We start from the raw sequence: 142,390 nt of genomic DNA, 5'->3' as shown, positions 1-142,390 counted from the left end.
GGAGAAGGAAATGGCAACCCACTCCAGTGTTCTTGCCTGGAGAATTCCAGGGACAGTGGAGCCTGGTGGGCTGCCGTCTATGGGGTCACACAGAGTCGGACACGACTGAAGCGACTTAGCAGCAGCAGCAGTACATTAAGATGCCGTGGTTTCCTGAGCACAGAACATTAAGAATATTCTGAGAAGTCTGCTACATGCAAGGAGCCCTGATTTTAACTGATGGCTTCTGAGTGTCAGCACGGACTCAGGGCCTTCTGGGCTCTTCCCTCCGTGTGCTACTTGTTATAACCGATAGTGATATGTAATGACAGAAGGAGAGAAAACATACAGGATGTCTGTCTTAATATCACACTATTTTCAGATTTCAGTGCCTTGGTTTTTCAACTGAAAGCATCTTTCTTCCTCATGCTAGTTTTGAAGACAGTTTTGAGCATACCAAACTAATGAATAAACCGTTTATTGGAAGATGGTGTAGATGGATGGAAACACTGTTATTCCTCTAAAGGTCTAATTTTGTCTATCCCATGGAAGCAAATGTCCATGTGGATCAATTTTCTATTTTAAACGGGTGTTCTTTTAATTATTCATTTTATTTGGTTGCCCAGGTCTTAGTTGAGGTCTTAGCTGAGTAAACTCCTGGTTACAGCCTGTGGGATCGATTAGTAATTCCCAAACCAGGGGTTGAACCTGGGTCCCTTGCATTGGGAGTTCAGAGTCTTAGCCACGGGACCTCCAAGGAAGTCCCAGTTTTAAGGAAGTTTTTTTTAAAAAAAGCATTTTCTGTTATACACCCAATAGATAAGTGGTTTTTTTTTTTAAATGACTAACCCTGGTCTCTTAGACATACCCTCATGAGCTGAAAATATGTCTGTGCATCCCCAGAATCACTGAAGCAATAAGGAAAATAGCTGGTGAGAAAACTAGCATGTCTGACATCCAGTTTAATACCAATTTTTTTTTGATGCTCAATATAGTTGTTGTTGTTCAGTCGCTAAATCGTGTTTGACTCTTTACAACCCGGTGGACTGGACTGTGGCATGCCAGGCCTCCCTGTCCTTCACTATCTCCCGGAGCTTGCTCAAACTCATGTCCATTGAGTCGGTGATGCCATCCAACCATCTCATCCTCTGTTGCTCCCTTCTCCTCCTGTCCTCAATCTTTCCCAGCATCAGGGCCTTTTTCAATGAACTGGCTCTTCGAACCAGATGGCCAAAGTATCGGAGCTTCAGCATCAGCACAGTTAAGATTCCATAAAAATTTAACCTCCAAATAAAATACAGATGTATCAAAAGGCAGAGATGCAGAAATGTCACATATTCATTGATCAGGGTTTATTATGATCAAAACTCCATGGTGTTATGCAAAAATAAAAGTTATTACAAATTGCCTGCAAATGAACTTGGAATATTTCATCTTGCTTAAAAAGAACCAAAGGAAAACAGTCCAGATTAGCTTCAAAAACCTGAAAAGAGGTGGTCACAGAAGCAAGGAGGATAAGGAAGTTTCTTGGATCCTCTTCCCCTCCAGGAGAAGTAAAGCATATGCCTGAGTTATTACAGTGAATTGATCTGACTCCATCTTGAAGTTACCAAGGGCTTATAAGGCTGCAATAAAGCTCTCTTTGCATTAACCAGCCAAGCACATAAACATTTTAATGAACTGTTTTTACATGGTTCATTGGGCAGCTACCAGGCTCCTGTAATACAAATCACTGTGCTGCCGCATGCCGCCTGCTCTCGATGGCTGTACTTTTTCAGTTTAGCAAATGCAAATTGAATCTCACGGCTATGGAGCTCTGTCAAATACTTGACTATTCAAGCATGGGAAATTCTCAGCCTGGAATTTACTGTATTCTGGGATAGTCGATTCACAGGACTGAATCTCAAAGAATATCAATTCTCAAGGTCCCAAAAGTGAAGTTGAGACCATACAAAAAAACAAGCCCGCCACTTCTAAGCCACCACTTCACAAGTCAGCACTCAGTGTTGAAACGGTTTGGGGCAAAGAATGACAGCGTTACCCTAGGGACCCGAAGCTGGATCGCCATTCATCACGAGAAGATGGCACCCCTAAACTGATATTTCTCTTAGTCACCTGAAGGCTGGAATGAATTACAGAGCTCAACCCCAATGCAGATCAGATTGCCCTGGAATAATTAGGTATCATGACTGACAAACGTTTGTGTGCATTCTAGTCAATGCTTAAAGTAACACTAAATTATGAAATATTTATTATGTATTCTGAGAGCTTTATGACACTGTGTGTATGTTTAAAATTAAAGATCAGCCCAACACATAATTTAATAATGAATGCAAATTATAAATGAATATTTAACAAACCACACAACCTTTTATGTCTTAACATCTCTTCTGCCAGGGATGTTGCTGGATGAGAAACGGCCGCATGATGTATTGTCCCGTTGCCTAATGCCCCCGTGAAAACAAGGTGTTTTCACCTTGATGTGGCCTTTAAAATAAATTAATTTGTTAACATTTAAAAATGCAGTGTAACAGATGACATAAAACATTTATAAGACAGTTTATGACCCAACAAACCATGTTCTCATTCAGTAATATTTATTAAAACATTTTATTTAGCTAATCATTTCAGGGTCAAGATTTGGAAATGTTTGTTTTTTCAAGTTGAGTCAAGGATTTAAATGCTACTAATGGTACCATAAAGATGTTATATGGTGTTAATATAACCTGAGGATGAGAAATATAATGCATTTGCTATTTATGAACCATTAAGTTTTACCTCACCCCCAGAATAAATTTTATATCATTACAGACCTATTAATACACCCTCTCTGGTTTTGCATCCTTCTAATTCTGCCTTCCCTAAGATATATTCACAAGCCAAACTTATAGGTATGTGAAGATAAATCAGATTTTTTTTCTTCTGGAAAATTTATATTGAACACAAAGTATGAAATGGTGCTTTTTTTCACCTTACATTTCTCTTTGGTTATCACCTTAGTGGTTCTGAATAAGTCAGGGACCACTCCATGTATTGATAAAATTAATAAGATAACCAAATTCACCATGATAGGAGTTTTAAACTAAATCATTGAAAGAGAGCTTTCTTTATGTTATTAAAAAATTGAAGAATCTCAGTTATCTCCAACTACACACAATGCTTAACTCAGTGATTCTTGGACGATGACTTAGAGGATATCCTAGTTATTAAAATGTTTGTACATACAAACATATTTGTCAGTCAAAATTTGGAAACTAATATTTTGAAGCATGAGCTATTGGGTAACTGGATCACCCACTGGATGGAATATTATACAGCCATTAAAATCTTATCTCTGTGTCATATTTAAAACCACGGTGAATGCTACGCTTAAGATATAATGCTAAGGGGGAGAAAAGTAGGGTACAGACTTGAGCTGGTGCCTGAGAAGAACTGTGTCGAAGTAAAACAAAGTTCCCAAATAAGAAAATGACAATAGAAACAGAAAGTTATGGTCAGGTACTCTTATTTATTGCCTGTGAGATAATATACGTAGTATACGAAATCATTTAAAAATAAAATATTTGGGGGGACTGCCCTGGTGGTTAAGACCTCACCTTCAAATCCAACTGGGGTGTGGGCTCCATCCCTGGTCAGGGGGCTAGGATCCCACAGGCCTCTCGGCCAAAAAATCAAAACATAAAGCAGAAGCAAAACTGAAACAAATTCAATAAAGACTTTAAAAAATGGTCCACATAAAATAAAAAATCTTAAAAAAATTTTTAAATGAAACAAGGAGTGTGAATTAATCTTGCTTAGGTGGCTCAGGTCCCCCCCTACACTGACGTGGGACAGGAGGTCATCTTGGCCCCTGAGGGCACAGGTGGAGTGGGGTCTGGGAAGTGTGGGGGGAACCAGGCATGTCCAGCAGGAGGAGGTATCTGCTGTGCAGACGACTTTTCAGAACAACCTCATTGCTTCAGCTCAGTGACCATAAAGGCAGCAGAGACCTCATGGGATCCTTGTGAGAACACAGAGAAATACCGCAGGGAGGTGCAGAGTCCAAGGCTGGCCTTGTCGAGACTCACAAGAATCAGCCAGTGGCCTCCACAGAAGCGGCGGTGTCCGCAGCTGCTGGGTGTTTTGGTTTGTTTTTCTTTGTTTTACCAGCAAACTCAAAAGGAAAATCACAGGCTCACCCCAAAATGCTAGAATTTTCCGCTGATTCTTCACGTCATCAATTTATTTCCTCTTTAAAGCTCAAACCACTTTAACAATGTAATTCTGGGCTTCTAACAACCAAGCTCAGAAGCAGGTTTCCACAGCTAGAAAGTGGAATTCTTTTTCGGAAGTCCTTGGAAAATGGATATGCAAAGGCAACGGGTAAAATCAGAACAAAAGAGGCGTTATTGTACTTAGTAAGGCCAGGGGTATGGCTTCTGTAGTTAGAAATCTGGATATTTTTGTCCTTTTTCTCCCCCCAAAAGAAGACCACCACTTGGGTCAGGGGAGCCTTGCACCCTGACCCCATTTCCAATGCTTCAGTAACCAGACCTGTTCACTCTGGGGTGAGTCCTCACCGGGATCTCTTTTCCATCTTGCAATAGATCCACACAGGGGACCAGGGCCAGTGCACACGCGTGCTCATTCGCTTCAGTCATGTCCAGCTCTTTGGGACCCCATGGACTGTACCCAGGCTCCTCTGTGCGTGGGATTCTCCAGGCAAGAATACTGGAGTGACATGCCCTCCTCCAGGGGATCTTCCTGACCCAGGGATCTAACCCACATCTCTTGCATCTCCTGCATTGGCAGGCAGGTTCTTTACCACTTAGCACCACCTGGGAAGCTTTCTTTAAACTGTATTTAGTGATAGATTCCATCCTTTGTTTCGAGGTGGGGGACGCAGGAAGGGAAGCATCACCTACAGGTGGTCCCAGGAGCACTCACCTCGAGAGCGAGGCTGGTTCGTGTGTGACCCTGGTTCCTTCGACAGGGCCTGGGGCGGGGTGGTGGGGGGACACAGGCGCCCCGCAGAAGCGACAGTGGGCTCTGTCTTCTCACATGGGATCTGGGAACAGGGGGACAAGACCGGTTCCCCCCCCAGAGGCTTGGACGAGAAAGAGCCCCCTCCGCAGGAGCCGAGGATGAGTGGCCGCGGAAAGCACGCCTGTGATCAGTCAGGGAGGCAGGCGAGTTATTAGCTTAGCCCTGAACCTCCTCCTTAATGCAGCCCGGTGGCCATGCTTAACAGAGCCTGGCCGCGGTGACAGGCCTGGGACCTGCGTGAGGAAATCCAATTGAAATGCAGCGGAGAGGAACAAAAGCGGCAAACAGATGCTCCAGCTCCCAGATGCACTCGTTTCACCTGAATACGAGTGTGTGTGTTGGTGGCGGGGGCGGCTGGTCTCTTAAATGTAATGATTTCCCTGCTTCTCCCCGTATAGACATTGTCAGGTTCAATGATAGCCACCCCTGCTTGTTTGGTCAAACTTTCAGTAATCTCTTTAAAATAAGAGGATGTCAAAATCATAATGGTTAATAAGGGAATTCAGAGCATTTGTTTTATCTCTCGAGTTTTACTAAACTATTGCAGCTAAGTCATACACTCTGAAACTCCAGTCTCATGGCAATTGAACGTTATCTCTAAACAAAACTGCCCAGGTGAAATTCCAGCAGTTGGTGTCATTGCTAGATTATAATGTTACCACAGTGGTAAAATATTTGATTCTGTTCTGATTAGTCCGTTTTTTCAGCCGCATCTAGTTACTAACTAGGGGAGTTGGTGTTGATAGAGGTGCGATCACGGTGCAGGCTAAGACTGCCGCTGGCGTTCAAGCTTGACAAAATCAGATAATTAGATTTGAAGGAGAGTTGGGTTTTCTGAACCACGGCGACGTGTCATGTACATTAGGAAGTGTTCTCCTTTATGTCAACACGATTCTGGTTTCCTCTAATGGGCTTTATAAGAGGAGAGAGACCATCTCACTATGTTGACTCTTCTTTAAAAAAAAATCAATAGTCTCAAGAGATTTTAAGTAAATCTAGTGTAGTACAGCAGTACACTCCTAAGAAGATAAACATACATACAAGATTTTTTAAAGTGAATTAATGCATGCCATGCCGAGACCAGATCTTATCCCAAATCCACAGTGCTGCTCTGCGTCTAAAGCAAAGAGCAGCTGCAGAGTGTTTTCTCTGGTATTTCTCTGCAGAGTATTTTCACTTCATTTTGTATTGGTGGGTTTTAATCTGGTACATTTTGGGGGTCACCGAATTCATATTTGCTTTAGAATGATCAATTATATCATCCCACAAAGAAGAAAAGGGCTTGAGCTGTCATTCTGGGCTGAAATTTTATTGAAGATATTTGTGAAGAAGGGTGATCTTGAGGAATGCAAGCTTTTAACATCTAAGAACAGCAGCAAAAAAAATTAATCAGGAATCCACCCCTAATTTACACAGGAATCACTTAAAAGGTGGGGTAAAACGGTTCAGTAAATTATGGATTTACAAATAAACTTGGTTCTGGGGCCTTGGAAAAATACCTTCATTGGAATATAGATCCATTTTTCCTAAAAACAATTTTTTTCTTCAACTTCAGAGAGACAGGACATAAAACGACCCCCCACCTCATATTAAAATCCCACTCCTGTGTGCCGTCGGGAGTCTGTGGCGGTGGTTCACGGGACTCGCCTGCTGGCCACAAACTCAGGGCTGGGGCTTGGCTAGTGTTTCTCTAAGTCGCTCCCATGAATTCTACGCTTTCAGCACCTAAGGTTGATGATCCCCATCTTCTCGCCGTCATAAACAGTTAGGGCGGTTTAGCAAGAGGTAAATCACCCTCACGCTGGGTCGAGCTATTGTTCTTTTCAAACAAAGGACAAAGCTTATTTCTACATCAATTTTAGACATTGTCTGTTGGAAGAGAATAAACTTTGCTTTTCTTTTGGGCTCAGGCGAAATGAATCTGCAACCTATTTTCTTCATTTGAAACACCATTTTTTTTTTTAAAGTTTGTGGAGTAATAATGGAGAATTTCTATGCATGATGGGTCACTCTAATCTCAAAACATGCACCGATTTTTAAGGATCGCACAGTAGAAAAAGTCAACTATTCTTTTGATGGTTAGACCCAGCTCCTGGATCTGAAACGTCCTGCCCTGAGTTGAGGAGGATATTTTTTTGCTCCTAAATAAGCACAGTGATTTGGGGAAGGAAATGGCAACCCACTCCAGTGTTCTTGCCTGAAAAGTCCCAGGGACCGGGGAGCCTGATAGGCTGGGGTCTCTGGGGTCGCACAGGGTTGGACACGACTGAGCGACTCAGCAGCGGCAGGAGCAGGCACAGTGATAACACGGTAGAGAGGCAGTAAGAACATTACAAGTTCATCCCGCAATACCTGCATCCAAACAAAACTGTCTTCTCCGGAAAAATATTTTATTAAAGAAAATACAAATTATTTTTTTGTCCCACCCATCCAAATCTCAGTTTGGTTCTTTCCTAAATGTATTCCTTTTGAGATTCAAGAAGCAGGCGCCTCATTTTTGAATACCGGGCCATTGATGCTGAGAGCTAAAGTTGGAGATACTTGATACTCTGCGCCTGTGCCGTGAGGCACACCCTAAACACAGCATCAGTGCACCACTGACGTGCACTGGCTGCTTTGTTAGGTCCTTTGAAAATGGAATAAGGCCAAGAGTCTAGCAACAAAATAACAAAATGCTTAGAGATGATTTTACAGTTTTAATACAGAATGTCTGGGGCCTAGGAACAATTGCGGGAGTTGGGGGCCAGCCATCAGCCAAGTAATACAAATATGTGGCGATAGGGAATACGTTGCATCCTAAGAAAATTACCAAAAATAGCAAAGGAAAATTACCTGTGATTCAATAAATGGCTCTAACCTTCCCAGACCTCCACTGGTCTCCCCCAGCCACCTCCCACCCACACGCACACCGACTTTCTGCTGTTCCGTTTAGCATTAGCATGCCTTACGGGCACAACCAGCTCCATGAACGGGTGGGGTGCAGCCCCACCGCCCCGCCCCGGCCCCAACCACATAGACTCAGCCAGGCACACGGCCCAAATCCCGCCTTTTCACACCTTTGATTTAAGCGTCTCTATTCTTGTCAAATTGCCAACATCCACTGGATCATGGAAAAAGCAAGAGAGTTCCAGTAAAACATCTATTTCTGCTTTATTGACTATGCCAAAGCCTTTGACTGTGTGGATCACAATAAACTGTGGAAAATTCTTCAAGAGATGGGAATACCACACCACCTGATCTGCCTCTTGAGAAATCTGTATGCAGGTCAGGAAGCAACAGTTAGAACTGGACATGGAACAACAGACTGGTTCCAAATAGGAAAAGGAGTTCATCAAGGCTGTATATTGTCACCCTGTTTATTTAACTTCTATGCAGAGTACATCATGAGAAACGCTGGGCTGGAAGAAACACAAACTGGAATCAAGATTGCCAGGAGAAATATCAATAACCTCAGATATGCAGATGACACCACCCTTATGGCAGAAAGTGAAGAGGAACTCAAAAGCCTCTTGATGAAAGTGAAAGTGGAGAGTGAAAAAGTTGGCTTAAAGCTCAACATTCACAAAATGAAGATCATGGCATCCGGTCCCACCACTTCATGGGAAATAGATGGGGAAACAGTGGAGACAGTGTCAGACTTTATTTTCCTGGGCTCCAAAATCACTACAGATGGTGACTGCAGCCATGAAATTAAAAGTCGCTTACTCCTTGGAAGAAAAGTTATGACCAACCTAGATAGCATATTCAAAAGCAGAGACATTACTTTGCCAACAAAGGTTCGTCTAGTCAAGGTTATGGTTTTTCCTGTGGTCATGTATGGATGTGAGAGTTGGACTGTGAAGAAGGCTGAGTGCCGAAGAATTGATGCTTTTGAACTGTGGTGTTGGAGAAGACTCTTGAGAGTCCCTTGGACTGCAAGGAGATCCAACCAGTCCATTCTAAAGGAGATCAGCCCTGGGATTTCTTTGGAAGGACTGATGCTAAAGCTGAAACTCCAGTACTTTGGCCACCTCATGCGAAGAGTTGACTCACTGGAAAAGACTCTGATGCTGGGAGGGATTGGGGGCAGGAGGAGAAGGGGACGACAGAGGATGAGATGGCTGGATGGCATCACTGACTTGATGGATGTGAGTCTGAGTGAACTCCGGGAGTTGGTGATGGACAGGGAGGCCTGGCGTGCTGCGATTCATGGGGTCGCAAAGAGTCGGACACGACTGAGCGACTGATCTGATCTGATTCTTGTCAGACGGCGAGGCAGAAGGGCGTTTGCGGCCGAACCCACCATCTCTCTGGGTGCTGCCCACACCTGTATCCCTGGACCCACGTGTCGTGGGCGTCCCCCTGCAGGGCAGCGAGCCGCGTGCCCAGCCCACTCACGCAGGGGCTGGGACACTGCATGCCCCACGCCTCCTCCCCAGCCTGCTATCCTCAAGGAGCCAGTGCGGAGGCTGGCTTGAGAGTAGCAGCAGCACTCTGTCCTGGGGCCGCTTCCAGCCGAAGTGGGCGAGTCTGCCTTGCAAACACGCCTGGAGTGGCCCGAGCCTCCTGGGTTCTGCTGTTCCTCTCAGTCTTGGTTTCCTCGAATAAAAAGCAAACAAGAGATTGTTGCATTATACCCTGCAAGGACTCAGTAGCAACACGCGCTCACTCGTTCAGCCATCATGGATTGACTGCATCCCGGGTAGCGCTAGGAAGCCCGCCAGGTGTGGGACGAGGGTGCAGGGAGCTGCCAGCCCCAGTCACCGGCTCAGCCAGAGACGCCAACTGACTGCTCATCAGCTGCCACTGGGGTCACCTCACCCTGACTGGGGGTCCCAGCGGCTTCTGGAGGGGGTGCTACCCTAACAGATCCAAGGGGGAGCGGCCGCAGAATATCACGGTTAGCAATAGTGATTGTCTCTCATGTTCGCCACTTCATTTTGTTCTTGTAATTCTCCAGAGAGGTAAGCAGGGCAGGCATTGATTTCTCTTGAAAATAAAACAAAAAGCAGCATGAACAGAACAGGCTGGCCACTGGGGTGGTCATGAGCCTCTAGAGTGTGCCTCCCACGGGAGCCAAGTCCGGGAGGCCTGGCCCTCCAGGGGGCCCCTCCAGTTACCCCAGCCGAGTCTCCCCGGCTAGATGGTGCCCCAGCTGGAGCACAGGAGCTGTGACCTGTGACCAAGACAATCCCACCAGAGAAGGCCACCTGCTTCTGAGGGGGTCCGGGGAGGACTAGGACCTCCGTGTCCGACGGACGCCCCCAGGACCCGAGGGCCACCTCTGTAGCCTCCACCGCCCACCTCTCCCCGCCCCTCGGCCTTCCCCACCCTGAGTGCGTGTGCAGGCAAACCCTTCTCCTTCCCCATCTCCTCCACGCGTATGCACACACACACACATGCACACTGGCACACACACACTCATACACACATGTGCACACACGCACACATGTGCACATGCACACGCGTGCACACATGTACACACAGGCACACACGCACACACGTGCACACATGCACACACGCATGTGCACACACACGCGCACGCACCCACATGCGCTGCTGCCGTTCACCCTCCTCCCTGCCTCTGGAGGTGACTCTCAGCCCCTTGCCGTCACCCCCCCAGCGTCCCCAGCAGTGGTCCCTGAGAGCTGCAATGTCGCCCAGAATCCCAGCCACCAGGCCTCCAGGGAACTCCCCTAGAGAGACATTTCTATCTTGTGTTTTTTTCTTTAGAGTTTCTCAACCGCTCTGATGTTTTTGTTTCCATGTATGTCGTGGTGAAATACTCTTCATCAACAAATCTTTCTATATTATGACCTACTTCCTCTCTGCTTCTTTATGGTTCTCTGCCTTTCCCAAAGTTTCTGTGATGAAGATGTCTGGCTTTCATAACCGTGAGCAAAAGTTTAAAAATTTCAAAGTATTCCCACTCAGGAAGATTAAAAAACCCTGACTCTTCTCTGAGTAGTAGAACTACGGGTGACTTTTTCTTTAGTCCATCTATTTCCAAATTATCTAGAGTTCGATATAAATCGCACTGAAAATATACGAAGGTATAATAAAGATATAAAAATGGGAAACAAAGGCTGTATTACATCAAAACATGTCTGTCTGCATGACCACCAGTTTACTTCACGCCCTGTAGACCTACCACGAGGCATGTTCCAGAGTTGAAAGGGAAGAGACAGACAGACAGACAGAAGTTATGGTCGAATCGTGGCCCCACACCATTAACCGACAGAGATTGGAACTGCTCGCGTGCGATTAGAACTTCCCAGACGCTCCTCACTTTTCATCTTCTTGTAAAAGCCTGGGAATTTACTGCTGAGCCTGTGTCCTGCGGAGAAAATTACTTCTCCGGGAGGACCTGCTTGCACAAGCGTAAAATCCCCAGCACTCCCTGGACAGTGAGGCGGCCAGCGCAGACTCAGAGGTGCTGATCTGGTCCTTTCAAGTTATCTGCTCCAGACAACTTTGGGCACAGACCTCCCAGCACGCCGCCGGCTTGAAATCTGTGTCCTTTACCAGCCTCCAGTGTGTTACCCAGGACCCCGTCCACGAAGCAGGCCTCCCTGGGGGCTGCGGGGACGCAATGATGGCCGGCACGGGCTCCCCGGGGGCGTGTCATCTCTTGGGGGGCCGCACAGAGAGGCTCCCACCTGTGGTCTGGGGGAAGGCCGGTCCGGCAGAGGGAACAGCAGGTCCAGAGCTCAGAGGAAAGGGGCAGCCCGGGGCTCGGGGCTGGGGGGTCCAGGTGAGCCATGGAGGGCTGGAGAGGCTGGAATTCAATTCTAAGTCTGATGAGAAGCTGTTTGGAAGCTGTCAGAGAAGGAATGATGGCATCTGATTTTTTTTAATCAAAAAAAATATTTTTTCATTTCTTACTTATTTTTTTTTAGTGATCCCTCTCACTAAGAGGCCTAAGTCAAGGTGGTCCCAGGTAGGTTACCGAGGCTAGGGAGACTGAGGTGCAGAGCTCAGAGCAACAGGCCCTGGTTCTCATGAGACACTGCAAAGGGTGCATGCCAAGTCACTTCAGTGTCCGATTCTGTGTGACCCCACGGACTGCAACCCTTCAAGAACCTCTGTCCTTGGGATTCTCCAGGCAAGAATGCTGGAGCAGGTTGCCACTTCCTCCTCCAGGGGATCTTCCCCACCCAGGAATCGAACCCGCATCTTATATCTCCTGCATTGGCAGGTGGATTCTGTACCACAAGCACCACCTGGGGAGCCCGTATAAAGTCCCTGGGGAGCCTTTAAAGTACGCTTGCACGCAGGCCCCAGCCCAGATGGGGGTATCCTGGCTTGAGGCACCGGCATCGTATTTGAAAGCTTCCCAGTGACTCGTGTGTGAGTCCAGGTGGAGAGGGCGGCCAGAAGTGAGCAGAGTCATGCTGCTCCCCGCCACCCCCCGCAAACGTGAGTCATCCCGTGAACAGGAGGCAGCTCAGCACAGGATGTCCAGTCTTCCACACGGAGCCCAGACACACGCCCCTCTTAATCAAGCACTCAAGAGAATTACTCAGAAACCTTACCATACAAACATACTGATCAGTGTCGGGCTTCGGGAGTGGGCAGCTTCCAGAAGGCAGCCCTGGTCTCTCTCCCCCTGCCTGAGGGCCCCATCTTCTTTCTCTCTTCCTCCTCCCGTACTTTCCTCCTGGCCCTGATCACCACCCTGTACCCACTGTCCTCCACGGGCCTCCTGGACACTCACCCCAGGCACCTGGGACACCTGGGCAGCCAGCCACCCTGGAGGCTTCGGGCTGCAGAGATCAGCTCCAAGGGGAAGGTCTGGATGAAAAGTAGGACCTGCTGAAAGGCTGCAGCCTGGCACCACATCTTGCTTGCTGCAAATGTACGCACTTCACTGCCCTGAAAAGCGGTCTAGCAATTCCATAAAGGTTCAACCTGAAGCTACCGTGCTGTGCTTAATCGCTCAACCATGTCCGACTCTTTGCGACCCCACGGACTGTGGCCCACCAGGCTCCTCTCTCCATGGGGATTCTCCAGGCAAGAATACGGAAGTGGGTTGCCCTGCCCTCCTCCAGGGGATCTTCCCAACCGAACAATGGAAGTCATGTCTCCCGCATCGCAGGCGGATTCTTTACTGTCTGAGCCACCAGGGACACCCTGAAGCTATGGTCCAGGGATTCCACTCCTAGATACATACCCAAGAGAGAGAAAAACATATATTCACACAGAAACTTGGACATCAATAGCAGCATTATTCATAATCCTGATGTCCATCAACTGATGTGTGGATAAACAAAATGGGGTGTAAAAGGCTTCATCCCTAAGAAGAGTGGAATTCTGATCCAGCAACACCTTGGATGAGCCTTGAAGACATCTGCAAAGTGCAGGAAGTCGGTCACAGAAGCCCACATGCTGTAGGACCCCATTTACATGAAATGCACAGAACAGGAAAATATAGACAGAAAGGAGGGGAGAGACTGTCCTGGGGTTGGGGGTAGGGAGGAGCAGAGGGTGACTCCCCATGGGTACAGTTCTTCTGGGGGGGAAGTGTGTTCTAAAACTGACCGATCGTTCTAAAATATAACATCAAAACTTAAAAGTATGTTCTAAAATTGACCACGGTGATTGGTCGCCCAGCTCATCAGATACACTCAAAACTACTGAATCGTATGGTTTAAACCGGTGAACCGCATGGTGTGTGAATTTTATCTCAATAAAGCTGTTAGAAATAAGATGTGTGCTGCAACAACAGAAACCTACAAAGACTGAACAGAACATATATTTTAAAGGTCGTGAGGGCCCTAAGAAAGTGTTACCTGGAAGACTGCAGTCAGGGCAGCCCTATGTTACAGAGAGACAGGACCCGCCCCCTCCAAGCACGTCTTCCTTGCTTGCAGGAGGGTCGGAACCACAGCATGCCCTTGGATGGGCACCTTATGAATTCCTCCCCTTTCCCTGTTTAGTCTGACGGTGCCTCTTCCTTCTCAGCATGAGAATGTTTCTATCCTCGGCTGGCTCATTTCCATGCCACCACACCCAGGCACTGGCAGGAGTTCTAGTCCTTTCTGTGGAGAAGATCAGGGCTTTGGGTTTTAAAGGCCCTCCTCCAGGGTCCAGAGTCAACTCCAGTCCACTGACAGCCCAGCCACCACCTGCCCCATCCAAGAGGCACCCAGAACTGGGTGAGTCCCCTCTGTCCCAGATGAAACCCCGCAGCTTTTCAGGGTCTCTCCCTCTAAATGTCACTCACCCCTCCACCCCTGCAGGCACTTTTCAAGTCCATGCCCACAGGCAAGTTTTCCCAAATTGCTCCAACAGCTTCCTGGTCTCCATCGGTGCCTCCTCTCCAAGCCCTCCTGGAGCAAGGGTTTCTGGACCTCCCACAGTGTCTTCACAGGTTCTTGACCACCAGGCCCCTCCTCAGTTCAGTTCAGTTCAGTCATGTCTCAGTCATGTCTGACTCTTTGTGACCCCATGGACCGCAGCATGCCAGGCCTCCCTGTCCAAAAGCAACTCCCAGAGTTTACTAAAACTCATGACCATTGAGTCAATGATGCCATCCAACCATCTCATCCTCTGTTGTCCCGTTCTCCTGCTTCAATCTTTCCCAGCATCAGGGCCTTTTCAAATGAGTCAACTCTTCACATCAGGTGGCTGAAGTATTGGAGTTTCAGCTTCAGCATCAGTCCTTCCAATGAACACTCAGCCCCCGCCATGGCCCTTCTGAGAGTTTTGAGGGAGCCAGAGCCCCTTCTCAGGACCTCACATCATGCCCCTGAAGAGGGGGCCGCTCAGATGGTCACCCCCTGCCCTCAAGGTCATCACTGGTCTCAGCCCAGGGATGATGGGTTTGGCCTTATACTCCAGGGCCCATCATGACCCCTGGCCAGGCCGGCCACCTTGCTCTCATGTATTCGTGGCCCCTCTTTGGTCCCCGACAAGCAACGGTGCCTCAGTGAGGCCCTTTGAAAAGCCTGACCTCCTCATGCTCAGTCTGGGGGTCTGGAAATGCTCATTTACTCCGACAGTGTTCACTCCGGGCCCCGGGCTGTGCTTGAGGTGCGGTGGGACAGCCCCCACCCACTGGGTGAGCTGACCCTGGATGCAGCACCCAGGGTCCCATGCGCCCCTGGGAAGCAAGGGGTCCTGGGTGGGGGGTGGCTGGGGCCGCAGCTTCTGGAAGCACAGGAAGGTGCCCTTGAGAAAGACTGGAGGGGCAACATCAGGGCAAGGGCCCAGTGGGTGCAGAGGTGGGGATGGAGCAGGAGCGGTTGGGAGCCGGGCCTGGGGCACGGGAGTCTGGAGAGGGCAGGCTGAGGAGTGGTGGGTGGGATGGTGGGGGGTGGGATGGGAGGTGGGTCCCCGGGGTCTGCATGCAGCCTCTAGGGGGAGGGTCCCCCAGAGGACTTGACCTCCCCTCCCCACTCACACATGCATCCTCTCTCTGTCCCTGACCACCCCCTGGTGGAGGGAACTGGCTCCTCACCCAGCAGATGGCCAGAGTGGGCGCCTGCGCAGATGAGCTCCCCCCTCTTTCCTTCCTGGACCGTCTCTGGGCACCTTACGCATCCCGCTGAGCAGGTGCAGGGGCGCCGTCAGCCACCAGCCTGTTTAGGTCGAGGGTATTGTCACGTTCTCTACTTTGGCTGCAGGGTTCTGACCCGGGGAGGTCCAATCAAATCCAGAAAGTTACAGCGCAGGGTCGGCTTCCAATACATAGAACAGCAGAGTTCATGTCTCCATCGTGACCACTGGCTGTTAAAATGAATGTAAATGTATTTCTTTTATTGCAGAAATTCAGGGAGCAGTGTTCTTAAATTAAAAATGATCCGCTCACACGAGGGTGTGAACTAGCGGTTGACACATTTCTCTGGAGCCGTCATGCACTTTATTTCTATTTGAAGTTAGCAAATGCAAACCAGGGTGGAATGACATATTCGGAAAACTGCAGAAACCCGTTTCTAGTACAGCGTCTGTATACCCCTCTCACACACACTCATCTCCAAACACACAGGGGCCCCTAGGAAATAGAAATGCATTTTGCTTGCAAATTCCTGGTTTGTTTAAAGTTCAAAGTTGATTGACACATGCTTTCAGTTAATGAAGGTAATTACAAAGAATAACAATTCCAAACAGACCTGTTCAGTGTTAACAGTCTCGTCCTGCCACAAAGATTACATCGAGGCCCGTCAGACACACAGGGTTTTTTTTGCCACCAATCTTGCGGACACATGTGTGCAAGACAAGAAACAGATTAATAAGCGTCAACACTTTCTTCTAAACACTTGCTGAAAAGAATAAAAGCTGCCGGCTCTGATGGAAATGATACCATGGTAGATGTTTCTCCATCTGGCCTCCAAACACCAGCCCCGCAGGCCTCTCAGGAAGGACAGGAGTGCTCATCAACCTCTGTGCTGCTCACCGTCAACAGGGTGGAGAAGCCACGCAGACCCACTCTCACCAGGACTGTCTTGCCTGAGACTTTGGACTTGTTGCCCTGCTTTTACTACAAATCTCTACTGGACCATTTGGAGAAGAAACAGCCCAAACAGAAGGTTTATTTCTGCTCCAAATGGTTAGTACTTGTTGAGTATCTATTATCTGGTAAAGACCCATCCGGATAAAACTCAGGGGGCCTTGGGGAGGACTGACCAGGTATTCAGAGATAAAGCATGACTCCAGCCTTTGGGAAATGTGGATACATATGGAAAAGGTCTGTGGTTACAATCACACTGCCAGGCGGCTGTAGCTCTAACTTCAAACACCAGGATTATAAAAGAAGGTTCCACTACATTTAGTTTTATCCTGCAAACATGCCGGGTAAATGAATATTACCCCTAACACACCACAGAGTGGATTTTCCACTGGACTGTTTCACTGCCTCATATAAATAGCAGGTAAAATGAAAAGGGATGGACGAAGTATTGAAACAATCACATTGTATACAGCATGAACTTTGTTACTATATCGTAATTGTGGGGCCTTTTACTCTAAAGCTGGTTAGGATTTAGGGTCATGTTTGTTATAGCAAAGGGGGCATCGCATTGTAGCCAGTCATCGGCCTGATCTCAGCGCGCTCATGAGTGAACCGGGACTGTTTGCTTTTCTGTGACACGGGGTGTTACAAGGCCTGGCTGACGCGCCAGATGATGGCAAAATAAATAAACAGCACACGCATGACAAAAAAGGTCCCCAGTCATGTTGCTCTCAGGAACCTGCATTTTTACGTTTAAAAACAAAGACAAGCCTCTTGGTCTATATTTAGAAGTCAAAAACGGTCTATTTAAAAATGAATTTTTTTCCCAAGGAAAATACATTTCTGTGATCCCGTTTTAATGAGGGAGTGGGTTTACAGGTCTCTCAACGTCTCTTAGAAAAAAAGCACCCTCTGGTTCTGTGCGGAAGAGCCTCAGGGCCATGTGGAGGCTTGAGGTGCCTTCAGAAATGTCCTATTTCAATAGCACAAAACTCAACTGGCAAGAATTTCTTCCAAAGGGTTTTGATTCCTTGGTTTTGCCCATATTCTGCAACTGCTCTAGAAGGACTGAAGCTCTACACGTCTCTAAATGATCTGAGTACTGTTTCTATCACTCACTTGGAGATTTCTTATTAAGACATATTTAGATGCTATCATGGACCTAACATTCCAGGTTCCTATGCAATATAGTTTTTCCAGTGGTCATGTATGGATGTGAGAGCTGGACCATAAAGAAGGCTGGGACCGAAGAATTGATGCTTTTGAACTGTGGTGTTGGAGAGGACTCTTGAGAGTCCCTTGGACTGCAAGGAGATCCAACCAGTCAATTTAAAGGAAATCAACCCTGAATGTTCATTGGAAGGACCAATGCTGAAGTTCCAATACTTTGGCCAACTGATGCAAAGAGCTGACTCATTGGAAAAGATCCTAATGCTGAGAAAGATTGAAAGCAGGAGGAGAAGGAGGCAAGAGAGGATAAGATGGTTGGATGGAATCACCGACTCAATGGACATGAGTTTGCGAAAACTCTGGGAGACAGTGAAGGACAGGGAAGCCTGGCATTCTGCAGTCCACAGAGGCCCAGTGAGTCAGACACGACTTAGCAACTGAACAGCAATAAGATGTGATCATAACAAACAACATGAAATCGTCTCATTCATTTCTGACTTCAAAGTTTCAACTCATAATGAACCTGTCTGCATGACAGGCTGTAACCCTGAACCCACGCTGACCAGGGAGCTGTATTTTGTATTTCAGAAGCATGATGACCTACTCACATTTGGTATATAATGTCATTTCTGCTGGTAGCAGGCGAAAAGCTAAGTGATCACACAAACCTGTACTGTATCGATCAGTTATAAGAGGAAAGAAAACCCCGGGAGAAGTCTTGGTGTGTCTCCTCCACATGTTAACAGGACAATGGGAACTAACCGTTTTGAGAAAAGGATTGAAAAATCAGCGCAATGATGTCTCAAAACACTTGTAATGTCATCTTTCACCTTCAGGCCAGCCTTTAGTGCATGCTGATGGTCCTGAGCAGAGAGATCACTAGCTAGTAATTTGTCATTAAAACCTTACAAGCACTGTATTTCAACACGTCCAAGATGCCGCGGTAAGATGCCTCACAATTCTGTGATCCACTGAGAAAGAACAAAATCTGGTGGTTAAATTGGGTCGTGCTTCCAACTGTCTGAGACATCTGACCCCACAGATGTGAAAATGTTAAGACCTGTGCATCTTAGAACCTATGAAATGCAACACCTCTAAACGCATCATGCAAAACACGGTCAGGCCTCTGTCTCTGTCTGAAGTGAAACTATCGCCCGTGCGCTCACCTGACTGGCCATCCTTGCCTCGTGAACCTGTCTGTCCTCTGACTTTCTCGTCCTTCCGTTCAGACCCTCGGGACTTCTCACCTTCTGCTTCACAGCGGTGTCAAAGTGCTTGCTCTTTCGATCAGTGTAGACCACAAGAAAGGGGAATGCCCTGAAGGGGCCCCAGGGCAGGGTGAGCAGCACTGCAAGGAGGGGAGAGGTCAGGAGAGTCTCTGGGGGACTGGGCCTGGGCAGAGGGTGGGAGGGAGCAGGGAGCTGGGCAGACCCTAGAGTGCGGTTGCAGGAAGCAGGTGGTGGGCAGAGTCGATGACGAACCCGTCAGTCTCACGCTGGCACCATGGGCTGGAACGCTGGCTGGAGCCAGGCTGTGGCGTAGAACCCCCACAGAGCTTTGGCTTGGATTCCATGGGTGAGAGACAGGGAGACCTAATAGATGAGAAACTGGAAAATCTGGAAAGAGAACATGCAGGGGCACGAGACCTGCTCCCCGGGAGAGAGAGCTGCTCCCTGGGGGGCTGGCACATGCCCTCTGGGAGTCCTGGCTCTGCTGTCTGACCAGAGGGCCCCTAGGCGGGCAGGCACCAGTTATCTGAAAGTTACCTGGAGGAAGTGTGGGTTTATGGGTGACTTCCCAGGTCCCAGCACTTGATTCTACAAATACTTCCTCATAATCCGTGTTTTATTTCATTGCATTTAACTTAATTCTTTTCATTTTTTTGGCTGAGCCATGATGTATGCGGCATCTTCCCTGACGGGGAATTGAAGCTGTGCCCCTGCATTGGGAGCACAGAGTCTTAATCACTGGACCGCCAGCAGAGTTCATGCCCAGAACCTTAAACTCAGGATCTTGAGAAAGATAAGTGAAAGTCAAAGTCTCAGTCGTGTCTGACTCTTTGCGACCCCATGGACTATACAGTCCATGGGATTCTCCAGGCCAGAATACTGGAGTGGGTAGCCGTTCCCTTCTCCAGGGGATCTTCCCAACCCAGGGATTGAACCAGAGTCTCCCACATTGCAGGTGGATTCTTTACCAGCTGAGCCACCAGGGAAGCCCAGTTTTCTAGAAAACAGTAGAAGTGAGGATTGGTTTTCTGGAAAACAGTGTTAGAGCAAATGAGCACTGGCTGTCACAGGGCTGCCTGCTCCCTGTGGCCTCATGGCTTAAATGAGATTCCGTGAGGTCTGAACTTGAACCTTGTAGTGATTCAAGTCAATTCAAAATTTTCTAGAGTGATATCTTAATTTTTAGCTGTGCTTAGACTGCTGCTGCTACTGCTGGTAAGTCGCTTCAGTCGTGTCCAACTCTTAGCGACCCCAGGGACTGCAGCCCACCAGGCTCCTCCGTCCATGGGATTTTCCAGGCAAGAGTACTGGAGTGGGGTGCCATTGCCTTCTGCGTGCTTAGACTGACCCGAGGCAAAATGCGGGAAAGGGAAAGCTTGTCGCCATGTCCCCACCCGCAGCACTGCTTCTGGGCGGCTGAGGGTCTCCTTCTGTCTGGTGGGCGGCGTCCTCAGGGCTCGGACCTGGTCCACAGCCCCTGCACGGGAACAAGAGGGCTCGTCTTTGAAACCAGACGAGTCTCACGACATGCAGCAAAGCTCCTCAACTTCTAGAAGCTTCCATGTCCCCATCCGGCAAGGTTAACTGACATAGCCTGACACCACCTGGGTGCCTTCCAGCTCCCAAGACTCACAATAGTGAAGAAACAAGAGCCAGATAAGAACGAGAACTAGATGGGGACTTCCCTGTGGCCCAGAGGTTAGGAGTCTGCACTTCCATTGCAGGGGGTATGCAGGTTCTATCCCTGCTGGGGCAACCAAGTTTCCACCGTGTGGCCAAAAAATAAAACTAAAAAAAAAAAAAAAGAAATGAATCCTGGTTAGCTAATGAAGAATACAATGCTTTGTCCACTTTAAAATGCTTATGTTTCTAAAGGGCTTTTACAAATATTGAATTATTTGATTATTATTTTTTAAATTTTATTTTATTTTTAAACTTTACAATATTGTATTGGTTTTGCCAAATATCGAAATGAATCTGCCACAGGTATACATGTGTTCCCCATCCTGAACCCTCCTCCCTCCTCCCTCCCCATACCATCCCTCTGGGTCGTCCCATTGCACCAGCCCCAAGCATCCAGTATCGTGCATCGAACCTGGAATATTGAACTATTTTAAAGACTTACCTAAGTGGTCTGCGAAAATTGGAAGCATTTCTGCCCATCTTGAAATGTATAAGATGGAAGGTGAAAACCTTCCCTCACCACCCCCACAGTCCCTGACTCTGCAGCATAGGAAGAAAATCCATTATTATTTATGCATCATTTCTCATCCAATGTCCCACGGTGTGGTCGGCACAATAGACTCCTGCAGTCCAGTGGGCAGACTTCCAGGCCTCTTCAGCACAGGGCAGGTGGGCTTGTCTCTCCGTATTCACAGGCTCCCAGCGCCCTTCGCACTCGCGGAGAGCCGCCTCTCCCGCTTGTGGACACGAGCAATGCCTTATCCTATTCTGCTCATCTGCACGCTCACTTCCTCATTGAACAGTGTATCAAGCACCTGTGACGTATATTTAGGTTGTCTGTGATGGTTACTATTATGATGAATCCTTACCTTGATATGTGTAGTCTTGTATACTGGTGTGTGATTATTTCTAGAGACTAGATTCTCCAAAATGGAACTTCCAGCTTTAAATGTGCATGCCTTCTGAACTTTGAGAGGTACTGACAAATTGCCCCCACAAAAAGGAGACATCAGTTCCTACTCCCACCAGCAGTTTCCTTATCTGATAGGTTAAAAAAAAATTACCTAATCTGTCCTTCTGTGGTCACTAGTGGAAATGAGATTTTTTTCCCCTTCATGCTAATGATTCACTTCTATGAATTTTCAAGTCCTTGACCCATTTTCTAGAAGCTTTTTTAAAATTTTACTTCTATTTATTTATTTTAAAATTAATTTAGTTTTACTTAGTTTAAATTTTACATTTATCTATTTCTAAATTTTATTTACTTTTTTAAATTTTGGCCATGCTGGGTCTTCCTTATGTCATGAAGGCTTAGCTGCCCCACAGCATGTGGGATCTTAACCCCCCAACCAGGGGTTGAACCCGTGTCCCCTGTATCGAAAGGCAGATTCTTTAAAAAACAAAAAAACTTTTTATTTTGTATTGGAAAATAGCCGATTAACAATCTTACAATATTTTCAGGTGAACAGTGAAGGGATTCAGTCATACATATACATGGATCCATTCTCCCCCAAATTCCCCTCCCATCCGGGCTGCCACCTAACACTGAGCACAGTTCCCTGTTGGAAGGCGAATCCTTAAGCACTGGACTGCCAGGCAGGTCCTTCTAGGAGTTTTAAGGGGCTGCCAGTCTTCTCGACAGCAAGCTGGTGCAGAGGCGGCGAGCCTCTCTGTGTCACCGTGAAGGCACTGCCCGTGCACGCTTAAGGCGACCCAGGTACAGCACGCAGCTCCAGAAAAGTGGGGAGGCATTTTACCCACCTCGGCTTCTCTCATTCGGACAGAAGTCACCTTGCAGATGTTCTGAAGTCCCAACCTGCGCACGTTGCTGCCAGCAGTCTTGGAGTCGAGGATGGAAACAGACAAAAAGTCTGGGTACGTGGGTCAGTTTCTTCTCTTGGACCTGCCCAGCGGTCACATCAGGTGGTCGTGACTCTTTATCAATGCCGTCATGATAACTAACAGTTACTGGGTCTCTGAGCCCCCAATCTGAAGCATCTTCGCCCCCTCTTGAGCACCACCCCCGCCTACCCAGTTTTTCTCCATGGCACTTCCCATCTGGACGTTTGTTCCCACTTCCTTGCTTGTTTCTGTCTGTCTCACGGCCGCGTGAGCCCCATCGAAGATGCTTGGATCAGAATAGAACCCCATGACTGTAAAAGAGCTCCTTTGTAAATTATCTCATCTGATCTCTCCAACAACCCTATGATGGACGTATTACTATCATCTCCAGTTCGCAGAAGAGGAAAACTAATCCAGAGTCGATTCAGGAACCCGGTCAAGTTTGTGTAGCTGGTACCGGGGAGGGCCTGAGAGTCCAACATGCTGCTGCTTCTAAAGAGAAACGAAACTAAAGCTCCCCAACCCCCCCCTCAACACCCACCACAGCCCAAATGCTAATTAGTAGAAATGCAGCCATTTCCAAAGGGGCTATGAGATGGCTCTAAAGCTAGGACTTACTTGTTAAGAACTTTTTGATTTCCACGTATCTACATACTCAACCCTGCGTATTTAACTAGCTCCCAGAAGTGACGATTTAGACACTAGTCTACTGGGGAAAAGGGGGCCACTCAGTCCAGTGCTGAGAGCTTCTCTGGTGGCTCAGACGGTAAAGAGTCTGCCTGCGATGCGGGAGACCCGGGTTCAATCCCTGGGTCGGGAAGATCCCCTGGAGAAAGAAATGACACCTCACTCCAGTATTCCTGCCTGGTGACTCCCGTGGACAGAGGAGCCTGATGGGCTCCAGTCCACGGTGTTGCTAAAGAGTTGGATATGATTGAGTGGCTCACACACACACACACACAGAGTCCAGAGTTGATCTTCTTTGCTAACTCACAGGAAGCAGAGAGCAGTTTCATTCCTTTTTTTTTTTTTAATCATATTGTGCTGGACTCTTTTTTTTTCTTTTTTTGGCCTCATTGTGTGGCATGTGGGATCTTAGCTCCCTGACCAAGGATCAAACCCTCACCCCCTGCCTTGGAAGCATGAGACCTTAACCCCTGGGCCACTGGAGAATTCCTCATCCCTTTCTGACATACAGCTTTCAGAGCAATCAGCATTTTGTGGGCATTCAACAAATATGTGTGGAAAGGAATGTTGTTCCTGGTCGAACTGCGCATCACAATGAAAGCCTTAATTTCAAACTAGCACAGGGCGAGTCTCCCTTAGTAAACTGAACTTTCACACTAGCGTGACCTGGGGCTCACGCTCACAGATTCTGATTTCACGGGCCTGGGGTGCCACTCGGCCCCTGGGATTTATAAAATCTCCCAGGGCTTCAGAGGACAAACAGGGAGGAGAAGCCCTGAATGACAGCCCCTCTGACGACGACTGTACACCCATCGGAAGGTAATGTTTGGGCAAAACTACGCACTGAACAGAGTTCTTCCAGAATCACCCAATCTGCAGGCCCCTGCGAAGAAACTAGACCAAACCAGCCCAGAAGGGATCATGCGAGCAGCTCTCCTCAACATGAAGGAACCCCCAGGCCTAAGGGGCTTGTGAGCTCAGGAACCCTTCTGTTTTACTCTTTTCATTTTTAATTGGAGGATAACTGCTTTGCAACATTGGCTCGATGTCTCGCTCCAGGGAGACTACTTTGCCTTTTTGGAAGCCTAGGGTCTTCTGCTGTCGTGTAGAAGCTGCTCTGTAGGAGCTGTTTCATGTTTTGATGAGTTTTTGATGTGTTTGTGGGAAGGCAAGCGATCTCCCCGTCTTACTCCTCCACCACCTTCTTTTGCTCTCTGCGAGGCATCCTTTTGTTTTTCTAGAGCAGGAATCTGCAGACGTTTTACGGCCCGAGAGGGACTGTTTTCAGCTTCTCAGCAATGACATACCCACCCCAGGACAGCCCCAAATCTGCCCGGACCATGTGGACAGGAAAGTGCGGCATGTCCCAGTAGAACTCTATCCATGGACATTAAAACGTGAATTCCACGCAACTCTCACAACACAGAATACTATTTTGATTTTTTCCAACCATTTAAAAATGCAAACCCATCCTCAGCAAGGAGGTCAGACAAGAACATGCAGGGAGGCCTCACCTGGCCGCCGTTCGGAATCCCCTGCTGTAGAAGAACACAGTCAGAAACGAACACAGGAAGCATCGAAGCTGCAGATCAGGGATCATCCCACACAAGACTCAATGGGGAACAGGCTGCGCCCATCCCCTCCTCCATCCCCGCCCTCCCGGGACGTCCCAGCTACTCGCCTTCCCAAACTGTAGGCAGCTGTGAGACGCTGGGGTATCTTGGGTGGGCTTGCTTTTAGTCCTGTTCTTACTGGGGAAATTTCAGGCTGCAGGAGAGGCGGGCCCTCAGGACCGGGTGGCTCAAACCGAAGCTTTAATAACTCAGTCCCAGAGCCCACAGCTGCTCTACCTGGAGGCGGGTTTTACTGTCCTTGGGTCATAAAAATACCAGCTCCAGGTCCCCACGGGAATGGTTTATAGTTGATTTACACAAAAACAGGCCTATTAAATACGAGCCCCAAAGATTTGGGGAGCTTGGAGCATGAAAACTGGAGGCAGATGAAGTGAGTCCCACTCTGGGGGGCCCTCCCCCCAGGGGGACGCCCAGAGGGGCGCTGGCCACGGAGGCTGGGAGGGGAGGCTGCGGGCAGAAACTGCGTGCTCACCTGGCTTCGGAAGCAAATCGGTCTCACTTATTCGTCGGTGCGAGGGGCCAGGCTTCATGCATAACACACAGCCCTGGGCAAGAGAAACAATGAAGTGCGAAATAACTCCCTTTGGAGAATTTTCAAAAAAAAAATAGGATTGTGGAGAAGAGAGAGGTGTTTATTGTGGACAAAACAGAGAACCACAGCTGTATGGATGGACCCAGAAATTATCCTACTAAGTGAAGTGAGTCAGACAGAGGAAGGCCAACATCGTGAGATAACACTCATATGTGGAATCTTAGAATTACACAAATGAACTTATTTACAAAACAGAGACAGACACAAACACAGAAAACAAACTTATGCTTACCAAAGGGGAAACGTATGGGGAAGGACAAGTTAGGAGCTGGGGATTAATAGATACATACTATTATATATAATGCAGAAGGAAATGGCAACCCACTCCAGTGTTCTTGCCTGGAGAATCCCAGGGACAGTGGAGCCTGGTGGGCTGCCGTCTCTGGGGTCGCACAGAGTCGGACACGACTGAAGCGACTTAGCAATAAGTATATATATAATAGATGAGCCACAAGGGCCTGCTGTGTAGCATAGGGAACTCTACTCCATATTCTGTAATAACGTAGACGGGGAAAGAACTTGAAAAAGAACAGATGTACGTACATGTATGACTAAATCACTTTGCTACACACCTGAAATTCATACAACATTGTTAATCAATTGTACTGCACTGTGAGAGAAAACTTTAAGAAATAATGATAAGAAGCATTTTCCTTAAAAAGGAAAAAGAGGGAGAGAGAATCCACTTGGACATGGATTCTTCCTGTCTTTGGGGAAGAAAAGAAGATCAAGGAGACAGAGGAGGGCGGGGTAAGGAGCCGTGAAGGAGAAAAACCCAGGAGGCGGCCTTTGCACGGAGGGTCCCTCGGGGCCTGCAGGGGCGGCCCCTGGGGTACAGCCCAGTGCGGCTTCTGCTCCCTGCAACCCCAGCCCCCAGCAGGCTCTGCCACGTGGCCATTGTAAACATGTTTTATGAGCCACGCTGCTGGCTGCAGCCTCGCCTTCCCCAGAACAAAGACCAGTGTCCAACGGCCGCGACGGCGAGATGACCGGCCTGACCCTCACCTCGCTGATGGGCTTCGCATACGAAAGCTCAGCGGGTTGGATAGGCAGGGCCTGGAGTCCATTTCTGTAGCAACACTGATGCTTTTCCCAGGCTCATGGGAGAGTTTTCCAATTACACACACAAAAATGAAACCCGCAGACCCAACAGCACTGAAGAGAGGCCCCAGAACACTTGCTGGAACACCAAAAGCTGCTTCTCATTAAAGCAGAGCCTTAGTGGGAACGTCTAACTGGAGAACGTAGGGGAGAAGGTAGATGCCGAGAGCTCCGTAGAAATAATTCTACGTGAGAAAAAGCAGAGCTGTCTGCTGAAGCCCCTTTGCTGACCTGGTCCAAACCCCGGCTTCCCCACTGTCCTGATCACAGTGATTCAAATGTCCTCGATCGCGCTGACTTCTCAAGAGTAGTCAAAAAGGTGACCGAATATTTTTAGCATTTCATGAAAGAAAGTGAAAGTGTTAGTCACTCAGCCTCAGCTGACTCTTTGCAACCCCATGGACTGTAGCCCACCAGGCTCCTCTGTCCGTGGGGATTCTCCAGGCAAAAATACTGCAGCGGGCGACAGGTTGCCATGCCCTCCTCCGAGGGATCTTCCCAATCCAGGGATCGAACCCGGGTCTCCTAATTGCAGGCAGATTCTTCACCATCTGAGCCACCAGGGTGAGTCTAATCCCAGGTCAGGGTCTCCACTCCTTGTTTCAGGGGGAAGATGGCCCCAATTTCATTGTTTTTCTTTCTTCAGTCTGTGAATCAAGTTTTATTAGTAGTAGTATTGTTATTATTATTACTTTGGCCCCACCCTGCAGCTTGTGGGATCTTAGTTCCCCAACCAGGGATCGAACCCAGGCCCTCAGCAGTGAAAGCACCAAGTCCTAACCACTGGACCACCAGGGAATTCTCTGGATCAAAACTGTTCAAACATTAGCTAGATTCTTGGGTGAATACAGAAATCACGTTTTGTTTGGGGGAGGGGGCAGAAGGTTAACAGTGAGTCATGAGGATGGTTGAGGGGAGTGCAAACGTGCACACGAAGCCCGGAGTTTAACTTGGGGATCGGATGTGAGGCGTAAGAAAAACAAGAGCTCAAGTTGTTTTTATTTTTTTTATTTTTTTTTTTTTCTGTTTCAGTTCTCATTTTTCCCTTTTATTTTTTTTTATAATTTTATTTTATTTTTAAACTTTACATAATTGTATTAATTTTGCCAAATATCAAAATGAATCCGCCACAGGTATACATGTGTTCCCCATCCTGAACCCTCCTCCCTTCTCCCTCCCCATTGCATCCCTCTGGGTCGTCCCAGTGCACCAGCCCCAAGCATCCGGTATCGTGCATCGAACCTGGACTGGCAACTCGTTTCATACATGATATTTTACATGTTTCAATGCCATTCTCCCAAATCTGCCCACCCTCTCCCTCTCTCTCAGAGTCCATAAGACTGTTCTATACATCAGTGTCTCTTTTGCTGTCTCGTACACAGGGTTCTCATTTTTCACCATACAAATTTTTGTAATGAAAATACATACCAAGTATTCTATTTCTTCATCATATTTTCTCATCCTCCTTGTGGTTAGCCAAAGTAATGTTTCTTATTCTGGCTAGTGAGTTCTGAATGATGATATAAGTCACTTGCAGAGAGACACAGAGAAAGGTACACTCAGTTCTCGTTCTGTCTTTCCCTGTTGCAGCAACTGAGGTAGCCAACATGGTCCTGAAGTTACCATATAAGGTGCTTGAATTGCTGTCAGCTCGGATCCCTGGGTCTAAAAACAGAATCCCTTGCTGAGATCTCTGTAGATTGCTTGTCACTGATGTATGACCTATTCAACCCTAAGGCATAGTTCATACTCTTAAAACATGAAATCAACTTTTTAGAGACAGAATAAATTGTAAAGGTCCTCCTTCACTGGAAAAGAGGTTAATTCCATTGCTAAATTACTAAGCAGTGTACAATGAGAGATCCTTGATTATAGGGAGTACTATGTAGGCAGTTATGAGTAATGCAATAGGTATAGTTATTCTGTTGAAGTTTCTTCTTAAAAAATATTAACATGTTATATTTATCTAATTATCTAACAAAACTCAAAAGTACCAAGTTTGACTATACTCAGCAAACTTTATGGCTTTAAATTCTATGTACTAAAATCTGCTGATGACTGTATGCAGAATTTTCACTTACCAAATCTGTAAATTGCAGTTTTATTCAAATAAGACCTTGGACAATCTTCAGAGTAATAGATTTACTTTAAAGATGACTATATATCATCTTGCTGCTGCTGCTGCTAAGTCACTTCAGTCATGTCCGACTCTGTGCGATCCCATAGACGGCAGCCCACCAGGCTCCGCCGACCCAGGGATTCTCCAGGCAAGAACACTGGAGTGGGTTGCCATGTCCTTCTCCAGTGCATGAAAGTGAAAAGTGAAAGTGAAGTTGCTCAGTCATCTCCGACTCTTCGCGACCCCATGGACTGCAGTCTACCAGGCTCCTCTGTCCATGGGATTTTCCAGGCAAGAGTACTGGAGTGGGTTGCCATTGCCTTCTCCAATATCAAGTTGTTTTTAATTGACTTTGAAGACAGACAGATCCACGTTCAAGTCCTGTTTCTACCACTTGGCTGTGTAGCCTGGAGCGAGTTACTCACAGTTTTCCTTGCCTGTCTCCTCACCTATGAATTCACAGTAACAGTATCTTCTGTGTGTGAGGGTGAAATGAGACCGTGCACTCGAAGCCCCGAGGACAGCACCTGACAGCTGCCCAGCTGGTGTCGCTCATTTGTTCAGTCATGTCAGACTCTTTGCGACCCCATGGACTGCAGCACGCCAGGCCTCCCTGTCCTTCACGATTTCCCAGCATGTCCATCAAGTCGGTGATGCCATCCAACCATCTCATTCTCTGTCGTCCCCTTCTCCTCTTGCCTTCAATCTTTCCCAGCATCAGGGTCTTTTCCAATGAGTTGGCTCTTCGCATCAGGTGGCCAACGTATTGGAGCTTCAGCTTCAGCACCAGTCCTTCCAATAAATATTCAGGGTTGATCTCCTTTAGGATGGACTGGTTGGCTCTCCTTGCTGTCCAAACAAGTGATGTGCAGTGGCATGGCATGGTGATGTCTCAATAAACAAGAGCTCCCAGGATTGCAGCATCATCAGGGACATTTTCTTCTCAGACTCCATCACCATCTGCGTCTCTGCATTCCCACTTATTTACTCAGTTCTCTGGAAAACCCATGCAGATGCTAAATAGCAGGAAAACATTCCCTGGCTTCCATTCCAGCTGAACAGACTCAAGGATAAAAACTTCCTGGAATTCCCCCACTGGTTTTAACATCTCTGGATGTTTCTTTCCAACTGTCTCCTTCTACTTTATTTCACCAGGAAAAAGATGAGGCTCTATCAGCATCCTCGGTGGAGACCAGCTCCCACGTGTGCACAGCAATCAGACTCAAAGGGCCCTGGGAAAGTGAGCCAGAACCCCCCACGGGGCGCGTGTGCACACACACGGCGTCCATAAAATACAGCACCTGAGTCATTTCTGCTGGCCTCGAGGTATAAAGAATGGATATAAAATGCCACAGGAGAACTTTTTGAGAGTGTTTGGAGATATTTCTTTTTACAATATTAAGAACAAAAAGATGTTGACATTTTTTACTGCTCCTTTCATCTTTAGTTATTTTGAAGTCAGAGCTTCAAGTCCAAGACCAAGGAGCCAGGAGGGCAGGTTCACCTAGGCCTGTGAGATGCTGCCATCTAGTGGCCGCTGTGAGCACTACAGCGGGAGGCTGACTGCCCTTTTGTCCATCGGTTCAGTTCAGCTCAGTTGCTCAATCGTGTCCGACTTTTTGCGACCCCATGGATCGCAGCACGCCAGGCTTCCCTGTCCATCACCACCTCCAGTTTACTCAAAGTCATGTCCATTGAGTCGGTGATGCCATCCAACCATCTCATTCTCTGTCGTCCCCTTATCCCGCCTTCAATCTTTCCCAGCACCAGGGTCTTTTCCAAGAGTCAGTTCCTTTCATCAGGTGGCCAACGTATTGGGAGTTTCAGCTTCAGCATCAGTCCTTACAATTAACATTCCAATAATATTCAGGACTGATCTTCTTTAGTATGGTCTGGTTTGGTCTCTTGCTGTCCAAGGGACTCTCAAGAGTCTTCTCCGACACCACGGTTCAAAAGCATCAATTCTTCAGCGCTCAGCTTTCTTTATAGTCCAACTCTCACATCCATCAAGGTCTAGGTTATTTGGCAAACCTGTGACCTGCGCTTCACCAGTACTGCCACTAACTGTATGGACTCCTCGGGCCTCGAGTGAATCTTCAGTTTCCTTGGTAGGGATAGGACAAATGAGCCATAATAAAACTCTGAGACTGTTTAGGTTGAGGGTGAAGGGTGAAGGGCTTTTCTAGCATGTTTGTTTTGGATGCATGTTTGAGCAGAAAGAAAATCCAGCCTTTATTTATTTATTTGCCCCACCTCATAGCATATGGCTTTTTCTTTTTTTCTTCTTTTCTTTCTTTCTTTTTCATGGCATATGGCTATCCCAGTGGCAAATAGTGGTAAAGAGACCACTTGCAATGCAGGAGACGCAGGAAATATGGGTTCGATCCCTGGAGTGGGAAGATCCCCTGGAGGAGAGCATGGCAACCCATTCCAGTATTCTTGCCGGGAAAATCTCACGGACAGAGGAGTCTGGTGGGCCACGGTCCACGGGTCACAAGGAGTCGGACACAACTGAGGTGACTGAGCACCCAGTCACGGCACATGGGGTCCATGTTCCCAGACCAGCTATTGAACCAATGAGCCCTGCATTGAACCGCTGGACCAGCAGGGAAGTCCCAGAAAACCCAGGCTTTTACTCTATAAACATTGAACGTAGAAGCACAGATCCACTCTTCTGAGATCTGAGAGGCAGGTGCACTCTGTGAGTTCTGTGACTTTGCAGGAAGAGCCACGCAAATCCTGAAGATGCATCTATCTGTGTGATCAACAGGGCACAGATGACTGGCTCCACACCTGGACAGCCCACCGGGAGCGCTTCACCTGGTTCCCACAGCAGCCCCGCCAGCTCTGCTCCGCCCTCCCAGCGGCTCGTGTGGCTGCGGTCACACGGCCACGAGGTGAGGACTCAGAACTGGGGGTCCATTCCCCCAGAGGCAGACACCCCTGCATCCCGTGGGCTGCCGGGTCTCAGCTGCAGAGAGTGCCGTCACGTCACAGCTACACAACACACGTCCGGGAACGGCAGAACGAGTGGGTGAGCGAGCCATCTAGCAGAAGACGCCCAGCTCACCAGTGTCCGTGTGACCCTTCCTCCCGAGTCACGAAACGAGATGGCATTTTTGGTCTCCTTTGCAGTGAATGCGACCAGCAACCAAATTCTGGCCAGTGGAAGCACTATGTCCGGGCCTGGCCAACGAAAACCTCCCCTCCTTTTCTCTCCCCTCTGCAGGCTGAAAGGAGGGGGCTCCGAGAACCTAAAGGAGGGTGGGGTGGGACCCCTGAGTGGCTGCGTGAAGCAGAGTCCTGCCCCCCCACTAGACTGCAAGAGGGTGAGAAATCACGGGGCCTGTAGTGTGGGCCCCACAACCCGAGGGCTGTCTGTTAGCATTGAGTCCACCAGACCAATGAGACTCCACGGCAGTCCTTTTGAAGTCATAAACCCTGCCTTTTCTGTACAAGAAAGACATCCTACGTTGCTGTCATTTTAAGTTAAGCCTCCCATGACTGAATAAAGAACTCAAGCTTTATGCTTATAATTAATTCACAGCCTCATGGGAGAGTCTTTATTAAATCAGAGAAACTTAAAGGGAGTTGATTCTCTCTTTCTTCTTCTGAGGTTTTCACTGAATGAACCCAAAGGAGAAAGTGTGTTCTCTGAGGTGGCATGAACAGCTGAAGCTTCCATCCACATTTAAGGCCGCCCAAGAGCTCGGTGCGTTGCATGAACTCACCGTCCGCGTCTCCCTGCAGACCCAGGCCTCCGACTCTGACTCAGCTGCGTGAGCCACGCTCGACCTCTCTGATGACACACCAACCCACAGGATGGGGGCGAGGGGACAAAGCCCAGGGCTGGGTGGCCGTGCGCACGCTGACGGAGCCCACACACACCTGCGGTGGGCGCCCTCTAGGTCACCGTGGAAACGCAGGCACGCATGGGACAGGGCGCTGGCTTACAGCACAGCCACTCCGGAACACGCCTGCACAGCGGGGCGTGCGCTTGCCCGCTCACCTCCCTGGAAGCTTTCAGGGCTTCTACTGATACGTCTTCCCCTTTCTAATTGTTCTGATAAGGAAGCAGCTCCTGCTCAATGCGGGTTACCCGCCTCTAATCTCGGGTCATCTGCCTACAGGGGCCCTCGTCTTGGATTAGAGTCAAAATGCAGCTGAGAGGAGAAACCTCGTGGAGAAAGACTATGTCCATTAACGCACGGGCTCCTGAAATTCAAATACAATACCGCTGTTTGACATTTGACAAGACTATCCTAACAGCTATCTGAGAAAACAGACAGCTGAGGATGGTTCGGCAATTTTGTGCGAAAAGAAAAGTGAAGGAGGATCTGCCTGATTAAAACCAACAGGACACTCCACTTTTGTTTCTGGTTCTTTGTTTCTCTTTTTCGCCACTGAAGACAGAGCGCTGATAGACTGTGGACTCCACGTCTGCGATGTCTGATGCTTCTTCCTGGTTCTTTAAAAACAGGAGAGGGACTTTGCTGGTGGTCCAGGATTCGGTGCTTTCACTGCTGGGGCCTGGGTTCCATCCCTGGTGGGGAACTAAGAGCCCACAGGCCAGGAGAAGCGGCCAAAGAAATAAAGAATAAGTAAAACAGGCGTACACGAAGATGGGCTGTTAAAGGGAGCGTGAAAGAGGCAGCTTTGGAGATGCGGCACCGACAGCCGGCTGCTCCTGAATTCAGCCTCCCCACTACCGCACATGCCAGACCCCTTCCTGGGCAGCTCCCTGTGTTTGCCCGTGGAAGAAGGTCTGAACCTGCTGGCTTCCTGCTCACCTTATCGGGAAACTACATTTGCCTTCCCTCAGCTAATTCCTTTCCATTTCCAGCCCACTTTGCTGTTGAGTCGCCCAGTCGTGTCTGACTGTTTTCAACCCCATGGGCTGCAGCACGCCAGGCCTCCCTGTCCTTCACCATCTCTCAAAGTTTGTCTCAGTTCATGCTCATTGCATCGGTAATGCCATTAAGTCATCTCATCCTCTAACACCCTCTTCTTCTGCCCTCAATCTTTCCCAGCATCAGGGACTTTTCCAGTGAGTCAGCTATTCACGTCAGATCACCAGTCCACTTAGATTCAAAAGCGTACATGATTCTATCAGACGTACAAAATGACTTGTTCCACCATCATCCTGACGCTTCGTTTGTGATAGCAAAAGATGGAAACAACCCAAATGTCAATTTATGAGGAATTTGTTAGCTCAATTTTGGCTCAAACAGAGGACTTCTATGCAGCCATAAAATGGAATCAGGAAGCTCTTTGCGAACTGATTTTGAGATGATTTCCAGGATCCTGTTACATGAACAAAGTTGAGTGTCAACAGAATGCACCAATTGATTTAAAAAAGAGAAAAATTAAAACATGCATGGATTTGCTTGTAAATGCATAACATATCTACAGGAGGACCCATAAGAAACTGAGAATCTGGGTGACTGGGGTATAGGGTGGGAAGAGGGCTTTTTAATCAGATGTTATTTGGTGCCTTTTGGACTTGGAACCTGGTGAGTGAGTTGCTTCATCAGAAAATAAATTAGATTTAACACCTTCATTGGTGATAGAGTAAGAGGTGTTGTCCAGGGACTGAACACAGCGATTGCACAGACACGGCCCCCACCCACCAGGAGCCTGAGACAGAATCAACTCTTAGTGACAGGAGGGGTCCCAAGAGCCCCCCACCACCAAGAGGAGGCTCAGGGCAGGTCAGGGGGGTGCCCCGGGTCACGCGGCCTCCGGCCCGGAATGCTGACCTCTGACCTCTGTCCTGCGGTCCCTCTGGACTCATGGGTGTCCACGTGCCATGAATTAGCCCAGGTCCATTTTCTTTCCGTGACGACCCGACCTGTTCCGCTTCGTCCTCCTAAAGGAAAGCAGCCCACGGGTGTGCGTGCGAGCAGGAAGCGGGTTCCTCTCCGCGGGAGTGAGAGGAGACGAGGCTTCCCGTCCGAGACGCCAGATCTGCGCCGCCAGAGCTGAAGGCCCCGCAGCCGGGAGAGCCTGCACGAGGGCGTCCCGGGCGCCTCCCGGGGGCTCGGGGACCCCGCGGCTCGCTTCCCGCAGCGCCCCTGCCGCCCTCAGGCCTCGGGGAAGATCTAAACTAAACAGGATTTTTATTCCACCCTGCATCATCGCGGGGAGGAGCTCCTCAGAGTGAGAAATGGGCTATTAACTGTTTACAATACACGCGGCCGCGCGCTTGGGCTCTCCTGACCGGTCAGTCTCGGCCCGCGCCCCTCACATCCCCAGGCCCGAGCCGAAGAAGACCTGCTGTGTGCTCCGAACGAAGACACTTGGGTGGTGTCTTTAAAAAGCACTTAACAGGAAAGGATTCGTGAAATATAAAATAGTAAATGAGAAAGGCAGCATGCTGCCAAAACCTCGTGTGTATAAGAAGACCGGCGTTATTATTCACCACGTTTCAGAGCAGTTGTTATTTCTGTGCAGTAAGGACGACAGGTGATATTTATTTTCTTTACTGCCTCGATTTATCTTACATTTTTACAAAAGACCTTCTTATATTATCATGATCAGACCAGAAAAAACTCGATCCTTAGAAAAATGTAGGTGAGATGTGGGGGCCATAAAGTTTAGCAAGAAGTTCAGCAGCTCCAGGAGGCTGAATCCAAAATACTCCACTTGCTAGAGCCCTGCTCCCTTGCAGGTGAGGGTCCCTGTGCTGTGGGCATTCTCATGAGGACTCGGTCTGCGGCGGGGACTCCTGGGCAGCTGTGGTCAGCGGCTCCCCCACACCCTGTCCCCTGGAGGTGGGGATGGTGGCCGGCCTGGCCCTCTGGACGGACCGAGACCCGCTGGGGGGCCGGTAAGAGGACAACCCTGATGGGTGGTGAACGGCACGTCGACACAGCCTCTTATCCTGTCTTTGCTGACCACTGTCCCAATCTGCTTTTCTGTCCTCCTCTTCCTCTCCTCTGCAGATCCCAGTGCTGGGGTCGAGGGGCCTCTGCTGGTTCCCGGGACTCTCAGCAGAGCTGGGCAGCCCCGAGCCCCAGCAGCTCCTGGACATCCCACCCGCACCAGTTGGGACCCTGGAGCAAGCACCGCAGACCCCAGTACGGGAGGAACTTCCAAGCTGGCAGCTGGGGGGAGGCCCTGTCTAGGCGCTGTGGAGGGTGGAGTGCGAGGAGGCCACCAGGAAGAAGCAGGAAGTGTGGGGAGGGAAGAGGCGGAATGGGACAAAAGTTTGAAAAGCTTAGACTTTTCTGTGGACGTTGGCCTCTGCTTATTTACCCTTCCTCCTCTGTTGTCCCCTTCTCCTCCCGCCCTCAATCTTTCCCAGCATCAGGGTCTTTTCCAATGAGTCAGTTATTCGCATCAGGTGGCCAAAGGATCGGAGTTTCTGCTTCAGCATCAGTCCTTCCAGTGAATATTCAGGACTGATTTCCTTTAGGATGGACTGGTTGGATCTCCTTGCAGTCCAAGGGACTCTCAGGAGTCTTCTCCAACACCACAGTTCAAAAGCATCAATTCTTTGGCTATAAAGCATCAATTCTTGGACTATAAAGAAAGCTGAAAGTGGAAGAATTTACCCTTCGCTTCTGTACAAAACTTGACAATTTAATAATTATTGTTGTTCTATTGTTGGGTATATGTTCATGAACTTACAAGTAGAAAACAAAATTGTTGAGACTTGAAGGACTAATCCATAGAAAACTGTGTATAGTAAAAATTAAAGTTTTTTTTTAATTAAAAAAAAAAAAACTCGACAATTTAGAAACACCTGGATTCTATCAAATAAGCTAGAACAAAATGAAGTCCCGTGCTGGCCATCTGTCTTTTCACTCTAGTGCTTCGCCCAGTTTCTGATTTTGGGGGTGTGCCCTGCTGTGATCACACTGCCTGGGGACACAGAAGCCAGCAGCGGGCACTTCCCTGGTGCCCAGTGGCTAAGACCCCACTCTCCCGAGGCAGTTCAGGTTCGATCCCTGATCACGGAACTGGATCCTGCAGGCCCCAACCAAGACCGGAGATCCCGCGTGCCGCAACTAAGACCCAAATTAATCAATCAAATTATTGATTGAGCGGCCAAATTAATCAATATTTTAAAAAAAGGCAGCGGCAGCCAGCGATCGCTGAGAGGCTGTCATTTCTGACCCTGGGAAGCTGGAGGGGGCACCTCTTGAAGAACAGCATCAGAGCCGGGAAGGGTCTGGCGGGCACCCCAGGCCCCACCAGGACCGGCACTGGTTCCCCAAAAGCTGCCTCATGACCTGGGGCCCTGCCTTTTCTCTACACAAATCTGTTCTGAAGTCAGCTTTATAGACCAAGAGGCGAAGGCAAACCCCGGAGTGCTCGGGTTCCCTGGTGCACGCTTTCACGGAAGGGCGTCCCTGCAAAGGCCTCTTCCCCACACGCTTCTGTGATGCTGTGCGCTCACGGCTCAGGGGACAATCCAGGAGCCAAGTCTCTTTGCATAAACCACTGCAGCTCTAAAGGAGACCATTCCTGCTGGAGGATTTAGAAAATACCCCGGGAGTCAAGCATCCATTACGTCACAGCGTGAGCATGTTCCGACGGCTATTACCGGGATTATGCTTGGGGGCCGGCAGATTAAAGGGTGTCAGCCCCAATACTTCACGTTCCGCTCAAGAGAAAGGCAAGGAAACCAGCCGCTGCGACGGCAGGCTCCTACCTGCTGAGCCAACTACAGGAGCATTACTGTGCTTAGTCTCCAGCCGTCTGTGATGAGACACAAAGCAAAACAAAACAAAGGGAATGGAAACACTCGCTGTTTCTGTTACAGAAACCAGTGAACTTTCTGATAATTGCCTGTGTACTTTGCAGGCAAAGAGACTAACCCAGAAAACGCTAAGCATATGTACAATAGACGTGAACCTTCGGAAGGGCTCATGTGTTTCTGGCCGATCACGCGACCAACAAGGTCCAAGTGTATCCAGGTGTCTCCAGACGCATGGTAACTTCGCTCCCTGACAGTGTTTCTTGGAAATGTCACGTGAACTTTAATTAGACTTGACATTTTGTATGTATTTTCCCGCAGTATTTTCTGAGTCTTGGTATATAAATATGTGAATCCTCGACCACTCTTCATGCCAAAGGAGCAGTGTGTTTGCAAGGGCCATGTGACCAAGCTTTTAGACCCAGGTGGGAATAATTGCTATAAACCTGAAAACGCCCTTACAATGATCTAAAGCAAATGTGTGGGATAGCATTGCTCCTAGCGCTGGGACAAGGAAAAAGGGCCGGGGACAGGTTCGCGCCTCAAGAGACAGTGGGGTGGGGGGTCAGGGCGACTCCTGCAACACACGGGGCGGTGGAGGCCCCCCGGCCGCCCAGAGCCGGGAGCTCAGCTCGTCCCCACCAGCCGAGTGCCGGCCACTCAGTCACCTGCCAGGAGCTGGTGGAAGCCGTGCTCATGTGAATCAGCCTGGGAGTGCCACTCGGGAGGCCTGCACCCCCACAGCGCTGGGCCCCAGCACCTCTGCTCTGACCTGGAGTTCTTGAAGCCAGGCCTGGAGCGGTCACGGCCTGCTGCGTGGCCCTGGGTCACAGCCCCTGGGTCTGGTCTGGAACTGGATTCAGAACCGTCCGCGGCCCCACAGGCTGGGTCTAGAGACTCACAGGGCAGGCCTTCCACAGCCCATGTTTACAGACATAAATCCCACTCCTCCCTCCATGCACCCATGAGACAGGCTGCTCTAGGAGCCACGGAGGTGGGGATCTGGGGGTGACGCTGGGCAATGCTGATTCCCCACGGCCCACAGCCCTCGGTGGGAACCCACCTGGAAAGTAGCAATGCGGTGGGGGCTGAAGTCTGGCACCTGCAGTGAAATCTGCGTGTGTCTATGTGTGAGTGTCTCTGTGTGTGCATGTGTGTGTGCTCGTGTGTGCACGTGTGTGTGTGTGTGCACCCATGTGTGCATACATGTGTGTGCGCTCGTGTGTGCACATGTGTGTGCGCTCGTGTGTGCACATGTGTGTGCGCTCGTGTGTGCCTGCATGTGTGCGTGGGCAGGATGCGGCGATAAGACTCATCTCCCGGTCTGACGGCCTGGGCCCCGAGACTCCCCTCATCCCTGCGCCTCCTGCAAGCAGACGTGAGGGCCTCTGCACCCCCCAGGGCTGCGTGGTGGGGGTCTCTCCCCAACCCCACGCCCCTCCTTCCTCTGCAGATTGCCCTTCCTCTTACTGACCACACTTACCTCTCCCACCCACCCTGGGCTCACCCCCATCCCAAGTCCCCAGGCCCCTCGCTGCCCTGGGACTTGCTCAGCCTCAGCACTTCCTGGGTTCTCTGCTCACAGCTCCCCCCAAGCGAGGCCTCCCTTACCCACCTGGCATGGAACACAAGCCCACCCTCACCACCCTGGCACCTTCCACCCTCGTCAGTCGACTTGATTTTCTCCCCAGCCCTGTCATTATCTGACACAACACATACAGGTCTGTGACATTAAATGTGCAACCCTTTATACAAAACAGCTGCCTGGGACGAAGTTAAGAGCTCACATACATTTTACATGTATTCAATCATATTTTAAAAAGCTTATCAGTTTCAGCTTCTAAAATTACACATATGTATTTTATAATCCCATTCAGTATTTAAATGTTAATAGGGTCAAAAGTGGAGAAGGCAATGGCACCCCACTCCAGTACTCTCGCCTGGAAAATCCCATGGACGGAGGAGCCTGGTGGGCTGCAGTCCATGGGGTCACTAAGAGTCGGACATGACTGAGCAACTTCACTTTGACTTTTCACTTTCATGCATTGGAGAAGGAAATGGCACCCCACTCCAGTGTTCTTGCCTGGAGAATCCCAGGGACAGCGGAGCCTGGTGGGCTGCCGTCTATGGGGTCACACAGAGTCGGACACGACTGAAGTGACTTAGCAGCAGTAGCAGTAGGGTCAAAAGCTTTGGGCTAAAATCAAGTGTTATTCAGAATGATCTATGATCTATGATCTATATTAACACTGAGAATGGAATGGTCAGTTTCAGATGGTTTCTGGTGCTTCAACTACATTAGAAATATTAATATACTCAAAAGGATGTACACCGCTGGTGTGTTGATTTATACTCTTGTTCTGTGCTAGTGAAATAGAAAACCCACAAAGGAATGGCTGCCTCCTGACTCTGTGAACCAGGAGTGGACGTGTGAAGGAGCTGATCAGGTGCCACCCCGCATTTGGCCTTCGTGTGGATTTGCGCCCTCAGCCAGGGAGATCCAGGCTGGGGTGGCATCAAGAGTCCCTGGGCGGGGACCAGAGGGGGGTCCCGGCCAACTTGCTGGAAGAGACCCTGACGCTGGGAAAGACTGAAGGCGGGAGAAGGGGACGACGGAGGATGAGATGGTTGGATGGCATCACTGACTTGATGGACATGAGTTTGAGTAAGCTCTGGGAGTTGGTGATGGACAGGGAAGCCTGGTGTGCTGTAGTTCACGGGGTCGCAGAGAGTCGGACATGACTGAGTGACCGAGAAATGACAATGGACATTCCCACCCCGTGCCTCTGGGCATCAGGGCTCAGGGGTTAATAGTTTTTAAAATCTCCCCGGGTGGTGCTGCCATGTTTCAGCCCCCCTCGGTGGTCCAGAGCAGAATGTCTGGATCCAGACCACTTGTGTTCATCATTTTCCAGCTCTGTGACTTTGGGCAAGTCACTCAACCTTTCCGTGCTTCACTTTTCTCAACTTTGAGAGACAGATGACAATAGCTAACTTGCAAGGCTGTTGTGAGGATTCAGTGAGATAATGGATGAGTAGTAAGCGCTGAGCATCGCTTTTCCATTTATGAAGTCGGGCACAACTCTCGAGTCACCAGAACATTGTGTCCACATCTAGCGGGAGCTGCTCGGGAACATCCGTGCCAGAGAACAAAGCCTCTTCTCTCCTGAACAACAAAAAAACATGCCCCCTGACTTGGGTCCTGATTTATTCCAGCCACCTCTTGGCTCCGGGCCATCGGACATCCCTGTTCCTCCTCTGCCCAAACACGATGGGTCTCCTTAGGTCCAAAGTCTTGTGGAAGCTGTTAACGCTTTATGCATCGTGACTGCCACTCTGTTATCTAAACATGAGGTCAAGAGCAAGGCCGTCGGAGGACACAGCTCCAGCCACCGAAACAGAGGGGCAGAGCCAGCGCTCAGCTCTCATTGATCTCCATGGTGGTAGCAGAACCAGCCCGTTCTGCTCATGTGCAACACTCTGCTTGGAGGCCAGTTTTGTAGAGCCCCCAATGGCATACTGGGAAATGAAATGGAAGTATCAAGAACAGTAATACATCTTCCGAGAGTTACGGACGTCTACCCTGTCTACCTCTCTTAGCCTGAACCCGAGCTGTCGCCCACATGAAATTCCTTTCTAAATCAGAGGTAAACTTTGTATCATCAAATACCACTCACAGCCACATCAGTCCAACCTGAGCCCACCTTTCTCTCTTGATCCGAGCTCCCGGACCCCACAGCTCACACAGGGACCAGCATGGCCCTCCCGTGTTCTCGCCCCAGTGGCGTCTCACAGGAAGAGGTGACGGGGCCGCAGCTCGCTCTGCAGATCTGTAGGGGCCATGCTTCAGGGAGGCCCTGCTCCCAGGGTGGCAGGGAGCTGGGGGCCGCTGGGGGTGCACAGGGGGCAGATGGTCCCCACGAGTGCACCCACCGGGAGCACTAGTCCAGGTGGGCTTGGTGCAGCCTGTAGGGGCAGAGAGAAGCCCCACGCAGATCCCTGGGACCCCGCTCCCACCAGCCCCTCCTGTCTGCGGGCCAGTGAGCAGCCGCACAGAGTGCTTAACCAGCGACCTCTGCCCTTAGGGCTGTCTGTCTGCAATTAACATGCATCTTCCTGGAGGTTTGGATGAAACCAAGGGCCTAACTTTTACTTTGGAGAATACAGTATATTTTTATAATAAAATTATTAAAGGAAATTGCATTCTATCTCTTTCTTCTATTCAATATTAAAATGTTGAGCCATTTGGGGCGCTGTAGATATGTGCACCAGCAGACAGGTTCAAGAAAGTCCGTGTCGTCATTACCATAATAACCAAAGCTGGGGAATAAGCCGTCTGCCCCGGGGACAGGCTGCGGGGCGTGGTGGAATGGGGAGCCAGCTGTGCACAGGCTCTGCAGCAGCGGGGCACTTGTTTTAGGTCATGAATCGGTAATACTCTGCCAGGTGGTCTGGACTGGCGGGGTCAGAGCCTCTGTCAAGCCCCTCTCATCCTCCTCCTACAAGCAGCCTGTACGTGCGGGTCCCCGGGGGGCAGCGGTGGTACAAGAGCTAAACAGCCCACCTTCACAGCACTTTCCCGAGGCTGTACATCACTTCTGCTATTGTCCTCTTGGCCTAAGTCAGCCAGACGACCACAGCCGTGGCAGGAAATTCACCCAGCCTCAGGGGGAAGGCATTGAAAGGTTACAGGCCCAAGGGTATGGGACCCAGGGTGGGAGTGGGGTGGTCAATTCACCCACACACGTATAAGCTGTGATATGGGCACATGGTGGAATACTATACAGCAGTGAAAAGGAGTGACCAGCTGCTGGTCACAAACATAACCATGAGCAGAAGCCAGACTCTCAAGAGCTCACAGGTGCAGCTCCATCCGCGTGAGGTCAAACCGTCATCATGAAGGGCAGTGTCACAAGTCGGGTGGTGCTCACCTCTTGGGGGCAATGACAGGAGGTCTCTGGTATTCTGTTTATCTAGGTCATGGCTACACTGATGTCTTCCCATGGTGAAAATCCTTGCAGGACACATGACCTGTGCATTTTATGTATTTGTCATGCTTCAATTAAAAAGTCCATTTGAAGAAAACTGAGCTTGCCAGGGAGTATGTCTCACCAAGTGCGGATAGAAAATGAGAAGACATTTAAACCTGACGGTACCCAGAATGGGCTGAGACCGTGAGACGCTAACTTCCCTCTGTTTCAGCCATGAGGTGTGGGGAAACTGCCACGGCAGCCAGGACGAGCAAGCCCACCTTCCTGCACTGTCTCCTCTGTTTCCTACTCCAGGAAGCGGTACCCACCCCACCTGCTGCCTGGGCCCAACACCTGGACTCCAGTCTTCTCCCTCTGTTCCCTACGTCCTCCCTTCACAAGGTCACCACATCTGGTCCATTTGCCCCCCTGAACATTTCTAGGACCCACTCACTGTCCAGCTGACAGTGAGTGACCCTGGCCCAGGCGTCCTGCCGACCACCCCCCCGGCCATCCCACCCCACGCCCTGTCCCCCACACGGAGGGATGCTCCTAGAGCCCACGTTTGAGATCCTTTCCCGGCTTAACCGCGCAAGGGCCAGGCGGTGGGGCCAGGTCTCTCCTGATGTCCTGATGGCCCGTGAGCCGCCCACCCCAGGCCTCGCCCGTCCCGCCTGGCCACGCCCCAGGCCCCTCCTCCCGTCCCGCCTGGCCACGCCCCCAGGCCACGCCTCCTGCAGTCGCCCTCGAGCAGTTCCTGCAGCTGCTTTCGCTCCGCCCAGACTGGCCCAACAGCCCGCCGTATCCAGGTCAGACCTCGCACGTCTCAACCTGTGGGTGGGGGGCCTGCGGGCCGGCCCGTCCGGGCACCGGCCACTGCGCCTCACCGCTGCAGTGACCCACCGTCCCCTCCCAAAGGCCCAAGGCCGCTGTCTCCCGACGTCTCGAGGCCCGGCCCGCCCGTCACCAGCGCTCAGGGAACAAGATGGAGAGACTTCCACATCTGAGGGCCGGGCAGGACCGGACGAGCTGCAGAGGAGGAGGGAGGTTCCCGTGTCACCAACCCGAGGCCAGGCGCACGGCCCCGCGCGGCCTGCGCAGACTGAGCTCCGTGAGGCTGGCGGCGGGGGTGAGCCACATGTGACTGGGCGTCATTCTGGAGGCAGCTCTTGAGTGGAGGAGCCAGGAGATAAGCTCAGAGATTAGGAGAGTCTCTTGGAGGCTGATGTGGGGCAGAGCAGGCAGGAGCCCGGGAGTGATGGGGACCCAGGAGTGAAGGGGATTGATGGGGGCCCAGGAGTGACACAGACCCGGGAGTGATGAGGGCCCGGGATCGACAGGCACCCAGGAGTGACGCAGACCCGGGAGTGACACGGACCTGGGAGTGACGGGGAACCGGGAGTGACAGGGAGTGATGGGGGCCTGAGAGTGACAGGGACCCAGGAGTGACGGGGACCTGGGAGTGATGGGGAGTGACGGGGGACCCCGGAGTGACAAGGGCCCTGGAATGACAGGGGCCTGGGAGTGACGGGGACCCCGAGGGAGCACAGCGGAGGGGCAGGTGGGGTCTCTGTGGAGGACGGGCGGTGGGACTAGTGTCTGGCCCGTGGGGCCAGGATGAGCAGGGCGGCGGAGCGGGGCTGGCTCTGACACTGGACAGTGACTGTCCACACGAGGCAGGGCCTTCCCGAGGGCAACCTGGTGGGCACAGGACGGGGTCTCATGACTGGTGATGGGAAAGTTGGACACTGACATTATGGACAGGAGCGAGACCACAGACCCAGAAGTGACTTTTCACAGGCATCCATTTATTATAACACATCTCATCAGCGTACATGATTCCAACAGAAAATATACTTACCAAAGTTGGTTTAAATATTGTGTAACAATCCCGAGTATAAATATATGTACATACAAAATTTTACAAAGACACTAAAAGGTTTCTGACCAATGAAGTCCTGAGTTTAGAAAGCAGAAAGTAAGGATTAAATACTGAACATCAAGATTAAAAACTACCACATTAATACTGTAGGATGTTCCTCCAAGAGGAACAACCTTCAGGAGAGGTCCTTGTCTGTACACCTGCTCTTCCTAAAACCTGACAGCAAAGAGCCACTTGGCAGAGCACTATGACAAATGCATATGGACCCTCAGAGTGAAAACAAGCTCAAATGCCAAAAAGAAAAGAAAAAAGAAAACAAAAGCACATTTTTTACACTGCACCGTTTTAAAGCACCTGAAAACACATGGTTCATTAGCGTCATAAATAAGAACCAGTCACTGTGAGAATAAGTCTGCCCCTGCACCAACTCCCACAGCCGTACCGGGCACACAGCACGTCTGCACGTGTGGGGGACAAGGGGGAAATCTGGTTACTCAAAATAATTCTTGCCCAAGACCTGCTCGACCTCACTCCCGCCAGGTCACTGGGTATCTCTTCAACTTACACACATTTCTGCAGCCGAAAATGTCAAAAGATCTCCTTGAGGGACGAGCCCCAAACTGCAATATTACCTCTATTTCCTGATTGTAAATAAAGGTTTTTTTAAGTTCAGAGATATAATAAAGGTCTTAAATCTTCATCAAATCATGTACAAACTCCCTATGCCTTCATCAGACAAGAGTTATCAAGGGAAGACCTGGCCTCTGATTCCCCAACCCCATCCAATAGTTGAATTAATATTCAATGGGTTTGAAGTTACATTCACACAGCCCCTAACACGAAACCCCTGGCAGATAGAAGTGAGCCGGCATGCCAGCAAACCAGGTTATTAATATAAATTATACTATATTAGGAAGCTGCTCATAATTTGCAAAGAAACAGGAAACTGTGTCCTGAACACACCGTTCAAAATGGCAACCAGTTAATCTTCCAAGAAAAGGGCTGTCGATTCAACAAGGCAGGTTAAGCTTGCCCTGGTTAGACTTGCTATGGCAGCTTCACCATAAAACTCATCGTAGTTATCTATTTGCAAGGGAGTGAAGATACAGGCATGAAGGTGTCTACTTACAGGAAATAACTTCTCAGTCACCACAGTCCCCATAAGAACCATTACACATAGACTAGTGAGCCAGCCCGAGACCGCACACTCCTGTTAAAGATGAACATCGACATTTCCAGGCAACGGACAAGGACCACTCACTTGGTTTTGAATTCCAATTCTATCCGATTGCCACGAAACTCTGACATGGTCAGTACCTGTCTTACATCGTCTGCAGGGAATTGCGGCTGCACACTCAGGCATCTGAAATCAGCGTCCACACCCAACAGGAGGCCGCCCACAGACTGGCCGGCTCTGGAGCAGGCTTACTGCTCTCTGGCAGGAGGAGATCCCTCCCCAGTGCCCTCCCGGGTGGGAAACACACCCTGCTCTGAGCCCCCCGGGGCCGGGCCCGGGAGCTCATACACCCGCTTGGGCACTCCTCGGGTCCTCTGGGGGCCGGGCCTGTCTGACCCGGGCTGCTCTTGTCCTGCTGCTCTGGGACCCTGATCACAAGTTTCCCAGGGCCCCCACAAACCAGGTCCTTCTTCAAATTCAAAACCCAAGAGCAGTGAGGTGGCGCAGGACTCCAGCTCCCGGTGGCTGGCTTGGGCTCTGCTGTCCTCAGGGCACCCGCCCCGGTTGCCGTGGAGACCCCGGGCAGAGCTGCAGAGACGCTGCACACAGTCCTGGAGGAGGGCCATGTCCCCGCAGTGCCCTGTGCAAGGAGAGGGGAGAGGTGGTCACCTCGCCATCCCTCCCCAGGGGGTGTGACCCGAGACGTCTACGCCAAAGTGACCCCTTGGGACAACTCCAGACAACGTAAGGGCATTCAGTGCATCTGTCAGATAAGCAACTTGTTCTTCAGGATCTCATAGTGTAGGCAGAGGAACTCACAGATGGTAAGTGGGAATTCAATCATACCAGTTCCTACAGGTCATTAATGCCAACAAGGGGCACTGATGAGGCCTCAGTGAGAGAATCAAACCAGAAATGAGAAGATGCCTGAGATTCCTCCAACTGTCAAGTCCTGATTAACTGCAAATTCCATTTGCTCTACATACCTCTCAGTGCAGAAATAATAATTTGAATAGTTTGCTCTAAGTCACATTTTAACTTGAAGAATTCTTGGGCAAGATTGATCATCTTCTTCAAATCTTCATATTCAGGATTTTCTTCTTGTACTTGAGTTCTGAAGCTTTTCTGCATAAAAAAGTTCATAGTTTAAAAAATATATAATAGGTTACATGGAGGAAAGGCTCAGTCAAAATAATTTTAATTGCCAGAATTTTACCTTCAAAATGACAGTGAGTTTAAATTTCAAGACCAAAATATGATATGAACAATTACAATATTCAAAAGAAACAAAAAGTTTTAAATAATTTAAAAATAAAGTCCAATTTCCTATTTTATGAAAATGAAATAAAACAACAGTACCTACCATTTACTACCCAATATCATAAAAGATAAATTTGTTTAATTTTTAAGAGCTCAACTTTATATCTCCTGCTTATTTTAACAGACATTTTCAAGCTATAGAAATTCTGATTCCATACTTAGTTCATATTTTTCTATTTACCTGTGACATGAGTAAAATGACTTGTCTCATTTGCCTGTATCTTAAAATCTTTGTGCATACTGATTAAACATAATTTTTTAGCCTACAGTGATTATTCAAGCAAAAGCTGACAGCAGCAGAAAGAAACAGGCACGACACATCAATACGCTCAGTTTCTACACACGATTCCATCCATCATTAAGCCTAACAAGTTAGACACCAAGAAGATGCCTGAGAGCTCCTGCACCTGATTCCAGTAAACGAGAGGAGTCACCGGCGAGTGACAGAAACCAAAGCACATCCGTGCCAGAGCCCAGTGAGATGAAAGATACACTCCACAAAACCAAACACAAAGACAATTAAGAGCTTCTCTTACTGTTTTCCATTCAGCGAAGAGGTTTCCGAGGGATTCGATCAGTCCCAGGGCATTAGCTTTCATCTGTTTGGTAACCTACAGAGAATGTTAAAATATTTTATTATACAAATAACTGTTTAGAAGTATAAAAATCCTGGCATTCTATGGGATCTGCCAGGGAGAAGAGTTTTCGTCCAGTAGTCACGAGGTTGGGGCTCAGTTACTGAGACTACAAGTAAGTAGCCAGAGTGTCCAAGTCACAGAAGTGGATTTTCTTTCTAAATAAGTTGCACTCTGGTCCCACATTAAATGTGGATGGCTGAGTCTTCCTGGTCCAGTGGTTAAGCGTCCACCTTGCCATGCAGGGGACACTGGTTCGATCCCTGGTCCGGGAGGATCCCACATGCTGCGGAGCAACTAGGCTTGTGTACCGCAACTGCTGAGCCCCGGCTCTAGCACCTGGGAGCCGCAGCTGCTGAAGCCACTCACCTAGACCCTGTGCTCTGCAACCAGAAGCCACGCGCGGCAACGAAGAGTAGCCCCCATTCTTTGCAACTAGAGAAAGCCCACGCGGCAACAAAGACCCAAAAATAAATAAAACTATATATAAAAAAAGAAATTATAAAAACAAAACTAAACAAACAGTAGTTCCCATTCTCAAGTGGAAAAGCAGAGCCCTAATTGAAGGAGGAAAAAGAGAGGCAGCAAGTGGCCACTAGGGGTCACTGACACACTCCATCCTCGCGGATTCATCTGCAGGCTGAATCTCTCTGGCAACCACCACGGCCCGGGCAGGACCCAAAGTGTTACCCTCGAGAGGGGCTGCCGTGACTCAGGTGTAAAATTGCGAAAATCACCAGGAGAGATGATGCCAACAGCCTTTTCAATAAAAAATAACCCAACTAAAATACATAAATTTATAAAGACCTCATTCACTGAGTTAAACTATTTTTAGAAACCAACTTTACCTACTCTCTGGTACTATACAGGACATTCCTCTTTTTGTCTTACCTCAGCTTGGGGACTCTGTCTTAAGAGTTCATGCTCAAGCTCTTTTGCTTTTTCTATCCCAGAATCGAGGAGACTCTTTATTCCCAAGTCCACACCATCACAAACGGCACTCACAAAATCATCCTAGAAAAAGTTTTTAAGCATTAACTGGCAAATTCAATTTCTATATATATTTTAAGTTACCAAATAATTAAGTTAAATATTCTGCTTATTTTAGGACTGTAGACAGGGAGGCCTGGAGATTCATGGGGTCGCAGAGTCAGACACGACTGAGCAACTGAACTGAACACATTCCTAGTTTATTAATTCAACTAAAGCTAGAATAAGAACTAACAGTATGTAAAGAAAAAAAAAACACTTTTGTATTCTACATATACTGCAGAGGGTGTTTGTCATCTTAGATAGGATACCATGTAGCCAGAACAAACATTTTAATATAACACTGTGTTTTCAGTAGCATGAATAATTAAAGCAAACACACATTTTCTAGAATCACACGCCAATGTAGTTATGAATACACTCTCCGTGTTGGCTGGCTGAGCACCCACCCTTCAGAGCAGACAGGTACCATCAAGCCAAAGACCCAGAAGGTACGGGCAGCATCCCAAATCAACGGGTACATTTATCCACTCAGACTGTAACAGCTTTCATCTTCTGCTAAACTAGTAAGGTATGAGCAGCTCTGAAAAGTAAACATTTCTCCTGCTTCGTGGCCCCTTGACAGGAAATGCTGCTGCTCCCTGAGACGAAGGCTGTCCGCACGAGGGGGCACGGCCCATTACCTGCAGGCCAGTGGCCCCGTGAGCACCGCTCTCCAGGAAGTGCAGCCGGTCCCCGGTAAGAGCCACTGACCGCCCCACGCACGCGACGGCTCGGTGTACGGTTTGGATCACTTGCTTTTGAGCCTCTTTGACCATCGGTGAAATATCCGAAGAGCATCCCTGTAAGACAAAAATGGCCCAAGGTGTCAGGTACCTGAGATGACCGGGGAGGGAAGGACAAGAAGAAGTGGTTCTGCGCCCACTCCTACAGCGGCCGTGCTTCACAAGAGTCTGATCAGAGCCAGATAGCGTGCAGCCCAGTAGCCTCTGACAGTGAGGGCATGAGGAGGACACAGGGCGCCCTCAAACAGCTTTTGCACCAACAGACGAGCAGGCCGCAGCGAGGTGTACGGATTCCAGATCAGTGAAGGAAAGTTACATGGCTCAAAATAGCCTGGAGTTAAAACTCCCCTCCAGGTCCTCCCCACCATTCTATGGAAAACAAAGAACTCTGTCACCCGAAGAAAAAAAAAAAGGACATTTACGCCCAGCTCCCAGCTGGTCCAGCCTCTGGCCGATCTCCAAAATTCCTTACCCCAGCCATTTAAGAGGTAACTATTCTGAACAACCTTGGAGAGGAACAAGCCTCCTTAAGACAGTAGCTTTCCACATATACGCCTATATATACCTACTCTCCTTGGGTTAATGCAGCAGCTCACTAATCTGACTGCTGCCCCTTCTCGCCTCATTAAAGGTGATCTGTTCCTGTAAAGTGCTGGTCTCGTTCTTTTTCTGAATCTTGCCTTCTCTAACTCCATACCCTACAGTGAGTGCAGTAGAGTCCCTCCCAGGAGGCGCCTGACGTGACAAAGTGTCCACTAGATGAGAGGACTGGGAAGGCCTGGGAGGCACCAGAGGATCTGGCCAACATCTAGAAGCTTCGCTGTCTCTCGGGGTTTCCGCTTTGGCCCCTGGGATGTGCGGGCCTCTATCGGTGGAGGTCTGGGCATCGGCAGATTCAGGGCCTCTGCTCCCACTTGCCCTCCTCCATCCTCACTGGGAACGTGTCTGCTGGAATTGTGATGACGCTCTGGCCAAAGATGTGTGAATAGAAATGTCACGTGACCATTTCCAGAAACCTCCTTGAATGAAGACCCCCAAGGCCCCGACCTTCTTTGTCCCGTCTCCCATCCCATGCACTGACCTCCCCTGGGGCCCTGCCATGGGGTGGACACAGAGCCCAGGGCCCTGCCACAGGGTGGACATGCAGCTCAGGCCAGCCACAGGCTGCACTGAAGGAAGTCGGGCCCCAAGGCAGCCAAGCCCACCTCCAGATGTTATGAGAGAAAAGAAGCTTCTACCTTACATCTTCCTACAGCCAAACCTCATCTAAGGGAAGAGGCAACAAAGAGATACTCTTTGCCCTGGGTCAGGTCAGCAGGCTTGTGACTAACTCACCACCTTTGACCAGAGCGAGGCCCACCCCTCCCCCAGTCCCAGAGTGAGCCCCGCCCCCTCCCCCAGCCCCAGAGCGAGGCCCCGCCCCTCCCCAGGCCCAGAGCCAGGCCCCGCCCCTCCCCAGCCCCAGAGCCAGGCCCCGCCCCTCCCCAGCCCCAGGCCCCGCCCCCTTTCCCGGCCCCGCCCCTTTCCCGGCCCCGCTGCGGCCTGGGGGTCAGGAGCACTCTGCACTCAAGGCTATGGCCTACCAGTGGTGAACAGTGGACACATGCTGCCTGGCCTTCCCCTCCTTATAGAGGAGACAAACCAGCGCGCACGTCTGGGGCTGCAGCGAAAACTAGACGAGTTAATATTCATAAACCACACAGCACTGCCACAGCCTGGCCCACAGAAACCCCTGGAAGTCCTGGTTCGTTAAGTCAATTATTAAACACCCAGTCTCGTGATTTCACACAGAAAGCGCTTCTGAAAACCCTAGCGGTCTGGGCTGGGCGAGGCACAAACAGGAGGAAGTCAACCAACACTTGCTGAGCAGAGGAGTCCTAAGGGGGACCCACGGCCCCGTTACCTGCAGGAACAGCTGCAAGCGGCCCCCCAGCGTCCTCACTTCTCGCCGCAGCTCGGCCAGCAGGGCCGCCCGGCAAGCCTCCAGGACACCGCTCACCCGGGGTGCCGTCAGCACCGCGAGCTGCTGGAATGCGCTTGTCACCTGGACTGCGAGCGACTGGTTTGCTCGGTCAGCGAACACTTGGAAAGAAGAAGAAAAGTGATGAGCAGAAACGACCTCCCAGTAAAAGAGCTCACAGACGCTCGCCACGCAAACACGAGCGTCAGACAACGCACGGCAGAGGTGACCATGCCACCGAGGATGCGCAGGACACAGCAGTCCCCGCGGGCGGGTCGGTGCGGACGCTTACGGGTACACTGACTGTCCTCGTCCTGCTCTTCGTGGGCTCTGGACACGGCCAGTACCCCGTCGTGGATTCTGAGGAAATTACTCATCAGGCTGTCTGCCACGGTGCCTTCTTCATCATCACTCTGTCCAAGAAGCTCTAACGACGAGCTGATCAACTCTTTGCAAATGCCAGGAAGGAAGGGTTCCACTGAGTCCACGTAAACAGGGCTGGATTTCCCCACTAAGCCTGTGTCGACAGAAAACAGCCATCATAAGGCTCGTTTCCAGGGACAACGCTTGCAAACAACGCATCAGTGCAGCCGCCGCACAACGCCGGGCACACACGCCACGCAGGCCGCTCCCATTTCCAGACACCCTCCTTTCTCTACGCAAGGGGAAGACAGCCCCGCAGAGGGACTCCACCAGCTTCTCAACAGCATCCATCCGCCCACAGCCCAGCAGCTACGGAACCAGATAACAGGGAAACCACAGATTGCACGTAACCACTGACTGCATCTCCTTCTTAATTTACTTATTGGCAACACCTAAGGAAGTGGGAATTGGTGAAAACAATGGTAGCTGCATAAAGTAAAATAATATGAACACAATAAACGTAAGGAATAAACCACACGCTGGAAAAGCAGGCAGTTGTAGAGCAAACAACGGAAGGAGGGTCCTGGTAGCTCCTCCTGTAACACCTCCTGCTTCAGCTGTCCTACAACCGGAAGAGGAGAAAGCCCAACGACTATCCAGAGTGTGTCACATCGTAGGGAGACAGCCTCTCAGAGCAACTTTCTAAGCACCATCCAAGCCAGAGGCAGACAGAAAGCGTGAAAGAGCCCATCGGCACCTCTGGAAATAACTGCACCCAGAACACCAGCCCCTGAGCAGGGCTCTCATTTAATGTACACGGTTAGTCTTCTGGTCCAATCCACAGGCGACTAGAAACAGCAAACTACAAAAGAAAGTATATACAAGCCCTGGGCGGGGACTACTGAGTGGAGAGCCAAAACAAGAGCTCGATTTGGGCGGAGAAACCAGAAGCACTGCCGTGCCTAAAGCTGTCACTGCGGGTGACGACAATCAACCTCGCGACGACGACAGGGACCTCCCGCCACCTGCTTCATGAGACGCCTGTCTGAATGCAGCAAGTCCAGCTGCAGCCTGTCACAAAGATCTGTGCAAGTCTAGTTTCAGAACACAGCCTCTCAGGTGAGACGTTCAGACACGTGCTGACTCTCTACAGTCAGGAGGTGCCGCCCCCACTAGCCCCGGCAGGCCTGGTCCTGCTCCCACCGCGCGACCACCCAGGCGGGGTCACACTAAACACACAGGTGGGCTTCTATCTCCCTCTCGGAAAACTGCAAACAGGCAAAGACCTCTTACGTCTGACTTCCCCTTACATCTTAATTTTTTTAAAGGGCACTTAAAAATGACCCTTGAGTGGCTGAAACTAACGCAACACTGTAAATCAACTATTCTTCAATTTAAAAAAAAAGACCCTAGAAGAGATACGTTCAGTTATCTGGAAAAGGTACGCTTATAAAACATCTTCCTCTTAAGTAGTACTGGATAAATAAGTTGCTACCACAGATACACAGCCTTTTATTTTGCTGGTAAACAAAAAGTCTATGGCCTATTTTGCTTTGACTTACATTAAACAAGCAGTAGGATAATAAATGTCTTCCTAAAAGATAAGTTTATGATTAAAAAAAAAAACCCTCTAGTCTCTTTTATAGTCAAGATGAGATAATTTCTTTCATGGCTAATCATATCCCACTGATATCGTTATAGATTATTACATTACGTAGCAGTTTTTAAATTCAGTTTACTAAGGTACAAGTAACACTCTGTAGTGTTCACATCTTGAGTGTACAGCTTTTTTACACACGTGCACACCACATAACTGCCACTGAGGGGAACACACACCGCCAGCCCATCGCTCCCTCTGACAGGCTCCCTTGTGACCCACTCCTCTATCTTGTCACTGCAGCTCAATTTTCCCTATTTTTGAACTTTCCATAAACAGAATCATATGGGATGTACTCTTTATTATATAGTTTCTTATACTTCACATGGAGCTTCCCTTATGGCTCAGCTGGTGAATAATCTGCCTGCAACACGGGAGACCTGGGTTGGATCCCTGGGTTGGGAAGATTCCCCTGGAGAAGGGAAAGGCTACCCACTCCAGTATTCTGGCCTGGACACGACTGAGCGACTTTCGCTCCCACACTTCACGTGGTGCTTTCGGGGCTCGCCCGGGTGGAGTTACGTATCGGTGGTTCTCTTCTGTCTCTATGTAGTAGTTTGTTGCTACCAAGTAGTGACTTTAATTATTACAGGTACTTACACATATAAAGTGTATCCTCCTCTTCTTATGGAAACTAATATTATAGTCAATATTGGCATAAAATAATTATTCAGGGGAAAGAGTTCTATAACTTTTTCTTTTAAACCATTAAAACTGGAAGTAATTTTGTGACAGATGATATGTGTATGTGTTACATGAAATCCCGAAGGACACAAGGGAGTGTTGTGCCGAGGACGCCCCGGCCCTGTCCTGCGTCACCCCATGCGCCCCGGACGAGCAGTGCTTTCTGGCCAAGGGCAGCTCTCCCGGAGACCTTGTTCACGAGCAAGCACGTGTGTGCAGCTCTCCCCCTCCTCACACAAGTGACATCCTGTAACACACCATCTTCCACACTTGGCCTCTTTCCACTTGGAAGAAAACAGTATCCTCATACGTTTGTGAACACACACACACGTCTTCCCCAACTGATCCAGTCACTCAATTAACACTTAGAAATACACCACAGAGCGCAGAACTTCAGGAGCCGGAGGGCCTCCGGCACGCCCTCCTGTTTACAGAGGCGGCGGGAGCTCACAGGAGACGAGAGGATTCGCACAAGGACAGGAAGCGGGACGGTGGCAGAGACAAGCCCTGGAGCTGCTCTTGGTAAACGATAGAACCCGACAGAAGAAGGACCTGCGGAGCCTGAAGAACGCAGGTCCTGGCCCGCGTGGGCCTCGATGTCGTGCAGACAGCCGGAAACCCTCCTGTTGTTCATCAGACTCCTGCTCCTGCAACAACAGACCCAGGCAGGTTAGCAGCTACATTCATACGCCACATGCAATAACGCTAGAACGCTTGCTGTCAAATATCCTAAAGAAAACGGATATCCACGAGTGTGCTTCCCGTGGAGACATTTTCATCAAGGGCTAAGTGAATTTGGTCCACTGAATAAGAATTTGACTATCTCTAGGTAGCATTCTAACCCCCACTTCACTGAGCAGAATAAACATCTATAGAATGCAGCTGACCCTTGAACAAGACAGGGGTCACACCCCCTGGGCACGGTCGAAAGCCCGCGTGTACCTCACAGTCAGCCCTGGTGTGTGAGGTTCCTCCACATCTGTGGGCCCAACCAAGCCCAGGCCTGTAGGGTTTCCTGTTGGAAACCCATGTCGTTCAAGGTCAACCGTCCCGTTAGTCTCGGGCTCTGGACACTGTGGTTGAAGCACATTGGTGAGCTTCTGAGCTCACTGAGCTTAAGGGCCATAGGAAGAGCGAGAAGTTAGGCAAGTAACTACACTCAGCTGTGAAAGTACTGAGGGGTGGGGGGCGGCCTGCGGAGACTCTGGGAAAGGACGCGGCCCCAGAGCCCGAGGCCCCCGACACCCAGAGCGGGGGTCAGCCGCACGGGGAAGCAGGCGGGTTGCGGGGAGAGAGGGAGGCTCGCGAGGAGGCTGGGCCCAGATGGATTCTGAGCTGCGGCTGAAGGCGACTAAGTTAAAAAGAATGTTACCCAGAAAGACACTGCTCTCTGCGACAGAGAGGCTGTGATACAGTCGCAGTCGGGGCTAGGGCGTCGCTCAGACCTGGGCTTGAGGACCAGCCCTTCCCTTAGCAGCTGAGGAGCTCTGGATAAGGTTCTCATCTCTTTAAATCCTCGGCGACTTCATCTGTGAACTGGGGGTAAGGAGGGCCTTTGCTGCTCAGCAGACATTCGACACATGCTCCCCGGTGACCATGCTTCCAGGGGATGAACCGCTGTGACCTCCACATCCTGAAAGCTCCCCATCTCCTCCTTGAAGCCTTAGACCGCAGGAGCCCCCCATCCGGGAACCCCAGCCTCACCGCGTCCACACCAGCCTCACCTCAGGGCACCCTGCTCCCCTGCCTGTCCCCTGGCCGCATCCTCGTCACCCATGCCCAGGCCTGGAGTCCGGCCTCTAGGATGCGTGTGAAGCCTGCCCTCCCTCAGGTCCAGGCTGGGCCCTTGTCACCGGCCCTGCCCCTGCTCTCCTCCCGCCAGCCCTGGAGGACAGGGAGCACTGGGCCTTTCTCTGGCACCCCCAGACCCGGCAGCCGCAGTCCTGGTTCCAACCACACTGGGGGCTGGGCCCTGGGGCGAAGGCCCCTCCAGGGCACGTTCGCCTCTGTAGCCCAAGGGTCGGGGAAAGAGGGGCAGCCGTGCGTCTTGTCTGCCTCAGTTAATAAGCGGCATTTGTCACACGCGGAGGTCCTCGGTCACCACGACTGAGTGCAGAGGTGCTCATACTGACTGCATCTCACACTCCGCAAACTACGAAAAAATATCACAGAGTACGCCAGGCTTCTGAGAAAGGGTGATTTAAAGTAATAAACACTGCTCGTTTTTATAGGAAATTGGATTTATGCTAGTCCAAGTTGCTCTTAAAACTTCTATGGTGAAATACTGAGGACTTTTCCTTCATATACCAACTGAACATAAGCAATCTAACGCCCTAACGGCTGTAATCTCATCACGGACACACGGGCTTCCCTCCACAGATACCGCCGTGACAGCAGACAGCTCCTGTGGACGGGGGTGACGCACGTCTACACCCAGAGCAAGAGAGCCAGCAGCGCCCGCACCCTCACCTCCTCCTGGAAAAGGAAGAAACAGGAACATCGGTGATGTCGGGTTCCCACTCATCTTCAGGGTCACAAAAGACATCTTCACCCGGGCTACTCCCATGGCTCTAAGGAAATAAATACAGAATTTCCAGTTCCAAAGGGGGAAAAGGTTTAAATACTTCACTGCATTTATCAAAGCAAAAATGCAGAGAAGTGAATGCTGTTTCAGTAAGATCTGCAAATTAATAGGTTCAAATGAGCCAAATTAAAAATGCCTGCACAACAAAATGAAACCCTGGAGATGTCAACATAGCCAGGGGGGAAATGTATATGATAAATATAAAATAAAGGTTATTTTTTTTAAAATCAAGGTTTATTATCAAAATATGTCAAGAAAGCTTACAGATGTTAGCTCACTACTCACACTTCACTTGACAAAAAATTCAGAGGACACGAACACAGCCTTTACCAATAAGCAAACAAATCCTCAGTCACTAGTTATGAAAATGTAAGTTAACCAGGGACACTGGTAAATGGCAATATTTCTGGCGGGCAATTTGTTGGTGAGAAAAACAGAATAAAAAGTTTGTATTTTTTGGTATAGTGTCAGAAAATGGAAGACGAGGAAATAAGACATTAGAAACCAACGTGCAGAGCTGTGAGTTTTCAAGCAGCAAACCGCCGAAGCCCCCGCGGGCACAGCAGTCGGCTGGGAACACAGGCGTCACCCGCGCCAAGAGGGCCCAGCGGCTGACCTGCGCCACGTCCGTCACACCCTCCTCCCCTTCGACTCACGCGTAAAATTTAAAGATCACGCTACTATACCTGAACAGATTTAGTACTAAACTTCTCCATACAGCTATGAAAGTGAAAGTGTTAGTCACTACGTCCTGTCTGATTCTTTTTGAGACCCCATGGACTGCAGCCCACCAGGCTCCTCTGTCCATGGGACTTTTCAGCCAAGAATACTGGAGAGGGTTGCCGTTTCCTTCTCCAGGGGATCTTCCCAACCCAGGGGTCAAACCCAGGTCTCCTGAATTGTAGGCAGGTTCTTTATCGTCTGAGCCACCAGGGAAGCGCACCTCACACAGCTATAAATATATTAAAACCCCCAAAATCCCTTCTACAGGCAAAAGTAAACATACACAATTGTTAATACTGGTTGGTTTGGCTAATGTGGATAGCCTTCTATTAATATTTGTCAAATTTTCCTTAATGAGAACATGTCACTTTTGTATTTTTCATTTCGAAAGTTTATAGAGATTTTGATGATACTGCAAACCTCATAAAGTTCCTTCATTGCCGCAAGCTTAGACTCAAACTTTTCCAGACTCCAGACGGTTGAGACCCCGAGCTGCAGATTACGGACCCGAATACAAGTGTCAGAACTGCTTCCTTTATCTGACACCACATGTCTGAAAGAGAAACCAAAGGAAAAAATGCTTCTCCTAAAATACACATAACAAATACACGTAACCAAGAGATTCTGGAAACAGAACAACTCCCATAAAACTCAGTCCACCAATTAAGTCTCTCCAGAGTTAAGTACTTCTGTTCTAGTTATAATCAGGTCTAGGATATACTACATACTAAAATAACTTCTTACATAATAACTTTTTAAATTAAAAATTCAATATTGCACATTTCTTTTAAAATGTGGAATACTAATAAATTCTCAACTCAAAAGAAAATTAGTAAATTCCTAAACCAGCTAAAATTAATCTGTTTATAAAATTTTTTTTAAAGCCTTATTCACTCCAGAATGACCTCTGAAAGGGGAGTCTGGAAGTGCCCCCTGGGGATTCTGACACCTGCTAACTCCTAGGCGGGCACGTAGAGCACTAAAGAAACTCAACAACAACAACAAAATCACACAAAGGGCAACTAGTTCAAAACAAAGAATGAGTTTACTAATAAGATAACTGCTCACCTGCCAAAAACATAATTCCTGTTTAACCTGCTGCTGATGGCATTGGCTTCCTGAATCATGACGGACAGCTTCATGGAGCTCCAACTGGGCTGCACTGGCAGGAGGCAAGAGAGGAGGCTGAGAACAGGGCTGTGAGCACCGACACACCCCCAGGCACAGATCCTGAAAGCCCGGCTCCGCACGAACGGCGTTAACTGTGCATCACAGACGGGCAGGGCGCTAACTCAGGGACTTTTCTACAACCCTCACGACGAGATAAAACACTCTTCCCCCAAAATGAGGTCTTTCACCTGAGGAGGCAGGGAAGAAAAGTAGAGTTCACAGAGACAGGAAATGCCAAAGATGCTGCTTTTCCTCCTACCATTTCTACAGATCTTCTCTTTTTCCTAATGACTAAGTTAAAGCATTAGATGAAGGATACTACAGCTTTAACTTACATAGAACCACAATCCTTTTATATTTTGCCTGAAATTTTTAAAGTATATAGATAGATATAGACAGAGATAGAAATACATCAGGAAACAAAAACAATTTTAGTCCACAATTCCATGTTCCTACTTCAGATTTACGATTTTATCACAGACACGTTCTATGTTGTTCAAACTTATAACCAGTATTCCATTAGAAGCATTTTTTTGAAAGAATAAAGTTCATTATTCAGGTGAATTAAAAAAAAAAATCAAGTATTCGTGGCAAGGTACTATTTTACGACCTAAGAGCAACAAAAAGATGAATTAACAAAATGTTCTTATCTCTTGTAAGAAACATAAGGAGCATCCCTGCAGAGTAATTTGACATAAACGCTGTGGGGAGTGCCTGGCACAGGTACCAGGTCTGCTTGCTGAAAGACAGAGCCTGGCCGACGCCCTGCGGGAACCCACCGCGCGGCAGCCTGGGGGCCGCCACAGGCCCGGAAGCGAGGCCCTCCAGGAACACCCCCTGGCCACTCCCGGCCACAAGTCACAAGGGGCGGAGCGAGCGAGCAAGGCACGGACCACGTTTGTACGCGGATCCAAACAACGCAAACAAATGTATCTTAAAAATTATGAAATAATCCAGGAAAGTTGAATATGGACTAGATCTCTAGTGAGTATAAGAAACTAATACTAATATTTTAGTCGTGAGAACAATGTCAGAGTTAAGCTTCAGAGAGTGACAGAGAAAAGGTTCCTTATCTCACTTGGAGACACGTGGGGACGTATTTGCACATCAAGTGATAGGTTGTTTGGGCTTTTGCTTCAGAACACTCCAAGGAGGCAGCGGCCTGAGCAGGGGCTGGAACAGAACTGAACTTGTGTGGGGAGCTGCTGAAGATGGCGAAAAGTGTGTAAGGGTTTACTGAAGCAATCTCTGGGCTTTCACAGTTTAGTTGAGATTTTCTGTAATTAAAAAAAATCTATTTACATTGAAAACATGCTGTGTTCTACAGAGGAATGTAGAAGTGTACAAAAAAATACTTCCAAGTAAGAAAGAAAGTGATGTGTGCAATGATTACACACAACTTAGATAATTCTTATAAAATAAGAATTCAGAATTAGATTAAGACATTTTATAAAACATGATACACATGAAAATAATACTTGGAATTCTGTTTACTATTTGATCCTGTAACTAAATATTCTAAAAATAACAGCTCATACAAATTTATCTATATCCAGAGAAGTCCATTAACACGTAGAATAAAACATTTTGAATATACAAGGATAGCTAACATCTTAGTAGCTGTATGAAATAGTGCACGTTTAGAGTGCCTGCTAAGGTCTCCACTCACCTGTGAAGGCTTTGCCTCTGTGGCTCTGACTCTGCTGTAGACTCTGCACTTCCTGAGCAATCCTCTGCTTCTCTGTTTCTAGAGCTTCCAGAATTTTTGCGTGGCGAATCCTGTGGTCTTCTAAAGCCTAGGTGACATTCATTCACGTGGAGCCACACACGAGAGCATGCAAAGAGAGGAGTTATGAACCAGATTGATAACGCCAGCACATGACATAATTCTCTTTCCACAGGACACATTTTATTAAGCAGGAAAGGCTTTCAAAAACAACTTATACAGTATCTTTAGAAAACAATTTTTTCTCTTCCACAAAATCAGGAGGAATTTCTGATGACATAACCTTTTTCTTCCCATTGATAGGAGTATAAAAACCTTCAGGGAAAAAACTACTCAAAAAAGCCCACACTCAAGAACATCTGTTGACTAAATTAAACAGTTAAATGAAAACAACACCTAAAAACCTCGTTTGACACCAATAAGCTATCTAATAGTCTACTAGTAATTGTTTTCAAGATGTAAACTGTTCTTAAAACTCTCTGCGGTGGTTCACTGGCCACTCTGGTTCTAGATCTGCTAATACACACGTTCTCACCAAGCTCTGGTAGGGGTGTTTTTAGGTTACTGACGGTATCCCTCTCTACCCTCACTTCCACATAAACTCAGAAAGAAAACAAATAAAGCTGCTGCTTGAGAATCAAACTTGAAGGCACAAGAAGTCGAAGCGGGAGATGAGAGCAGGGGCTTTCCCTCCAGGATCAGCGGTGCCTGCTCCGGGGCTGCTCACGAGGGATTCAGGGCCCCCCTCGGAGCTCTGACCCCGCAGTGCTGGAGGCACTGGAATCTCACGTCCCCCAGTCGAGGCTGGGCCCCTGGTCCAGCACCTGGAGAGCACCGCCCGGAAGATGCCTCTGCCCTCAGAGAGACAAGGGACGCTGGTGCCCCAGGGCCTGCCTGCTGCTCCTCCCGTCCTGGTGCCGGGACGCAACCGGTACAGGAGTGAGCCGCGCCTTCTGCCCTGTGCCTTAGCGTCCCTCGGCATCCGTGTGATGGTGTGATGCTGGGGGAGGAGGGACACTTCAAGGGAGAGCCCGCTCACCCTCAGACCTGGAGCTGGCCATAGCCCTCAACAGAGCATAAGTTCTTTAAAACAAAATCCAGGGACTTCCGTGGTGGTCCACGGGTTAGCAATCCGCCGGCCAGTGCAGGGGACACGGGTTCCATCCCTGGTCTGGGAAGACCCTACGTGCTGTGGGGCAGCTGGGCCCAACGCCACCACTACTGAGCCCGCGCTCCTAGAGCCCACACTCTGCAACGAGAAGCCCCTGCAACAAGGAGCCCCTGCAACGAGGAGCCCGCACTCTGCACCCAGAGATTAGCCCCTCTCGCTGCAGTGGAGATGCAGCACAGCCAAAAATAAACAAATGGATAAATAAATACTTTTTTAAAAATCCAGCTTTCCCTCCAGACAGTCACACTAGCTGTATGATGAAGTCACCTGCTTTGTCGCCAGGGCCTCCATTTCCAGCCGCTTTCTGTTGACATGAATTTCCTGCTCAAAGCGCTGCTTCACCTTTTCCAGTTCCTCAATTTTGTGATTTGCCTTTTGGTTATTTATTTCCTGGATCTTCTTCCTTTGAGATTCTTCTTTCTTTAAGCAACAATAGTAAAAAGCGAATAGGGCAAAAATACAGAGCAATTCTTCAAAAACAACATCAGTCAGTAAAGAGTCTGCCTGCAATGCAGGAGACCAGGGTTCAATCCCCAGGTCAGGAAGAGCCCCTGGAGAAGGAAATGGAAACCCACTCCAGTATTCTTGCCTGGAGAATTCCATGGACAGAGGAGCCTGGTGGACTAAAGTCCACGGGGTCGCAAAGAGTCGGACACAACTGAGCGACTAACACACAAATACGGCAAAAATGCAGAACAATTCTTGAAAAACAACATCAAAAAAGTACAAAAGTTCCATTTTTAAAATCAATGCACAAGAAATTGACTCAGGGATGGAAAAGGGGCCCTGGAGCGTCTCCACCTCGTCTAGGTTGACTGACCGACTGGAAAGAACCACACCACTCGCCCACCCTCCAGAGCGCTGGCCCCTGGACGGTGCGGGGAAGCTGATGTCCAGCAGACAGGAGAGCCGAGGCCTGAGGAGGGGATGGAGCCCCTCGGTATCTCCCCTTCCCCGAAGGCCACGTTTCCCCCGGGACGCCCCGGGCCCACCTAGAATCCTAAGTTCACTGGGGACGCCCTGATGGGGAAGGAAGACAGCTCGGCCTCCTACCAGCTCCGCCTCCAGCACTTTGATCTTGCTCTCGTACGCAGCTTTTTGAGAGGAGAGCTCTTGCTGGGCCATCTCTTTCACGATCTGGATTCCTTGCATCATTTCTTCCTTGGCTCTCACCTGCGCCTCCTTTATTTCTGCCTCGAGCCTGCAAGGCAGCAAACAGTCACAGCGTGTGCCGTCAGCCTTCACACCAGAGGAGCTTTCAACTGATTAAGATGTTTTCAGTTAAACCAAAGTTCAAACCTCAGAACTTAAATTTCTGACTTTCTCTCAAAAGCGTTCTTAAATGTTTATTAGCTCGAGAACTGTTTACACAAAATATAAAAGATAAAAGAGAAAAGGATGAAAATTCGCCTATTTCTAGGCCACTCCGCTCTACACACACGAGTACTCACTGTAACCTCTGGGCCGTCAGCAAGTCGTTCTTGGCCGACTCAAAGTCTTCTGGGCGCTTGCTCGCAGGATTCTCTCTGCTGGGTGGCTGCTCCCCTTTCTGGACTTCCATTGGGTGATTAAATCTAAAATAATGATCGCCACCAAGAATCACCCGATCACCCTAAGGCACACAAAAAATTGACCACTGGAGGTGAGTCCAAACCAAAAATCACCATGGGACAAATAGTCGTGCTCAACAATTCAATACAGTCTAGTATCACTAACGATAAACACAAGAATCACAGCAGCTAATGTTTATGAAATACCTGAGAGAGTCAATTCCTAGGCAGGCTGATAAGAAGTCCAGGGTCCCCGAGGAGGAGAAAGGGGTCTGGGGGTCTCGAAGAGGAAATAGGGGTCTGGAATTCTCAAGGAGGAGGAAAGGACAAACATCTTTTTTTCCTCTACATTCCTTACTCTTAGTCATATAAAATGTTTTTTCTTTAAGCCCAGAACTGGGCTTCCCAGGTGGCACTATTGGTAAAGAACCCATCTGCCAATGCAGGAGACACCAGAGAAGTGGGTTCAATCCCTGGGTTAGGAAGATCCCCTGGAGGAGGAAACAGCAACCCACTCCAGTGTTCTTGCCTGGAAAATCCTATGGACAGAGGCTACAGTCCAAGAGGCTACAAAGAGTCGGAGGAGACTGAACGCACAGGATGATACAGAACTGATGATTACACAACAAACAACTCAGTTTAAACTCGGTCCTGAGGATTGTGTAACAACAATGCATCCTGCTGAGGACAGTTTCTCCTTCCTGAAAACCTTCTGGCTAATCCCGTTATCTTAAAATGTAAACTATGGGAGTGGGTCTAGTAAGATCTTTACAACCCTGAGACACTCTTTTGATTTACTGTAATAACCAGTTAAAAAAGCATATAACTCCCTTGCTAACACTAGCGAGGGGCGCTCTCCACCCCCCTTCTGAGTCTGTGTGAGAAGCTTCCTCTGTCCCTTTTTCACCTTAATAAAACTCTGCTTCACAAAAGCTCTTGAGTGATCAAGCCTGGTCCCTGGTCCTGAAGCTCAATCTTCTTCGGAGATCACGAATTCGACATCATTCACCGTAAGCTACCGCACCGTCCATAAGCCAAGAACTGGGGCAGACACGCTGCCTACGTGCCTATTATTAACCCGACTCTAGGACTGAGGACGCTAATAGAGCACAGGGGCCGACAGTCGCGGCGCTAAGCACCGGCTGAGCTCAGTCTGCAGACGCTGCCCTAAGAACCGGGCACAAGCCAATGCTTCCAGCAGCCCCGTCTCCACCCTCCCTGGGAGACAGACACACAGACACCACGTGGCCACAGGCCTCGCCTCGCCTGCAGCAGCGTTCGTGCCTGTTCCCCTAATGTCGTCGTTAAAGGCCTGGGGAGGGTAACACACAGTCACCTGGGCTGAATAACGTCTCAAAGGTCAAACAGCAGCTGGCAGGGCTGAGGCTTTGACCAAAGCCCAGCTCTGCCCCGGACATGTAAGGTGCTGCCGGGGCAGCTCCTGGGGGCTGGTCTCTGCACAAAGGCAGGCGATTTGTGAAACGCCAGGAGAGAGAGTGTGAGAGCCAGAGAGTCCTCCCCCTTGCTCTCTGCTGATCTCACAGACGAGAGAACCAGGCTCAGCAAAACTGAATCCCGTGCTCAAAGCGGAACAGCGTCTCGCGTTTCAGCAGCGGCCAACTTACGTGGTGCAACACTGTCGGGTCCGAAATCAGCTTTCCGTTTACGTATGTCTTTGCTTCCCCAGCCGGGACGATGCTCACTGTCCCACTGGAATTGGTGATGGTGCTGTGAAGACAGGGAGCCCGTGGTTACGGTGATGGACAGACTGACGAGGAAGGAAAAGCAGGACACGTAAGGCTCCCTGGGGTGCTCCTTCGGTGAGAATGTTCCTGTCAATTTATGACAATAGTAACGTAGAAGAATCTCCTTATTTTCCTTCCATTAGATTTTGAACCTTTGCTGAAAAAAGCTTGGCTTCTCTAACAATTCTATCCAGCGGTGGTGGGAAAATTTTTCATTGTATGTATTATGATTAAAACTACTTAAAAAAACACTAACTCCTCTCCTCCCAAAATGAAAAAAGAATACACAAACATTAAGGGAAAATACATTAAAATACTTACAAGTACTGACCCATGTACTCTAACCAAGGGCCAGGCGAGTCGGGGACTTCCTGGCCCCCTTCTGGACTCTTCACTCTTTGGGGGCATGTTCTGTATCTTTGCCACAAGGGTAAATAATACTGGACTTATTTGGTACAGAAAACAGTTAAGAGAAGACCAAGAGGAACTGAAGATCAAGGAACTGAACCACACCAGGTACAAAGACATTGTGGAGCTCAGATGACTAAGACCATGCGATATTAGTGAGAACACTCACTCTGTATCTTTAGAAACTTTTTGTGTGAACACCACATTAAAAAAAAAAAAAAAGTCACATCTTATTTAAGATATGGTACTGGTAGAATTGGTTATTCACAAGGAAAATAAATGAATTTAGATCCCTACTTCACACCAAACAAAAAATTCCAGACTACTTAAGGACTTAAATGTGAAAGCAAAATTTCAAAACATTTAAAAGAAAATTTGGGAGACTGTCTCTATAACCTCAATACAGAAAGGGTTTTTTTTAACAAGACACAGAAACTGACAACCATAAAGGAAAAGATTCACTTGTGTGATATACTAGGAACTTTGATCCATTGAAAGGTACCATAAGAGAGAGAGATGAGCCACACGCTGGAAAAGCTATTTACAACGCATGAAACTCACAAAAACCTGCCAACCAAGACATAGAAAGGTCTGCTACAAATTATGAAGGAAAAAAAACACAGTACAATTGAAAAATGGACAAAAGACATGACCAAGTTACAAAAGAGCAAGCAAAAATGGCCAAAATATGTGAGGATTACTAGTCAAGGAAATGCAAACAAATGCCCACCGAGCCGCCAGTCTGCATCCACCCAGTAGTGCTAAGTGTCGGCAAGGATCTGAGGGTAACAGGAACTCGGAGCGCCAACTGTGCCAGAACTGACGGTCATTCTGGAGAGCAATCCGAAATCACCTCATAAAGCTGAGGCGCACACATCCTAAAGGCTGCTCGCTCCCCTCCTGGACACACGCTTAGGGCTGCTTCCCAAACTTGGGCATCATCGTGACACGGTAACTGCAAAGTCGCCAGGCCCACACGGCACGCGGGGCGAGCAGAAGGGCCCAGGCGCCAGGCTGCCCCGAGGGCCCTGTCTCGCGTGTTGACACTTACTCCAGGGACACGCTACCTGTTTGTACCAGGAGACATGTCACACGCACTCACAGCCGCGCTGTGGGAGTGGAATGTGAGAAACCACCGAACGTCTACCGACAAAATAGACCAGTAACTGCACACCACATGACACTCCGCAGCCAGGAAAACGCAAGTGTGTCGACAGAGACGAATCATGAAAACACACTATGGAGCTAACACAGTTCACACGAACCATCACCCCAGCAACACACGCAGCATCGCTCCACTCACAGGAGCAGAAGTTTAAATTCATCATCCAACCAAAACTCCGGCCTTAATGATGGACAGAAGTGTCAGGCCTGAGACTGTAACTCCAGGAAATGGCCCCGTGGCCACATCACATGCACAAAACAGAAACGCAGCAACACCACCCCCAGGTCACTCCTCATAGGAGAGCAGCGGACCTGCCGTCCTCATGGAACGCCCCCATCGTCAGCTTTCCTGGCCAGCAGAGGCCCTCTCAGAGTTACACCAGCGCCTCAGCGTGAATGGAGACGTGTGGGAAGGGAGCTGCAGGGGGCAGATCTAAGGGACGCACCAGTGGTCGTCGGCGATCAGCACGCCCGACAACTGAATGTCGTGGCTGGAGCTTGGTCTGTACTTTCCGACTGTGGTTGTCCCCTCTTTTATCATGTATAACAGGATCTCCGACAGCTGAGGGTCTTCGTTGAGATTGACCAGGTTTGGCAAATGGTTGTCCATTTGAAAGGTAATTCCTGCTTTCTAGTAGAAGTCAGAAAAATAGTTAACCTTGATCAGGAGCATGAAACTGTTAAACCCACCTAAAATGAAAGGTCTGTGTTAAACGTGAAAAGTCACAGGACGTGTGACTTGGTAATTAACAGTCTCTTAGACCCTCTCCTCCTGACTGCCCCTTAAGTGTGGCCGGCATACTTCTTAGAAGCCTCGCAGGGTGACGCTGACCCTGTGTCCCTCACCACCCTCGGCCCGCTCAGGGCTCAGCCTGGTGTCTCCATGCACCTGTCCTCACCCGCAACCGTCCACAGCGGGTTGGGTCCTGCGACCACGTCTCTGCAGCCACCACCGGGTCCCCACACCGTGACAATAACCTCCTGATCGCACGATGCACGACGCACCTTTCAGGCACCATTCCCCACTTCCCTGTCTACACACACCTCAGGAAAACCCTCTTGAGCCTGTCAGCTTCCCTCCTTTCTGGCCCCTGCACCCAGCACCCCCACCAGCCAGCCCACCCACTGCCTGCCCCGAGCTCTCGTCACCTCCTGCCGTAACCCCAGCCATAGCTCCGAGATGGCTCCCTTTCCCGGCCTCCCTCTTCCCTCCCTTGAACCCTCTCTCACACCCTCACCAGGAGAACCTGTCCAGACCCAGGCGGATGGTCCCTCTCCTTCCACCTAAAACCCGCCGTGGCCCGCCCACCGGTCCTCACTGCATCATGGCCCAGCTGTGCCCTCCTCTCCAGTCTGACCCATCCCAGCAGCCACGCATCTGTTCCTAAGTCTCAGGGCATCAGGCTGCATCTTTGCTTAGACATTTAGACTTTGGAAACCAACAAGCTCCTGCTCATTGTACAAGATTTTGCTTAGTTGTCCCTTCTCTTTGAAGTCCTCCCAGTGACCGCCCTCATCACGGAGAATTACTGCCGCTCCTCTGCCACTGCATTAGGGTGACTCACAGCCAGTGCCCACCACTGTGTACCTAATAGATGGCACGTGCGTGGTTTCACCCTCCAATCACACGACACTTCAGTAAACCTCCCTCTGGGTCACACGTTCTCTGGATTCACCTCGGCCTCCCCAGGCCTGGCACAGCAGCAACATGTGACATCTGTTAAACCGACTGAACCGACGTGAAGAGAACTAGATTGTTTGTATTTTAACTTTCCAACCAGCTCACAGGCTCTAAGCCATCACAATCCTGATCTTAAAGCTCCTCACAAGATTCCCTCTAAGATTTTGCTCTGTACAGTCGGTATACAATGAGCATTTGAGAAATTACATCTGCATATTTACTGGCATATCTCTTTGCAAATTTTCAATCAGTTTAGAGAGCTGAAATGATACCTGTAACTCCTTTGTTACTTGAAGTTTTCTTTTTTCAGCTTGTTCAAGTTTTTCTTTCCACATTCTTTTCAAAGAAAAACAAAAGAGTTTAAAAATATCTAGATATATAAATGATTAAGAATCAAGAGATAATCAACAAAACTTAGAAAACCACTCAGGAGTATTCAAACATCATGGTGTGGGGATGAGCTGCTCCACTCATATGGGAGGGAGGGGTGCCTCCCCGCCGGCCCCCCGCCGACCCCCACCAGCCCAGGGAGTCGGGCAGCACAGGGTCTGACTGCCTGGAGTCCAGAGCCCCACCTCTGCATGTTTGCCATGTCTCTCTCCTGCTGATGCAGCTTCATTCTCAAGGCTGCTATTTCTTGCCGGCAGAGCCTGTACCGTTCAGGGTCAATGTTCTGACTGCTTCTTTGGGCAGCTTTTAACTTTTCAATTTCTGCTTTCAATTCTAAACATTTGTAAAAAAAAAAAAAAAGGGGGCCTGATTAATAACATTTGATATACAGTCCACTAGACATGAACATCTGCTCTTCTATTTGAAATCTTAAGAACTACTAAGTGAAATTTTACTTTAATTACTTACAAATCCCTACCTAGCCTTAACCTGAAAAACCGCTCCCCTGTTAATGAATCCCTCCCTCTTAGCAGGATGGCCACGAAATGTATTCTCCAACACAGGGCACCTGAGGGGACCGGGCACCCATCTGGGACGACAGGTGCGAACCAGCCCTGCCCCGGCACACCGTACCCGACAGAGATCAAAGGTTTTCCAAGCTGGAATTCAGAAGACCTATGTTTAATGGAAATGGCCCCACTGGTAGAAGAGAGCAGATGCAAAGGGGCAAAGACTGAGCGGGAGCCAGCCCGCATCCGAGGGCGCCGTGCACCATCGAGTCGCGGTGGGAGGGACGCAGGGCCGGGGAAGCGCGGCGCTGAGCGGCGCTGAGCGGTGGGGCGGCCACGGCTCCCAGAGGCCCCCCCGGCCCCGCCCCATCCCCGGCTCCTCCTGCCTGCTCCCTGCGGGAAGGCGACGAGGCGCTGCTGCAGCCAGCGTGAGAGCAAAACCCTCGACTCGAAAACCGCTTATTTTCACGACTGGAGTGAGTGAGTGAGACGAAACTCCCGCCCAGCGCCCTTCACGTCTGAGCCGCTCACCGCGGATGAGCCCGGCGCTCAGGTCCTCGTTGACCCTGGCGGCGGTGACGATGCTGCGGGCCTGCGCCGCGTACCTCAGCGTGCTCAGCGTCTCCTCCACGCTGCTGCCCGCCGGGCTGACCGTGGCGACCATGGCGGTTTTCGAGTTTCCGCTCAGACTCTCCTTCAGCAGCCTGCGCGGAGAACAGCCCCCGTCAGACTTCGCGTCCGCCGCGACCTAACAACACCGGGTGCCGGAGGCGCAGCGCCCACTGCGGGACAGCGGGGCACGGCGTCCCCCCACTCAAGGGCCGCGGGGAAGGCTTCTGGACTTGCAGCTCTGCTTGGGTCTCCGAGCACTTTATTTCCTCCCACGCTTTCTATATTGTTTTGTGAAACAAGAGTCTGTGCAGAGATTTTAAAATGTGGGTAACTATCCTATCCTTAGTGAAATTCCTCTCCCCGCACTAGACTGGGAACTGCTTCAGGGAGGGACCGTGCTGGCCGTCTTTGGGTTTCTGGAGCCACCATGATGGTTCAGAGCACCTGCTTGGAAGTGCAGAAAATGATGGATGAACATTATAAACACAAATTTTGTTCTCTGTTACTAACATATGCAAAACCCTTATTTGAGAGGGGAAAAACAAGCATGAGACCAAAAAGCCTGTCTTTACGAATACAGAATGAATCAGTCTCAACTTTCAAAAGTTATTCTTAATTTTCAAGAGGCATTAAAGAAAATCAGACTGTTTTCTGACAGGTTTTGAGGTGGCGATTACAACATAATAAAGTATATAAAGATACGCTGCTGTCAAGGAGAGAGACATCCTTCTCAGCACTGAATATTAAATCTACACAGATGTAATCTGCACGTAACATATCTGAAGTTACACATGCACTCATTCATGAATACTTTCTGAACCAGCCAGTGTGTGCTGAGCTTTACTTTACACACACAGTCGTGTGTCTGGTGACACCATGCGTGCTCAAACATCAGGCACAAATAACAGCAAACACAGAACAGAGGCTGACATGACGCAGCACACACCGTGCATCAAGAGCTTCTGTGTGTGCGTGCTTAGTTACTCAGCTATGCCTGACTCTCTGCAACCCCACGAAGGGACTGCAGCCCAGGTTCCTCAGTCCATGGGATTTTCCGGCAAGAATACTGGAATGGGGAGAAGGAAATGGCAACCCACTCCAGTGTTCTTGCCTGGAGAATCCCAGGGACGGGGGAGCCTGGTGGGCTGCCGTCTATGGTGTCGCACAGAGTCGGACACGACTGAAGCAACTTAGCAGCAGTAGCAGCAGTTATTGATTATAATGCTCATTGGTCCACAAGTGACATTCTGTGTAAATAGCATTGTGCTAGAGATTGCAATTTGGGGAAGTCATGTGATAGCACAATAAACAAGGGGAAGACACCAAAAGGCCCAGAAGCAAGTGTATATCGTTCCCTTTCACTACTGCATCCAAATTGTCTTGAATCGTAAGAGGTGCTCTCTAAATATTTTTGTAAAATTAAATGATGAATGAACAAGTGAAAAAAAAAGAATACTGGAATGGGTTGCCATTTCCTTATCTAGGGGATCTTCTCAATCCAGGGATGGAACCTGTGTGTCTCCTGTCTCCTGACGGGCAGGTGGGCTCTTTACCACTGCACTACCTGGGAAGTCTCCAAGAGTTTTTACATCCATCATTCACCCTCACTATCCCAGGTGACTCAGTGGTAAAGAATCTGCTGGCCAACGCAGGAGACTTGGGTTCAGTCCCCGGGTCAGGAGGATACCCTGGAGGAGGAAATGGCAACCCGCTCCAGTATTCTTGCCTGAGAATCCCATGGACAGAGGAGCCTGGTGGGCTACAGTCCACCAGCAGACTGCAGAGTCAGATATGACTGAGCGACTGAGCACACACACACACACAACCCTAGAAGACAGGTCTGGATATCCCATTATTATAGGCGAGGAGACAGGCAGGGGGACTAGCAAGGTCAAGTCCAGGTAGCCTGGCTCTTGAATCCATATGAGAGTTACATGACTCGGTCTATGCCCCTTTCCCACACTACTCTCTGTATCTTGTACAGTTCTTTACTCTTCAAGAGCTACTTGCCATGTGAGGACAGACTCGCGGTAAGGAATGAACACGCTCCGCCCGCCAGCCTGCTCGGACAGTGCAGAGATGACCTTGCCCAGGGTCAGCAGCGACTTGTTAATGCTCACGCCTTCCTGGGGACAAGATCAAACATTTTAATCAAACGTAACTGCTCCAGAATAAATTTGTTTCACAAAATATATTTCTTCCCTAATTGCTCCTTGGAAGAAAAGCTATGACCAACCTAGACATCATATTAAAAAGCAGAGACATTACTTTGCCGACAAAGGTCCATCTAGTCAAAGCTGTGGTTTTTCCAGTAGTCGTGTATGCATGTGAGAGAAGGACTATAAAGAAAGCTGAGCGCAGAAGAATTGATGCTTTTGAACTGTGGTGTTGGAGAAGACTCTTGAGAGTCTTCTTGGACTGCAAGGAGATCCAACCAGTCCATCCTAAAGGAAATCAATCCTGAATATTCATTGGAAAGACTGATGCTGAAACTGAAGCTCCAATACTTTGGCCACCTGATGTGAAGAGCTGACTAATTGGAAAAGACCCTGATGCTGGGAAGGACTGATGGCAGGAGGAGAAGGGGAGGACAGAGGATGAGATGGTTGGATGGCACCACCAACTTGATGGACATGAGTTTCAGTAAGCTCCGGGAGTTGGTGAAAGACAGGGAAGCCTGGAATGCTGCAGTCCATAGGGTCACAAAGAGTCGGACCTGACTGAGTTACTGAACTGAACTGATAATCACTGAGTAAATACTTTCTTTCAGAATCTACCAACTTCCTTTGGATTCAAAGTCTACTGTTTCTGAAAGCAATCATAACCAAGAACTATGGGTTCCTTTTTGAGCCTCAGACCACAGTCTATTAAGTGCAGGTTCAGAGAGGGGTTTTTTTTGGTTAAGTATGCTGAGCTTGTAATCTCCTAAAAACAAGGCACAGGACTGAGCTTCCCAACACGAGGCGGCACTTTACCTTCAGCCGCTCCCCGCTGGTCCCGGTCGCTGAGCACCGCTCGCTGCCAGCCAGGTCCACGAGGTTTATGCGGCTCCGAATTCTGTGGTCCAGCTCCTCCCCCTCCACAAATTCTTTCTGGAGCAAGAGGGCATTAAAATAATACATCATAAGTTCTATCATGACTTGCCATCACCATAAGTCTGCAAAACAGAAAGTTACGCAAGATTGCAAACACAAGGGATAAAGACCCTGTGTTTCCTTGACTCCGTGACAGTTTATCAGAACACACCGAGCAGTGCTTAGACTATGCCAGAATAGAAGAGATGACTTTAAAGGGCTAAAAACCTGTAACTACTCAATTACATGAAGGAAACAACAATAAATAGAGCAAAAGTTTAATTTATAAAAGTGTTGTTTATCCCAGCACTGAAGTAGCAAAATGTTTAAAAGCAACATAAATGTCCAACATCAGAGAAAAACCTGAGGACTTTTGATAGTCAAAGGAATACTATGTAGCTATGAAAAACAATATTTTGCAAATAATTTTAAAGGCATGAAATTGTTACAGATTTTGTAAATTTGTAATGTGTAACTGTAAAACAATGGAAAGATTATATACCAAACTGTTGAGGGGGTTTATCTGAGCAGTGGAACCTATGGCTAAATTTATTTTGGCTGTGCTGGGTCTTCACCGTGACTCATGGGCTTCTCAAGTTGCAGCATGCAGGCTCTAGAGTGAGACAGCTCAGTAGTTTTGGTGTGCTGGGTCTTAGCTGCAATATATGGAATCAAACCCAGTTCCCTGCATTGGGAACACAGTCTTATCTATTGGAACACCAAGGGAGTCCCTACATGATTTAAAATCCTTTACTTTCTGAGATGTCTTTTCAAATACAAGTATTATGTACTATTGATAATATATTACCATATACTGATATGACGGGAGTCATTGTGTGTATGTGCTAAAACCCAATTATGTTACATACTTATGTGACTATGCTTTTACCTTTAATTTAAAGGAGGAAATAAGAACAACATACAACTTAAATACAGCAAGCATCTTTCCTAAGAAAGCCCTCAGCGACATGGTACCTTGGCCTGGGTCATCACCAGCGTAAGCACGGAGTGAGAGCGCGAGCTCTTGTCGTTCATGCCGGTGGCAGCCGTGGCCTTCTGCTTGTTCCCCAGCTGCAGCCAGACCTGGCGAGGAAGGCGGGCCAGAGCTCAGACGGTGCCAACCAGGGCCAAGTGTGAAGCAAGCACATATACACACACCAATAATCACTTTGCAAAATAAAATTATCAATACATATTTATTTACTGATTTGTATTACCATTTTCTAGCTGTTCATTTTCTCTGTCTCAGAAACCTGAATCAGAAGATGATACCTTGAAAAGGTTATTTCTACAACTCTAAACTGACATGATTATCAATTTAAGATTTTAGTTTAGAAAAGTAATTCTTTTTATTAAAGTTTACACAAACAAAATCAATTGATTAGAAATTAACAAGATTAACCTTTTATTTATGAGAACAGCAAGTAAGATGAAATATTCTCATAAGTATTTATGACTCTGATCTTTCTATCTAGTGGAGAGAAGACAAAATACAATCAACCTTACCTGGATATCAGAATAAGAACTGACAACATTCCTATTTTAAAAAAGCAAAAAGACGAAATCCATTTTACTGATGATCAATCACACCCCTGCTCTTATAAAACAACCACCTTTCAATTACATAATTACTCCATGGCTATCACAATGGAATAGATATTATTATATTGATTGTGACAGTCATTTTCCCCATTCTAAAAGGTAGGAAATAAAATATAATGCTTTAATTTTATCAAATTTTTAAAAATATGATTTTTCTTCATATAATAAAGAACCTTAGCATTTGAACATTGGAATATCCACGTCATGAGACCAAAAGATAAACTTTAACCCCCATGTTGGCATAGGTACCCGTATACACACAAAGGGTGTGGTTGGGCAAAGGTGTATGTACAAGTTCAGGCACGCATGGGTGTGGGTTTGCGGGTGTCGTGGGTCTCACCACAATTCCAGATTTACTAAATGGAGTTAAATCTTCTCTCACCACTTTTCTGTTCCCTTAAAAAAGCATTTGGAATTGAAAGCCAAACACATGACTGTCAGCATAGTTCCAACTCTAAGCACTGAACTCGGCACCTTCTCCCCTCCGCGGCTTACAGGGACACATTAAACAAGCGGCTTGAGAGGCAGGCTGAACTCAGTGGGTAAGCGGGGGAAAGAGAGAGAAGTGAAAAAAGGTAACTTCCACTCGGTGTGATCAGTCCTCTATGAGAGCGCTTCACAGGCGCCCAGAGAGAGAAACACGAGAAGCAGCTAACTCTCCCCTTAGAAAGAGGAAGAATGTCTAACTGGAGAGCATTGAGGCCACAAGACAACGGTGAGGCAGCGCCTCCCGGCTTGGGGGGGGGACGCTCAGGAATACAACAGGCCGTGCCCACCAGCCGCACTCACGTGGACAGGCCCCGCCCACCGCCCGCGCTCACGTGGACAGGCCCCGCCCACCCACCACCCAGGTTCACGTGGACAGGCCCCGCCCACCCGCCGCCCGTGCTCACGAGGACAGGCCCCGCCCACCCACCACCTGCGCTCACGTGAACAGGCCCCACCCACCCACCACACCCGCCCACATGCCGCACTCACGTGGACAGGCCCCGCCCACCGCCCGCACTCACATGGACAGGCCCCGCCCACCCACCACCTGCGCTCACGTGAACAGGCCCCACCCACCCACCACACCCGCCCACATGCCGCACTCACGTGGACAGGCCCCGCCCACCCGCCGCCCGTGCTCACGTGAACAGGCCCCACCCACCCGCCGCCCGTGCTCACGTGAACAGGCCCCACCCACCCACCACCTGCGCTCACTTGGACAGGCCCTGCCCACCCACCACACCCGCCCACATGCCGCACTCACGTGGACAGGCCCTCGACGTACGGGCCCGAGGCCGGGTGCTCCCGCACTCGCAGCTGTCGGCAAACACAAGCCGGTTAGCACAACACAAATATTCTATATAAAATGGACTTCCAATCATCTTCTTTTCTATATTTTGAGTCTACAGTAAAAAGACTTGTCTCCACTTTGCCCAGAAATAAACATAAGGTTCTCACAGAAACACAGCTAAGCTGCAAGGCACCAGGAAACTGCCTCAGGATTACAAACCAGTCGCATTCGCCACATCTGACAGTAGATTTACTATGCCACCAAATACCTTACAGGTTTGTTTCTCTCAAGTCCTGCCACGGCTGCTGCTCATGTGCTTGTAAATCGCTTTCCACAAAACAATTTCAGTTAACATCTTTTTCAGTTTTACATTATACATTTTACACTTTATGAGCAGAAATTTTAAAACACATAGAAGTCTTAGAAGGAAATGCCAAATTTTGCTTAAGTCTCTCCTGCTGCTGCTAAGTCTCTTCAGTCGTGTCCGACGCTGTGCAACCACATGAACTGCAGCCTACCAGGCTCCTCCATCCATGGGATTTTCTGGGCAACAGTACTGAAGTGGGGTTGCCTTCTCCCACTTAAGTCTCTAGATGCTGCCAAAGGCAGACTGAGTGACTTAGAGCAATCGACCTCTTCAGATTATAGCTTCTCAATCTTCAGAGTTCTTTTCACAACTAAAAATTTTTTCATTATAATAACAGGTTTTTAAAAAGTTTATGCCTTGTGAAACTTTCTATTGCATAGAAAATATTATCTATAAGACATCAGCTTGCTAAATAATCCAGTGAAATACATATTCTTCAAACAAAAACAGTTTTTTTAAACTACTTTATTGGCTTCACAGACTTTTAGGCATTTGATATTTGACATGTGTGATCCAACTAAATCTTGGAATATATGATCTTTAATATTGACACAATACTTAAGTGAAATGAGGTTACAGTTAATAACTCATTTACTGTCCACTAACAATAAGGTTCATCAGATGATCACGATGGTGTGATCACTGACCTAGAGCCAGACATCCTAGAATGTGAAGTCAAGTGGGCCTTAGAAAGCATTACTACAAATAAAGCTAGTGGAGGTGATGGAATTCCAGTTGAGCTATTCCAAATCCTGAAAGATGATGCTGTGAAAGTGCTGCACTCAATATGCCAGCAAATTTGGAAAACTCAGCAGTGGCCACAGGACTGGAAAAGGTCAGTTTTCATTCCAATCCCAAAGAAAGGCAATGCCAAAGAATGCTCAAACTACCACACAATTGCACTCATCTCACACGCTAGTAAGATCAGATCAGATCAGTCGCTCAGTCATGTCCGACTCTTTGTGACCCCATGAATCACAGCATGCCAGGCCTCCCTGTCCATCACCAACTCCTGGAGTTCACTCAGACTCACGCCCATCGAGTCAGTGATGCCATCCCTCCATCTCATCCTCTGTTGTCCCCTTCTCCTCCTGACCCCCATCCCTCCCAGCATCAGAGTCTTTTCCAATGAGTCAACTCTTCGCATGAGGTGGCCAAAGTACTGGAGTTTCAGCTTTAGCATCAGTCCTTCCAAAGAAATCCCAGGGCTGATCTCCTTCGGAATGGACTGATTGGATCTCCTTGCAGTCCAAGGGACTCTCAAGAGTCTTCTCCAACACCACAGTTCAAAAGCATCAATTCTTCGGCACTCAGCCTTCTTCACAGTCCAACTCTCACATCCATACATGACCACAGGAAAAACCATAGCCTTGACTAGACGAACCTTTGTTGGCAAAGTGATGTCTCTGCTTTTGAATATGCCATCTAGGTTGGTCATAACTTTCCTTCCAAGGAGTAAGCGTCTTTTAATTTCATGGCTGCAGTCACCATCTGTAGTGATTTTGGAGCCCAGGAAAATAAAGTCTGACACTTTTTCCACTGTTTCCCCATCTATTTCCCATGAAGTGATGGGACCGGATGCCATGATCTTCGTTTTCTGAATGTTGAGCTTTAAGCCAACTTTTTCCCTCTCCACTTTCACTTTCATCAAGAGGCTCTTGAGTTCCTCTTCACTTTCTGCCATAAGGGTGGTATCATCTGCATATCTGAGGTTATTGATATTTCTCCCGGCAATCTTGATTCCAGCTTGTGTTTCTTCCAGTCCAGCGTTTCTCATGATGTACTCTGCATATAAGTTAAATAAGCAGGGTGACAATATACAGCCTTGACGTACTCCTTTTCCTATTTGGAACCAGTCTGTTGTTCCATGTCCAGTTCTAACTGTTGCTTCCTGACCTGCATACAGATTTCTCAAGAGGCAGATCAGGTGGTCTGGTATTCCCATCTCTTTCAGGTTTTCCACAGTTTATTGTGATCCACACAGTCAAAGGCTTGGGCATAGTCAGTAAAGCAGAAATAGATGTTTTTCTGGAACTCTCCTGCTTTTTCCATGATCCAGAGGATGTTGGCAATTTGGTCTCTGGTTCCTCTGCCTTTTCTAAAACTAGCTTGAACATCTGGAAGTTCACGGTTCAAGTACTGCTGAAGCCTGGCTTGGAGAATTTTGAGCATTACTTTACTAGCATGTGAGATGAGTGCAATTGTGTGGTAGTTTCAGCATTCTTTGGCATTGCCTTTCTTAGGGATTGGAATGAAAACTGACCTTTTCCAGTAAAGTAAAGTAGTAAAGTATTTACACACTTACACACTAGTAAAGTAATGCTCAAAATGCTCCAAGCCAGGCTTCAGCAATACGTGAACCGTGAACTTCCTGATGTTCAAGCTGGTTTTAGAAAAGGCAGAGGAACCAGAGACCAAATTGCCAACATCCGCTGGATCATCAAAAAAGCAAGAGAGTTCCAGAAAAACATCTATTTCTGCTTTATTGACTATGCCAAAGCCTTTGACTGTGTGGATCACAATAAACTGTGGAAAATCCTGAAAGAGATGGGAATACCGGACCACCTGACCTGCCTCTTGAGAAATCTGTATGCAGGTCAGGAAGCAACAGTTAGAACTGGACATGGAACAACAGACTGGTTCCAAATAGGAAAAGGAGTACGTCAAGGCTGTATATTGTCACCCTGCTTATTTAACTTATATGCAGAGTACATCATGAGAAACGCTGGACTGGAAGAAACACAAGCTGGAATCAAGATTGCCGGGAGAAATATCAATAACCTCAGATATGCAGATGACACCACCCTTATGGCAGAAAGTGAAGAGGAACTCAAGAGCCTCTTGATGAAAGTGAAAGTGGAGAGGGAAAAAGTTGGCTTAAAGCTCAGCATTCAGAAAATGAAGATCATGGCATCCGGTCCCACCACTTCATGGGAAATAGATGGGGAAACAGTGGAAACAGTGTCAGACTTTATTTTCCTGGGCTCCAAAATCACTACAGATGGTGACTGCAGCCATGAAATTAAAAGACGCTTACTCCTTGGAAGGAAAGTTATGACCAACCTAGATGGCATATTCAAAAGCAGAGACATCACTTTGCCAACAAAGGTCCGTCTAGTCAAGGTTATGGTTTTTCCTGTGGTCATGTATGGATGTGAGAGTTGGACTGTGAAGAAGGCTGAGTGCCGAAGAATTGATGCTTTTGAACTGTGGTGTTGGAGAAGACTCTTGAGAGTCCCTTGGACTGCAAGGAGATCCAGTCAGTCCATTCTGAGGGAGATCAGCCCTGGGATTTCTTTGGAAGGACTGATGCTAAAGCTGAAACTCCAGTACTTTGGCCACCTCATGCGAAGAGTTGACTCACTGGAAAAGACTCTTATGCTGGGAGGGATTGGGGTCAGGAGGAGAAGGGGACGACAGAGGATGAGATGGAGGGATGGCATCACTGACTCGATGGGCGTGAGTCTGAGTGAACTCCAGGAGTTGGTGTTGGACAGGGAGGCCTTGCGTGCTGCTATTCATGGGGTTGCAAAGAGACGGACACGACTCAGCGACTGATCTGATCTGAACAATAATGTTCGGCTTATTCAGTAAGTGGCAACGCAGTTAGACTGCACATGGAAGCATTTGCTATCATGTAAAAGCACTGCAGTAATTAAGCCATGTATCATCTTGAGAACTAATATCATTCTATACATCAATAAAAACAAATTAAAAACACTAAGTTTTTAAATCTTACCGTTTGCTTTCTCTGCCAATTTTCACCTTTACAAACAAGAAGGTCATGAATCCTCTCATTGTAGACTTCAAAGAAGCTCATCTCAAGGTGGTAGCTGACCTAGCAGAGACAGAAACAAAGCAAGCAATTTACCTGAAAGTCCTTGCGCTTCTTACACCTCAGATCTCTTAAGGCTGTAGGATCCCCATACAAGGCCTTCCCAGGTGGCTCAGGGTAAAGAACCCGCCTACCCAAGCAGGAGACAAGAGACCCGGGTTTGATCCCTGGGTGGGGAAGATCCCCTGGAGGAGGAAACGGCAACTCCACTCCAGTACTCTTGCCTGGAGAACCCCACGGACAGAGGAGCCTGGTGGGCTACAGTCCGTGGGGTCGCAAAGAGTCGGACACGACTGAGCAACTTAGCAGGCAGCACACACGCACACCTCTCCATATAAAGAACTCTTACAATTCAAAAACAGAAAGACAAACAATCAATTAAAAAACAGGCATGTCTCCAAAGCAGATGCAGAGTCAACAGGCACAAGAAAAGGTGCCCAACACTGCAGGTCAGCAGGGAAAGCAGGTCAGAGCCACGGCGAGAAACCACTCACGCCCACGAGGACGGCTGCAATCAAGGAAACGGAAAACAGCGAAGCTGCTCAGAGTTGGAATCGGAACCTCCGGGGCTGCGGGTGGGAATGTAAAATGGTCCAGGTGTCGCAGAAAACAGCTGGCAGTTCGTCAAAAGTTTCAGCATAGACTTGCTATATAACCCAGCAATTTCATATCTACCCAAAATAATTACAAATAAATTCAAATAAAAATTGTTCACCAATATTCATAGCAGCACTAGATAGTGGGTTGGCCAAAAAGTTCCTTTGGGTTTTCCATCAGATGGTATAAATGAACTTTTTGGCCAACCCAATAACCAAAAGATAAAGACAGCTAAGTGTCCATCAGTAAGTGTCCAACAGCTAAGTGTCCAACAGATGAAGTGTCCATCAACAGATGAATGGATAAAGAACACGCGGTGCATACATACAATGGAATACTACTGAGCCACAAGGAGGAACAAAGAGTCAGTACCTGCTGTACCCTCATGAAACTCAGGCTGCAGATACTCCATTTACAGGAAATGTCCAGAACTGTAGGAAAATTACAACTCCCAGACTACCCTCCCAACCAACCGAATCAGGATCTCCAGCAGCTTTTCAGCAAGTAAACACACACACACGTGCTCACATGCACACGACCGCCTCCTAACACATTCCAGGGGGCTCTTATCATCAAGCAAACGTGGGAAAGACTGGTCTTGCAGGCTGCCTGCAGACAGCTGACTGCAGGCGGGACTGGGTGAGGGCGTGGGTCCCCGGTGCCTGGACAGGGCGGGCGCAAGCAGCTGGGGCCGCAACCCTGGGCTGAGTGTGCAGGCCGCTCCCCAGCCTCCTGCTGCTGCTGGCCTAACACTGACCCTGCTGTCCTCAGGGAAGGCCGTGGCCCCCGACTGCAGACACGCACGACCGGGCGGGGCCACCCGCACAGGTGGTAGAGCCGAGGAAGCAGAGAAGCCCGAGGGGCCCCTCCGTCTCTGCACACCGGGAGGAACCGCCCCGCGTCTGAACCCACTCCCCATCCCCGTCCCAGGGCCCAGGGGCCAGAGCGCGCACCGTCTGCAGAGTTGGCCTCAGTGGCCACGGCTCTGACTTTAACTCGGTCCTCCTGTTCTCTACTCAGATACAAAGGCTTACAGAGACCATCAGAACATACCTCTTGGGTTTGTTTTCTGGCTATTTCAGCAAAAAGATCTTCACAAAATCTTGGAATTATTCCTGGTTCTTCACTAAAGCCCATCATCCTAGAAAATACATTTATGAGTTGGGGGGAGTAAAACTAATTAGGTTTTAAAATTCTTTGAGGGGAAAGTAAACCTAAATTTCCTCTTCTATAAAGTGGGGAAAGTAAGAACTATCTAATTCAGAGCCTTCTAGCACAGGGCCTGGAATAGAGTAAGAACTTGATAAATGTTAGCTACTATTAAAACTCAAGTATTTCCTCCCAGGATGGGTAGTAGAGCCAGACCACTGATGAGATGACTTGCTTGTGATTCTCACAACACGGCTTCCAAAATAACCTCTCTGAGCTTCAGTTTACACAAAAGAGAATTTACAGTAAAACGGGGCCAATGATACTGACAAGGTAAACAGTATCTCAAGCATAAACAGAAGCCCAGAGATAAAGCAACTTGCAGAACTGCAGTGTAAAATGGATGAGACTTGAGCCCAGAGTGGTACAGTTTCAAAAAGATATTCTATCAAATTGTGCTCTTCTAACAAAAGACATAAATGCCTCAGGACGGTCAGATTCACAACACAACTTACGTGTATGACTTTCCAGAGCCCGTCTGACCGTACGCGAACAGACAGGTGTTGAAGCCTTGGAAGGCCTGGCCCAGCAGCGGGGCCGCCAGCGCCTGGTACACGGCCATCTGGCTCGCGAAGCGCGGGTGGCGCTCGTCCACGGACCAAAAGGAAAGATCGTAGGCAAAGCTGTACACCTGTCGCGTGCCGGGGTGCTCCACAGCGATTTCCTCCCCGTCCAGGAAGACCGCCTGATGTGCTCCTTCTCTCTTCTCCCTTTCAAAAGAAGCACAGAGACAAGTATCATCCTTGCAATCATTCTGAGTATTATTTCCACAGAATATAATAAGGACTTCAGACTACAGTAGAAGGTTCCTCCAGAGCAAGACGGCGCTTTAGTTTTATGTGGAACGTGCAGAGCAGCACACATCATAACAGCGGGTTTCCAAAACCTACTTCCGCAGCTCCAGTGCCACTGCTCAAAGGAAAAATGGAATTCCAGGTTTCTTGTCCGGAAAATTCCCCTACTTGTATAGGATTTTCCATCTTCTTCCTTTTCCTCTTAAGTTCTCCCTTTTCTCATCCTGTCCGCTGAAATCTACATGTACCTGTAGTTCTAACTGGAAATGTATTCGAAAACATCATAAAGAATTTCTGGAGGTACGAATCTATACAAAGCTGGCAAGAAACAAAAGCACAGTTTCAACAAACTCAGTTAGACAGAAGTTTGAATTGAAGTACAAGGTACGTTTCTGTGACTCCAAAGGTCCTTCCTGCTTTAAATCATCTCCCTTAAAACTTTGACTCTTCACATCCACCCCGCTTCTATCTCAGACTCAGGAGGAAATTTTTTTGACCTACCGCTGCAGAAAAACACGAGTTCTTGTCTGGCCACACAATTCTTTTTGCCCCCAACTCTGCTTAGATGCGGGGAAGGCAATGGCAACCTACTCCAATACTCTTGCCTGAAAAATCCCACAGACGGAGGAGCCTGATGGGCTGCAGTCCATGGGGTCGCGAAGAGTCGGGCACAACTGAGCGACTTCACTTTCACACTTTCATGCACTGGAGAAGGAAATGGCAACCCACTCCAGTGTTCTCGCCTGCAGAATCCCAGGGATGGGGGAGCCTGGTGGGCTGCCGTCTATGGGATCGCACAGAGTTGGACACAACTGAAATCAGATTGATTATATTCTTTGCAGCCAGAGATGGAGAAGCTCTATACAGTCAGCAAAAACAAGACCAGGAGCTGACTGTGGCTCAGATCATGAATTCCTTATTGCCAAATTCAGACTGAAATTGAAGAAAGTAGGGAAAACCACTAGACCATTCAGGTATGACCTAAATCAAATCCCTTATGATTATACAGTGGAAGTGAGAAATAGATTTAAGGGCCTAGATCTGATAGATAGAGTGCCTGATGAACTATGGAATGAGGTTCGTGACATTGTACAGGAGACAGGGATCAAGACTATCCCCATAGAAAAGAAATGAAAAAAAGCAAAATGGCTGTCTGGGGAGGCCTTACAAATAGCTGTGAAAAGAAGACAAGTGAAAAGCAAAGGAGAAAAGGAAAGATATAAACATCTGAATGCAGAGTTCCAAATAGCAAGAAGAGATAAGAAAGCCTTCCTCAGTGATCAATGCAAAGAAATAGAGGAAAACAACAGAATGGGAAAGACTAGGGATCTCTTCAAGAAAATTAGAGATACCAAAGGAACATTTCATGCAAAGATGGGCTCGATAAAGGACAGAAATGGTATGGGCCTAACAGAAGCAGAAGATATTAAGAAGAGGTGGCAAGAATACACAGAAGAACTGTACAAAAAAGATCTTCACGACCCAGATAATCACAATGGTGTGATCACTGACCTAGAGCCAGACATCCTAGAATGTGAAGTCAAGTGGGCCTTAGAAAGCATCACTACGAACAAAGCTAGTGGAGGTGATGGAATTCCAGTTGAACTATTCCAAATCCTGAAAGATGATGCTGTGAAAGTGCTGCACTCAATATGCCAGCAAATTTGGAAAACTCAGCAGTGGCCACAGGACTGGAAAAGGTCAGTTTTCATTCCAATCCCTAAGAAAGGCAATGCCAAAGAATGCTCAAACTACCACACAATTGCACTCATCTCACACACTAGTAAAGTAATGCTCAAAATTCTCCAAGCCAGGCTTCAGCAATATGTGAACCCTGAACTTCCTGATGTTCAAGCTGGTTTTAGAAAAGGCAGAGGAACCAGAGACCAAATTGCCAACATCCGCTGGATCATCAAAAAAGCAAGAGAGTTCCAGAAAAACATCTATTTCTGCTTTATTGACTATACCAAAGCCTTTGACTGTGTAGATCACAATAAACTGTGGAAAATTCTGAAAGAGATGGAAATACCAGACCACCTGACCTGCCTCTTGAGAAATCTGTATGCAGGTCAGGAAGCAACAGTTAGAACTGGACATGGAACAACAGACTGGTTCCAAATAGGAAAAGGAGTACGTCAAGGCTGTATATTGTCACCCTGCTTATTTAACTTATATGCAGAGTACATCATGAGAAACGCTGGACTGGAAGAAACACAAGCTGGAATCAAGATTGCCGGGAGAAATATCAATAACCTCAGATATGCAGATGACACCACCCTTATGGCAGAAAGTGAAGAGGAACTAAAAAGCCTCTTGATGAAAGTGAAAGAGAAGAGTGAAAAAGTTGGCTTAAAGCTCAACATTCAGAAAACAAAGATCATGGCATCCGGTCCCATCACTTCATGGGAAATAGATGGGGAAACAGTGGAAACAGTGTCAGACTTTATTTTTCTGGGCTCTAAAATCACTACAGATGGTGACTGCAGCCATGAAATTAAAAGACGCTTACTCCTTGGAAGGAAGGTTATGACCAACCTAGATAGCATATTCAAAAGCAGAGACATCACTTTGCCAACAAAGGTTCGTCTAGTCAAGGCTATGGTTTTTCCTGTGGTCATGTATGGATGTGAGAGTTGAACTGTGAAGAAGGCTGAGCGCTGAAGAATTGATGCTTTTGAACTGTGGTGTTGGAGAAGACTCTTGAGAGTCCCTTGGACTGCAAGGAGATCCAACCAGTCCATTCTGAAGGAGATCAGCCCTGGGATTTCTTTGGAAGGAATGATGCTAAAGCTGAAACGCCAGTACTTTGGCCACCTCATGGGAAGAGCTGACTCATTGGAAAAGACTCTGATGCTGGGAGGGATTGGGGTCAGGAGGAGAAGGGGACGACAGAGGATGAGATGGCTGGATGGCATCACTGACTCCATGGACATGAATCTGAGTGAACTCCGGGAGTTGGTGATGGACAGGGAGGCCTGGCGTGCTGCGATGCATGGGGTCGTAAAGAGTCGGACACGACTGAGCGACTGATCTGATCTGATCTGAAGCAACTTAGCAGCAGCAGCAGCAGCTGCTTAGATGAGAATTCACTGTGGAATCCACCCTTCTCGTCCTCCCGGTGGCCCTGCTGCAGGCTGCTCTGGGGTCCACGCTCTGTCCCTCTAGGGCCGCAATCCGTGCGGGCTGTCCCACTGCTTCTCTGCCCTGAGCAGTCCTGAGGCTCTCCCTGAGTTCTCGTCCCTTATCACTACCCCACATTCTCACTAAAAGGCTCCCAGCCCTATGGAACCTGCCTTAACCGCTGGCCATTCAGTTGATTGCCCACACTGCAGTCGCCACGCGTGTGTGAAGCGTCGGCTCAGTCACACTGGACTCTTCGCTGCAGCCCGCCAGGCCCCTCCATCCATGGGATTCTCCAGGCAAGAATACTGGAGTGGGTTGCCTTGCCCCGCTCCAGGGGACCTTGCCGATCTAGGGATCGAAACTGCTTCTTCTGTGTGTCCTGCGTTGACAGGTGGATTCTTTACTGCTGAGCCACCTGGGAAGCCGCAGGGTCACCATACCCTCCTCCAACACACTTAGATCCACAACAGAGTTAAAAAAAAAACTACTGACTCTGTAAAGTCTTCACAGTTGTCCTCAAAGCATTTAAAGATAATCAGATGCTACAGTCACACCAGGAGGGCCCGTCTTTTTCTCGCCCACAGGCACTCATGGGGAGAGATTTTTTTACCGTCAAAGTCAAACCTCACAGATCAGTGTGTGTACAACCACGACATATCACAGACAATAAGGCGATGACTACCACCCTGGAAAGGGTTTTGGAAGGACCTGTTTGGGGAATGAGTGACCAGCTGTTGCTCTTTTTAAGGGAAAGGTAGAAGACACCACCATATATGACAGATCTGAAAGCAGACTGCCTTAGAGACGGAAGTCAGTCAGACTTTTAAAACACAGATATATCTGGAGAGACTTACATTTGCAAAATATGGTGTTCCGACTTTTTTGCTTTATAGCCAATCATCGAAAATAACCACATACTACCACTGAACCGGGAAGTTCCGTCTATAAAAAGGCAGTGCCAGCTGGCATGAAGACGCACCAACAAGCTCAGCAGGTTGGCCTCAGATAAAACTCGGGTTACCTACCGGTTGCTGAAAGGCCTGACCCTGACCGCCACGGCCACTTGGCTGCTCTCCACCTTCAGGGGCTCTGTGTCTGCAGAGGTTTTCTGAAGTGTGGTTTCTTCCTTGAGAAGGAATGTATTTTCACACGACCTTTCCCTTTGACTTGTGAGAAGAGAGCTCTGGGGAGTCTGTTTAACTTGCAGGGTGGGCCTCCTGCTTCTCAGAACGAAGGCAGCGGGGCTCCGAGGCTGCAGGACGCCACGCCTGGGTGTCGACCTGGGCTCTGAAATACACTTTGAGGGTGTCCTTTTCTCTAAGCTTTCAAATCTACGTGGAAGTTTCGCGGCTTCCTTCTCAGCACCCCTGGGATGCAAGGCCCTTGCTCCTGACACTTTGATCTCTAACCTGCTCTCAGTGGGCCTAACTGCCATGCACCCTGCGCGAACGGCTTCAGTCTGACTCTGGGAACCGGCGGGCGTTCGCTCACGCAGGGACTCAAGGGCAATGTTCTCAACCTCCCCACTGAGGGCAGAACGCGTCGCTGCGCATTTTCCATCAGCCTTCATTTCAAGGTCTTTTGGGTCTGGAGTTAAAGGTACTGAAGGCAAGTTTTTATCACTGTTTACAGTTTGTACATTTATACCAGTTTCTGGTGAAGGCCGACTATTTTCTGTTCTGCCGCCCACATTCTGCGTTCCTTTCCACTTTTCCACGCAATCTGTCTTAGTCCGACGCTGTAACGCAAGGCGTGTTCCTGCCGTTCTCGCACCAGCGTCTCCTGACTCACGACCAAGCAAAGAGGGTTCCTTGCTCCTGGTTGCTCTCCTCTGAAGTGTCAGCCTGCCCACAGGGTTAGGAAGGAGGGGTGTGTCTCCTGTTTTCTTACAGGCAGAAATAACGTAAGTGCTGTTGATGTCTCTGACTTTACTTGCAGATCTCAGTAACGGATCATCATTTTCACACTCTGACGAGTCCGACCTCGGATGCAGCTTCAGCTTGCTGCCCTGGGGGACAACACTCAGGGATGACGTCTTTGTGGAGGAAGGAACGCCAAGGAGATCTATGTCATTTCTGCTGTGTGTGGTGGAGGCTGACATGGTGGCATAAAGTTATTTTTAAAAAGAATGTTGCTGAAGAAATGTTAAGCTCTTCTTTAGACATTCATTTGACTTCCGGCCATTTCTTATGCAACAGTTTCCAAAATTATCTGCTAAAATAAAATAAATAAATAAAATTTAGACTGCACAGATTACAAATAGGCTTTCAAAACACGAGGACCTTCCATGGGAAAGTGACTTTTCAGGGGCATACATTAGGTCATGATCTCCACTGAGATATCGTTCCCAAGCAGCTTCGGACAAATCTCTGACCTCAAAGATCGTACAGTCATTGCTCAACAAATATGTGCTAAGATCCCATGAGGTGCCAGGCCCTCTGGTGGATGCTATGAATTTCAAAGACAAAACTCTATTTTCATTTCCTTCGTCTAGAAAGAAATGTACAGATAAAGACTGTATTAGGTCAAATGTGCGAGGTGACTTAAAAAGATGTAAAAAGCACATGTCAAAGAAGATATAAGAGTAGTTAATAAGCACATAAGATGATTCTCAACATCATGGGTAATTAGGGAAAAGCAAGTCAAAACTATAATGAGATATCACATCATACCCATTAGGATGGAAAGTATCCAAAAAAAAAAAACCAGACAACAAGTATGGACAAGGACATGAAGAAATCGATAGGCTTGTTAACTGCTGCTGGGAATGTAAAATGGTACAACTGCTATGAAAAACAGTATCAATTCAGTTCAGTTGCTCAGTCGTGTCCAACTCTTTGCAACCCCATGAATCTCAGCACGCCAGGCCTCCCTGTCCATCACCAACTCCCGGAGTTCACTCAGACTCACGTTCATCGAGTCAGTGATGCCATCCAGCCATCTCATCCTCTGTCGTCCCCTTCTCCTCCTGACCCCAGTCCCTCCCAGCATCAGAGTCTTTTCCAATGAGTCAGCTCTTCCCATGAGGTGGCCAAAGTACTGGCGTTTCAGCTTTAGCATCATTCCTTCCAAAGAATGCCCAGGGCTGATCTCCTTCAGAATGGACTGGTTGGATCTCCTTGCAGTCCAAGGGACTCTCAAGAGTCTTCTCCAACACCACAGTTCAAAAGCATCAATTCTTTGGCGCTCAGCTTTCTTCATAGTCCAACTCTCACATCCATACATGACCACTGGAAAAACCATAACCTTGACTAGACGAAACTTTGTTGGCAAAGTAATGTCTCTGCTTTTGAATATGCTATCTAGGTTGGTCATAACTTTCCTTCCAAGGAGTAAGCGTCTTTTAATTTCATGGCTGCAATCACCATCTGCAGTTATTTTGGAGCCAAGGAAAATAAAGTCTGACACTGTTTCCACTGTTTTCCCATCTATTTCCCATGAAGTGATGGGACCGGATGCCATGATCTTCATTTTCCGAATGCTGAGTTTTAAGCCAACTTTTCCACTCTCCTCTTTCACCTTCATCAAGAGGCTTTTTAGTTCCTCTTCACTTTCTGCCATAAGGGTGGTGTCATCTGCATATCTGAGGTTATTGATATTTCTCCAGGCAATCTTGATTCCAGCTTGTGCTTCTTCCAGCCCAGCATTTCTCATGATGTACTCTGCATATAAGTTAAATAAGCAGGGTGACAATATACAGCCTTGACGTACTCCTTTTCCTATTTGGAACCAGTCTGTTGTTCCATGTCCAGTTCTAACTGTTGCTTCCTGACCTGCATACAGATTTCTCAAGAGGCAGGTCAGGTGGTCTGGTATTTCCATCTCTTTCAGAATTTTCAGTTTATTGTGATCCACACATTCAAAGGCTTTGGCATAGTCAATAAAGCAGAAATAGATGTTTTTCTGGAACTCTCTTGCTTTTTCTATAATCCAGCGGATGTTGGCAATTTGGTCTCTGGTTCCTCTGCCTTTTCTAAAACCAGCTTGAACATCTGGAAGTTCACGGTTCATGTACTGCTGAAGCCTGGCTTGGAGAATTTTGAGCATTACTTTACTAGCATGTGAGATGAGTGCAATTGTGTGGTAGTTTGAGCATTCTTTGGCATTGCCTTTCTTGGGGAATGGAATGAAAACTGACCTTTTCCAGTCCTGTGGCCACTGCTGAGTTTTCCAAATTTGCTGGCATATTGAGTGCAGCACTTTCACAGCATCATCTTTCAGGATTTGGAATAGTTCAACTGGAATTCCATCACCTCCACTAGCTTTGTTCGTAGTGATGCTTTCTAAGGCCCACTTGACTTCACATTCCAGGATGTCTGCTCTAGGTGAGTGATCACATCATCATGATTATCTGGGTCATGAAGATCTTTTTTGTACAGTTCTTCTGTGTATTCTTGCCATCTCTTCTTAATATCTTCTGCTTCTGTTAGGTCCATACCATTTCTGTCCTCTATCGAGCCCATTTTTGCATGAAATGTTCCCTTGGTATCTCTAATTTTCTTGAAGAGATCTCTAGTCTTTCCCATTCTGTTGTTTTCCTCTATTTCTTTGCATTGATCACTGAGGAAGGCTTTTTTATCTCTTCTTGCTATTCTTTGGAACTCTGCATTCAGATACTTATATCTTTCCTTTTCTCCTTTGCTTTTCACTTCTCTTCTTTTCACAGCTATTTGTAAGGCCTCCCCAGACAGCCATTTTGCTTTTTTGCATTTCTTTTCCATGGGGATGGTCTTGATCCCTGTCTCCTGTACAATGTCACGAATCTCTGTCCATAGTTCATCAGGCACTCTATCAGATCTAGGCCCTTAAATCTATTTCTCACTTCCACTGTATAATCATAAGGGATTTGATTTAGGTCATACCTGAATGGTCTAGTGGTTTTCCCTACTTTCTTCAATTTCAGTCTGAATTTGGCAATAAGGAATTCATGATCTGAGCCACAGTCAGCTCCCAGTCTTGTTTTTGCTGACTGTATAGAGCTTCTCCATCTTTGGCTGCAAAGAATATAATCAATCTGGTTTCGGTGTTGACCATCTGGTGATGTCTGAGAGGGTAACAGGCAGGAAGGCCAGGGGTCTCCAAATGGAGGACATAGCCTGCAAGTGTCAGACATTTTTATCTCTCTTAAGCGGCAGGAGGAAACAAACTAGCAATATTTTTTCCCTTCTCTATACAAATTTAAAGAGAGGTTTCTCTTAAAATACTGTATTGCCATAATGACACCTGGTTTCTCCTGAAGTTAGCTATTCTTGAGCCTAGAGATAACCAATGCCTTTTTCTTATGGAAATGTTTGTCTTAAGCTATGCTAATGTACTACGCCTTTACCCCAAACTCTGTCTCCAAGTCGGTTCCGCCTCTTGGCCCAAAACCTACTTGACAAACCAGTATGTTATACTCAGATATTGTTCCCCTAATCTATGTAAATGAAACTATTTGTATGGTGGTCTGTCCTTTAAGATTCAAGTTAATTATTTTATGGCCCAAGATTATCCCAAAATGCATCTTATGGGCGAGGGGCCTGGTGCCATTCTGAATTATAAGACATTCCTTTCTTTCATTAACAGACTGCTAGTGACTATATAACATCCAGCTGAAGACTAGCAGGGGGGTGCTCTTTCTGCCCCCTTCTGATGCCTATGTCAGAAGCTTTCTCTATCTCCTTTATACTTTAATAAAACTTTATTACACAAAAGCTCTGAGCGATCAAGCCTCGTCTCTGGCCCCGGATTGAATTCTTCTCCTCCGGGGGCCAAGAATCCCGGTGTATTCGTGTGATTCAACAACAACCTTTCATGTCCATGTGTAGAGTCTTCTCTTGTGTTGTTGGAAGAGGGTGTTTGTTATGACCAGTGCATTTTCTTGGCAAAACTCTATTAGTCTTTGCCCTGCTTCATTCCGTATTCCAAGGCCAAATTTGCCTGTTACGCCAGGTGTTTCTTGACTTCCTACTTTTGCATTCCAGTCCCCTATAATGAAAAGGACATCTTATTTGGGTGTTAGTTCTAAAAGGTCTTGGAGGTCTTCATAGAACCGTTCAACTTCAGCTTCTTCAGCATTACTGGTTGGGGCATAGACTTGGATTACTGTGAAAAACAGTATGGATGGCCTCAAAAAATTAAAATTAGCATATACTAAGTCGCTTCAGTTGTGTCCGACTCTTTGCGACCCCAGGGACTGTAGTCCACCAGATTCCGCTGTCTGTGGGATTGTCCAGGCAAGAATACTAGAGTGGGTTGCCATGCCGTCTTCCAGGGGATCTTCCCAACCCAAGGATCAAGCCCACCTCTCTTATGTCTCCTGCATTGGCAGGCAGGTTCTTTACTAGTGCCACCAAATTAGCATGTGATCTAGCAATTCCACTTCTGGGTATACACCAAAAAGGACTGAGAGCAGGGCCTCAAATGAAGAGGTATTGGCATAGCCATGTTCACAGCAGCATTAGTCATGATAGAGAAAAGGGGGAAGCAACTCGAATGTCCACTGACAAATGAATGGCTTACCAAAACGTGGTATATTCATACAATGGAAAATTATTCAGCCTTAAAAAGGAAAGAAATTCTGCAATATGCTACAATATGGTGAACCTTGAGGACATTATATTAAGTGAAATAAGCCAGTCCCAAAAAGACAAATAATATATGATGCCACTTATATCAAGTACTTATAGCACTTAAAATCATCAGCAGAAAGTATAATGGTGGTGGCTAGGGAAGGGAGAGCGGAGAGCTATTATTTAATAGATGTAGAATTTCAGACTAACCGGATAAGCAGAGTTATGGGGTGGACGGCAGTGGTGGCCATCTAGTTAAGGATGCACATTTAAAACGGTTAAAATGATGAATGCTAGAAAAGAGAACATGTCAGCAGGGACTTTTTTTAAGTGCCCCCCAGTTTGGGGAGGACTGAGGTGGACTAACAGACACCCCAGCACCAAAGTTCAAGACTGGAGCGAAGCATTTCTGCACGTGCTGAATGCACACGACATGCAAGAATGCCTCAGGGCAATGAGTTCGCGAGTGCCGCAAGGCAGAGCGCGCCCAAATAAGCGCCAGAGCCAAAAGTACAAGTGCTGCAAAGTGATTGCTTGTGTTGGGAAAACTTGTGCAAGATCAGCTAAGTATTCAGCCTGCCCTCTAGCAGTTAGACAACACAGTTGACAGGTATGTAAGCAAATATATGTTAACAATATCTATCCAGGAGTTACGGAGAAGGCAATGGCACCCCACTCCAGTACTCTTGCCTGGAAAATCCCATGGATGGAGGAGCCTGGTGGGCTGCAGTCCATGGGGTCTCTAAGAGTCGGACACGACTGAGCGACTTCACTTTCACTTTTCACTTACATCCATTGGAGAAGGAAATGGCAACCCACTCCAGTGTTCTTGCCTGGAGAATCCCAGGGACAGCGGAGCCTGGTGGGCTGCCGTCTATGGGGTCGCACAGAGTCGGACACGACTGAAGTGACTTAGCAGCAGCAGCAGCAACAGTCATGTTGAGAAGAAAAGAGAACAACAGAGACAGTGAAGAGGTCTGGCTTCCCGTCAACGCTGCATCCAACTGGTTATACTGATGTAAACAAGTCTTTAAATTTGCATGTCTGATTCTAACTTGCAAAATGACATCTGATGAAACTATTTCATTGTGAAGGCAAATAAAGGAACCCTCATTTAAAACAGAGTGAGGGGCGGGGGTGAGGGGTATCTGAACAGGAGCTCTCACGTTTTATCCCTTGCTATATTCACAGACTCTACAGGAAGAAGCTACTTCACATCCCAGGGCAAAGAGGAAGAAAGGTTTCGTCCTCACCTAGCAACGGCCCAGTCAATGAAAAACTAGCAGTTCAGCCACTAGGAGGTCATCACCACCCAGGCTGTCCCTCTCCTCCGATGGACTGTCATTGAATTCTCTCCTTTTCTCCACAGGCAGGACTCATCTGGCTTAGGGGCTTCGCTTTGTTGCCCCTTCTGCATTTTTTTTTACAAAATGTATGTTTGTAGCAACCGTGTGTCAACAAGTCAGTGCCATTTTCCCAAGCGAGCATCTGCTCACTTCAGGTCTGTGTCGCGCTCTGGAAATTCTCACAACACTTTAAACGTTTCCATTAGATGCTACTGGTCAAGGTGATCTGTGGCCAGTGGTCTTTGATGTTAGTAGGAGGACTCCCTGAAGGTTCTGATGATGGTTACCATTTTTACCAACCAAGTATTCTAAATGAAGGTATATACATTGTTCTTTAGACGTAATACTATTGCACACATAACGGGCTACAATATAGCACATGTATAACTCTTCAATGAAACAAAACATTCAGGAGACTGGATCCCTGAGCCCACACAATCTGGGAGGCGGGACCAGCTGCCCCTCTCCTAGGCTGGTCCCCACCTGAAGCTCGCCCGGAGCTGCAGCTAGCTCTCTGCTGCTCCCACATAGACTCTTCCTGCTAATACAGCAACCAACCGTCGTATTTTTAAATTCAACCCCAGAGATCATGACTCTGGAGGTACAAAACAACAGAGGTTCATTTTTAAGTAACCTGTGCAAGTTCTAAATCATTAACAATCATGCCAGGATCGAAGCATATCCCATCACCTTCTAACTAAAAGCAGGCACTTTTAGTTAAAGACTTCCTGATGCGGAAGTAAATACAGAAGCAAGAAGAGACTGAGGACTTGACCCGCAGCTGAAAACCGGCTGGTATTTACAAGGAGCACGACAGCTCTGGGTCTGGGGAGGGGCGGGGGTGTGCCCCGGGACACTGGAGGGAAGGGGTGCCCAGACCCCGGGGTGGGTTCTCAGAGGCCACCCCGCCGCCCGGCGGCCACGCGCCCCGAAGACGCCCTCCGAGGAGTCCGCGGCGGGGAGGGCGCGGCCCGATCCCGCCCCCGGCCCTCCCGGGAGAACCCCGGCCTGCCCCCCTTGGGGACCCTCGCACCCGTCCCCGGGGACCCTCGGCCCTCCCGGACTCCCGAGCTGTCCACCCACCCTACCCTCGCCCGCACCGACGCGCCGCCCCCAGACCGCAGCCCCCACCTCGCAGGCTCCCGGCCTCCTCGCGCGGCTCACGCCTCCGCGGCCGCTCCGCATTTGAATGCGCGCCCCGCCCTCTGATTGGCTGCCGGGCGCCGCGCACGCACGTCTTCCAGGAAACGCGCGCGCATCTCCTAGGCAACGGCCCCGCCCCCCGGGCTGCGCGCGCCGCGCGGGGAGCTGCCGTCCTGGAGCAGGGACGCGGGCGGCGGGGGCGCGCTCGGGAGGGAACGGAGGTGCGCTCGGGGTACTTGGCGGAGGACCCGGACGTTGATGCGCTTGTCCAGCCCCGGAGCAAAATGAGCACCGTCCGTCCGCGTCGCCCCAGGACTTCTCTATGCAGAAATAACTGCTAGCCACAGCCACTCACGGTTTTCTAGGATTTCCTGTGCAAAGCCTGGTGATGGGAAGTGCGCTGAATGTCTTAGAAGGAAGTTTTTCATTTAATCCTGAATCCCTTACCAGGTGAATATTAACATGATCCCCCAGTTTACCAAGGAGGGGCTGAGGTTTACAGTTAAACTTGTGAAAAATTAGACAACTAGCTGGCGGTGCAACTAGAATTACAAGCCCACCTCGTGAGATATAACTCAGTTTCTAGAAATATCCTAATAAGGTTTCGAAGCACGAAAAAATAAGAATACTTTCTGAAAACTAAGCAGATGAACGAGACGAACTCTAGTCGAAAAGATATTTTTAAGTAACTTTTTTAAATAACGAAAAGTGCAGATAAAGAAACTGGATTCAGTGGGATAGAAAGAGAAATTAGAATGGACTCTGAATGTATAGAAAAATTGAATGTATAATAAAATGCTCATTCTAAAACTCTCTCTAAAAATCATTCTAAAATTTATTGACATTAAGTTATAGAGCAACCATCAGAAAAAAAGAAAGTAGTATTTATCAGGTCTATGGGAAAATAATCAAGTTTAGAGAGCAAAGGAAGATACGGCAAAGGAGAAGACTGACAAACACATACATAAAAATTCTAAACTCATATATAGTTCAAAACAATGAAAATAAAATGTAGTAAGCTAGAAAAATACATTAAATATGACAAGATATAAAGATACCTTTCAATATTACAAGTAAGAGAAGTTTATAAGTAGAAACAGATAGTTCAGTTGCTCAGTCATGTCTGACTCTTTGTGACCCATGAACCACAACATGCCAGGCCTCCCTGTCCATCACCAACTCCTGGAGCTTGCTCAAACTCATGTCCATTGAGTCGGTGATGCCATCCAACCATCTCATCCTCTGTCATCCCCTTCTCCTCCTGCCCTCAAACTTGCCCAGCATCAGGGTCTTTTCCAATGAGTCAGCTCTTTACAGCAGGTGGCCAAAGTATTGGAGTTTCAGCTTCAGCATCAGTCCTTCCAGTGAACACCCAGGAGTGATCTCCTTTAGAATGGACTGGTTGGATCTCCTTGCAGTCCAAGGGACTCTCAAGAGTCTTCTCCAACACCACAGTTCAAAAGCATCAATTCTTCAGCGCTCAGCTTTCTTTATAGTCCAACTCTCACATCCATGCATGACCACTGGAAAAACCATAGCCTTGACTAGACGGACCTTTGTTGACTATGTAATGTCTCTGCTTTTTAATATGCTGTCTAGGTTGGTCACAACTTTCCTTCCAAGGAGTAAGCGTCTTTTAATTTCGTGGCTGCAATCGCCACCTGTAGTGATTTTGGAGCCCCGAAAAATAAAGTCAGCCACTGTTTCCATTGTTTCCCCCTCTATTTGCCATGAAGTGACCGGATCGGATCCCATGATCTTAGTTTTCTGAATGTTGAGCTTTAAGCCAACTTTTTCACTCTCCTCTTTCACTATTTACTCAACAAGTATTTATTAAGCTTCTTTTACATGTCAGACCATGAGTGGTTGTGGACCCTCCTCTCAAGCAGCTTACCGATTTCTGTCGCTAGAAATGTGCACTTTTAATTCTGATGCAAAAATCACTGGTACTGAAATTTTAAAACTTTTTTTTTTTTACACTTATACCTAAACTTTTTTTTTTACAGTTGCATTTAACGGCTGGGTTTTACAGTTTATTTTTATCTGAATTATCTTTGTGTGTACACCCACTCATTTCTATCCCTACTGCTTAGTGTAAGGTGTGACATGTAAAAGAAGCTTAATAAATACTTGCTGAGTAATCCCAGAGAAGGCAATGGCACCCCACTCCAGTACTTTTGCCTAGAAAATCCCATGGATGGAGGAGTCTGGCAGGCTGCAGTCCATGGGGTCGCTAGAGTCAGATACGACTGAGCGACTTCACTTTCACGTTTCACTTCCATGCTTTGGAGAAGGAAATGGCAACCCACTCCAGTGTTCTTGCCTGGAGAATCCCAGGGACGGGGAAGCCTGGTGGGCTGCCGTCTATGGGGTCGCACAGAGTCCGACACGACTGAAGTGACTTAGCAGTGAGTAAATACCAGACCCCTCTAGAAAGCAATATGATCATTTATAGAAGGAAACAAAAAGAGATTCATATTCTTTTCCCTAGTTACTGAACTACAAAAATTTATTCTTAGAAAATGTTTCAGTAGAAACCAAATAGTTTGTGGGCCCCAAACAGAAAAACTCTCCATGTGTTACCATGAGAGCGTGCATTAAATGGTTAAAAATAAGGCGGAAAGATAATAAATCTATTACAACAATTAAAGTCATTACAATTACAAATTAACTGGCAGACAGTGCCCGGCCTAAGGACCCGCTTCCGCCCCAGACTGTGAGCTCAAGACGGAGCAGGGCTTTGTCTGTGTCCCCCTGGGCCCCGTGCCTGGCACAGAGCACCTTCACAGGACACGCTTCCTGGACACACTTCCCTCTTCTCCTTCTTGCTCTGCATGAAGCTCCTGATTTAATTCCAACTATGGGAACAATCCTCAACAGAATCAAGGGCCCCCTGTGAGCCGGCTCCAGGTTGCGCAAGAGGGATTTCGGTCTTTTATTTATTACACTGAGATGGTGCTCCTCTCTTCAGATCCTGCCCACAGCTCCCCAGCAGGGAAAGTCACTTCTGGGGACCTCCGCTTCTGCATCTGGGAATTGCAGATGCAAATGCCACCTACCTTAGAGAGTCATGTGAGGATTAAATTAGATTATGCATGCAAAGTGCTTAGTGCGGAGCTGGGTACAGGATTATGCTCTACAAATGTAAGCTACTAAATTGCATCACCTAAAAACATTCTCCAAAATGCTGCAGAGCCCTGGCCAGTGCTGGCGAGCTGCGGTCACGCGTGCACAGGCCGTCTGCTGCAATGATGACACATTTTTCTTGCCGAAGGTTAAGGGTTCTGACTTAATCCCTAGAAATAACCGCAAGATGGAATAGCTCGTTCTTTTGTACTGGACTCGCTGGACCCTATTAAAAATCAGGAGAGAGCAATGAAAAACCATCTCCAAGGGGAAGCAGAACTAATCTCCATTCTGCTCTGATATGATTAACATTTTTTAGAACTTCAGATCTTCTATGCTTTTTGATGGAAGACAAGAAAAAGGAATCTATACACCTGAAACTAACATGGTATTGTAAATCAACTATACTTCATTAAAAAAAAAAATTGAACTAAAAATAAAAAGGAGTCTAGAAAATGCAGATGTGACCACAACAGGTTCAAGGGTGAGAGCCCGCAGGCACTGCCCTTCATCTCAAGCCCTGGGGCCTCTAGCCTAGACTCTGGGGACACGTCATCCCCTCCAACATCCATACATGTGGGCTCAGAGCACCTCCCCTCCCCCCGGTTCAGGCAGACGGAGTACTTCCTCGCTATGACACAGCTGCTGGTTAAAACGCCCTGTAGTTCAAACCTGTCTTCAGATTTGACTCATTAAAATAACAGCTCCTCCAGGAATCTGAAGTCATACAATCTGCTTGCCACTCGGATCACTTTACCTCTCTATGCCTTGGCTTCTTAGCCTGTAAAAGGAAGAGATGTCAATAATAACTAGAAAAACCAAACCAGACAATGTAAGAGAAATTATTAGAAACAGACGGCACATGACTGTAAATCTTAATTGATGCATTTTGCTTTATTGACGACGCCAAAGCCTTTGACAGCGTGGATCACAACAGACTGGAAAACTCTTAAAAAATTCTTAAGAAGATGGCAGTACCAGATGATCTGACCTGCCTCCTGAGAAATCTGTATGCAGGTCAAGAAGCAACAACTAGAACTGGACATAGAACAACAGACTGGTTCCAAATAGGGAAAGGAGTACGTCAAGGCTGTATATTGTCACCCTGCTTATTTAACTTATATGCAGAGTACATCATGAGAAACGCTGGACTGGAAGAAGCACAAGCTGGAATCAAGATTGCCTGGAGAAATATCAATAACCTCAGATATGTACATGACACCACCCTTATGGCAGAAAGCGAAGAACTAAAGAGCCTCTTGATGAAAGTGAAAGAGGAGAGTGAAAAAGTTGGCTTAAAACTTGACATTCAGAAAACTAAGATCATAGCATCTGGTCCCATCACTTCATGGCAAATAGATGGGGAAACAGTGGAAAGAGTGGCTGACTTTATTTTTCTGGGCTCCAAAATCACTGCAGATGGTGACTGCAGCCATGAAATTAAAAGACGCTTACTCCCTGGAAGAAAAGCTACAACCAACCTAGATAGCATATTAAAAATCAGAGACATTACTTTGCCAACAAAAGTCATAGTTAAAGCTATGGTTTTTCCAGTAGTCATGTGTGGATGTGAGAGAAGGACTATAAAGAAAGCTGAGCGCCAAAGAATTGATGCTTTTGAACTGTGGTGTTGGAGAAGACTCTTGAGAGTCCCTTGGACTGCAAGGAGATCCAACTAATCCATCCTAAACGAGATTAGTCCTGAATATTCATTGGAAGGACTGATGCTGAAGCTGAAACTCCAGTACTTTGGCCAGATGTGAAGAACCGAACTCATTGGAAAAGACCCTGATGCTGAGAGGGATTGGGGGCAGGAGGAGAAGGGGATGACAGAGGATGAGATGGTTGGATGGCATCACCGACTCGATAGACATGAGTTTGAGCAAACTCCGGGAGCTGGTGATGAACAGGGAGGCCTGGCCTGCTGCAGTCCATGGGGTCGCAGTCGGACGTGGCTGAGACTGAACTGAACTTCTTTAATCCACCAGAGGGAGACAAACCAAAAGAAAACGTGTAGAAAGTGTTCAGAAGAAAAGCGAGCACATTCAAAGACTCCTATTATGTTAAGATAAAGAAAACTGATGAACTTTTTCACTCTCCTCCTATGGTCATAGCACACAAATCTATCGCAATTTATCCAAATTCATGATTTTTAAATTATTAAAATAAGGGTATGTTATCTGGCTGTACAAAAAAAAGAAAAAAGGTGTTTGTATTTGGTTGCATTTTAGGCTCCGTGATAAAAAAAAAAAAAAAAAGGAAAAAGTGCAACAGGACTATGGGAATTAATATTAAAGCCCAGAATAGCAGTGAAGGAAAAGTGATCAGAGCTGAGCTCCATCACCACTCCGTGGAGGGACCCAAGGCGGGTCTCCCTGTATAGTTCCCTCACCTCTGAAACCAATTTCTGGATTAAATTATCCAGTGAGACTGAAAGTTGCTCAGTCATGTCAGACTCTCTGCGACCCCGTGGACTGTGGCCCTTCCAGGTTCCTCTGTCCATGGAATTCTCCAGGCAAGAGTACTGGAATGGTAGCCGTCCCCTTCTCCAGGGAACCTTCCCAACCCAGGGATTGAACCCAGGTCTCCTGTGTTGCAGAGAGATTCTTTACCATCTGAGCCACCAGGGAAGTCTCTAAATTATCCAATAAGCCAGCAATTCCTAAATCCCTCTTTATTAAAAAAAAAAAAAAAAAAAATCCCTCTTTATTTAAGGTGTGCCCGTTATCTCATTTAATCTCCACAACCCTATACGGGTGGTGTGATGATCACATTACTGCTGTTTTGCATATGAGGAGACTGAGTTTCCAGGCAGTCAGATCATCTGCCTGGTAGTATTGGCCTGTTTAAGTCACAGAGCCAAGTTCAGAACTCCGAGAATGGTGCTTCCTCCCTGGTGCCCTGCAGGGCTGCCCTGAACTGCTGTTTTTACAAGGATTCTTTCTGGGTCTCACATTTCTGTGACACTGTGATAAGCACAGGAGTTAAACATAAGGGTGGTTTGAATCCCATGGATGGAGGAGCCTGGCAGGTCGCGAAGAGTCGCACACGACTGAACGATTTCACTTTCAAGGGTGGTTTTAAATCTGTAGTATTTTGTATTTTCTCTCTAAATTCTGATACACGTTAGACCGAGAGTCTTAGAAGCAGGCACATCACAGGCTTGCATTTGGATGCGGCTGATGAAATCTTTATTATCACTCAGCGACATCAGCGAAATACATTTAGCAACACTGCCAGGAATTTTAAAAAGAAACAATTACATTAAGCAAGTAATCCTTTTTTTAATAGAAAAAGAAAAGGACTCAGGGATTAGTCAATGTTCCAGACACCCTTTTCTCTTTGAATGGTTTGCTGGTTTCATTCCAGAGAAGATTAGTAAGATTTAGAACCGTCGGCAACCCCAAAGCCTACCGGGTAACCTATTTCTACATAAAGGGAGCTCTGGGACGGACTCACAAAGAACGTTTCTGTTTTTTTAAAAAAAGGCTGAGCTTGACCTTCGATCAGGTGTCTTCTCCCCCCGGTGGTTTGCCAACACGACCCAAGGTCATTTCTAACATCTTGTTAAAAACGCTGCTGATGCTTCCAAGTACAAGTGGAGCTGTTCTTCTAAAGTGGGGAATGAAAGAGCTGGGTGTCACTTAACTTTCAACAACTTTAAAAACATGGTCTCGGTAAGAATGTTGAATTTGTATAAATATTCATCTCTCCATCTTAAGCCCCAAGTAGTTTATATTCACATAGCATTTACTGGTAAATTGTAATTTACCAGCATTCACTGGTAAATTGAGGATACAGAACTGTCTAAACTGATACAAAGTTAGTTTGTTCACATTAATCAGTCTTCTCACTTAAAAAACAGCATAAAAAAGATTGTGCCAAGTGACTGCTTGCCTTACTTGTGGCTTTCAGAGGGCAGCTGCCAAATAAGAGGCCACCTGGACAGCAAGAATTATCCATCACAGCCTTGCAGTGGGAGAAGGGTGTGCTCACCAGCCTTGCAGCTTCATGAATAATTCCACACCCGTCCACAGGCCTTTGCTTGTTTGCAGAAGGCTTGATTTTTTTTTTCTCTTAGACCACAGTCTGTTCTCTGACTCACTCAGGGCAGGAAAAAAGAAATCCAGCATCAGAAAGAGCTGTGTGTTTCTTTTTCAGATCCAACGGTCTGGATGCAACAGAGAGTGCAGTGTTCCGTTTGGATTAATGTTTCTCAGTTCAGGCAGCACGGGGATGAATAAGGGTGGTCTTCTCTGTTCTCTGCGCTGACAGTGTTTGCCCACGCTGTGATGGGGTTTGTGTGCACTTTATGGGTTTAATTCATATGAAACGATATGAAACAATGCCCAAAGAACTAGTCTTCTCCACTGTCCTTTATTTCTCCCAGCTGCGTGTCTCCAATATTATTAATTAAATCACCACCATTCACTGGCCCCAAATGTCCACTCCAGAGGACAACAATATCAGGCCTGAGCAGTCTGACTTTATCTTCCTGAGAAAAGAAAGCGAAAACAGACTTCTGACTGATGGGTTTGCTCCGTCTCCTGAGTTTAACAAGGGGAATGAAGTCTGCGGGCCTAGAAATCTGTCCCACTGTATGAATGCTGAAATCAGGGCTATGCAGTATAATGAGAACTGTGAACCGTAAAGCAGAGACATGCCTGCTGTCCAGAGGCTAAGACTCTCTGCTGCTAATACAGAGGTCCTGCCTTCGACCCCTGGTCGGGGCACTAAGACTCCCCATGCTACAGGGCATGGCCCAAAGAAATTTAAATCTCAGAGCAGCCATAGGAAGAAAAGGAAAAGAAAAGGGTAATTCTTTTTAATACTATATTTTATTTAACCCAACATATCAGAAATGCCATTTCAATACATAATTAACCTAAAATTTTTAATTGAGGTATCGCTGATTTACAGTATTATATAATTGTGTACAACGTAATTCACATGCAGTGTGCAACACAGTGATTCACACTTTTGAAAGACCACACTCCATTTATAGCTACTATAAAATATTGGTTACATCCCCTGTGTGTAATACATCCTTGTAGCTTATTTATTTTATGCATGGTAGTCTGACCTCTTAATCCCCCACCCCTATTATGCCCTGCCCCCTCCCTCCCTCTACTGCTAACCATTGGTTTGTTCTCTGTATCTGTGGGTCTGTTTCTTTTTTGTTATATTCGCTAGTTGGTTGTACTGTTTAGATTCTACATGTACGTGATACTATATGGCGTTTGTCTTTTTTCTGTCTGACTTAGCACAGTGCCTTACAAGCCCATCTGTGCTGAAAATGGCAGAATTTCATTCTTTTTTATGGCTGAGTAATATTCCATTGTGTATACACATATATATACATCGTGGGCTTCTTTACCCATTTATCCATTGACAGACAATATCAAAATGATTAGTGAGAGATTCTATGTTCTCAGACATCCAAGTGTGTATCCTGCACTCACAGGACCGGCCACATCCTCAGTGCCCGAGAGCCACCGTATTGGACAGGGCAGGGGGAGAAGCACCCTCTCTCTCACTGCACGTAGAGACAAGAGAGCAGGACCTTATGACGTGGGTTCAGAATCAGTCATGGGATAACGGCATTCTAGCTGGACGAAGGGGGCACAGTCCTGCAGCTCCGATCTCTGGCCACACACTCCGTGGCCTCTCTTCTCGTGTGTCTGGGCTTTAATTGGTCCTGCTGATGACAGGTCTGTAGTTTGAGGCTGCTTCTGATTTCACGAAGTTGTAGCCTGCTCGCAGCTCATATGTACCTGACTCTGCTCAGTCAATGCTAATTTCAAAATTCATTCCATATGCTTTTTCTCGGTTCAAATCCCTGGCTTTCTCCCTGCAATTAATTTAGGAACTCTGTTGCAAAAGAAGAACCGAGTCAGCAAAAGAGGGAGGGAACCAGTGGGAGGAATCGCAGGGACGTCTTCGAAACTCGCGACACATGAGCCAAAGGGGAGAGATTCTCTCTGTGCCCAGTTGGGGAAGAGGGTGGAATGCCTTTGAGAAATACTACACCAGGTTCAGAGCTGCGGGCCAACTGCCCCGCTCATTTCTTCTGTTGCTCTGTAACATAAGACTCCGTTTCTGAGTAGCTGCAAGCCCAGCATTATACCCCGGATTCTCAATGAGACGTGAGAGGCGACCGTACCTCAAGGACCCAGGACCCCTCTGGCCTGGAGGGAAGCCCCGTGGGCAGCTAGACTCTGGATGACGTTATGATCTTGCCCCCAGGTTCCTGCCTCACCAAGCTCAGCGGTCTCCCTGTTAAAGCTCCATTTAAACGTATTAAGGATTCTGCCCCAACGCCTGACCTTCCAGCGTTGAGACTGAATTCCATTAGCCTGGTTTCTGCTGTTTCCCTGAGCTGGTGGCGTCTTTATTAATCTGGCCCTTTCCTGGAACGTGGCACCTGATAATCCTTCCTCACCTTCCTCCCCGAGGGCACAATGGGCTCAGGGCACTGTCTGTGTGACAGGTGCCAGGGCGGGGTCGTCAGGATGGCAAGGGTCCGCCCGCAGGGTGGTGGGAGCGGCTGAGGGCGGTGCTCCTGCCTGCCCCCCACCCTGCTCCCTGGAGGTGCGGGGAGGGGAGGTGGAGTCCACACGGACAGACCAGCGTTCTCTCAACGCCAGGCTTCCATTCCTGCTGTCGCCCTCCGCCCTGCGAAAGTCTCCTTTCTGCTTCCCCTTCTAGCAGGGGAGAGGTTTTCCCTGAGAAATAAGGCAGTGAGGGGGCTTCCCTTTCTCTGCTCCCCACCCCTGCTCTCCGCAGGCACCTCCCTCACCCCCACCACTGGCCATCCGTCAGTGCAGCTTTGATCCCTGCGGGTCTGGGGCCCTGGGCTGATGCCTGTGTCCTGGGCTCCGCCTTACCGGCTCCTGGCACCCCCAACCTTACAAACACACTTACTCCACACTCCCCCTCCACCCCCAAATCTAACAGAATTACAAGGAAATTTAGTCATCATTTATCCATAAATAAATATGAAGTCTGCATTATTTTTTTGAACACTATTTTTTTTAATTCAATATAGTTAATCTACAGTATTATGTTAGTTTCAAGTGTACAACATAGCGATTCAGTATTTTACAGATTATGCTCTATGTAAAGCTATTATAAAATATTGGCTATATTCCATATGCTATAACATTACTTCCTTGTATTAATACATTTTTTATTTTGTATCTAGTAGTTTGTATTTCTTTTTAAAAATTTTTATTTGGGGAGTGTAGTTGATTTACAGTGTTGTGTTACTTTTTGCCGTGCAGCAAAGTCAGTTATACGTGTACATGTGTTTGTCGGATTCCTCTCCCGTGTTGTGCATTATTTTAAAAGGGCGTGTAGTGGAAATCTTGCAGCTCTCTCCTTATAGGCTGCATGTTTGCCTTATTACTATTCTTCCAAACATACTTCCTCTTTTTTTACACATCAGTTCAGTTCAGTTCAGTCGCTCAGTCCTGTCCGACTCTTTGTGACCCCATGAATCGCAGCACGCCAGGCCTCCCTTTCCATCACCAGCTCACGGAGTTTACCCAAACTCATGTCTGAGTCGGTGATGCCACCCAGCCATCTCATCCTCTGTCGTGCATATATGTGAAACGTTATTTTCAGTTAGGAATTTTCTGCATCTTTTATATTTTTGCATTTGTAAAAGTCATAAACTACTCTGTGGGAAACGTCTTAAAAACCCTGACATCGTAATTTCCTTCCCAAAGCACCACATTTAATTAAATGCACCCTGTTGCCTAACTCACATGGCAGCAGCTTTGTCAACTCTAAGATGCTGCCTGGTTTCAGAATCACTTTGTCATTATTTCCCAATTCCAACCGTTTACCATCCTCTATGATCCCAAAGTAAATATCACCAGGCATGAAAACAGAAAAAAAAACAAAATGTGAAACTGTCCTTCCGTTAGCAGATTCTTGGCTCTCCTCTAGCTGTGCTGGGCGGTGAGAGCACCACCCACGACACACGCATTCCTGACGGCTGGCTGCCGTTTTGGGGGGCTGAGCCGTGTCCCTGGATGCGACAAGGCATGTCTCCTCTCATAGCAGCGGTGGGCAGTGCGGTCCTGGTCGGGGCTGGGGGCAGTGCGGTGACCGCTGTCCCATGGATTCAGTTGGAGAAGGGATGCCAGACAAGCCTCAGGTCTGCCGTCAGCAGGGAGCTGTGAGTTCCTGTACAAGGAAGCATCAGGGAAGTCATGCAGTTATCCTCTGAAAACCTCCTCCTGCTCCCAACTGCACAGCTCCAGAGAGACAGGGTTCCTAGAATGAGCTCATCCGGTTCAGAAGCAGCTAGGAGAATTAGACTTGAGGTGATGGCTTCCCCTGGCTTCCAGGCAGCACGTGAATGTAGACATTTTGAATGAAAAAATAGAAGGACTTGGTGACTGAGCTGATTCAGAGACTAGAGAGAGAAAGGAGCTGATGACGACTCCCTGATTTTTTTAAAATTGAAGTATAGCTGATTTACAATGTTGTGTTAATTACTGCTGTGCCGCAAAGTGCCTCAATTATGCATATGTGTACAATCTTTTGCACATGTACACAATACACATGCATGCACTTTTTTCCAATATGCTTTATCACTGGACGTTGAATACAGTTCCCTGTGCTGTGCAGGAGGACCTTGTTTATCCACTCTCTCTACGTACAGGTTACTTTGCAGCAGCTAATCCCAAACTCCCCTAGGCAGCCACAGTTCTGTCTGGATGACTCTCCCTGGACCTGGAGCACAGGAAGCAGCCACACCACAGGCGACAGGCAAATTGGAAAGAGGATTTCATAAGAAAGGTTGTCAGTTTGGCCCTGTGTGTGCTAAATCGCTTCAGTTGTGTCCGACTCTGTGTGACCCCATGGACTGTAGCCCGATAGGCTCCTCTGTCCATGGGATTCTCTAGGCAAAAATGCTGGAGTGGATTGCTATTTCCTCCTCCAGGGGATCTTCCCGACCCAGGGATCAAACCCGAATCTTTGTGTTGGCAGGTGGGTTCTTTACCACAAGCACCACCTGGGAAGCCCCAGTTTGGCTCTAGACAAGTCAAATTTGAGCCAAGACTCAGTGGAGAATTACAGATCTATAACTACGACACAGATCTGTCCCAAAGAGTTGGACACAACTGGGCGACTGAACAACAAAGGCAACTACTGCAGAAATCGAAGGGCAGGATCGGAGGGTTTATGCATTCACATAGTTTTATTATAGAATACAGTATTTCAAACTCATGAAATACAGACCAAACCACAGTGAACTTCATGTCCCCAGCACCAGGCTTCAATAGTGATCAACTTCTGGCCAATCGAGTTTCCTCCAGACTCCCCCGCCCTATAGGATCCTGAAGTATATTCCAGGCAAGGGGCGATATAAAAGCAGGAAGCATAGAACACATAGGTTAGGTAAGACCTCAGGGAAATTTAAAGCAAAACTTCTTATCTCACAGCTGAGTAAAGCTCAAGATCAGAGTTAGTTATTCATTTTCTCTAATGGAAAAAATATTTGCAAAAGGCTTTGCCAAGTTTTTATCTTTCTAAGACGAAGTATGAAAAAGGATATGCAAATTTTTCAGAAAGCTACATTCCGCTTAAAATCATTGTTTGCAAACATTTTATAAACGACCGTCAACACTCAAGAAGTAAACATTCGCCCGATCCTGACTTTACTGGTGATTCTGTCCAATAACAAACAGCACATGTGCTGTTATAAAATAGGTCCCCACACCCGCAGAACAGGAGAGTGTGCTTCCCTGACTGTCACTGGCGGGGCCCCCAGAGCCTCTGGGGTCACTCTGGGAGAGAAGAGGCCCGTCTCTGCGGAGTCAGCTTACCTGCGGCCGCCAGCAGTCACCTCGAATGTCCTGCTGCCTCCGGTTTCACACCTACCCAGATTATGGAGCCACTTTTGTGCTGTTCGTGGGGAGCAGAAAATACAGCAAGGCAATAAGGACTGTTGATATTAATTACACAGAAGGGCACAACCTGGATAATATTCAGCCTGCCGACAGAGAACTGTACTGTTTGATCGGAAAATATGACAGTTCATGGAGCCCAGTTAGATTTATTAAATTCATCAGTGTGAGTCATAGTTTAAGTATGTGGTGATGTTCTTCATAAAGATGTTATGAAAACCACACACACACATACAAGCTTGGGTTTTGGGGGGAAAGAAATTCTGATTTTAAAAATGTGGTCTATTACTAGAAAAAAGTTTTGATTTAAAAATATTCTTGGTATTAGAAATATGAATAGAATGGCATTGAAAGTATCTTATGAAAAACAGCACTGCATACCGCAGAGTCTAAAAGACACTTAGATTTCATTAAGGTGTCTAAACACAAGAGGTGTTTGCTTCCCATCTGGCAATAAAGCAATTGAGAAGTGAATTTGGTATCCCGGTCATAGATCACAATTAGCGGAAGGGCAAAACAAACATCTGAGACCACATATGACCAGTTATCCCAGTTCATTAACATTTCAAGCTGTATAATAATTTGTCACAAACATCTATGACTTAAAGTTTGATCACACGGCTCTGCGGTGTAAGGTTGCCATCCGCCCCTTCTTGGGGGCGCCAGCTCTCATTCAGAGTGTATATGTCCTTTCTTCTTCTATAGTTCATCTTCTTTCTTCCATGAAATGAGAGATGGTAGCCTTTTAAGAAAAATAACATCTTTAATTAGGAAAAATTACGATCACCCCTGGGACCGTTGAAAACAATGGTCTGGAAGGACTGCCTCGCAGCCGCCTGCCCCCAACAGGAGGGAGGAAGGTGCGAGGAGGGGGTAAGCTGATATCTCAAGGAGTGAGAGGCTGAGATTCGGGGAATCCGGTGAACTGAAGGAGGATCAGAGGTGGTGCGGGGGGGCGGGAGGTGGCCGGGGCCTCCCTCCGCCCCCTCCTCAGCCCCCTACTCCCAGCTCTGCACAGGCGAGCCTGTGAGTCAGGGCTCCTCCTCTCCACTGTATCCTCCACCTGCCGCCTTCAAAAAAGGAGTTCCACGTGCCCCACGCGATATGGAAGCTGAACCTGAGAAAGCGGACAGGGCACGTGGCTGCAGGAAGCTTAACAGAGGCGTTGCAGAAGCCACGCGCCCACGTGCTAGGCTGCCCAGCGAGGTGGTGGTGTGGCCCAGCGGGCCTCCTGCAGAGAAGGTTTGCAAAGCTGCCTTGCTTTTCTGACCACACTGCTTCCCTCTGCCAACAAGTCTGAGCCTCGTGAAAAGCTGCCCTTCCTTTTGCGATCATCATCGAAGCGTGGACGTGGCCTCCTAGGAGTGCACACTCGTGCTCACTGCCCCTCTGCGTGGAGCCTGGAGACGGGCCGTGCTCCCTTAAGTGGGCAGACACAGAGGGCTGGGGCGAGGGGGCATCCTGAGGGCTGGCACACTCTGGGGAGACTGTGACCCCACTGCTCGCCTTGGGTGGAGACGACAGATACTAGGCTTTCTACTCGTCACTCTCACGCCCAGGAGGATGCGGAGGATACAAAGCCTAAACGCCAGCCTTTCCGTAACACACCGTCTCACTGACCCAACTATGCAGATATAACGGTTCTCAAAGCAACGAAGTGCTGATGGATCAGAGCAAAACTCCATCCTTCCTCCTGGAGTTTAAAATCATCAGCTGAGGGATTTGAACGCCTGGCCCTAGATGGGCCAACCCTGGAGGCCTCGTGTTCAACAGGGTGCCACCAAGAGGTGGAAGAGCTCAGCCCCGGAGGAGGGCCGCCACGCCTTGGCTTCCTTCAATTACCCAGACTCTAAGGCTGGTTTATGATGCAGCCTGCACACTGAGGGCAGGGACAATGCCCCTGTGTCCTGAGTACTGAACACGTGTCCAGAACAGAGTGTGAGCTCAGGGAATGTGTGTGGAGTACACTGATACATTTTTAAATTTTTTAAATAAGTCAACTAAACTAGCAAAATAGCATTAACATAAAACTAAACATTGCAAAGCAGCATTCACGTAACTCATTATTTCAATAAGCGTGCATGCCTTCCAAGTCCCTTTGGTCGTGTCCTACTGTTTGTGACCCCATGGACTGTAGACCTCTATCCACAGATTCTCCAGGGAAGAATACTGGAGTGGGTTGCCGTTTCCTCCTCCAGGGGATCTTTCCAACCCAGGGATTGCACCCGCGTGTCCTATGTCTCCTGCACTGGCAGGCAGGTTCTTTACCCCTAGTGCCACCTGGGAAGCCCATTTTGCTAAGCAGCCCACGTTAAATGAAAGTTTGTTTACCCAGCCGAAAGGAAAACTGAGAGAGAAAACAGATATCTTACGTTTCTTTTAAGGAGTGCTGACCAGTTTTTCCATTTTTTGTCATTTACTTTTCCCTAACATGCATTGATTCAACAATAATCCAGGTGCCAACACGCACGCACACAATGGATACGAAACAGAAGAATCACCATCTGAGTCAGGCCATGCAGGTTTCTGCTTCTAACGATAGCTAGGAGCAATACTGATTGGAAAAAAAAAAAAAGGACTTTTCCCAGAGAGAAAAAAATTTTATTTAGTAATTCACTTTCTGATGTTTTTAATTTAGGAAAATTAAAAAGGTAAATAAATACAATATGGCTGTATAAACTTAATTATTAAAACTTTTTACATCGTGTTAATTTTTTGTTTCATGTCCATGTTTTTACCAACCCACACAGTAACAGTGTACAGGAGTTTCACTGATGATACACAATAAAATGATTCAAGGTGGCATAACAAGTCACTTCTGAGCATTACTTCTATCGTGCTTTCTAATAATGTCCATAAGATTGGCCCCCGTAACCAGATCGTCCTGTGTCTGTCTGTCTTTCTGCTGTTCCTTTCTCTTCTGGTCGTGAAGGTAAGGGGAATTTAACAGCTGTGGGGGGAGAAGGGACCCTGTGGGTTTCACACGTTTTGCAATGTCCCAGAAGAGTCTTTTCGAGTTGTTATTGATGAACGTGATCGCTGTTCCATGTTGACCTAATCGCCCCACTCTTCCAATCTGAAATGAAATGCAAAGGACATTTTCAAAATGCTCACACGAAATCCTCACGTCTCTTGAAAGAAACTGAAGAGCAGCGTTTGAAGAGGCTTCACTATGATGGGTATTTGTGCGGGTGGCATCTGCTGGGTCGGCCCTCCCGGTGCACCTGCGACATCGATTTAGGGGCCGCCACTGGCGCAGCCCACACAGAAGAGAGAACCAGGAGGAGGACTGTCCGTGAAACGTGTGCTTCAGTCACGCGTGCGTGTGTGTGTGTGTGTGTGTATGTACATGCAGGAGTAAGAACACAAAGATGCTTCTCACTGCGAATGAGTTATGGTAAAAACTTTTCGAAAGCTACTACGATGAGGGGTGAAAGGACTACCTTCTTCACGGCACTTAGATGCCTTGAGGTCTGAGGTTGAAGCAAATCCACTTTTGCATGAAGTTATTTCTCCTTCTGACAGAACTAAACACACACAAATTTGTGGAGACCTATGATAAGGAAGAAAACTGACATGTCTCCAAATATACTGAGAAACTCTTCAAAAGGGAGAGAAAGACACAATCCTTGTCCATTTCTGCTCCTTAATTGAAAATGAAGTATATTCAGATTATTTAAATGAATCGATTGTTCCTCCCACTAGGAATTTCTCTTACAGATGTATTTGCAGGAGAGGCCCCGGCAGCTGAGTGCCTGGGTGTTTACCACCACCGCGCTGGAAACATCTGGTCATCCAGCAGCAAGGGATTTGTTAAACAAACGACAGGACATCCATGTAATACACTCCCATGCAACCACAAAAAAACAGAACGAGCCAGATTCAACAAGAAAAGCCTTTAAAGTGCTCAGAACAGTGCCTGGCCTTAGGCTAGGCACTCAGTACATATTAACACTAGATGAAGGCACCTCGGGTGAGCGGTGAGAAGGCAAGACGGCAAAGACTCCTTCACTAACAAAGGGAGGAGGCCTGGTGCAGACGCGGCACACGCGCATGCTGCTGTTCAGTCGCTCAGTCATGTCCGACTCTCTGCAGCCCCGTGGACGGCAGCCCGCCAGGCTCCTCTGTCCATGGGGTTCTCCAGGCAAGAATACTGGAGTGGGTTGCCATGCCTCCTCCAGGGATCTTCCCGACCCAGGGATTGAACCCACATCTCCTGCATTGGCAGCTGGATTCTTTACCACTGAGCCACCGGGGAAGCCCCATGGAATACTCCTCAGCCATGAAAGAGAATCAAACAATGCCATCTGTAACAACATGGACCCAACTAGAAATGATCACACTAAGTGAGGAGAGTCAGAGGAAGACAAACACCGTGTGAGATCACTCATGTGTGGAACCTAAAAAAAAGATACAAATGAATTTAAGTCCAAAACAGAAAGAAACTAACAGAAAACAAGCGTGTGGTTACTAAAGGGGAAGGGGAGTGGGATGACGGATAAATTAGCAGATTGGGATTAACAGATACACACTAATGCCCATAAAACAGGAAAACAAGGACCCACTGCACAGCACAGGGACTGCTACTCAACATCGTGTGATAACCTACGAGGGAGAAGAGCCTGAAAACGCGCACGCGCGCACACACACACACACACACACACATACACACACACACACACACGCACACACACACACACACGCACACACACACACACACGCACACACACACACAGCGTCACAGCGGTGCCCACGGTAACTGCCAGCCACGAGGCTGACCTGGATGAGGGAGAGAAGAGTACGTAGTTACAACCAGCACACTTGTTTAAGAAGCTTCTCGAGTATTTTAACATTCCAGACACATTTCTATCCACAAAATTATCAAACTGAAAGTCTGGAAGAACATGAGCTTCAGTCACTTGAACAGTCAGCCCTGTGGAATAACCAAGTCTCTGAGGCACAGGGAAATGAGGCGGTGTGGACAAAAAGGGAGGGAGGGCGGGCAGACGGCCAGATGATGAAGTCTTGGGGGAATAAAGCGGCGGCGCAGTGAAGGCGCTCGGGCGTTTCAGTGGGTGAGCCCCGCAAACGCGACACTCAGAGGTGGTTCTAAGAACAGCAGCGGAAGACTTCACTCCAAGAGGCTGCAAGTGACGCCGGGAAGGAAGGAGGCAGCGGCCAGCGAGATAACACAGCGCTGAGAGAGGCTCTGTTCCTGCCGGAAGGAGGAGAGGCGCTTATCTCTGGAGCAAAGGGAGGGGACAGACCCCGAGAGGGGAAGGTCTAGAGCAAACAGGGACATGGAGAGGCGACGGAAGACACGATTCCTGAAACACAGACACTTCAACAGATCAACTTTGTTTTGGCCACATGTAGCAACTTAAAACAACCTTTTAAATAAAGCCCTCTTTTTCTCCTTATAAAGGCCATTTAATACGCTCATTGAAGAAAACAAAAAACACAAAGAAAAAACTAAACCAAAAGTTAACCACTTAAATTTTTCTAACAAACATTTCAGGTTGTTTTTTCCCACTAATTTTTAAAATTTTTATTTATTTATTTCACCGCTACACCGGCTTTTCTCTAGTTGTGGCGAGCAGGGCTGCTCTAGCTGCAATGGTGTCTCCTGTTGGTGCCCCTCTAGGGCGCCACGGCTCAGCAGCTGCAGGTCCCGGCTCCAGAGCACAGGCTCAATAGCTGTGGCGCGTGGGCTTGGCTGCTCCGAGGTGGCTGGGACCTCCCCACACCAGGGACCAAGCCCATGTCTCTTGCATTGGCAGGCAGATTCTTAACCACTGAGCCACCAGGGGAGCCCCCAACTAAATTTTAGTGCATTCCAGGCATCCACATAGTTCTTCTGAAAAAACATACTTAGTTTATATACATTTATCGTTTTACCCTTTGGCCGCACGGTAAAGCAGGTGGGATCTTGGTTCCCCACACCAGGCAGGGATCAGACCGGAGTCCCCTGCAGTGGAAGCGTGGAGTCTTAACTACTAGACCACCAGGGAAGTCCTTAAATACATATATTTTAAAAGCAAAAATATATGCAGTTTTATATTCTGCTTAAAAAAACAACTCACGACTGTATCAACAATGCCTTGCATAAGAAAATGCACGAGTAGGGTCTTCCCTGCTGATTTGGTGGTAAAAAATCTGCTGCCACTGCAGGAGACACAGGTTCGATCCCTGCTCTGAGAAGATCCTATGCACCATGGGGCAGCTAAGCCCTGCACCCCAACCACTGCGCCCGTCTGTGCTCTGAGCCTGGGCTCTGCAGCGAGACAAGCCCCTGCAACGAGGAGGCTGCACGCTGCAACTAGGGAGCAGTCCCCACTCCCCCCAACCACTGCGCCTGTCTGTGCTCTGAGCCTGGGCTCTGCAACGAGACAAGCCCCTGCAACGAGGAGCCTGCACGCTGCAACTAGGGAGCAGTCCCTACTCCCCACTACTAGAGAGGAGCCCCCGCTCACCACAACTAGGGAGAGGTCCCCGCTCACCACAATATGCAAGAAGCCCGAACAGCAACGAAGACCCAGCACAGCCAAAAATAAACATCTTTTTTAAAAAACAAAATTCATGAGCAAAACCGTGGTGGTGAGTAAACCTTTTACCTGATGCACGTACTCGTCCATGCTGGAGGGCATGTCGAAATTGACAACCAGCTTGACACTGACCAAGTCCAGGCCTCTTCCCAGGACCCCTGTGCTCACCACAACGTCATAGTCTCCTTCGAGCAGCCCCTTTCCAAAACAGCAACAAAACTCATTATGCAGAGCGTATCGTGAGTGGTTTTCTGTCATTCAGGCCCTTTCTTCTCACACCTTCTTCCATACTGTGGCTGCACCACCTCTGCAGGAAGTAAAGGTCTTGGAACACCTAGGTGATGCAGGTAGCCTCCACTCCTTCCGACCCCCACCCCAAATTTTTTCTATTAATTGATTCAGGCAAACCTTTTCCAAAAGTGAACTACTCTCTGCCCCAGTCCAAAGTGACCTGATTTCACAGATGGCAGATTCTGAATGATTAATCTGTTTAGGGGACAATTCCAAGTGAACAGGTTTATTGCTCCCAAAACACAGAAGCCTTAGCAAGAGGGACAACTAACGTCACACCACTCCTTGCCTGAAGTTCTCAGAGTCATTAAAAAAAAGGATCAGCTTTAAAAACAGCTGGAAAAAAATTTTAGTAAGTAAATAAAAATAAAAAAACAGCTGATAATATGGTACCTCTTGAAAATGAGGCAAAGCAGATTTATGGGCAAGAGAACAAAGCAGAATGCTGGGTGTCACCTTCAGTACGTCCTTCCTCTCCATCTGAGTCTTATCCGAGTGTACAGAGGTGCTCTTCAGACCCGTGATTTTCTGCACGGCCTCGCTCAGCAGATCTGCTCCCAGCTTGCAGTCCACAAAAACTAACACTGGAGGCTTAAAGAGTTTCTTATCCTAAAACAGTAACAGCACATATTGAAGGTTATTCCTATAATTTACAACAGGATGCTTTTCTGAAAGCACTCGTGTGAGCTGGTTATCCACTGGTTTATCAACACTGTCAGGGAGGGAAAAGGACATTCTGTTCAAATGACTGCTTTCTTTAAAATACGCACAAACAGAAGCCAAACGGTGTATGTCCTTCAGATTTCTCCATCACCGCGTTAATACTACGAAGAGTTTTACAACTTAAAGAACAATTTAAAATTTCCAATACTGTTCATAAGTCAGTACAAACCATATTTAACACTGTATCTTTAGGTAACTAGGCCAGTACACACCACTCCCTTAAGCTGCTGCTGCTGCTGCTAAGTCGCTTCAGTCATGTCTGACTCTGTGCGACCCCACAGACGGCAGCCCACCAGGCTCCACCATGCCCGGGATTCTACAGGCAAGAACACTGGAGTGGGTTGCCATTTCCTTCTCCCTTAAGCTAGTTACTGTCAAAAATTTCTATTTCTCAAGGACAGAACAAGAACAGCCAAAAAAGCACTTGTCTTTAAGTCTGTTTGTTTTTTTAGCCACTCAGTGTGGCACGTGGATCCTACTTCCCCAGGCAGGGCCCGAACTCAGGTCCCCCGCATTGGGAGTGACGAGTCCTAAGCCCTGGACTGCCAGGGAAGCACTGCAATAACCTTGATCTTTAAATACTGTTCTATAAAACAGAAAAGAAAACCAACCTTGTGTCTACACTGCATGTTTTCACAAAAATGTATCTGAACCCCACAGAATTCTGAAGGAAGCAAAGCAGTTTATGATGAAATTCCCAGAGCAGGTTCCCCCAGAGCCATGTCCAAACAGCACCGTCTCCAGAGCTGTGAAGGGTGCCAACACCGCACATAACGCGGGGCTGACCGCTCTCCCACTCACGTTCAAGATTTCAAACAGTTTTTTCTTTTTGGCTGGCTCTTCCACCCACAGGACGATCTGGCGCACGCTGGGGCAGGGCAGGTTCCTCTCCCCGGCGGTGATCGCCACGGGGTCTCGCAGGAGCTGGCAGGCGAGCTGCTCTACACTGGCCGGGATCGTGGCCGACGCCAGGACGGTCTGACAGTCGTGAGGCAGCTGCTCCAGAACGTCAAGCACTTGCTGCTGAAAGCCCATCTTCAACATGGTGTCAGCCTGGAATAAAACCACTGCAAGTCAGTCTTACACGGAAACCCAGAGCACCCTGGAGGAAAACGGACACAGTTAAGAACGTAAAACATTAAATACTCTTTACACGGAAAAATACACCACAACGTCAAAAGACACAGGATTAACTGGGGAAAACACACATTTATTTCAAACTTATATAACTATGTTTACAGTGATATACAAAGATTTCCAAAATTTACTTATTTTGGGCTGCATCAGGTTTTAATTGTGACCCTTAGGTTCTCTAGTTGAGACACGCGGGCTCAACTCCCTCAGCGGGTGGGATCTTATCTCCCTGACCAGGGATGGGAGCTGAGACCCCACAATGGGAGGCAGACTCCCAACCACTCGACTCCCAGAGAAATCCCAGTAAGATTTTTATTATGGTGTCATTAACAGTGGCCAAAAAAGGCACAGAGTTTAAACATACATCAGTAGAGGATTTGTTAAATAAATTATGGTAAATCCATACAATACAATGCTATGCTACCATGAAAAATGACCAGAGAGCTCTTTATTAAATGATAATGCGTCACTGCTAGAAGGAAAGAAGGAAAATACAGACAGAACACTGTACACCATGAGCCCATTTGTATATGTACTCGGGAAACTTAACTGCTAACTCTGGGGAGAAGATTTATGAGCTGGGGTGTGAAACTGAAAGTCACTCAGTCGTGTCCGACTCTTTGTGACCCCATGGAATACAGTCCATGGAGTTCTCCAGGCCTGAATACTGGAGTGGGTCGCCTTTCCCTTCTCCAGGGCCTCTTCCCAACCCAGAGATCGAACCCAGGTCTCCCACATTGCAGGCGAATTCTTTACCAGCTGAGCCACAAGGAAAGCCCAAGAATACTGGAGTGGGTAGCCTATCCCTTCTCCAGAGGATCTTCCCGACCCAAGAATCAAACCGGGGTTTCCTGCATTGCAGGTAGATTCTTTACCAACTGAGCTATCAGGGAAGCCTGAGCAGGGGTTAGGGGTACAATTTAATTCATTTTATGGCTTTTTTTTTTTTTTTTGCAAAGTTTGACTTTTTTTTTTTTTTTTTTTACCACGAACATGTATTTATAATAAAATATGATTTTAAATAAATTAAAACATTTAATTTGGAGGCTTTCACTTCTGTATAAACCTTTGCATTGCTGGTTTTTCAATAACAATGAATGTACTGCTGAAAAAATAGAAAAAAATGTTTAGGTTTTTAATTTTAAAATAACAAAAGATTAAAGCTACCTTGATTTTCAAATATAACCTTGGTATCTATATACTTTTGGAAAATAAGATATTTAATCATTTTGGTGTCCACTAATGTGCTGTCAGTTAGACTGAAGCTTGATGACTTGTTTTAATCTCTCTCACTCTGTAACATTTAAAAAATCTGAAGTAATCATGATGGTCTGGGTTTGATCCTGGCTCTGCATGACCTCAAGCAAGTTAATTAACAGCTTAAAGCTTTTAAATTCAGTTTTTCCTCTTACAGATGAAATTATAACAGTAACTACCTCCAAGAAATGTGATGAGAATCAATGAGTTAAAGTATATAGCGTGTGTGTGTGCACTCAGTCATGTCCGACTCTTTTGTGACCCTACGGACTGCAGCCTGGCAGACTCCTCTGTCATGGGATCTCCCAGGCAAGAATATGGAGTGCGCTGCCATTTCCTACTGCAGGGGATCTTCCCGACCCACGGATGGCACTCAGGTCTCTTGTGTCTCCTGCACTGGCAGGCGGATTCTTTACCTGCGCCACCTGGGAAGCCCGTATAAAGTACCAGCATGGTCCTTCTCGGTTCTATTAACTGTGAGACAGAGAGAAAATGCACCCGCAGGGCATGTGTAAACATTCCCCCGCTCCTCAGCAATCCCGCTGAGCCCCTCTCATCTCAGCATCTGCCTTGCTTCTCCTGGTGCAGAAAAAATTAAGACCACAAGAAACAGACTCCTTCCATTTCTCTTCTGGCCTAAGCTTCCTGGAGGGGTTGCCCAGCCCCCGTCACCTTTCCTCTGCCTCCTCCCCTCCCACCGCTGTCCAGTCCAGCGCTCACCTCCCTCCCCCACACCAGCTCCTCTGGGTCATCAATCACTCCCGGGGTGCCAAATTCTACAGCTAATCATTAGTCTTCATCTGACTCTGTAAGATGCAATTATTACCATTATTATTATTTTTTAAATACTAACAAGTGCACTGCAGAAAATCTGGTAAACAAAGTATAAAAAAATAACACCCATCAGCCCTGACCTGACACCCACCGCCTCCCTCACCTCCCATCTCCTCCCCCCACTACAGCCACCGCCCGGCCTCAACAACCCCCAACGCCTGGGAACCAGCCTTCTTGCTTAAAGGCTATTCTGCACGTTGAGAATATGAGCCTGATTATAACACATGCAGGCTTAGAATCCTTTAAAGTTTCCCAATGTCTACAGAATAAAGTCTGAATTCTCAAGGCCAGGAGGAAATGAAAAAGAAATAAAATCTCCATGGTTATATTTGGTAATTTCAAGGGGAATATGGGTGTTTTTCCTATTTCCAACTTGTCTTTAATGCATTTAATACATGGATTACTCACAGAATACAGATGCTTTTCAAACTGTAGAATGGACCATGAATAGCACTTTTCCAAAGCCATTAAAATAGAACAGAATAAAAAATATAGGAATAGGAAAATCGTATGTTGCAAGGCTAAACATTGTTTCATGAAAGTTCTGTTTCATTTACACACACACCCACACATACACAATATTCATGACCGGTTCCCACCTACACTGCATTTTTTGGAAACCATTATCAACCAGAACTTCGGAAAATCTTATTCTTTCCACACCTCAGTTTCCACTTACGAGTCTATTTCCTACATACCCTGAAGGGGTGTTAACAGAGTGCAAAGTGTGGGAAAACGTACTTTTAAAAGCTCTTAGAATTAAAAGCACTACCTACATTTAAGGTGCTTCGAATACTAGAACCGCTCACGATGAACACAAGGCTACTCTAAACGCGGCAGAGCCCCGGGGCAGACAGAGCTCGGGTCCAGATAAGTGGGGGGCGCAGATCGAGGAAGAGGTGGACGCAGGCATCCCCGAATCAAGACCAAACCTGGCCTCATCTTCTGGGAGCCGTCCTTGGCATCACCTGCATGGACACCCTCACTCCCAGACAATCTGACTTCACTCCTGAGAGTTCCCCGGGTGAAACGCTCACCCACCCACTCAGCGAGCCTTAACTCGTCACCAAGGGTGACCGACTGTCCCTGTGTGCTGGGCATTCCCTAGACGCCAGGCGTGTCTCAGGGGACAATCTAGGGAGACGGGCACTGGTAGGTCCCGTTTTATAGACGTAAAACCTGAGGTGCGTGACGCAGGGCCCCACAGTGCTGAGGAGCTGGGGCGTGGGCCGGGGACACGGGTTCCAAACCCACGTCTGCTGTGCTAATTACTGGGGCCACGGAGGCAGGCAGGCTGCTGTCACGGGTCAGCACCCAGCACCCCACATTTTCTGATCACGTAGAAAAAATTTTAAAAGCTCCTCCTACTAAACATCATTAGCTACTTTCCAAAATTCCTGCTAATCATGACTTGCACCAATTCTTTTTTTGCAGATAAATGACAGACAGCATGTTTTAAAAACTTATCACTGAGAATATAGTACACCTCATCAGTTTATGAGCAAGCCCAATTAAGAAAAGACAGCTGTGGTTTAATTTCAGTTTAGCTGCAGTCTATGCAAGAACTCCAGGAGTTAGTGATGGACAGGGAAGCCTGGCGTGCTGCAGTCCACGGGGTCACAAAGAGTCAGACACGACTGAGTGACTGAACCGAACCGACACAAGAACTAGCTTAAGAACCACTACCGCCAATTAAAAAAAAAAAAAAAATCCCTGAACTGTTTTCCTTTGGGGGAGAAATTGGTTGAATACACAACAGAATTACATAACTATAATGTGCTTTTCATAACTTCTATAAAATTATGTTTTTAAACACCACCACTTACTTCATCCACTACTACAATTTTTATACTGCCGAGTTCTACAGATCTCTGCTTTATTATATCCAGAAGTCGCCCAGGAGTTGCTATGATAACCTGAATAAAAGAAAAAAGGCAAATTAGAGTCGGATGACATCTGTTTATTCATTTACTCCTTCATTCTACACTTAAGAGTGGCTGAGGCATGCCAGACCCTGTGCAAGTACTCAGAACTCAACGATGAGTGAATCAGACTTCGCCCCTGCTCTCATCAAAGCCGCAACACAAAGGGAGAGACAGAACAAACACGTGCTCACGTGATCAGGACAGGCTGCAAACGGAGGGACATATCGGCCCCTGCTCAGACACAAGCTGACACCCACAGGAGTAGCGGGCATGAGCACACCGGGACGACCAGGGAGAGGGGAGGGCGTCGTGGTGGTGAGGCTGGGGGCAGGGAGGTGACGGCAGAGAGGAGAACACGTGGCTGAGGCCAAGGTGTGGCAGGGGCCAGAATGGGGGCGACCTCAGACATGCTGACCCTGATCTGGCTCCATGAACAAGGGCACCCTCCTTGCCCTCTCTAGGCCTGCCACTTCACTTCCAAATTACGAGGCTGTGGATAGTGAATTCAAGGTCGCTCAAGGCTCTTGCTGCTGCTGCTGCTAAGTTGCTTCAGTCGTGTCCAAGTCTGTGCAACCCCACAGACGGAAGCCCACCAGGCTCCCTCATCCCAGGGATTCTCCAGGCAAGAACACTGGAGTGGGTTGCCATTTCCTTCTCCAATGCATGAAAGTGAAAAGTGAAAGTGAAGTCGCTCAGTTGTGTCCAACTCTTAGCGACCCCATGGACTACAGCCCACCAGGTTCCTCCATCCATGGGATTTTCCAGGCAAGAGTACTGGAGTGGGGTGCCATTGCCTTCTCCATCAAGGCTCTTAGCAGTTTGGTATATTAGCTGAAGTTGTGGTCCACATAGGGGCTTTCTGGAATTCCCTGATGGTCTGGTGGCTAAGACTCCATGCTCCCAAGTGCAGGGAACCGAAGTTCAATCTGTCATCAGGAAGCCAGACCCCACATGGTGAACTAAGGGTCCACATGCTGCGACTCAAGAGCCACGTGTCACAACTAACGCCCAGCACAGCCAAATAAACACACAAACGCTACACATAAATATTAAAGGGAGCAGGGGCTCTTCAGCCACACTTGGGCAGGAGTGGTGGCTCAGGCACGTCGTCACGGCCTGAGTCTGTCCTCCCGTCCATCCTAAGGCGCAAGCACTAACAGCCACGGTCAGGAGCAAACGAGGGCCGGGGTGACCCTGCTGCGGCTGCACACAACCCCACATACTCAGCTGTACCCGCTTTTCCGGTCCACACCGCCCAGTGCTAACCCTGCTGTGCGTGATAAAAGGCCTGTAACCCCAGCACACAGGGCTTGGCTTGGCTTGTGTGTCCTTCACACACCCACAAACATCAAGTCGATTTTAATTATGTTGACGTGACTTCACTCCTTTTCTTCCATTTTCCCCTCTGATGATTTGGAAGTTATGAACTTTTTTTTTCACTCTTTGAGTGCTTCCTCTAGAATGCCAGTACATCTATCAGTTCAGTTTATTTCAGTTCAGTCGCTCAGTCGTGTCCGACTCTTTGCGACCCCATGAATCGCAGCACGCCAGGCCTCCCTGTCCATCACCAACTCCCAGAGTTCACTCAAACTCGTGTCCATCGAGTCAGTGATGCCATCCAGCCATCTCATCCTCTGTTGTCCCCTTCTCTTCCTGACCCCCATCCCTCCCAGCATCAGAGTCTTTTCCAATGAGTCAACTCTTCACATGAGGTGGCCAAAGTACTGGAGTTTCAGCTTCAGCATCATTCCTTCCAAAGAAATCCCAGGGCTGATCTCCTTCAGAATGGACTGGTTGGATCTCCTTGCAGTCCAAGGGACTCTCAAAGAGTCTTCTCCAACACCACAGTTCAAAAGCATCAATTCTTCAATGCTCAGCCTTCTTCACAGTCCAACTCTCACATCCATACATGACCACAGGAAAAACCATAGCCTTGACTAGATGGACCTTTGTTGGGAAAGTAACGTCTCTGCTTTTGAATATGCTATCTAGGTTGGTCATAACTTTTCTTCCAAGGAGTAAGCATCTTAACATAAAGTTAATGGACACTCTTAGCTTGTTCTCGAAGCGTGGAGGGTGATGCTTTAACCGCGATCCCATCTCGCCTGCACTTCACGCTGCTGCTGGACAGTGTCCACCCTGTTTTGCAGATACCACGCTTGCTCCTGGTCACTGATCATCAGCCTGTCCATTTACTTTGCCCGCACGCCCACTGCCACCTCTGCACCAGCTTCCTTCTGCCCCCGCCGTCCTCTCTGGAATCTTTATCTGCAGGATGGCTTCCTCTGCAAGTTTCTGCAGACGGTCCCCTGGGAATACCCTCCCAGTTTTGTTTATCTGAGTAGGTCTTCGCCTCGTCCTTACTCTTCAAAGAGTTTGCTGAGCAGACAGACAGTTGTTACTTTTCCTTCCAGAGGGTGCATGTCCACGAGGTCTGACACGGTGTGGGCAGGGAGGAGGAGGCCGGATGGAGGGGGTGCTGAGGCTGTGCGGCGCCCAGGGAGGAAGGCCCTGCTCGGAGTGGGGGGGGGGCGCTGGGGACATACAGGGGGGCCAGGCAGAGGGATAACATGTAATGGATAAGGGCAGCAGGTTTCTCACGGTCAGAGCGATAAACATGGAAACACAGAGCATAAAAGGAGCCTGGTGACAAATGAGAACTGTAACTATTAACAGGAACTCATGGTCTCGAGGTTCCCGAGCAATGACGGCTCAAGAGCAAGGAGCCCAAGGAGAGCCCAGGTCTCAGTTTCCGAACACTGCTCTCTACACAAAGGAGCCAGGGCTCCATGAGGAGTTCAGGGCAGAGGCAAAGAAAGGATGAGCTCAGTGCATGCCACACTTTTCAGACAGAAAAGAAAGAAAAGACTCAAACAAGGACAAGGATATGATCAAAGGACACAGAAACCGACTTGAAGGTGTCTCCGTGAGCCACCCAAGTAATAATCCTATAAATAAAAAGGAACCATCCGTCCATGTAAAAAAATAAATAAGCGGGGAGTCTGGTGAAGCTTAAAAAATTTGCCAACTGAAAGTACTCCTCCTGAAGCACTTACTCAATACGAAAGGTACAAACTTCACTGTGACTTGACAGACAAAAGCATCAGTGAAAAGGACAAACTGAAGCTGTGTGCCACATAAAAGGATGTAATGAGAAGAACACGGCACCTCTCCCGTGATGTTCCCATCAAAGACACAAAACACCAATCTCATCAGTTGAGAGCTGTTCTTCAAAGGCCTTGTAATCCTTAAAAATATCAAGATCAGAAGAAAAAAAGAATGGTAGTTTCCAAACTGAAGATGCTGAGAGAGGCACGACAGCTACGGGCAACAAATGGCTGAACGTGATGAAAAGAAGTCGATGGGACAGCCACCGAGACCTGGGGGGGGCTGGGGGGGGGGGGGGGTTCAGGCGCTGGCAGCAACATTCACGCCCGATGCATTCCAGCCAGGAGGCAGGAATCTCCTGAGTCTGTCACCGGACTGTGATTATGAAGCATGATGTCCTTGTTCGTAGGATTCACTCTCTGATGTGTACCAGCCACGATCGTGAGACGAAGCCCACCTTTCAGAGATGCATCTTCGCAACTGGGAGAGAGGGGAGACGCCCACCCACATCCAAGAGCAAGTTCAGGGACTGAAGGAGATAAATGGATGTGAGACCATCGGACAGCGGTCAACTGTGCTCCTGTCCTTCGTCACACACAGCCCAACTTGACAATTAAGGCTCACGGAACAGGAGTTTCAAGGCTACCTAAAGCCACACTCTAAAGCTCCTCCTGGGGAGAAAAGCCTTGGCTCCTGCGCTGTTTCGGTCCTCTGCAAAGGCGCCCTGTCCAGCGGGCCCACCTGAATGCGCTGGCGCAGGCGGTGCCGCTGGGGGGGCGCGGGCAGGCCTCCCACCAGGAGCGCGGTCCTCAGGCAGGGCAGGCCACTCATCAGCTCCTTGGCTTGCCGCTCGATCTGGATGGCCAGCTCCCGCGTGGGCGTGAGGACCAGCCCCGACGGCGATTTGCTCTGCAAAGATGGAAACACACCCGCGATGAGCTGCCGCTGCTGCGGACTCCAGTCTGCAAGGCAATCCCAGGAGCACCTCCCCTCGGAAAGAGATCCCACCAGCCCAACTGCCTCCTGCTCCCTGCAGAGTGCTCCTCCAAAACCCTCAGAAACTACACCCATCTCCCACGGAACACGGGTAAACAAAGAAACATCAAAACGGGGACCAGCGGGAGGCGCCTGCGAAAACCAAGGCGGCAACCTGGACACTTGGCTCCCGTCAGCGGGACTGTGTGATCTCGGGCCATCCTCTCCAAGGAAGAGAGGCCTGCTGGTCTCCATGAAGAGCCGGGTCAGGCCCGGCATCGCCTGCTGGTTTCCCCTTAGTGTAGATTCACTTGTCTTTGTCCAAAAACCTCATAGTGTACAAATATTCTATCGGGTTGGCCAAAAAATTCATCTGTGTTTTTCCATAAGATTACAGAAAAACTCAAACTTTTTGGCCAACCCAAAGTTCTGGGTTGATTTTCATCTATATCTTGACCATCTAGTCCTTCCTTTTTTTTCTCACATTATCTTCTACTATGGTTTAGTTTTCCGAAATTCCCTTTCTCTCTTCTTCCTTCACCTGTTATTTCTCACTCCTTTCCCTCTTGCCATACTTCAAACCTCACAAACTCACCAGTACTTGGTGAATAATCACTCAGAATGTCTTTTAGTCTCATTATGTGCGGGAATGCTTATAAATGAGCAAGAAAGGCAAGGTGGTATCATTTTTAAGATGAAACAGCGATCACCCTTAATGATACATGCTAAAACTCCACAATAGTCTTGTGACTTTGGTATCAGGTATTTCAAGACACAAACTCAAAGGATTCTAGACTGACACCAAAATCACAGCCCATCTGGTCAGCAGGACTTCCCCCCCAAAGCCAAGGCATGCAAGCTCCTTAAATAGAAAATTCGTTAAGAAGAAACCATTTGGGAAGTGATTTTTTTTTTTCAGACCTTCAGTAAAGACACTGGTTCAACATAATACAGTTGAGTCCCAGTTACTAACGACCTAGGTATTCAGTTCCAGTTCCAGTTTTTTAACAAGCTTGAGGCTGACGCTGGATAAATCCCTAGCCTGTTTGAGCTCACACAGGTGAGCTCTAACTCACCTGAGACAGAGCTCGCACGATGACTGGAAGCAGGAAGGCCGCCGTTTTTCCGGAGCCGGTGTCCGCGCTGGCCAGCACGTCTCTGCCCAGAAGGCCCACCGGAATCATCTGCATCTGGATGGGGGTGGGCACCTCGTAACCGGAGGCCTTGAGGTTGCGGTTTAGGGCCTCGGGGAAGCCGCAGTGCTCAAAGTCAACAATGGGCCTGGGGACGCCTCGGCCTCGGACCGTGATCCCCAGCTGCCGCCTGAGGTTCTCAATCTGGTCCTCCCGAAGGTGCGCGACGAAGGCGTGCTCGGTGTAGACGTAGGGGGCAAGGCCCGGCGCTGCCGGCTCAGAGCCCGCTTTCTGGGGGCAGCTCGGCTCGGACACCGCCTCCGCGCCCCTCACCTGCAGCAGGTGCTTGGCTTTACACTCCAGGCTGCACACGTCTTCGTCCGTCTCGTCGCACACGTACTCGCCGTACCGCCCGCACACCACGCATATCGGCTCCCCGGGCTCGGCCTGCCGCTGGGTTTTGGAGAAGGACTTCACCGGCTCTTCGGGGAGATCGCCAGCCTGTGTCCCTGGCTCGGAGTCAGGCAGAGTCCCTTCAGACACCGGGCCAGTAGGCCCGGGGAGAAGGTGCGGCTGGGCCCCTTGGTGGGCCGCTGCGGCAGCCTCTTTGGTACCCGAGGCATCGGCAAGACCGTCCCCACCTGCATCCAGCCCCCGGTCTTCTGCCTCGGCTTTGACTTTCTTGGCTACACAATTTCCACTGTCATCGTTAGCGTTCCGCTTGATTTTCAGGGATCTTGGAACGAACATCCTTCAATACTCTGCGGAGAAAATTATACCCTGATTTACTTTACCCTCATTAAAGTCACGGATAAAGTACCCTAAAGTCATCACGTGCCTGGGCTATGCCTCCAAAGAACAGAGAAGACAGTGCTGACCTCAGGCTTCCCTCCCACCCGCCAAGTCCCCGTGGTGAAGACGGTCCTGGCTGCACGCTGCACACGGATTCGCACCACTGACCTGTCTGTGGACTGCCTTGCACTCTGACGTAACCAGACATCACAGAAATTCTGGAGTAGCCCTTTCTGTTACACGCCCACACAGAAAATACAAGAGGGCTACTTCGCAACTGGAATCTTTACAACAAAAGTGCAAGCACCAGCAGTAACACGTGCCCGGAGGTTACTAGGTCCCAGGGTCGCCCCAAGGGCACACGCACGTTCTTCTGTTGTGACCTGTGCTACAAGCTCAGGTCTCACCGGGCACTCAGCACCTGGGGGCCGAGGGACTCGGAGCGCACACCTTCTCGGTGCGTGCAAGCTCCCAACCACAGCTCTTCCTATTTACAGCAGAAACTGGGTTTTACAAAATGACAGAAATTGGGAACAGGCATTTAACCTAATTTGGGGGCTGTTAAATATGCTGAGAAACAATTTTCAAAAAAAAAAAAAAAATTCTTAGGATACATTGCCAGGTTCCATTTTTCCGGAAAAATTCCAACAGAAAAGCAAGTGACGGTCTAGTCACAACCTCAAGTCTCCGAAAAGGTCGAGGGGGCGGGTGAGGAAGGCGCGGCTGCACGCGAGCGGGGAGAGCTCGGAACTGCCGTCCTGCAGGCGGAACCGATGCGGCGCGAGCGCGGCCGCCAAGCCGCGGCCCAGGTCCGCGCCCCTCTCCTCCCCCCACCGACGTCGCCGCTCTCCTCCTCCGACGTCGGCCCCCAGCGGCCACGCACGCAAAGGCGCGTGACGTCACGGCGCCGCCCGCACGCGGGGTTGGGGCAGGGACAGCGGTGCAGGGGAAGGGGACCGCGCAAGGCCCAGCCCGCCGCCGCGGCCCGGTGTCCGCGGTCCGCACGAAAGGAGTAGGACGGGAGGCAGGCCGAAGCCGCGGGGCCGGGGCCACGCTCACCCGCATGGACTGCGGCCGTGTCAGCTCCGGCTCGGGGCGGCTCCCCTTGAGGCACTGGGCCGGGCTTCCGGCCGACGAGCCGGCAGCGTGCAGCCTCCCTGCTGCGTGGGGACGGCGTGGAGGGTGGGATCCACGTCTCCGGGTTTGGGGAGGCGCCGCGGCGCGCGCGGGGGCGGGGCCAACGCGGGGGGCGGGGCCCGGCTGGGAGAGGCGGCCGGGAGGGGCGGGGCCCGGCTGGGAGCGGCCGGGGAGGGGCGGGGCCGGGCAGCTTCCCGGCCGGCGGTAAGTCCCTGAGCCGCTCTGGAACGGGCAGGTTCCGAGGAGAAGGGCAGGCACGGGCATCGTGGAAGAATTCGCGTCATCGGGTGGGCGGGGCGGGAGGGAAAGAGTCCGGGCGCCAGGAGTGGGGCGGGGACAGGGAGCCCGCACTCTGGGAGGCCGGGTTGGGGGGTGCCGGGGAGGGCGGCGCCCGGCGGGCCCAGTGCTGCGATCTGTTTCCAGCTGGCGAATAACGGGAATTAACGGAGCACCTTTAGTCTGCGTGTGGATACGCTGGGCCTTTCCACACACGCCTCCGGCCCCGACGCCGAGTACAGGCGCGCGGTCCGGTGCTGGGTTGGTCGGTCCCCGGGGGTCGCACTTCTCTGCAGCTGGTCCCCGAGCCGCTGGCAGTAAATTAAGGGCAAAGGTAGGGGGCAGGGAGGAGGGCGCAGAACTCCAGGATTTGAGCTCTTGCAGGCTGATACCCGATGCAGTGAAATCACACTAAGTCTGAAAGCACACCAACGAAACAGAAGTCCGTTACTTCGTGAGGTTATCCGTACTAAGTACGTAAGCCTGTACCTCCCGAATCCTACCCCTGCTTCTTCGCTCGTCCACCACTGCCCTGAACTTGGTCTCCTCCATTCTTAGTCGGTTTATCATGGTTGGAGGCGTTCCCAAACGCTCTGTTTTCATTTTTCTCTTTTTGAGCTTAATAAAGATAACACGTAGCCTTGTGGGATTTGCTTTTATCATGGAACGTTTCTCTGATTCTTCCAAGTTGTTAAGTGTAAGGAAGCAGATCATTTATTTTCGCTGCTGTAATGTTGACTCTGTGAAGTAGTTTATGTCCTGTTTATGCATTTTTCTGTGGACACTTCACTTGTCTTCACTATTTTGTTACTGGAGGCAGACTGACCATGAAGCTAATGAAATTTGCGTGTAAGGGCCCCTCACTCCCATGGGTCTCTTCCATAGTCCTGAAAGGGAAGCATTGGTAATGTGTTCCCATGGTCATGTTGTTCAGTAGCTAAGTCTGTCTGACTCTTTGTGACCCCATGGACTGTAGCACGCTAGGCTTTCCTGCCCTTCACTATCTCCCAGAGTTTGCTCAAACTCATGTCCATGGAGTTGGTGATGCCATCCAACCACCTCATCCTCTGTCACCCCCTTCTCCTGCCCTCAATCTTTCCCAGCATCAGGGTCTTTCCCAAAGAGTTGGCTCTTCGCATCAGCATTAGTCCTTCCAGTGAACATTCAGGGTTGATTTCCTTTAGGACTGAGATGGTTTGATCTCCTTACTGTCCAAGGGGCTCTCAAGAGTCTTCTCCAACACCACGGTTCAAAAGCATCAATTCTTTGGTGCTCAGCTTTCCTTATGGTGCAATTCTCACATCCATACATGACTACTGGAAAAACCATAGCTTTGACTAGATGGATCTTGGTTGGCAAACTGATGTCTCTGCTTTTTACTACACTGTCTAGGTTTGTCTTAGCTATTCTTCCAAGAAGCAAGTGTCTTTAAATTTTGTGGCTGCAGTCACCATCCACATTGATTTTGGAGCCCAAGGAAATGCAGTCTGACACTGTTTTCCACATTTTCCCCGTCTATTTGCCATGAAGTGATGGGACCAGATGCCATGATCTTATTTTTCTGAATGTTGAGTTTTAAGCCAGCTTTTTCACTCTCCTCTTTCACCTTCATCAAGAGACTAGTTCCTCTTCACTTTCTACCATTAAAGTGGTATTACCTGTATATCTGAGGTTGTTGGTGTTTCTCCTGGCAATCTTGATTCCAGCTTGTGATTCATCCCTGCATTTCACATGATGTACTCTGCATATAAGTTAAACAGAGTTTTCTATTTAGAGGGTCACATTTTTTAAAGCTTTTATTTTGTATTGGAGTATAGCCCAATACAATGTTAACACTGGGATGGTTCCAGGCAGAGGCGCAGGAACGCAGGCACGTGTGTGCACGTCCCATTCTCCCTCAAGCCCGCCCCTGTCCAGGCTGCCACGTGACGCTGAGCAGAGTTCCCTGTGCTGTGCAGGAGGTAGAGGGTCCCATGTTAGGTGATGACAGCTTTGTATTTCATTTGCTTTTCTTTCTCTTACCTTATCACGGTAGCTACAGTCTCCAGTACAGAGTTGAACGTTTGTGATGATAGCAGACATTCTTGTCTAGTTCCTGATTTTAAAATACCTTAGTTCACATGTTGCCCTGTTAGAAATCATGTATTTTTCAGGCTTTTTCAAATACCCTTTACCAAGTTAAAAAAGTTCTCTTTCATTCTGAATTTTCTAAAAATGTACTCATGAGTGAGTATTAGATTTTATCACATGCTTTGCTTTCTCTCTTAATCTGTTGAAGTCAGCAAAAACACTGCCCCCCTTATCTGTCAGTATTAAGAATATATTTATAGGTTTTTCCAATGTTAAATACCTTTGGGTTTTTGTAATAAACCTAATTTGGCCATAATACACATAGTATCTTTTAGCTGATATCTTATTTAGGATGTTTATGTTTATGAGTAAGATTGATTTATAATTTTTCTTTCTTACACTATCCCTGGTTTTACAGGCACCAAAGAATACGTTGGGGAATATTTCCTTTTTTCCCTCCTTTTTTCTCTGGAATAATGTATACAGTTCTGAGATAACCTGTCTCCGCAAAGTTTGGCAAAACTCCCTATAAAACTGTCTGGTGTGGAGTTTCTTTGTATGAGTAGAAGATTTTTACCTTTAGTTTATTGTTTTTAATAGTCACAGATCTTTTCAACATTTCTTAGGAATTCTTGAGTCAGTTTTTCTGTTATTTTTTTTAATGTTCTTTTCAACTGTTTAATTTTTACTTTTAAAAAGTTTTTCATTTTATCTTTTTAAAATGTTTTATATATAATATTATGTCTCTTTTTTATTGATACTAACTTGATCTTTCATTTTTTTTCCTACTAGATCTCACTAGAAAGTTTGTTTCATTATATGCTTTTCAAGAATCAACTTTTGACCTTGTTAATACATATTGCAAATTTGTTTTCTGTTTCATTGATATATGTAATTTCTCTCTCTCTTACTACTGTCTTCAGATTATTCTGTTTTTCAGTTAAATGAGGTTAGTATATTCATCTTTAATCTTTCTGTTTTTCTAATATAAGCATCTAAGGTTATAAGTTTTCCTCAAATTACTACTTTTTCTGCATCCCACAAGTTTTGATACACAGTGTTTTTACTCAGTTCTGGTATTTTTTAGTATGAATTATTATTTCTTCTTTAAACTGTCAGTTATTTAAAGACTTTTTAATTGAAAATGTAGTTACGTGTTTTATGCATATATTTGTTACACTATGGATGGAGTCAAGGAACCTTGAGACGTGCTCTATTAGGTAGTCCATGGTCAGTTTCTAGAACTATTCTAAGCCAAAGAAGAGTCCTGATCTCACCAATAGGTAGATAGGTGCAGTGATGTATATCAAGCAAATCAAGCTTGGTAGTTCAGATGTTCTACATTTTTACTAACCTCATGTTGAGATTTACCTTATCAGTATGCCTCTCACCCACTAACACATAATAAAGTAGATCAGTCACTCATCAATGATGAATTTGTCCATTTCTCCCTATAGTTCCAGCAGTTTTAGTTTTGTGTGTTTGGGAGCCATTTTACTTTAGAATCAGTATGTGCAAAGCAATTTCAGCATTGCTATGTCCTAGAGTCTTAAATCTGGATGCATTCGCTGGAGTCCAGTCTTGGTCCCTGTCGCTCTCCATGCCCAGGCAGGAGGAACTCTTCCACAGCACATGGCCAATTGACTCTAAAGGACCTTCAGAGGCAGTGAACTCCTTCCCTCACAAGGAAGTCCAGTTCTTCGTTGGCAATCTCTGCTTGATGATACTTGCCATTTGATTAGACTCTAAAGCCAGCCTTATGCAAAGCGCTTTACAGACATTATCATGTTTAATTCTCAGCTGTTGTTTTGTCTCTGTTTTGTCTGACTCTTTGCGACCCCATGGACTACAGCCCACCAGGCTCCTCAGTCCATGGGATTCTCCAGGCGAGAACACTGGAGTGGGTTGTCATGCCCTCCTGCAGGGGATCTTCCCGACCCAGGAATCGAACCCGAATCTCTTGCACTGGCAGGCAGGTTCTTTACCATTCACACTACCTGATCTTTACGTTGAGTCTAAAACCATGCCCCTTTCACTTCCAACCATGGGACCTGGCTCTAACCATCATTTCAAGCATTCTCAGCACTGTAATCCCTTGGAAACCTCAGAAGTAGTTGAAGCTAATATGTGTTACATAGCTCTGCCCAACTCTCATCAGTTTCCTCATAGAAGCTTTGGACCCTTGCCATAGACATGCCTGTCCTTACCATGACTTTTGGAAAAGTAGTCAGTCTTTTTATTGTTTTTTCTTTTGTAAAAACAAGTCAATCTTTACATGCTTCATTCTTAATGTGCAGCCTGGTGAGTTAAACCATTTCTGCATGTGAGGGCATGGTAGAGGAAGCCCAGTATTTTAACATGAAGTTCTTCATCTCAGGGTTAAAAAGTCAACCTCAGGACCACTCAGGTCTCACATGTGGCTCTCCCCCACCGCACACTCTTCGATAGAGCTCAGATTCAGATTTCCTCTCTGGTGTCACCAGAGCACAGTCTAATCAACCTAAACTGAGACTCTTCTTTCTGAGTTGGCACCAGCATGGCTCTGGGGTGGTCTTTTAATTGTAGGGCCGTGGAAAGCCTTACCTGTGGTAGTTCACGAGGGAATCAGAGGGCATGACGCACGCAGGGCTGTTACGCATTATGCTTTATGGCAGGGAGGGGCAGGAAAATATCCAGGGTGACTCGGTTAGACCGGAGTTGTGGAATGTGCACACCCTGCACAGCCATGCCCAGAGCTTGTCTGAGAACCGGAAATGCTTCAAGACTCTGAGCTGACCCGTATGGCATTCTCGTGCACTGTTGAGACACGTACCAGAATAAGAGTGCCTGTCATTCTCTCCTGCCAAGGAGCTTCAGTCTCACTCCTATTGTTTATAACTACTCCTCACTCTTTTAATGTGGGAGGCTTGGAAAACCCGTAGAACTTCCATCAAGGTGAAGACAGGGAAGCATTTGGCAGCCATGGATATGTTTCTTTGCTTGTGTCATCATGATGAGTCAGACCACAGCTTGGACTCAACTACTTTCTGCCTTCAGTGACTTCCCCTGAGAAGTAGTGTGACAAAGTTTTCAAGTTCTAAAGATTGATTCACTCACACAAGGGATTTATGGCGTCTACCACATGGCCAGCCTGGGCATCCGATGGTGAACGAGGAAGTTGTAGCGTCTGTCTCACAGTAGACGAGGGGGACGATTCTGTGCTGTGATGGGGGAAGTACAGACTGTCCGAGGAGTGTGTAAGATGGACACACAAACCAGTCGGGAGAAAGAGAAGGCCTCGCAGAGAAAATGACATCTAAACTGAGACCTGAAGGCCAGGAGAAGCCGACCTGGGTCGGCTCAAACAGGGAAAGGAAGGGAGAGGCCCAAAGTCAGAGTATGGCACATCCAAGGAGCTGAAAGAAGTTAGGTGTCATCTACTTAGGCCAAGTTATGCCGCAGTAACAAGTGACCCCAAGTCTCCATGGCACTTGACAACCATACAGCAATAGTTTATTTCCCACTGTAATGTGGAGAGAAGATTGGGAGGGATGAAACAGAGAGGAAGCGAGGCAGTAATTCAGACTGGAGAAGATGGTGGCCTGAACTCAGGCAGTGGCCACGGGGGCAGAGAACAGTGGATGGGACCACAGTGCATAGAGGGGCTGCCCTGGTGGCCCAGTGGTTACGACTCCGAGCTCCCAACACAGCGGCCAATTCCTGGCTGGGGAACTAAGATTCTGCATGCTGCAGGGCATGGCCAAAAAAATAGAAATGCATAGGAAGTAGAGTTGCTAGCTCTTTTTGGTTGACGAGACTTGGAGGGTGGAAGAAAGGAGCCATGGTCGACACCCAAGTTGCTTTATTCCAACCACAGAAAAGGGCAGAAAGATTAAAGCTTCTAGAGAGATTAATTGAATATGCACAACAGCATGATAAATATGCTATTGTTAATAATTTTAGAACCATTTCCCACCAATCTTGAACACATCATAGAGTTGATGGTCTCATTGATCCATGTTATTTCTCTGCCCAAACTCCTGGCACAGGCATAGTCACGGAACTACATAATTCTTGACAGTGAATTTCTGGGACACCAAATGAGGAGGTGTCTACTTAAAACTAGGTCTGTGTTACAAATCTAAAATTTCATCCTAAAACTTGAACGTATGAAGATGCCACTAGATGGTTAGAAAAATCAGACTGGTACTGAGCTGTTGTCGAGGATAAAGAAAATTTTCTCTACCCTTCTAAGTCCCCTGGGTGGTCTAAGAATTAAATTGACATGATCCTGGGGCCTGTGGCTAAAACTCTGCACTCCCAACGCAGGGATCGCAGGTTTGATCACTGGTGGAGGATCTAAGATCCCACATGCCACACAATGTGGCCAAAAGTGTATTTAAAAAATAATAACAAGTGTTCTTGTTGCTCAGGTGGTAAAGAATCTGCTTGCAATGCGGGAGACCTGGGTTCGATCCCTGGGTTGGGAAGATCCCCTGGAGAAGGGAAAGGCTACCCACTCCGGTATTTATTGGACTTCCCTGGTGGCTCAGACGGTAAAGCGTCTGCCTGCAATGCGGGAGGCCCGGATTCGATCCCTAGGTCAGGAAGATCCCCTGGAGAAGGAAATGGCAACCCACTCCAGTACTCTTGCCTGGAAAATCCCATGGATGGAGGAGCCTGGTAGGCTACAGTCCATGGGGTCGCAAAGAGTCGGACACGACTGAGCGACTTCACTTTCACTTTCACTGTGGAGAAACTGGAACCTTCCCAGATTGCTGGTGGGAATGTAAAGTTCCCAGATTGCCGGTGGGAATGTAAAGTGGTGCACGCCATTCTGGCAAATAATGTGGCAGTTCCTCAAAATGTTAAGCACAGAGTTACCGCGTAACCCAGAAACCCCACTCCTAGATGCCAAGAGACTCCACAACAGGTGTTCAAACAAAAACTTGCACAGAAATATTCAGAGGAGCAGTATTTCCAACAGAACATGGAGACCAGTGTCCATTATAAATGGATAAATAAAATGTGGCCTATCCTTACAGTGGAATATTATTCAGCAATAAAAAAACTAAGTACTGATACGTGCTACAATTTGGGAGAGCCTGGGAAACACTGAGCTAAGTGAAAGACGTCAATCAGAGAAGTCCCCATATTATGACTCCGCTTAACTGAGAGGTCTGGACTAAGCAGATGCTCAGAGACAGGAAGCCAGTCAGTGGTTGCCCAGGGCCGAGGAGCGGGGGATGTGTGGTGGGAAGAAATGGGAAGTGACTGCTAGTGGTTTCTTTCTGGGGTAATGGAATGTTCTAACATTAGATTGTGGCAATGGTGATGTACAGCCCAGTGCATATATCTTAAAATACTTAATTATACACTTAAAATGGGTGCATCGTACGGTATGTGAATCTCCAGAAGGGTTTTAAAGTGAGCGTAGCGGCTCTCCCTGGATGCTGAGCGTTTTTGCTTTTTATCTTTTTGCTCATCTGTGTCTTCTACAGTGAGCAAGTGTTTCTAGTTGTCAGAAAAAGGGAAGTTATGAGCTTAAATGGCTTGTCACTGCGAGGTAACCTCTTAGAATTAAGGAGAGAAGTTCATGGGTTTAAGACCAGTAACTGCAGAGGAAACTGCTCCTTTCTCCCAGACCATTTCCCGCATCTCATTGTCCTCTACTGGAGAGGATGGTTTTTCTTTTTATCCATCAAATAATGAAATCTGGTGGGTGTTCTTGCTTTTTTCATGTTGTGTGGTGATTCATTCCAGCTGAACACCTTTCCATTTTTGACTTTTCATTGTTTGCTGCTCTGAGAACCTCGTGCTTTCAGATCTTGGTTTGGATGGTAAAGCATTGAGTGTGCTTTCACAAATTGGGTTTAAGACTTTAATCCACTTCAGCACATCCTCCCCTCACTCCATGACCAGTTAGCATTTGGGGTGAATCCTTCCCTCACTCCATGACCAGCTAGCCTTTGGGGTAATCCCTTCACAGTGATAAATACAAGCAACGGGGAATGTGTTTTGCCAAAAAAAAAAAAATCTTAAATTTCAATTTGACAGTATAATAATATACTGTGGGAATTAAAATGACTGTGTTAAAATGGATTATAAATAGTCTGAAAGATTATATAAAAGTATTTTGAAGAATTGGAGATTTTCTCTTTATTGTAGCATAAGTTAATATGTTGATTATTTCTTTTTGGCAGGTAGGTGAATCAGTCAGTATCACTGGGCTTAAGGAAAATAACTGTGGAGTCATACTTGCTTAAAAGAGATATACTTAGTCGAAAGGTTACATTGCTTAAACAGAAAAATCCATGAAGAAGTAATAATATCAGATTTTCTTCTTAGAAACCATGAAACTAGAAAGGACTACATTAACAGTGGTGGGGGGGACACACGTCACCAAATCTGATACAGTTCATTGAAAGGCAATTCCAAAAGCTGAGAGCATTATAAAATATAATTACTAAAAGCATTAGAAAATAGTAGTATTATGTGAGGCACCAAGATATATTTGCATGAAATTTTGCAAAAAGCTTCAAGTCTAAGGTTTTTGCTCATGTTTGAATTTGTATCCTTGAAGTCAATGTTGTGAAAAACAGCAGGAGTTCTGCAGAGGCTCCTGGAAATGGGGAATGTGGGTGGCAGCTGTCAATTTTCTACCAGGGGGTGATTTCATTTCAGTCCTGGGTCAGGAGTTTAAAAAAAAAGTGGGAAAAAAACTTAGAAACCAGTGCTGGTTTTCAGTGGCCACTTATGTAAACGTCTACATCTTTGCAGTATTAATTGGTCAGTGGCGACCCCCTCTGAATTCTGAGGTGGAAAAGGGAAGGCCCTTATATGGCGAAGGAAATGACAACCCACTCCAGTACTCTTGCCTGGAGAATCCCATGGACGGAGGACCCTGGTAGGCTACAGTCCATGGGGTCGCAAAGAGTTGGACACGACTGAGCGACTTCACTTTCACTTTCACTTCACTTTATATGGCGATGCAGGCAGACCACGGCTGGGCTCGAACCCAGGGTCAGAAGTGTTCGCGACAGGACAGCCCAGACACTTGTGGAGAGCCCAGACTGTAGCCGTGTGTGGGCCCTGGAGACTTGGCTTAAGCCAGGACCAGAGGACGGGGCGTGGGGGAAATGCCATCAGAGTCAACACATGTCACACGTTTCCACTCAGGACTACTAGGTAATAGTTATATCGGAGGAAAAAATGACATAGGCTTTATCAGAGCCCTTTGCTAAGATTGCCCGCCTGTGTCCCGTCTGCCTCACCTACTCTGCTCAGATTCCTTGAGGGCAAAGACCCTGGAGTTTTCCCTTCATGTCACCAATACCTTTGCAGTCCAAAAATATTTGAATGATTTGCAAGGGTTTAATCATCTACCAAGGTACTGCCTAAAGCATAGGAATCTATTTTCCAGTTGCAGGTAGTCGTCGGGCCTTAGTAGAGAGAGCTGCTCACAGGAGCTGTTTGCAGATCCTCTCTGGGGAAGAAAACCACCAAGGGGTGCTCCTGGCACCTAATATTCTCCGCCTTCACACTCTTGTCCCTGTGCTGAGAGTTGCTGTTGTTCAGCCCCTCAGTCGTGTCTGACTCTTTGCGACCCCGTGGCCTGCAGCCCGCCAGGATCCTCTGTCCATGGAATTTCCCAGGTAGGAATACTGGAGTAGGTTGCCTTTCCCTTCTCCAGTGTCTGTGCTTTTTGCGAGAGTGGGTCTTACGAAAGATGGCACCATAAGTCTGGCCAACCTGTTTTTCTGGAAGGCACTAGATTTAGATCAATGTGGACTTATGGGATTATTCCCAAAAAAAGCATTACAGATATTTGTGGATTAGGATTGAATTTTGAGAACTGTGAAGATGCTACTAATACATTTCCTAAGTCAAATAAAATTTTAGTATGAATATGGCCGATGCATCTTAGCTCACTTGCTTTTTATAAATAGGCAAGTATCAGTTTGTATGTCTATAATCTCTTTAATTACAATTTTCATCTTGTTAGTGAAAAATCAGTATTTAGTTTATCTTTCTATTACTTTTAAAAAGTTACCATATGCTGGCATCTGAATGTTTGTGTCCTCCCCAAATTCATCTGTTGAAGTCTTAACACCTGACATGACAATACTAGGAGGTAAGACTTTGGGGAGGCGCTGGGGTCGTGAGGGGGGCCCTCGTGGGTGGGATTAGAGCCCTCGTCGAAGAGAGCCCACAGAACTGCCTCACCCCTTCCAGCCCGTGAGGACACGGTGAGAAGGCACCATCTGTGATCCAGGAACGCAACCTCCCCAGACACTGGATTGCGGCCCTGTGACGGTCTTAGGCTTGCCGGCCTCCAGAACCATGAGATCTGAATTTCTGTTTGCAGAACAAGTCTGTGGGTTTTGTTAGAGCACCCAGAGATGGCTAAGACGCAGTAGTAGCTGAAATGTGTCCTACGTAGGATGTAGACTCGATCCCCTTTTATGATGTAAAAAAATGAAAACTGTGATAAATAATCTTACTTAGCCTCTCGTGTTTAACTTTTATGTAGATAGGTCTCATGATGACAAAAAAGAAAAGAAACACTCGTGGGTCAACCACGGAGGATGCTAGGGAACCATGACATAGTGAGAAACGGGTATTTGGTCCCTGCCCCGGCTTCTGGGCACAGAGCTCCTAAAACACTTGGAACTTCTGGAGTGTTAGGGTTAAACAAGGTATCTTTGCTTGTTTATAACTAGCCTCTTTCAGCCACATCTGAGTTTATGTCAATGCAATGACTTAGAAAAGACCCTAAGCGTGGGACTGAACGGGCTGGTTGTCAGGGAAACCAGCCTTGGATGGGATGAGAGGGTCATACCTCTCAGCCCCAGCCACTGACCTAAGGGGAGGGGCGAGGGGCTGGAGCTGGACTTCATCACCAACAGGCAGTGATTTAATCAGTTGTGCCCAAGGAAGGAAGTCTCCGTAAAGCCCCCTCACAGCAGGTTTCTGAGGGCGTCTGAGCTCTCTGTGCGGTGGCGTGGATGCTCCGCCTCGCTCCCATGCCTGGCCTGTGCGCCTTCTTCCTGTCGGCTTTTCCCAAGTTGTGTCCTTTATGACAAACAACTCGCGCGCTCAGTCGTGTCCAACTGTGACCCTATTCACCGTAGCTCTCCAAGCTCCTCTGTCCACAGGATTCTCCAGGAGAGAATACTGCAGTGGGTTGCCATTTCCTTCTCCAGGGGATTGTCCTGATCCAGGGATCGAACCTGAGTCTCCTGCATTATTAGGTGAATTCTTTACCACTGCACTACCTGGGAAGCCCCCTTATAATAAAGGGGTGATAGTAAGTGGTTCCCTGAGTTCTGTGAGCAAATGATCAAGCTGAGGAAAGGGTTGTAGGGTCCCCGATTTATAGCTGGTTCCTCAGATGTACAGGCAGCTGGGATTTGCAGCTAGCATCTCAGGTTGGGCACCGTCTTCTGGGACTGAGCCCCTAACCAGTCTGCACTAACTCTAGGCGGTTAGGGTCAGAATTGCATAATAAGACAGAAAATCCCATACATCTGGCCTCAGAAGTATTGTGAGCAGAGAGAAATAGGCATACTTTCCTTTTAGGAACCAATTCATCATTCTGTCAATGATAAATAAAAAGAAAGAATTGAACACTCTCTGTATTTCCTGTACAAACTGTCCCTGAGGGGAACCACTCGTTGACGGGCTGATTTCCCTTTGCAGAGACGGCCCAGCTGAGAGTGAAGGGGCCCTGCAGACTCAGAGCATCACAGGGCTGCAGCCTCCAGTGAAGTGGGTGTGAGCGAAGATCACCAATTGCTGCAAAAGGCATCAGGTGAAGGCACGGACAGCACTTCATCACACATGAGTCAGCCTGCAGGGCCCGAAGCCTCTGAACAATCCCAGCGTCGCAGAGTCCTACGTCCCGTGCTTCCCAGCGGAAGTACATGAGACCACTGACTGACACGGTGTCCCTGCCGGATAAAGGAGCCTGAAGGCCTGAGCCTCTGGATGTATCATTTCCAGAAATATAACGAGACAGACGAGGAGGCTTTTAAACAGCCCCAGCCGGTGGTGTGCAATTACCAAAATTCACACTGTGGAAAAACTTACAGGAAAAAAATGACAAATACATTTCGGGGGAAAGAAAGTGAGACCGGCAGAAACAGAGGAGGAAGCCATGCTCTAGAAGAGGCGAATAAATTAAATGTAAAGTGTGACCCTTTCTTGACTCTTGACTTAAACAAACTGGTCTTAAAAAAAAATTCAAGAACTGCCAAGAAGACTCTCTTCTACAGGCAAAAACAGGCTCACAAGCCCCACCCATTCTCTCTGACTTTTTTTTTGCGTAAATCATGTAATTAAAGAGCTGCACCTTTTAGTTAAACCTTCTTGCCCAGAGTCAACACCCTTTAAACCTCATCAATCACTGATTCTCAGATGGCTGGGATTATGAGCTTGTTTCCCAAGGGCGGGTATCAGTGAGGCATTTAAAGCTTGAAGATGATTTTTTAAAAGTCCCTGGAAAGGGGGCAATAATACCAAAACAAAAGGAGAGAGAAAACTCAGAAATCAAGTATCACTGATTTCAGGAGTGTCCTGAGCTCCCTGGTCTTCTCCTTCTAGGTTCTTCAGAGCAGACGGCAGAAGACTCGATAGGGGAGGGGGATGGAGCCGGCCTGGTGAAGATGCTGAGGTTCTGGATTTTTGTTTTGTCTTTAGAATTTTTTTTTTTTTTTCTGTTTGTCTCAATAGGAATGAACACAAATTCAAAAGACCAAACATTTCAAACCAAACAGCGAAGCCGTTTGAAGGCAGCCTCCTGGTGGCCAGCGCCTTGTGCCCTGGGGTCACTTCTCAAATTAAGGTGAAAGTTGAAGTCTAAGTGGAGACGGAAGGAAGGAGAAAGGCCCTTCGCCAGCATCCGCGGTAGGTGACCATCCGCTCCCTCTCTGTGGGAGCGCCTCCAGTAGTTGGAAATCTCTGACGCATCCCACGCTCGGCACGTGGGTATGAAGTTTCACCGTGGCATCTCCCAGGACAGTGTTCTCACCCTCCAGAGGACCTGACTCCTACCTGGGGTCCGGGGGGGCTGAGGGGACAGCCCTCCGGTCAGACCATATCAGCAGCTGGGGGCAGGCAAGGCGAGTAGTTGGGGCTTTTCCCGAGATGCCGTGGTGCCTTGTTGAGCAAAAATGTGATTTCAGTGGTTAGAGAGTGAGAGCATATGCTAATATATTTAAAAACGGTTCTGAAACCACTCTCTTAAGGATGAACTTAAGCTTGCTGGGGGAAGGGATATTTAGGGAGTTTGGGATGAGCATGTGCACACTGCCATATTTAAAGTGGATAACCAGTAAGGACCTAGTGTACAGCACAGGGAACTCACTCAGTGTTATGTGGCAGCCTGGATGGGAGGGGAGTCTGGGGGAGAATGGATACTTGTATATGTAAGGCTGAATCCCTTCACTGTTCAGCTGAAGCTATTGCAACATTGTTAATCAGCTATGACCCAATACAAAATAAAAAGGGCTTTAAAAAATAAATAAATAAAATCACTCTCTTAAGTTTTGTCTTCCTCGGGGTAAAAGAAATAATGATAATACATGCTTATCTATATAAATATAATAAATAATAAGTATAGATATTTAAAAATATATGTATATTATTAGTAAAGAGTACCTAACCCACGCTAACGTATGGTGAAACTATACGCATCACTTCTCACATCTCATGGGCTGGAACGTTGCCACGTGGCCGCCCCTGCCAGCAGGGGGCTGGGAGAGATAGTGTCCGGGGACCCAGGGGGTCAAGCCTGCCCTGGTCTGGAATGAGGGGCGGCAGGGTGGGCCTGGGCATCTCTGCCGCAACAGCTCTGAACGGAAGCTGTGTGACCCCATAGCACAATGACAGTGTGTCCTGGTATCGTCCCCAGGCCCAGCGGCCCGGCCCAGGAGGGGTCACAGGGTTGGAGACACACGGGACGGAGCCAGTCCTGACTCCAGGGTTCAGGGCCCACGGTGAGCGCCCAGCACAGTTCAGTCAGAGCAGCGGGAACAGAAGGGGCCCCCTCTGTGCCGAGAAGGAGGCGTCTCAGCCCTGGCCGGGTCCCTGGTAGGTGATGGTCTCAGGACACTTGTGAGCTCAGACAGGGCCTCAGGCCGCATCTGGACCACTCAGCAACGGGGGCACGGGTCCTCCAGCCATGAGCCCTTGGTGTCCGACTCGGGGGGAGTCCGCCCGGGGCGGGGCTGGGGCTGCCCCGAGACCTCACATGTCCGTAGGTTCCTCTGTGCCGGTGAAGGTTTCCGTGATGTTACAAGACCAGGTCCTAAAGCTCGCTCAAGTCCACGAGTCTGTTTTGTGAGCCAGTTTGTCTGCATCACTTTTTTAGATTCCACACATATCAGCAATATCATATGATATTTGTCTTACACTATAATGTCATATGATCCAATATAAAATAAAAATTTTAAGAATAAATAAAAATTTAAAAATAAAAATAAAAACAAAACGAAAACCAAAGTCCTCCTGTGAAGGGATACTCTTAGTTCAGCACACAGAGGCCCTCGAAGGCGTGACTGCACTTTTCAGAACAACTAGCCTGGTGGTTGACATCGGTGGTCACTATGACTCCACGCTGACGGCTGAACAAAGCTTGAATCCGAGGAGCTGCACACCAGGTGTGTAGGAACCAGAGCGCACACCCCAGCGCAACCGGCCTCAACCCCGAGTTTCGCTGAAACACTCAAATGCACACCCCGGGTGTGGAGGACACGTGTTCCTGCGGCCTGACGCCCTTCGTGGCACCTGCAGTCAGTTCTGTTTGTTTGTTTTTGAATCTAGTCTTCCTCTCTGTGTGGTTGGGGGCCGGGGCGGCTCCGGTTTCGAGTCCAGGGGTGACTCGTGACCTGTGGAGCCTCTCAGAGCCCCGTCGTCCCTGGACAGCAGGCCCTGGATCAGGACTGGCGCCTGACTCATCCCGGGGGCTGGGAAAGCAGGTTCCTGTCATTGTCCTGCCATCTTGGCATGTGGAGCATGACAATAAAATAATTTATTTCTTCAGCCCAGGATCCAGCCACATTTGGTGTCTGCCGTACACTGGGGCTTCTTAGCCAAGAAACCTGGCAAGTCCTCTTCCCATCCCTGTCTTGTTTTTCTCCTTATACCGGCTCATAGTGGGTTTTCTGTAACATGCAATAGAAAAAAAT

The 142,390-nt window shown here is 48.0% G+C and overlaps 2 protein-coding genes, 2 long non-coding RNA genes and 1 other non-coding gene across 14 annotated transcripts; 1 reads left to right on the top strand and 4 right to left on the bottom strand.

Moving 5' to 3' along the window:
• Positions 1-27,098: 27,098 nt before the first annotated feature.
• TRNAE-UUC lies at positions 27,099-27,171 on the bottom strand. The gene has a single exon. It is a non-coding gene; the product is annotated as a tRNA-Glu (tRNA).
• Positions 27,172-43,953: 16,782 nt separating this feature from the next.
• On the bottom strand, positions 43,954-94,069 carry KIF14 (kinesin family member 14). 2 transcript variants are annotated; one of them, XM_006078430.4, is made up of 30 exons: positions 93,961-94,069; positions 85,958-87,146; positions 81,471-81,725; positions 80,860-80,947; positions 79,114-79,212; positions 74,981-75,033; positions 73,633-73,663; positions 73,102-73,209; positions 72,028-72,144; positions 71,063-71,178; positions 68,972-69,144; positions 68,117-68,264; positions 67,814-67,877; positions 66,307-66,491; positions 64,169-64,271; positions 62,445-62,605; positions 62,047-62,194; positions 61,261-61,413; positions 59,766-59,892; positions 57,995-58,088; positions 57,347-57,479; positions 56,089-56,189; positions 54,172-54,266; positions 51,208-51,432; positions 50,859-51,037; positions 48,854-49,012; positions 48,072-48,194; positions 47,082-47,156; positions 46,212-46,350; positions 43,954-45,865 (listed from the first exon to the last, which is right to left on the bottom strand). In XM_006078430.4, the coding sequence occupies exons 2-30, from the start codon at positions 87,031-87,033 to the stop codon at positions 45,474-45,476; spliced, it is 4,920 nt and encodes a 1,639-aa protein (XP_006078492.2). In that variant the 5' UTR covers positions 87,034-87,146; positions 93,961-94,069; the 3' UTR covers positions 43,954-45,473. The 2 variants fall into 2 exon arrangements, with proteins under 2 accessions (XP_006078492.2, XP_006078493.2); XM_006078431.4 differs by having other exon boundaries at positions 85,958-87,143; positions 93,961-94,042.
• Positions 94,070-104,121: 10,052 nt separating this feature from the next.
• LOC102392422 lies at positions 104,122-107,945 on the bottom strand. The gene is made up of 2 exons (XR_006550993.2): positions 106,941-107,945; positions 104,122-105,291 (listed from the first exon to the last, which is right to left on the bottom strand). It is a non-coding gene; the product is annotated as an uncharacterized LOC102392422 (long non-coding RNA).
• A 1,714-nt stretch (positions 107,946-109,659) lies between these two features.
• Positions 109,660-126,935, bottom strand: DDX59 (DEAD-box helicase 59). 7 transcript variants are annotated; one of them, XM_006078436.4, is made up of 9 exons: positions 126,798-126,935; positions 124,890-125,707; positions 123,580-123,747; positions 119,632-119,721; positions 115,382-115,633; positions 114,314-114,466; positions 113,636-113,764; positions 110,465-110,574; positions 109,957-110,097 (listed from the first exon to the last, which is right to left on the bottom strand). In XM_006078436.4, exons 2-8 carry the CDS (start codon positions 125,694-125,696, stop codon positions 110,479-110,481), a joined length of 1,695 nt encoding a protein of 564 aa, XP_006078498.4. In that variant the 5' UTR covers positions 125,697-125,707; positions 126,798-126,935; the 3' UTR covers positions 109,957-110,097; positions 110,465-110,478. The 7 variants fall into 7 exon arrangements, with proteins under 7 accessions (XP_006078494.3, XP_006078495.3, XP_006078496.3 ...); XM_006078432.4 differs by lacking the exon at positions 110,465-110,574 and having other exon boundaries at positions 109,660-110,097; XM_006078433.4 differs by lacking the exons at positions 110,465-110,574; positions 126,798-126,935 and adding an exon at positions 126,417-126,581 and having other exon boundaries at positions 109,660-110,097.
• LOC102393170 lies at positions 126,803-140,606 on the top strand. 3 transcript variants are annotated; one of them, XR_006550990.2, is made up of 3 exons: positions 126,803-126,920; positions 136,624-136,855; positions 138,903-140,606. It is a non-coding gene; the product is annotated as an uncharacterized LOC102393170 (long non-coding RNA). The 3 variants fall into 3 exon arrangements; XR_006550992.2 differs by lacking the exon at positions 126,803-126,920 and adding an exon at positions 127,020-127,079; XR_006550991.2 differs by lacking the exon at positions 126,803-126,920 and adding an exon at positions 127,210-127,624.
• Positions 140,607-142,390: the final 1,784 nt, after the last annotated feature.

Source organism: Bubalus bubalis, chromosome 5 (genome assembly GCF_019923935.1).
Source record: "Bubalus bubalis isolate 160015118507 breed Murrah chromosome 5, NDDB_SH_1, whole genome shotgun sequence".
Classification (NCBI taxonomy): domain Eukaryota; kingdom Metazoa; phylum Chordata; class Mammalia; order Artiodactyla; family Bovidae; genus Bubalus; species Bubalus bubalis.
The sequence above is the reverse complement of the archived record's forward strand: the minus strand, read 5'-3'. Positions and strand labels throughout refer to the sequence as shown.

Excerpts from the sequence above, each read along its gene's own strand:
- KIF14 (XM_006078430.4), bottom strand. The coding sequence starts at position 87,033 with ATGTCAGCCTCCACCACACACAGCAGAAATGACATAGATCTCCTTGGC. Across the intron at positions 72,145-73,101 it reads TGGTGATGACCCAGGCCAAG|AAAGAATTTGTGGAGGGGGA; the intron begins GTACCATGTCGC and ends CTCTTGCTCCAG. Across the intron at positions 51,038-51,207 it reads CGAGGACAGTCAGTGTACCC|TGTTCGCTGACCGAGCAAAC; the intron begins GTAAGCGTCCGC and ends CTTCTTTCCAAG.
- DDX59 (XM_006078432.4), bottom strand. The coding sequence starts at position 125,696 with ATGTTCGTTCCAAGATCCCTGAAAATCAAGCGGAACGCTAACGATGAC. Across the intron at positions 123,748-124,889 it reads TCGTGCGAGCTCTGTCTCAG|AGCAAATCGCCGTCGGGGCT; the intron begins GTGAGTTAGAGC and ends CCATCTTTGCAG. Across the intron at positions 119,722-123,579 it reads GCCTGCGCCAGCGCATTCAG|GTTATCATAGCAACTCCTGG; the intron begins GTGGGCCCGCTG and ends TCTTTTATTCAG.